The 144,179-nt window shown below is 45.1% G+C and overlaps 5 protein-coding genes across 8 annotated transcripts in view; 3 read left to right on the top strand and 2 right to left on the bottom strand.

The window, feature by feature from the left end:
- Nucleotides 1-30,472, top strand: part of srp72 (signal recognition particle 72) — an 89,807-nt gene extending 59,335 nt beyond the window's left edge. Inside the window, exons 15-19 of the mRNA XM_072583697.1 lie at nt 785-862; nt 1,601-1,738; nt 21,511-21,548; nt 23,745-23,904; nt 30,196-30,472. Coding sequence (XP_072439798.1) covers nt 785-862; nt 1,601-1,738; nt 21,511-21,548; nt 23,745-23,904; nt 30,196-30,364 — 583 coding nt within the window. The 3' untranslated portion in view covers nt 30,365-30,472. The remainder of the gene's footprint in view (nt 1-784; nt 863-1,600; nt 1,739-21,510; nt 21,549-23,744; nt 23,905-30,195) is intronic.
- A 20,303-nt stretch (nt 30,473-50,775) lies between these two features.
- LOC140485519 (ADP-ribosylation factor-like protein 9) lies at nt 50,776-106,839 on the top strand. 2 transcript variants are annotated; one of them, XM_072583695.1, is made up of 4 exons: nt 50,776-51,085; nt 80,044-80,212; nt 83,421-83,596; nt 101,228-106,839. In XM_072583695.1, the coding sequence occupies exons 1-4, from the start codon at nt 50,966-50,968 to the stop codon at nt 101,399-101,401; spliced, it is 639 nt and encodes a 212-aa protein (XP_072439796.1). In that variant the 5' UTR covers nt 50,776-50,965; the 3' UTR covers nt 101,402-106,839. The 2 variants fall into 2 exon arrangements, with proteins under 2 accessions (XP_072439796.1, XP_072439797.1); XM_072583696.1 differs by lacking the exon at nt 50,776-51,085 and adding an exon at nt 52,666-53,292.
- Nucleotides 106,840-109,379: 2,540 nt separating this feature from the next.
- On the bottom strand, nt 109,380-118,963 carry LOC140485516 (uncharacterized). Its single transcript, XM_072583692.1, has 3 exons — nt 118,555-118,963; nt 115,695-115,856; nt 109,380-115,280 (listed from the first exon to the last, which is right to left on the bottom strand). The coding sequence occupies exon 3, from the start codon at nt 111,060-111,062 to the stop codon at nt 110,358-110,360; it is 705 nt and encodes a 234-aa protein (XP_072439793.1). The 5' UTR covers nt 111,063-115,280; nt 115,695-115,856; nt 118,555-118,963; the 3' UTR covers nt 109,380-110,357.
- A 3,091-nt stretch (nt 118,964-122,054) lies between these two features.
- On the top strand, nt 122,055-133,056 carry LOC140485515 (ADP-ribosylation factor-like protein 9). Its single transcript, XM_072583691.1, has 2 exons — nt 122,055-122,165; nt 127,445-133,056. The coding sequence occupies exons 1-2, from the start codon at nt 122,055-122,057 to the stop codon at nt 127,616-127,618; spliced, it is 285 nt and encodes a 94-aa protein (XP_072439792.1). The 3' UTR covers nt 127,619-133,056.
- Nucleotides 133,057-135,596: 2,540 nt separating this feature from the next.
- Nucleotides 135,597-144,179, bottom strand: part of LOC140485517 (uncharacterized) — a 13,019-nt gene continuing 4,436 nt past the window's right edge. For 2 of the 3 annotated variants that reach the window (XR_011962379.1, XR_011962380.1), the window contains exons 2-3: nt 141,912-142,073; nt 135,597-141,497 (exon numbers count right to left, since the gene is read on the bottom strand). Coding sequence is in view for 1 of the 3 variants with exons in the window: in XM_072583693.1 (XP_072439794.1) it covers nt 136,575-137,279 (705 nt within the window). In the remaining 2 variants the exon portion in view is untranslated. Of the gene's footprint in view, nt 141,498-141,911; nt 142,674-144,179 lie in introns of those variants that run through there. The other variant, XM_072583693.1, reaches the window with a different exon arrangement.

Raw genomic sequence — 144,179 nt, 5'->3', positions numbered from 1 at the left:
GTACTGGAGCTGAGATAGATGCTGTAATAGTACAGGGCCTTAGTGAGACCACACCTGGGACATTGTGCGGATTTGGCCTCCTTAACTGAGGAACAATGTTCTGGCTATGGAGAGAGTGCAACAAAGAATTACCAGATAGAGTCCTGGGATGGTAGGACTGAGATATGAAGTGATACTGGATCGGTTAGGACAATATTCACTGGGGTTTGGAAGAATGAGAAAGGATCTCATAGAAATCTATAAAATTCTAATAGGACTAGACAGAGTGAATGTTTCTAATATTTGGGGAATCCAGAACCACAGTCTAAGGGGTAGGCCATTTAGCTCAGATGAGACACTTCTTCACCCAGAGAAAGTTGAGCCTGTAGAATTGTCTGCCACAGAAAATGGTTGAGGCCAAAATATTGAGTGGTTTCAAGAAGGGGTAGTTATATTTGTTGGCGCAAAGGAATCCAAGTGTGTGGGGAGAAAAGCAGGATCAGGGTGTTGAGTTGGATGATGAGCCATGATTATACTGAATGGCAGAGCAAACTTGAAGGACTGAATGGACTACTTATGCTCATATTTTTGATGTTTCTATTTCTGCTATTTGCAAACATACTGTGAATTATACTGTTGTGAATATTTGCGTATTCATTTACAATGCGTAGAAAACGTTTGCCAAGTCCATTTTAAGAGATGAAGTCAAAATGTTTGGTGTTTGCATTCATGAAAATAAGCAAGTGAAGTAAAAGTGAAATGCTTTGGGATAATCATTAGAACACTGCCAATTTTGTCTTTGCAGGCAAAATCCTGAGGACATTCGGACTTTGGCACAGCTCATCTCTGCATATTCATTGGTGAACTCAGAAAAAGCCAAGACGTATCCTCTTTTATGAAACAAGCATTCGCACTTGTATGTAGCACATGTGTGGCAGATGGCGGAATTAAGAGTCTTATCATGACCATGAAGCCATTGTCAATTGTTGGGAAAATTGTTGAGCTTTGACAAAGGGTCAGTTAGACTTGACACGTCAGCTCTTTTCTCTCCTTACAGATGCTGCCAAACCTGCTGAGATTTTCCAGCATTTTCTCTTTATGTTGGGAAAACTCACCTGGTTCACTAATGTCCTTTTAGAGAAGGAAACTGCCTTCCTTATCTGTTCTGGACTACATGTAACCCTCCTCTCAAAGGAGATAGTAAAGACTGCAGATGCAAGAGAGTCGATATTTTGGGATAAAGGGTTTATGCCTGCAATATCAATACGCCTGCTCCTCAGATGCTGCCTGACCTGCTATGCTTTTTCCAGTGCCACACTTTATTGATTCCAGACTCATAGCAATGGGTTGACTTTTAACTGTTCTCTAGACAATTGGGGAAGGGCAGTAAATACTGGCCAAGATGGCCTCATCTCGTGAATGAATTAATCAAAAAATCCAAAACCTAGCATTCAGAGTGAGGGAGGGAAACAAGTGCCAACACAAATGAGAGTTTAGATTGAGTGATTGAGGGTGAAAAGCCATTTAAAAGGATTCCCAAATGAATAGAGACAGAGGGTCACTGGTTTTTCTACTGATAGATTAAATAATGAACAACCTAAATCCTAAACAGTGTGTCCAGATTGAGCAAGCACTTGCCGTCACCTGATACTATGTCTTTCAAAGTTGATATCGATGCCTTAGAAAATTCACATGGTGCCACATACATAAGGAAAAAGGCCGCAAAGGTGGCAGGTGAAAGTCAACTGAAAGAATGTGGGTATGTAGAAAAGAATTGAAATGACACTTTTTTTTTATTTAATGTAAAAATTTTGATTTTGAGCAAGAGCCATCTTGAAATCTATACAAAACGCTGGTGCAGCCACACTTGGAATATTACAGTTCTGGTTGCCATATTTTGGGAAGGATATGGAAGCATTGGAAAAGGTGCAGAGGAGATTTACCAGGATGTTGCCTGGTCTGGAGGGAAGGTCTTATGAGGAAAGGCTGAGAGACTTGGGTCTGTTCTCATTGGCAAGAAGAAGGCTAAGAGGGGATTTGATAGAGACATATAAGATGATCAAAGGATTAGATAGGGTAGACAGTGGAAGTCTTTTTCCTCGAATGATGACGTCAGCTTTGTATGAGGGGGCATAACTACAAATTGAGGGGTGATAGATTTAGGACAGATGTCAGAGGCAGGTTCTTTACTCAGAGTGGTAAGGGCGTGGAATGCCCTACCTGCTAATGTAGTCAACTCAGCCACATTTGGGATAGTTAAACAATCCTTAGATAAGCACATGGATGATTTTGGGATAATGTCGGGGGATGAGCTGAGAATAGTTCACAGGTCGGTGCAACATTGAGGGCCGAAGGGCCTGTTCTGCGCTGTATTGTTCTATGAAATCAAAAGCAGCAGGTCTGATTCTGTATTAGAATGCCATTCATCGCAACCTCTGATGAACTTATCTAATTATTTGCTGTTGGATTATTATATGCAATAAGCCCAGTTTCCCCAAGGACTTTGTTGTTGACATTACAAATGAGTAATGCACAGAGAGCTTTCCTTGCCAGTCTTTTACCTCACTCGTCCGTACTGGATTTCTAGACTCTGCCGACATATCGTTTGTCATTGATCCTCTGTGCATCTAACCCTAATCTCCAGAATGTACTTTCACTTGTGAACAAGATCTTTACCAGTAAGCTTAATGTGGATGATTATGTCAACATCAAGCTTTACTGACTCCTGGTTCAGGTGTGATAAGATCTTCCCCTGATTGAAACCTATATTCCCTTATTTCCCCTCCAAGGCGATCATGATGGCAGTGTGGTACTTTTCACTAGATCACACCTTATAGTGTGAACCCTTACCTCTGCATCTGAATCCACTCCTCCTCACCTCTTTCAAAATCTTTTTTTAAACTATCCTCCCAACTAAAAGGTGATGTTGCAGCTATTACAGACCCTTGGCTGAGAGGTGGACAGGACTGGCAGATCAGTGTTCTGGGTTTTAGATGCTATAAGAAGGATAGGAAATGAGGCATGAGAGGAGTGGGAGTGGTGTTTTTGATTAAATGATATATTACTGCTGTAATTAGAGGAGATACTCTACCTGTGATAATATACAGGTAGAAATTAGAAATAAGAAAGAAAAGATCAACTTGATGGGATTGTACTGTAGCCGCCCTCAATAGTCAGAGAAATTGAGAAACAAATATGTAGGGAGATCTCAAACATACATAATCATAATAAGGTTGTAAAATAGGGAATTTTAATTTTCCAAACATTGATTCTGGTTACCATAATATTAAAGGTTGAATGGTGAAGAATATGTTAAATGTATTCGAGAACGAGGGTAGGTCCGATCAAGGACAGTAGTGGGAGATTGTGTATTGAGTCGGAAGAGATAGAAGAGGTCTTGAACAAGTACTTCTCTTCAGTATTTACGAACGAGAGGGACCGTATTGTTGAAGAGGAGAGTGTGAAACGGACTGGTAAGCTAGAAGAAATACTTGTTAGGAAGAAAGATGTGTTGGACATTTTGAACAACTTGAGGATAGACAAGTCCCCCGGGCCTGACGGGATATCTCCTAGGATTATATGGGAAGCAAGAGAGGAAATTGCAGTACCATTGGCAATGATCTTCTCGTCTTCACTGTCAACGGGGGTGGTACCAGGGGACTGGAGAGTAGCGAATGTTGTGCCCCTGTTCAAAAAAGGGAATAGGGATAACCCCGGGAATTACAGGCCAGTTAGTCTTACTTCTGTGGTAGGCAAAGTAATGGAAAGGGTACTGAGGGATAGGATTTATAGTATCTGGAAAGACACTGCTTGATTAGGGACAGCCAGCACGGATTTGTGAAGGGTAGGTCTTGCCTTACAAGTCTTATTGAATTCTTCGAGGAGGTGACCAAGCATGTGGATGAGGGTAGAGCAGTGGATGTAGTGTACATGGATTTTAGTAAGGCATTTGATAAGGTTCCCCATGGTAGGCTTATGCGGAAAGTCAGGAGGCATGGGATAGAGGGAAATTTGGCCAATTGGATAGAAAACTGACTAACCGGTCGAAGGCAGAGAGTGGTGGTAGATGGTAAATATTCAGCCTGGAGCCCAGTTACAAGTGGAGTTCCGCAGGGATCAGTTCTGGGTCCTCTGCTGTTTGTAATTTTTATTAATGACTTGGATGAGGGAGTCGAAGGGTGGGTTAGTAAATTTGCAGATGATACGAAGATAGGTGGAGTTGTGGACAGTGGGGAGGGCATTTGTCGTTTGCAAAGGGACTTAGATATGATGCAGAGCTGGGCTGAGGAGTGGCAGATGGAGTTCAACCCTGCCAAGTGTGAGGTTGTCCATTTTGGAAGAACAAATAAGAATGCGGAATACAGGGTTAACGGTAGGGTTCTGAGGCAGGGGGAGGAACAGAGGGATCTTGGGGTCTATGTTCATAGATCTTTGAAAGTTGCCACTCAGGTGGATAGAGCTTGTAAGAAGGCCTATGGTGTATTAGTGTTCATTAGCAGAGGGATTGAATTCAAGAGTCGTGAAGTGATGTTGCAGCTGTACAGGACTTTGGTTAGGCCACATTTGGAGTACTGTGTGCAGTTCTGGTCGTCTCACTTTAGGAAAGATGTGGAAGCTTTGGAGAGGGTGCAGAGGAGATTTACCAGGATGTTGCCTGGAATGGAGAATAGGCCGTACAAGGATAGGTTGAGAGTTCTCGGCCTTTTCTCGTTGGAATGGCGAAGGATGAGGGGTGACTTGATAGAGGTTTATAAGATGATCAGAGGAATAGATAGAGTAGACAGTCAGAAACTTTTTCCCCGGGTACAACAGTGTGTTACAAGGGGACATAAATTTAAGGTGAAGGGTGATGTCAGGGGTGGGTTATTTACCCAGAGAGTGGTGGGGTCATGGAATGCGCTGCCCGTGGGAGTGGTAGAGTCAGAATCATTGGCGACCTTTTAAGCGGCATTTGGATAGGTACATGGATGGGTGCTTAATCTAGGATAGAAGTTCGGCACAACATCGTGGGCCGAAGGGCCTGTTCTGTGCTGTATTGTTGTATGTTCTATGTTCTATTCAAGAAGGTTTTCTTTATCAGTATGTGGATGCTCCTACTAGAGAAGGAACAAACCTTGATTTTGTTTTGGGCAATAAAGCAAGGCAAGTGACTGAAGTAAGAGTAGGGGAACACTTTGGATCTAGCGATCATAATTTTGAGTTTCAAAGTATTTATGGAAAAGGATAAGCCTTCTATAAAAGCTAGTTTTTAATAGGAGTAAGGTAAATTTTAATGGGATGAGACAAGAACTTTCAAAAGATGATTGGAGTAGACTGTTGGTAGATAAAATGATGTCTGACAAATGGGAGGCTTTGAAGATTGTGATGAGAGCTCAGAGGTATTATGTTTCTGTGAGAAGGAAGAGTAAGGTAGGTAAGAATAAGGAACAGTGGAGGAATAAAGATATTGAGGTTTTGGTCAAGAATAAAAGAATCTTATTAGCGAGTCTTGAGAAGATTTGTAGCTCAGGTTGAGGTTCTGGATCTAGGTTTGCTTGCTGAGCTGGAAGGCTAGTTTTCAGATGTTTCATCACCATATTAGGTAACATCCTCAGTGAGCCTCCGAATGAAGCACTGGTGGTGTAGCCCACTTTCGATTTACGGAGGAACCTCCTTTATCCAAACGAGATGGACAGGCACCATTTCACTCATAATTGATTTGCTCTGGGGCTCGGAGTTTTCAGTGAAGTCTGCTCCTCGTTCAGGAGACTAAGCAACACACCACACATGAGGCCCCAAACCCGTCCACCTTCGCATTGCCCCAAACCCAGTGGTGTCATTTCCTGTGGTGACATCATTTCCTATGGTGATGTCATTTGTGTCCTTTTTTCTTAGGGGGTGGTAAATGGGACCCAAGTCAATGTGCTTGTCGATAGAATTCTAGTTGGAATGTCATGCTTCTAGGAATTTTCGTGCGTCTCTGTTTGTCTTGTCCGTGGATGCATATGTTGTCCCAGTCAAAGTGGTATCCTTCCATCTGTATGTAAGGATACGAGTGAGAGTGGGTCGTGTCGTTTTGTGGCTAGTTAATGTTCATGTATCCTGGTGGCTAGTGTTCTGCCTGTTTGTCCAATGTAGCGTTTGTTACAATTCTTGTAAGGTATTTTGTAAATGACATTAGTTTTGTTTGTTGTCGGTATAGAATCTTTCAAGTTCATTAAATTCTGTTTGTGGGCTACCATGATGCCAAGAGGTCTGAGTAGTCTGGCAGTCATTTCCGAGATGTCTTTGATGTGGGGACAGTAGCTAGGGTTTCAGGATGTGTTTTGTCTGCTTGTTTGGGTTTGTTGCTGAGAATTCATGGACTCTGTTCGTTGGGTACCCGTTCTTTTTGAATACACTGTATAAGTGATTTTCCTCTGCTATGTGTCGTTCCTCTGTGCTACAGCGTGCGGTGGCTCTTTGAAATAATGTCTAATGCAGCTTCGTTTGTGTTTGCTGTGATGATTGCTTCTGTAGTTCACTATTTGGTCCGTATATGTTGTTTTCCTGTAGACACTGGTTTGAAGTTCCCCATTGGCTATTGGTTCTACTGCGACATCTAGGAATGGCAATTTGTTGTTTTCCTCCTCTTTGTTTTCCTGTTTTCTACAGGAAAACAACACACACATGGACCAAATATTTAACCACAGAAGCAGTCATCCCAACAACCACAAAGAAAGCTGCATTAGGACGTTAATTCAATGGGCCACCACACACTGCAGCACCGAGGAATTACAAAGAGCAGAAGAGAAATACCTAAACACTGCATTAAAGAAGAACAGATACTCAATATTTAACACAGTTTGGCGATTTCTCAGCAACAAACCCAAACAAGCAGACACAACGCACCCAGAAACCCTAGCAACTTTACCTTACATCAAAGGCAGAAAACTAGCCACCAGGATACATGAATATCAGTGAGTCACACAAAGGCATGACCCACTATAATTAGTATCCTTACATACAGACGAAGTAGGGCACCACTGTGACTGGGACAACACATCCATGCTAGGACAAGCCAAATAGAGACACGCACAAGAATTCCTTGAAGCATGGCATTCCAATGGAATTCTATTAATAAACACATCAATTTGGACCCCATCTACCATTGTCTGAGAAAAAGAACTAGAAATGATATCACCCACCCAAAGAAACCTAAACACAAATAGAAAGTGGGATATACCATCAGTACTTCACCAGAGGCTCATTGATGATGTTACCTAGTATGGTGGTGAAACGTCTGAAAACAAACCTTCCAGCTCAGCGACCAAGCTTGAATGCCGAACCTCAACCTGAGCTATAAATCGTCTCAAAAATTGCTAGCCGTCTAAGTTTGTTTCTAAGGTTGAATCCTTCCAGTTAGATTTCCTCCCTGCCAAAGATTCATAAAAGCTCTCATCAAAGTCACACATCTTATGTGACTGTAACAAATGTAAACTTTACCTCCTTGTCTGTTAGATTTCAAGAATGACTAGGGACCTCAGCATTCAGAAGAATAAGAGCTTTTATTAAGGAGTTGTTCACTGTAGAAGGCAGTGAGCTCAACTAAAGTGTTTCTCTTCATTATGGTCCATGGCATCATTTGATTTGACTCTTAAAATCAGATGCATATTTATGTACCAGGGGTTTGGTTAGCTCAGTTTGCTGGATGGCTGGTTTCCAATGCAGCATGAAGTTCAATTCCCACACAAGCTGAGGTTACCATGAAAGACTTTGCTTCTCAACCTCTCTGCACTCATGAGGTGTGGTGGAATTGCCACCAAATATCTCTCAAGTAAGAGAGCACCCCATATTCTGGCAGGGCTGTGGTGAATTTTACGTACATGTATACACAGTATCTATTTCCCTTGACACCTGAGGTTCCTGTGATGAAAACCTTTGATAATTACAATTATATATACATTTCACCGAAAGGGAAAGAATCATTCACCATTTCACAAACATTTTGGATTTGGTGTTTCCTTACCAATATTTCTTGGTGTGCAGTGGCTTGATGCATCTAGGTATAGCAGGTCAGCATCGCTACTTCCCTTCTTTAATCCATACTTTAATCATTCTGTATGAAGGCAAAAACATATTGCACAACTATTCTAGCAAATGGGGCAGACACTGAGTGACATTGCCTGCAAGTATGGCAGGGTTGAAATGCTTGTTGTAGTGTAGGTTTTACAAAAAAAATTTGTAGAATTGAAAACTCAAGTTGTTGTTTTGCCTTAGACCACGAACAAGACAGTTTACAAAATTGAAAGGTTGCAACACTCATAACGAGCTTTAAGCACTTTTAGTTATGTATTAAGTAATTAAGCTGTGACACATGTACAGTTTAATCACCATCATAATTTGTCATTGTCATAATACAACTGCTTGCTAAGGGGTTTCTTTGCACTGTTACTTTGCCTTCAGCACAATGACCAGCAGCATCCCTATCATATATCTCCTTCAATTGAAAAGCTTTGCTAATTCCCTTCATGGATTCCATAGTTCATTAATCGGTAAGCCAGGACACTCAGTTTTGATTAATGGTCAATATTCTGAGCAAAAAAAGGAGAATCCAGAAGGAGGTCTTTTTGGCATTTTGGGATCCTCCCCTCTTCCTACCTTTTGGTTAGCACGTAACTTTTCATTTATTTGGTCATAACGCATATTACCTACCATACATATTTGTGTAAAGGTCGAATTTTTTAGACTTTTTTTAAGGTTAAATTTATAGGGTGAACTATTACATGGGTACGACTTCTGACGGGCTAAAACTCATACTAGAGTCCAAAATACCGTATTGTTAGCAGAAGCCCAATTTATCTCTAAATGAATAAACAATTAAAAAAGAGTTACGGTAATTACTGGATGAAGTTAACAGAAACAAAAATGAATTAGTGAGCTTTTATTTATACATACAAAAGGTGAAGTAGAAATATAATATGCCTTTAAGTTACAGTTACATGGTACATCTTAAATTAAATATGTCAAATGCAAAAGTTCATCATTCTCCAGTTTCTTAGAAGTTTCTACTAGTTCTGCAGGGAAACCGACCTCATCTGGGCTGCACACAAAAGGAAGTTGCCATCTGACTCTGACCTAAATTGTCTTAAACTTTCATGCCAAGTTGGTGTGAATTATTTATCAAAACACAACAGCACAAAAAAGGAATTCAATTCCTTATTGTAACATGTATGTATAGGATAATACCTTGACTCTCAAATGTTGATCTCTTATCTATGAAGACCTAGGATTGACTTTGACATAAGATAAAAGGAAAATTCCAGACATTTTGACCCAAAACAGTGGGTCGACTTTTACATTAGATCAACTTTTACGCAAGTACATACGCTACTTAAACCAGTTCTTCAAATTTAGCCTTCTGGTTGCGAGACATTGTCTTCCAACTTTGACAGTAACTTTTAGAGAATTCTGAGAAATTAACAGTATCAGGGTTTTTCTTCTGGTCTTATTCACGGCAGCTCTGAACAAATAATCATCAGAAGACTTTGATAAAGGGTCACTCGAACCCAAATGTTAATTCTGATTTCTGTCCACAGATGCTGCTGAGGCTTCCAGCAATTTGTTTCTGTTTGGGTTCATAAGATGGCATCTTGCCTCTTGGTTTCTTAGAATCATTTTTTTTGTTGGTGCTGTTGCTGGTTTCCTCAGTTATGGCTTTTACATTTGAAGGTGACTTGTGTAGTCCCTTTGCATCAATGACATGACCTAAATGATGGAGGATATGAAAAAAATCACATTTGTCATTCCTCATTCTTAGGCCATAATCTTCACATCTCTGCAGAGTAACATTTAAGTTGTGGAGATGGTATTTTTCATTTCTCTTTGTGATTAAAGTATCATGTAGATAGCACTGGAGTACCAACTAGCAGATTAATAATGATCTTACAGTTGTTGCAGGTGCGTACAATTAATCTTTCTTCATCACTGGTATGATAGGTATGGCCTTCAGGTTCAAGGATTCCTGTCTTGACCAACCATTAAGTTAAATACATTATATTGTGATGAAAGATGTGTAATATATATTTGTATGATCTTTTTAAGAGGTCAGAAATTCATTTTGAAATAGTGACTTAAATGTGTCCATTTCAAGAAGTCTGACAACTGCAGTTGGAGTGTTAATGGAAATTATGTTCATACGTTGGGATGTATGATGGACAGCATCATCACAAAAAACTATATAGTTTTGTGTTGACTTCATTGCAAAAGAAAATGAGTGTGTACTTCAATAAGGAAAAGATTTTCTCTTATCAGGAGCCTGTTGAGTTCAAGGAGATGATTCATTTCAGGAGTGATTTCTACTTTGTGAAGCTTCAAAGCCAAGAGAGTTTGGAAAAGAAATTTTAATAGAGTCCTACAGCACCTTTTGGCCCAAACTGATCCATGCTGACCAAAATGTCTGACTATGCTAATCCCATTTCCCTGCACTTGGCTCGTATCCTTCTAAACATTTCCTATCTGTGTATTTGTTCAAATGCCTTTTAAATGTTGTTAATGTACCCACCTCAACAACTTCCACCGGCCACTCATTCCACATGTGTACCACCCTATTTTAAAAAAACAAGTGGCTCCTCAGATTCCCTTTTATCCTTTCCCCTCTAACCTTAAACTTATTTCATCGAGTCCTTGATTCCCCAACCCTGGGAAACAGACTGGGTGCATTCACCCTGTCCATGCCTGTCATGATCTTACATGTATAAGATTTCTACCTCCCCCCACACTCTAAAGAAAGAAGTCCTAGATTGTCCCACCTCTCCCAATGACTCAGACCATTGAGTCCTCACAAAATCCTTGTAAATTTCTTCTGCACTCTTTGTAGATGCATACCAATTCACCTTTCGTCGTCATTGGCCATCATCACCTTTCTATAACAAGGTGACCAACACTGAAGAGCATCTGCACCAGCATTACTCCAAGTGTGGCTTCACCAACATTTTGTATAACTGCAGTATAACTTTCCAACTTCAGTACTCAGTGCCCCAACTGATGAAGGTCAGTGTGCCAAAAGCCTTTTCCACTGCCCCCTCTTCCTGTCACTCCACTTTCAGAGAACTGTGAATCTGAGCACCAAATTCCTCTACATCCCATAACGCCCTATCATTTACCATGAAACGCCTATCTTGATTTTAACTTTGCAAAATAGAAGACCTCACACTTGTCTGTATTAAACTCCATTTGCCACTTCTTGGCCCACTTCCCCAGCTGATCAAGTCACTGTCTGCGATAGCGGCTATTTTAGTATTATCTGCAAACTTATTGATCATATCTTGTACATTCTCATTCACATTATTGATTATTGATATAAATAATGAACAGCAATGGGCCCTGCACCGACCCCTGAGACACTTCACTAATCACAGGCCTCCAGTCCAACATGCATCCTTCCACTATTACCCTCTGCTTCTTACCATCAAGTCAGCTGTGTATCCAATCTGCAAGATCCTCCTGGATTCCAAGCGATTTAACCTTCCAGAGCAGCCTACCATGTGGAACCTTATCAAAGGCCTTACCAAAATCTATATAGACTACATCCGCCAACCTACCCTTGTCAACATTCCTAGTTACTTCATCAAAGAACTTTTTTTTTAAAAAAAAATTTGAGGCATGATCTCCCATGCACAAAGCCATGCCGACTCCTCCTAATCAAACGCTGTCTTTCCAAACGCATGTATATCTCCTAAAGTTGTTTAGAATTGAGAAAGCTTAGGCCATCAGACTCAGAAAGGAATTGTAATATTGTCGCCATTGTTTAAGAAAGTAACCTGAAGTTGAGATAGGAGTGTAATTTTGGCAAGTCTCCAATGGATGGTGTTGGGCAACAGGTTGAAACTTCAATTTGATGTTTGGGTTAGCTTTGTTTACTTTGGTGTATTTTGTGTTTTGCTATTTTTAAAAAAAGGCATTTGCAGTCTTGTACAAATATTTTAATGACTAACCACCAAAAGTAACTTTTACTTAAAATTAGTTACTTATAATCTAGTAAGCCAGGTTTCATTCTAGGATCTGACTTGACAAGTGTTAATATCAGCTGAGGTGCTAACAGTATGAAGTTGTTTTTATTTGGAGGCAGCATGCCAGTAGTTTTATAATTAAGTTGCGTTCACACTAAAGTTGGGCACTGGTGTGAAAAGACTTTCATCCTCTGATTATATTCTCACCAGAGTGATACAATGTATATGCAATCCAAATCCAAAGTCAAAGCCAGATCTTACAATACCCAGAATGAAGTAGAATGGATCTCTGTGAAAACAGGAGTCAACTATTGCATCAGTTTGGAGTTAGCTTGGACCTTAGTAAATGTTTCATGTTCCTATGTTTAGCATAGTACGACAAAAACACTATATATAATCTTGCTTGGAGAGCTTAAGTTTTGAAGGTTTGTGGAAGAAAGAATTTACATTAGTAAGTTTTGTGTATATACCTGGAGTGTTTTGTTTAAAATATATCATTGAAAATTTATGTGGATATGAGATTTTCTTTAAAGAAGACTTCTAGAAATTACAGGACTGGTAATAAGCTGCTTACTTTGCTTTAGATCCTGCTAGGTCTGTTCTGAACAGTGACTTGGAAGGTTTTTATTTTGTCTGGTTAGTATGTGAGAAACATGCTTTGAGCAAACGGAGTTGAAGGGAACAAATCCAGAATGCTGGAGAAATTCAGCATGTCTGGCAGCATTTGTGGGGAGATAAACAGAGTTAATGTTTTGAGTCTAGTGTGACTTAGAATCGGAACAAGAAAAGTTCCAGAGACCCCACAAAAGGGCATGCTTGGCTGTACCTTTTGACCTGGGCGGCACGGTGGCTCAGTGCTTAGCACTGCTGCCTCACAGCGCCAGAGACCTGGGATCAATTCCCGCCTCGGGCAACTGTCTGTGTGGAGTTTGCACCTTCTGCCAGTGTCTGTGTGGGTTTCCTCCGGGTGCTCCGGTTTCCTCCCACAGTCCAAAGATGTGCAGGTTCGGTGAATTGGCCATGCTAAATTGCCTGTAGTGTTAGGTGCATTAGTCAGGGGTTAATGTAGTGTAATGGGTCTGGGTGGGTTGCTCTTCAGAGGGTTGGTGTGGACTTGTTGGGCCGAAGGGTCTGTTTCCACTCAGTAAGTAATGTAATCTAATCTAAAGGGGAATCTGTTCAAAGTGAGAACAAGCTCTTCCAGATGGAGAAGCTTGATGGTGGATGGCCTGTTTTCAAGGAAGAAGCAAAGAGTCCTCAGGCTGCCTTCTTGGGGAATGAATGTATCAAGGGATTGTGGCCAGGACCAGAAAAATTGAAATTATAGAACTTACCTAAAACATCAGAAGAATCATGAATGTATGTGGGAAGAGCTCGAACAAGGTGGGGAAAGCATAGAGTGAAAATAGGCAGAGAGAAGTTCAGTGGGGAAAGAATAGCCTGAAAAATTGGGTTGGCCAGGGTAATCCTGTTTGTGGATTTTGGGAAGGAGACAGAAGTGGGCTGTGCAAGGTTGGGAGACTATGATGTGGGAAACTGTGGGAGGTGAGATCTCCAAACGAGATGAGGTCCAACTGAGTCATGGAAACTACAGCCAACTAAACCCAGTGGGGTCAGGATCCAGAATGAGATGTGAACAAGCGTCTGAGAGTTGGTGCTCAGCCGTTGCTAGGTAGAGGTTAGCATAGCAGATGACAACAGCACTAACCTTATTGGTAGGTTTGACAAGCTAGTGAGGGCAGGAATAGGAGGATAGAGCAGATGAATGCATGGCTGAGGAGTTGGTGTATGGGAGAAGGATTCACATTTTTGGATCATTGGAATCTCTCTTGGGGTAGAAATGACCTGTACAAGAAGGACGGATTGCACCTGAATTGGAAGGGGACTAATTATACTGGCAGGGAGATTTGTTAGAACTGCTTGGGAGGATTTAAACTAGTAAGGATGGGGGGTTGGGACCCAGGGAGATAGTGAGGAAAGAGATCAATCTGAGACTGCTACAGTTGAGAACAGAAGTGAATCAAACAGTCAGGGCAGGCAGGGACAAGGTAGGACTGATAAATTAAACTGCATTTATTTCAATGCAAGAGGCCTAAAAGGGAAGGCAGATGAACTCCGGGCATGATGAGGAGCACGGGACTGGGATATCTGGGCAATTACAGAAACATGGCTCAGGGGTGGGCAGGACTGGCAGCGTAATATTCCAGGATACAAATACTACAGGAAGGATAGAAAGGGAGGCAAGAGAGGAGGGGGGAGTGGTGTTTTTGAAAAGGGATAGCATTACAGCTGTGCTGAGGGAGGATATTCCCGGAAATGCATCCAAGGAAGTTATTTGGGTGGAACTGAGAAATACGAAACGTTCGATCACCTTGTTGAGATTGTATTATAGACCCTCTAATAATCAGAGGGAAATTGAGAAACAAACTTGTAAGGAGATAGACAATAGACAATAGATGCAGGAGTAGGCCATTCAGCCCTTCGAGCCTGCACCGCCATTCAATATGATCATGGCTGATCATTCCCAATCAGTATCCTGTTCCAGCCTTATCTCCATAACCCTTGACTCCACTATCTTTTGAGAGCTCTATCCAATTCTTTCTTAAATGAATCCAGAGACTGGGCCTCCACTGCCCTCTGGGGCAGAGCATTCCACACAGCCACCACTCTCTGGGTGAAGTAGTTTCTCCTCATCTCTGTCCTAAATGGTCTACCCCGTATTTTTAAGTTGTGTCCTCTGGTTTGGCACTCCCCCATCAGCGGAAATATGTTTCCTCCTGCCAGAGTGTCCAGTCCTTTCATAATCCTATACGTTTCAATCAGATCCCCTCTCAGTCTTCTAAACTCAAGGGTATACAAGCCCAGTCGCTTCAGTCTTTCCGTGTAAGGCAATCCTGCCATTCCAGGAATTGACCTCGTGAACCTACGCTGCACTCCCTCAATAGCCAGAATGTCTTTCCTCAAATTTGAAGACCAGAACTGCAAACAATACTCCAGGTGTGGTCTCACCAGGGCCCTGTACAGCTGCAGAAGCACCTCTTTGCTTCTATACTCAATCCCTCTTGTTATGAAGGCCAGCATGCTATTAGCCGCCTTCACGACCTGCTGTACCTGCATGCTTGCCTTCATTGACTGGTGTACAAGAACACCCAGATCTCTCTGAACAGCCCCTTTACCTAATTTGATACCATTGAGGTAGTAATCTGCCTTCCTGTTCTTGCCACCAAAGTGGATAACCAGACATTTATCCACATTAAACTGCATCTGCCCACTCACCCAACTTGTCCAGGTCACCCTGTAATCTCCTAACATCCTCCTCACATTTCACCCTGCCACCCAGCTTTGTATCATCAGCAATTTTGCTAATGTTATTGCTGATACCATCTTCTATATCATTTACATATATTGTAAAAAGCTGCGGTCCCAGCACTGATCCCTGCGGTACCCCACTGGTCACTGCCTGCCATTCCGAAATGGAGCCGTTAATCACTACCCTTTGTTTCCTATTAGCCAACCAATTCTCTATCCAATCTAGTACTTTGCCCCCAATACCGTGCGCCCTACGTTTGCTCACTAACCTCTTGTGTGGGACTTTATCAAAAGCTTTCTGAAAGTCCAGGTACACTACATCCACTGGATCTCCCTCGTCCATCTTCCGAGTTACATCCTCAAAAAATTCCAGAAGATTAGTCAAGCATGATTTCCCCTTCATAAATCCATGCTGACTCTGTCCTATCCTGTTACTATTATCCAGATGTGCCGTAATTTCATCCTTTATAATAGACTCCAGCATCTTTGGGCGGCACGGTGGCACAGTGGTTATCACTGTTGCCTCACAGCGCCAGAGACCCGGGTTCAATTCCCGCCTCAGGCGACTAACTGTGTGGAGTTTGCACATTCTCCCCGTGTCTGCGTGGGTTTCCTCCGGGTGCTCCGGTTTCCTCCCACAGTCCAAAGATGTGCAGGTCAGGTGAATTGGCCATGCTAAATTGCCTGTAGTGTTAGGTAAGGGGTAGTTGTCGGGGTATGGGTGGGTTGCGCTTCAGCGGGGCGGTGTGGACTTGTTGGGCCGAAGGGCCTGTTTCCACACTGTGAGTAATCTAATCTAATCTAATCTAATCTTTCCCACCACTGAGGTCAGACTAACTGGTCTATAATTTCCTGCTTTCTCCCGCCCACCCTTCTTAAAAAGTGGCACAACATTAGCCGCCCTCCAATCCTCAGGAACCGACCCCGATTCTATTGAACTCTGGAAAATAATCACCAGCGCATCCACGATTTCCCGAGCCACCTCCTTCAGTACCCTGGGATGCAGACCATCAGGTCCCGGAGACTTATCAACCTTCAGACCTAACAGTCTCTCCAACACCAAATCCTGGCAAATATAAATTCCCTTAAGTTCAGGTCCTTCAGCCACTGTTACCTCAGGGAGATTGCTTGTGTCTTCCCCAGTGAACACAGATCTGAAGTACCCATTTAATTCCTCTGCCATTTCTTTGATCTCAGCTATCTGTAAGAATAATAGGGTAGTTATGGTAGGGGATTTTAACTTTTGAAACATCGACTGGGACTGCCATAGTGTTAAAGGTTTAGATGGAGAGGAATTTAAGTGTGTGCAAGACAATTTTCTGATTCAGTATGTGGATGTACCTACTAGAGAAGGTGCAAAATTTGACCTACTCTTGAGAAATAAGGCAGGGCAGGTGACTGAGGTGTCAGTGGGGGAGCACTTTGGGAACAGAGACCATAATTCTATTTGTTTTAAAATAGTGATGGAAAAGGATAGACCAGATCTAAAAGTTGAAGTTCTAAATTGGAGAAAGGCCACTTTTGATGGCATTAGGCAAGAACTTTCGAAAGCTGATTGGAGGCAGATGTTCGCAGGTAAAGGGACGGCTGGAAAATGGGAAGCCTTCAGAAATGAGATAACAAGAATCCAGAATATTCCTGTCAGGGTGAAAGGGAAGGCTGGTAAGTATAGGGAATGCTGGATGACTTAAGATGTTGAGGGTTTGGTTAAGAAAAAGAAGGAAGCATATGCCAGGTATAGAGAGGATAGATAGAGTGAATCCTTAGAAGAGTATAAAGGAAGTAGGAGTATACTTAACGGGGAAATTAGGAGGGCAAAAAGAGGACACGAGATAGCTTTGGCAAATAGAATTAAGGAGAATCCAAAGGGTTTTTACAAATTATATTAAGGACAAAAGGGTAACTAGAGAGAGAATAGGGTTCCTCAAAGATCAGCAAGGTGGCCTTTGTGTGGGGCTGCAGAAAATGTGGGAGATACTAAATGAATATTTTGCATCAGTATTTACTGTGGAAAAGAATATGGAAGATATAGACTGAAGGGAAATAGATGGTGACATCTTGCAAAATGTCCAGATTACTGAAGGGGAAGTGCTGGATGTCTTGAAACGCATCAAAGTGAATAAATCCCCAGGACCTGATCAGGTGTACCCGAGAACTTTGTGGGAAGCTAGACAAGTGATTGCTGGGCCTCTTGCTGAGATATTTGTTTCATCGATAGTCACAGGTGAGTTGTCGGAAGACTGGAGGTTGGCAAATGTGGTACCACTGTATAAGAAAGGTGGTAAAAACAAGCCAGGGAACTATAGACCGGTGAGCCTGACCTCGGTGGTGGACAAGTTGTTGGAGGGAATCCTGAGGGACAGGATGTACGTGTATTTGGAAAGGCAAGGACTGATTCGGGATAGTCAACATAGCTTTGTGCGCGGGAAATCATGCCTCACAAACTTGATTGAGTTTTTTGAAGAAGTAACAAAGAAGATTGATAAGGGCAGAATGGTAGATGTGATCTACATGGACTTCAGTAAGGCATTCGACAAGGTTCCCCATGGGAGACTGGTTAACAAGGTTCGATCTCATGGAATACAGGGAGAACTAGCCATTTGGATACTGAACTGGCTCAAAGGTAGAAGACAGAGGGTGGTGGTGGAGGGTTGTTTTTCAGACTGGAGGCCTGTGATCAGTGGAGTACCACAACGATTGGTGCTGGGTCCTCTACCTTGGTCATTTACAAAAATGATTTGGATGCAAGCATAAGAGCTACAGTCAGTAAGTTTGCAGATGACCCCAAAATTGGAGGTGTAGTGGACAGCAAAGAGGGTTACCTCAGATTACAACAGGATCTCGACCAGATGGACCAATGCGCTGAGAATTGGCAGAAGTGGGTTGGGAGTTTAATTCAGATAATTGCGAGGTGCTGAATTTTGGGAAAGCAAATCTTAGCAGGACATATACACCTAATGGTAAGGTCCTAGGGAGTGTTGCTGAACAAAGAGACCTTGGAGTGCAGGTTCTTAGCTCCTTGAAAGTGGAGTCACGGGTAGATAGGGTAGTGCAGATGATGTTTGGTATGCTTTCCTTCATAGGTCAGAGTATTGAGTACAGGAGTTGGGAGGTCATGTTGCGGCTGTACAGGACATTGGTTAGGCCATTGTTGGAATATTGTGTGCAATTCTGGTCTCCTTCCTATCGGAAGGATGTTGTGAAACTTGAAAGGGTTCGGAAAAGATTTAGAAGGATGTTGCCAGGGTTGGAGGATTTGAGCTATAGGGAGAGGCTGTACAGGCTGGGGCTGTTTTCCCTGGAGTGTCGGAGGCTGAGGGGTAACCTTATGGAGGTTTATAAAATCATGAGGGGCGTGGATAGAATAAATAGGCAAAGTCTTTTCCCTGGGGTGGGGGAGTCCAGACCTAGAGGGCATAGGTTTAGGGAGAGAGGGGAAAGATATAAAAGAGAACTAAGGGGAAACCTTTTCACACAGAGGGTGGTACGTGTATGGAATGAGCTGCCAGAGGATGTGGTGGAGGCTGGTACAATTGCAACATTTAAGAGGCATTTGGATGGGTATATGATTAGGAAGGGTTTGGAGGGATATGGGCTAGGTGCTGGCAGGTGGGACTCGATTGGGTTGGGATATCTGGTCGGCGTGGACAGGTTGGACTGAAGGGTCTGTTTCCATGCTGTCCACCTCTATGACTCTATAACTCTAAAATTGGTATGGACCTGAGGAAATAGTGTTGCAAGTTCAGAGGGAGATGGATTAGAGTGGGTGAGGGGAGCAGAGAAATTAAGGTGGCCACCGTCATATCGGCAGTTCTCAATGAAGAAATCAAATACCAGTGAAGGGCCTGGGAGAAGGGTCCAGGTGGAGGAGAGGTATTGGAGATGCGTGAATGGGTCAGCGTTGTGGGAAGAGTTCCTGTTCAAAGAAGTGCGTACAGAGGTGAAGATGACAGAAGAAGAGCTTAATGTCAAGTCATTGGGAGTTGGAGGGAAGCCTGCTAAGGACAAGCTGAACTGGAATGAAACTTGCTCTGAATGAGTTTCCGGCTGACCTCTCCCAGTTTTGAAAAGATAACCCTCTACGTCAGTTCAATGGAAAACTTATCTGTTCTTTTGAAAGTGTGATTGAAAGCACGCCTCAAGATTTTATTGCCTAAGGGAGCTGTGACCACAGAGATTTGGAGGGCATTGTCCATGATTGGTGACTTGATCACATGTAAAAGAACATCAGAACAACAAACTCCAGAACATTCTACGCTTATCCTTTTACCATCAAGAATTATCCATTGGCTAAAGTCTTTGTTCAGAAAGCCACTTCCACAGAAAAATTTGTCGTCTTCTATTTTCCTGGAAAGTGTTTTTACACGTATGTTTGAGATTTTGGAGAGGATTTGTAGCTCAGGTTGTGGATCTGGTTATAAGTTAGCTCGCTGAGCTGGTGGGTGTGTTCTCAGATATTCTATCACCATGCTAGGTAACGTCATCAGTGAGCCTCCAGTGAAGTGTTGGTGCTCTGTTCCACTTACTTTTTGAGTGCCCTGGTTTGTTGTGGTTGGTGATATCACTTCTGGTTCTGTTTCTATGGGGATGATAAATTGAGTCTAAAACTGTATGTTCCGGTTTGAATGTCAGGTGTTTAGGAATTCCTGCATGTGTCTTTTGTTTGGCCCGTCCTAAGGTGGATGTATTGTCCCAGTCAAACTGGTGTCCCTCTTCGTCCGTGAGCCATTATGGTCACGAAATGTCTGAGAAAAAACCCACCAGCTCAGCGAGCTAACTTACAACCTTACATATATGTTCTGGTAATATTTACAGGGATAACCATTTATACTTGAAAATACTGACTCTGAATGTTAATCAATAATTGCATCTTGATTGAATATGTTTTGCTATGGTAATCAGCCCATAATTGTGTTTATTTAAAAAAAAATGTTGATTGGTGTTTGTTTAAAATGTGATACTGATAAGGTATTTAATTGGGATCATCTTGGTCACAGAAAAATATTTTGATTTTTGTATTGTGACTTGTGGAGTCATGAGACTTGAAAGAATGTGCATACCTCTAACCTGGGTCATAACAATTGATGCCAAAGCAGTTTTGTTTGAAGGAATTTGAATGCAGAATGCAGGGTTAAAGGCAGGATTCTTTGAGTCTGTGTCCATAGATCGCTCAAAGTTGCTACCCAGGTTGATAGGGTGTTAAGAAGGCATATTAGCAAGAGGAATGAGTTTAAGAGCTGCAAGGTTATGTTGCAGCTGTACAATGTCCTAGTTAGACCACATTTGGAGTACAGCAAAGATGTGGAAGCTTTAGAGAGGGGGAAGAGGAGATTTACCAGGTCGCTGCCTGGATTGAAGGGCATGTTTTATGAAGAAAGGTTATGGCAACTAGAGGTTTTCTCATTAGAGCAAAGAAGGTTGAAAGGTGACTTGATTGAGGTGTACAAGATGATGAGAGGCACAAATAGAGTGCATAGCCAGAGACTTTTTCCCAGGGCAGAAATGTCCATCACAAGGGGGTATAATTTTAAGGTAATTAGAGGAAGATTTACGAGAGATGTCAGTTAGGTTCTTTACTCAGAAAGTGGTGGGTGCGTGGAATGCACTGCCAGCAGTGGTAGTAGAGTCAGACGTACTACGGACACTTAAGCGACTCTTGGAAAGGCACATGGAAATTAGTACAATGAACAGTATGTAGATTAGTCTGATCAAAGAGTAGGATAAAAGGCCAGCACAATATTGAGGGCCGAAGGGTCTGTACTGTGCTATACTGTTCTATGAATGTTGAATTTGTGGCAGTGCTGGAAAATGCAAACATATTATTAGTCATATGCAAAAATTGTTTGTTTTGATACGTATTTTATAGATGATTTCATTTGCAAAATGTATTTGCATGGTGTGCGTATCAATGTTTTATTGTGACCTGTTTTTAACCGTTAATTTTAATTCATGAGCAGAAAGTCACAGATGTGAATTCCTTCAGTTTCCTGAGCTGCATTTCTTGCGAGTACTGTGCTCTGTTGGTAACATTTGTGACTGCTAAGTAATGGTTGGACTTCTGTTATATCTGAGTTTGATTTGACGTTGCATGGTTTTGAGAATAATGAATATAGAAATTTCATTTCTTTGAAAATTTCTATAGTAATACATTTTTATGCTGCTCCTTTAATGCAAACATGGAAAGCCAAGAAACTTAATCCATTCTGTTTGGCATGTTGTATTCTCAGTATCACTATTTTCCTTTCTTTTCCAGACAAGGAGACATAAAGAAAAAAAAGAAGAAAAAGAAAGGTTTTAATTTTATTATGCCTGCTACTCTCTCCCAGTAATCATCTTGAAATAGCCTCTCTGTGTGCTTTATGACAAACTGTGTTTAACACTTTATTCATTCCCTGACTAATTCCAGCCTTGGTCATTTTCAGTGCACACCTGACTGGTCTCCCAGTTCTACTCCTTAAATTTAAGATCACCTCACAAATTCAACTAACCATGTCTTAACTAATAACTCTGTCATTCAGGCAACATTTTGACTTAAACATTCTCAGCTTTGATTTTAAATGCATGTATGGCTTTGCCCCTTCTCAACTATAAGTTGCAGCAACCTAAACAATTTCCAAGGCATCCACTTTATAATTTTGCCCTTTTGTGAGTCACAAATTATATTTGCTTCATCATTGATGGTCATGCCCAAAGTTGCTGATGCCACAAGTTGTGAAGTTCTCTCCCCCTCTACTTCAATTTCCTCCTTTAAAACAGTGTTTAATACCTGCCTCTTTGGCCAGGATTTTCTGACCTATTTTTTCCTTTTTGTGTCTCAGTATCATACTTGGTTTTAAAACAGTCCTTGTGACATTTTATCAGTTGAAAGCACTATCCGTTCCTTCTTGTAGGAACACCGGAATTAGAAGCAGGAGTAGGCAATTCAGTCCTTCAAGCCTGTTCCGCCATTTAACATGATCGTAGCTGATCTTATCCTGGTCTCAACTCCATCTGCTGCCTATTCCCCAATAGTCCTTTATCCTGCATTTCATCAGAATCCTATCTATTTCTTTCTTGAATCTGTTAATTGATTTTGCCCCCACTGAACTCCGGGCAGAGTTCCACAGATGCACAACCCTCTAGGAGAGGTAGTTTCTCCTTATCTCAGTTTTGAACTGACCTCCTCTCACTGTGTAGTTATGACCTTTCAAGACTGTTCCGCAAAGGACAGCACCTGTTCGACATCCACCTTATCAATCCCTTTTAGCATTTCAATACCTTAATCAGATGCCTCTTTATCCTTCTGAATTTCAGCAAGTACTAACCCAAGTTTTTCAACCACTCCTTGGATGTCAGCCCTTTCATCCCTGGAATAAACCTGGTGAATTTCATCTGAACTGCCTCCAGTGCTACCATAACCTTCCTCAAATAAGGAGTCCAAAACTGGACACTATTATAACTGGAACAAAACTTCTTTACTTTTATCATCTAGTCCTTTTGCAATAAATATGAGAATTCCATTTGCCTTTCTTAGTATATGCTGTACCTACATACCCACTTACTGTGATTCATGCACAAACACCCAGATCCTTTTTTAGATAATTTGAGAACAATCAAACCAGCAGTGATTTAATTGAATGGTGAAACAGACCCAGTGGATGGATTGGCTGACCTCTGTCCCCATTCCTTATAGTCTCCAATTTATGATATGTTACTTTGGGTAGAGTAGCTCTTGCCTCAACCCCAAAATGCTCTTACTCTATCAGCACTGCTCAGACAGCACTTTTGCAAAACCATTTGATGTTGAAAATAATGAAAACAGTTTCTTTAACTCCTGTTGTTCTCTTTCACCTCTGTTATCCTTGTTGATCCCCAACATCCAATGTTCTGTTACAGGCCGAGTGTCCCTCTGCGGTTTTGTACCCCTAGCCAGCCAACCTTCCCTTTCCTCCGATCATCTGCCCTTTTCTTCATGTCCATTTGTTCCTCAGTCATGCCTATCCATTCTCCACATCTCTTCCATTTGCAGCAGTTGGTTTCAGCTCAGCCACTTTTTGTAAGACAGCAGCGATCTGAAAACAGTGTGATAGTTAACCACAATTATGCTGTTAATTGACACTGTTTCATCTTTCCCTCTTGCAAACCCCTTCCCAAAAAAAGTTCAAATACTGCAGGCTTCTGCTTTACAACTGTTCTTTAATCAAATCTCGCTCTACCCCTGAGCAAATAGGATATGGATGAACTTCCAGTGTGAAGAATTATGGCCATAGCAATTGTCTTGCCACACTTCAGAGGAAAGTGCTCCAATATTAGCAGGTTGGACTGATGTGATTAGCCATTCAGGTTATTTCTGTTTTGGAGCTATAAAATTAAATAATTTTGGTAGACGTTCAACCATATGGAGAAGCCTGTTGATTAGGCGTGAAAATATCTGATGAAAATGTTCACATCAGTTCACCTTTTATGAACTAAATCAAAGCTTATCATATGTCCTCCTTTATTGTACAGGTAAGCTTCCCAAAAATTATGATCCTAAAGTGCCTCCAGATCCAGAACGATGGCTTCCCATGCGGGAACGTTCATACTATCGTGGAAGAAAGAAAGGGAAGAAGAAGGAACCAATAGGGAAAGGTACTCAAGGAGCAACATTGTCTACAGCAGCAGAACTGTGAGTGTTACTCATGATAGGCTTTCTGCTCTCAAAATAACAACTGTATATAAAAAAAAACTGCAGAGTGTTTGGCAAAGAATAGGAAAGAAGTCTGTTTGTATCAGATGCAGATTGGAAAATGTTCTCCTGTGCTTTAAGATCCTGGGATTCTCATAGTATGCATTTTGACATGTTTTTATGGTATTTTGCTGTTTAGGAATTGCTACTTGTACTTAAACAACTTATGGCAAAATAACTTTTTTTGCCTGGTCACAGTCCCAGAAACTTTAGGTCCATGTTTCCACAAATTTCCAAATATCTCAAGGTGACACTGCTTACACCATTTTAAATAAATCAGTCAGACCAAATCTCTTTCCAAACCTCCTAGCTGAGAAAATCTAAGTAAATCAAACCAGCAATTAATTGAGAGACATCGATCCATATTTTGCATTTCTAAATCTGGCTGGCTACTGTCTCACTTGCGTGTCAGAGTCAAGCAATTCTCAAAGTCAGCTGGTGCTGAAGTCACCACCCACCCATTTCAAAAAAAATTTCCAAATACCTGTAAATGAGTTTGCTAACAATCCAATTGACCTGAAAATCATGCTGCAGGTTGGAAAGAGTGGGAGTCAATTTTTTAAAAATCTGCACTGAAGTAGCAAGGAAGTGGGTGCATCATTTTACGATGCCTTGTGCACTCTGGGGACTCCATTCATTTGTGCATCTCCACTTATCTTCCAAATCCTGCCCTTATCGTCCCTCTTGCTCCACTCCTTAGACTGCCAGATTCTTCCCTGCCAAAAGATTGTGGGCTTGTTTGTGGACTTGCTTATTGTCCCACTGTGGGCAGCATGATGGCACAGTTGTCAGCACTGCTGCCTCACAGCGCCAGAGACCTGGGTTCAATTCCTGCCTCAGGCGACTGACTGTGTGGAGTTTGCACATTCTCCACGTGTCTGCGTGGGTTTCCTCCGGGTACTCTGGTTTTCTCCCACAGTCCAAAGATGTGCAGGTTAGGTGAATTGGCCATGCTAAATTGCCTGTAGTGTTAGGTGCATTAGTCAGGGGGTTAATGTAGGGGAATGGGTCTGGGTGGGTTGCTCTTCAGAGGGTTGGTGTGGACTTGTTGGGCCGAAGGGCCTGTTTCCAACTGTAATCTAATCTAAAATTGCTGAATATTGGCACTGTTGCAACTCTTAAAACTACCAACAAATCAGATTGGCCAGCAACTTTCGGGAGCAAAGTTTTTGTTGCACTTAAGAGTAAACATCCCACTCTCTGCTTGTTAAGGCCACTGGCGACATGTTTGTATAGGGGTGGAGGGGGAGCAATATAGTCAGATGCCCCTTATCCCACAACATTCACCCCGTGATTTCAAATGAGACAAGAGTAAGTGGGATTAAGTTCTGTATTTGGGTGACTTGGGTCACATATTACGTTTTAGGTCACAGTCTATAGTCCAACAAAATGATTGGTCTTACCTGCCCTGTGAAATTACCCAGCTAGCCATCTAGTTTTACCAAACCAGTCCAGAAACGTTGATCAAGAAAACCAGGTGAAGCACTTGTCTCGGACACCAGAAGTGACAAAGGTACAACTGCTCAGTCAACCTTAAAAGTCTTTCTGAGTAACATCTGCGGAACTGTGTAAAATTGGAGAGAGCTGACTCTATATTAGTAAAATAACTGCCTAACACGATCATAATTTGGTAGAGCCCAGCACCTTAAAACAGAGAGTGGGGAAGTGAACCCAGAGCCTTAAAACGGCACAAGAGGAGACCAAACTCCGAGCTCTTGAACGGTGAGTGTGTGTCACCCCCAGAGCTTTTAAACAACCCAAAATGGAGAACAGACCCAGAGAAAGCACCCACAGCCTCAAAATTGCATGAGGGGGAGTGGGCGCAGAGCTTTTAAAACAGCGAGAAAGAGGACAAAAAGCCTGAAAACAGAGATCGAGCAAGTAGAGAAAGTGATGAGAGAGTGGACCCAGAGCTAAAAACATTGAGAGAGCTGAGTTTGAAAAATCACGCCACAGGAAAGCTGTAAGTTGATTAGTTGGTGAGTCACTGCTTTTAGTGAGTGTGAAATGCTGAAATTTAGAAATGTAAAATAATAGTTTATATCCTTTCTTAATGAAGAGACTGGCAGAAGGGAAGTAAAAAAAGTTAAATATTTAATTTTGTTTATTTTGACAGAATCACAGTTTTACTGTGAAAAAGGAAGCGATCAGTACTTGCACTGGCTGTAAACATTAACTTTGTGACTTTGTGCCATGCTGCTGCCTTTTTCCCCCACAACCTTGTACATTATTTCTCTTTAAATTATTCTTGAATACCTCAACTGTACCTGTCTCTATTTGGTCCATGTTCCTAGTACATTAGCTTGGTGTTCTGGATTACTAGTCCAATGAAGTTACCAGTATGCAACCACCACCTACATCTAAAAACAATAATTCAGGTTAGCATTAGTAGCCACATGAACAAATGTTAGCTAATTAGGAAGAGCCAGCAATGATTTCTTTGTGGAAAATCACATTTAATTAACTTGATTTGAAGACGTAAAAGTGAGACTTGATAAGAGTACTGCTACTGATGTGTACCTGGGCTTCCAAAAGGCATTTGTTAGAGGTGAAGGCAGAGAGGTACAATTAGGAACGAGTCTGCAAATTTGTGACATTTTAATTGTATGAAGTCATAGGGCATGGAATCAAACATGGGCTGATTACCACTTAGCAGCCTCCAGCTGATAAATCAGTTGTCCTCACTATTGAATACCATTTGCAAAAAGTGGAGGAAGTAAGGACATAGAATGTACTCTGACTAGGGGACTTCAATATCCATCACTAAAAGTAGCTTTGGAAAACTACTACTGACCGAGATGCCTGGATCTATAAGAATACATTTACTAGATTGGGCCTGTAGTAAGAAGGACTGAACCAACTTGAGGCAAAATCAACTTCACTTTTACCAACTTACCTTTTGCAACTACATCTGTCCGTTGAACGTTTGGTACAAATAACCACAGTATAACCTTTATGGGAATGAGGACCTGTCCTCACAATAAATATAATCCATTGCATTGTCTGGCATTGCTCGTGTACTAACTTGGGTGAGTTCTGAGCGGTTTTAGCAGTTCAGAACTGGCTGTTCACGGTGACAGTGAGTCAGCAGTAGCAGCAGAATAGTTTGCTCGCTCACTCACTCACATCTCTGCTGTAAGAACCTTTGTTTGAATTTACCTTTTTGCCATAAAGTGTGTTTATGCGATGTTGCAAGAAATCAGAACAATCCTTTCAGTTTCAGGGTATATCGTGTCAGTTGGGTTTTCAATAGATTAACTTATTCTATATTTGGTTCTCTTTTGTTAATGTTTCATTTGTTGGTTTGCAAATAAATTCTGCTTTGTTTAAAATTAAGTGATGACCAGCTGCATTACTCAGTATTAACTTTACATCTGCTTAAAACAACTAGAAAAGTTAGGGTCTGGGCTACCTTCTTGAAATGATTTGAGGGGAGTCCGGCCTGTCCATAACAGAAATAGGAGTAAATGTTAACCTACGTCGCAACACTATATGCATGAGAGAAGGACAATAGCAACAGATGCACGGGAATACCAGCACTGACCAGTTTCCCTTCAAGTCATCCATCATCATGGTTCAAAACTATCATTGTTTCAAAACTAGCTTCATCTGTTGCTCAAATATTTGAGGTAGCTAACCCTTTAGCAAATCTTAAAGCATGTGCAACTTTAAGAATTTTAATGTAGGTTTGCAGTAGCTGGTGGTAGAGAATCCTCTGGCCAATTTCTCAACCAAAACCTTGAGGGAAGAGAATTTGTTAGACTATTCCATTCCAAATATAAATTTGAATGCAGGATAGAACCCATTAAGACACACAATGAAGTTCTCCCATACACCTGCAGATTCAAACATTTACGTATTGGAAATATGTGACAAGTAGGAAGTTAGGTGTTATTCCATTGAAGACCTGATAGTTTGGAATTTCTACAAAAATGTTTGCGAGAGCAAGACCTCTAGGGGATCGCATGGTAATATCCATTTAGACATGTGTGGTGTTGTTCACTACAATGTTCAGTGCATTAGTAAATAGGCTAGCTATGTCAGTTAAACATATGGGCACTTTATTTTCATCAATATGCAAATCAGTATGTTCTTTAATAAAGGTGAAAAGCTTGCATAAAATTGGTTGTAGAAATTCACTCAACATTTGGCCAATTCATGTTGCTATGGACCCGACCAAACCCCCTAAAAATCTATTTAGAAGATAGTCTAGTCCCTAACTACTACTATTAAAGGCGAGTGTAAGGTGTGGTGTTCCAGATACAATTTGAATGCTCAAACTACCAGATTTGAAGCAAAACGCACTTTATTCATACACCATAGTAAAACTACAACAAAAGAAATAAGAAATTGGAATAATTTAACTCTAATGGAAAGCTTAGCAGAAAAATATACCTTTTTACTACTCATTTTTGATTTGATTTGTTGTTGTCACATTACCTAAGTACATGTTCATGAAAGGCAGGTCATGTTTTACTAATTTATTGGTATTAACTGAGGGGGATTTTATAGAAACAAAAGTATGAAAGAAGTAGATGAGATAGAAACAGTGAGGTGGTTTCTACTGGTGGGTAAAACCAGAGCAAGAGGGCATAGCCTCAAAAATAGGGGGAACAGATTTAGGACTGAATTGAGGAGGAACTTGTTTACCCAAAGGGTTATGAATCTGTGGAATTCCCTGCCCTATGAAATAGTTGATGCTTCCTCAGTGAATGTATTTAAAGCTAAGATAATTTTTTGAACAGGTAAAGGAATTAAGAGTTAAGTGAGAGAGTGGGTAAATGGAGCTAAGGTCACAAAAAGATCAGCCTTGGTGTTGTTGAATGGAGGAGCGTGCTCAATTGGCCAGATGGCCTATTCCTGTTTCTTCCAGTGAAAAGTATTGTTTTGTGAGCAGTGCAGGCAGATCGTGTCAAACCAGGGCATATGGATCATAGGGTGCTTAGACAGAGAGGCATACAAGGTTATGGCTGCACAGGAAGATCAACATTATTTGGTTAGAGAGGTCCATTCAGCAGCCTAATAACAGTAGGGAAAAAGCTGTTTTTGAACCTGTCTGTGCGTGTTCGAGCTTTAGTATCTTCTGCCAGTTGGAAGAGAGCATTACCAGAGTTGGAGGGGCCTTTAACGATGTTGGCAGCCTTTCCATGACAACTAGAAGTGTAAATGGAGTCCACGGATTGGAGGTTGAATTCCACTACGGACTGGGCTGTGCACACAATTTTCTGTAAAACTGTTCCAATATAGTAACATCCCATAAATACTCCCTTAGAAAAAGGCAAGTTAAAAAAAAAATTGTCTCACATGTAGCTCCGGCAGTAGGAAAACACCAACAGAAAATTCAGTGTCTAGCAGAAAGTGATGTACTGTAGCTCCCAAATCCTACTAAGACCTCAGCAACAACTTCTACTAAAAACTAAAATTAAAAATCCTGGTTTTGAGAGAGCTTGACCACACCCATTCAGGCTGCTTCTATTGTTTCAACAAAAAAGCCTCAGAAACTCTTTATTGTATCCAGATAGACAGCTTGGCATTTCTGTCTTGAAACCTCTCTCCAAAAAAAAATACACCTCTTAAAGCCATCGAGTCGTCATAATCATAGATAATAGCTATAAAAAGGGTAATCATTTTTGTGTGCCTTAGGCAGTTTTTACATACATGGATGACCCCTCTTGTACATATCGCCCAGCACTTCATTGCTCTTACAAATAGCGTTTGCTGACTTTTTGTAAGCTGAAAGAACTTATGCATATACTGCACTTGTTTCAACTCAATGAAACAGGTGACGACTGTTCACTGGTTCATTTCCCAGCGCAGTACCCTGACCAATCATGTCAACCTGGCAAAAGTGAGGACTGTAGCTGCTGGAGATTAGAGTCAAGATTAGAATGGTGCTGGAAAAGCGCAGCAGGTCAGGCAGCATCCGAGGAGCAGGAAAATCGATGTTTTGGGCAGGAGCCCTTCATCAGGAATAACAATTATTAACTGTGGCATGGTAACGCCTCTGTCAGAGTTCTCATGACAACCAATTGGCAGTCATCTCTGATACAGTATACAGTCATAAATGTTTCCCCTATATTGGTATACTTAGAAATTGAAATTTCCCAAGATTATTGCAACTCTTAAAACAGTTTAGTAAATGTAACAAGTTTATAATATACAACTAAGATGATTGAATGTATTCAGTTATTGTACTTTAAAATTTGTTAATTATTCTGCTTTCTACTTTAGTGATGCTAGCAAGACTGTGAATAGCCCACCGACATCCCCACGACCTGGGACAGCAGCAACAGTTGCATCTTCAAGCAACATTGTTCCACCTCGGCAACAGAAGCCTTCTGCTGCCTCCAAGAAAAAACAGCAACAAAAAAAGAAAAAGGGTGGGAAAGGGGGCTGGTGACACTCAGATTATGGATTACCTATTCTATATGCACATAAGACTGTTAAATCCTAATCAATGTATTACACATTGGACGCTTTAATAATAAAGGATTCGATGTGAAGCTCATTTAAGTGTTTGAATAGTTAATTTATACCAAATAGTGTCTATTTGGTTCCTGCACCGGCAATTATTTATAGTTTTGAGAACTAAGCAAGCAATCAATGTCAGTATATATTTTTATCTTAGTTCAATTTATGGTCGTATAATGAAATGTCTGTCAGAATTGTTGGCAGAATCTAAAATAAAGTTAATGTGAAATAGTTGTTATGCTTGTTTATACACATTGTTGAGCTCAATTTTGTTACTATTCTAAACTGGTTAAAACTTAATGTTCATTGTTGAAGAACAGGTACACCTCTTAAAGCCATCAAGTCATCACAGTGCTAAGTAGAACCAATCATACATTAAAAACTTTGTAGAAAGGGTCATCATTTTTGTGTGCCTTCGGCAGTCTGTACAGACATGGATGACCCCTCTTGTACATATTGCCGAGCACTTAATTGCTCTTACAAAAAGTCAGCAAATGCTATTTGCAAGCTGAAAGAAATTGTGTATACACTGAGAGGTATTACGACCATCACTATTTCTTTGTTACTTCTCTCATTTTTGGTTTGGAACTGGGAGTTGAAATTAAGAATCAAACTTTGACCAGCATTTTTAGAAGATGGAACAAACAAACTGATGTTTGCATATAGGAACTGGCCTAGTAAAATAATTTCACATTAATTATCCTTCTCAGAATATTGCAGATATGTCAGACTGGCAGCTGGTTGAATATTGCATTGGTCAATCAAGGGAAGGCCAGTGCTAACCAGCCAACCACAATGTTAGTTTGGAGGAGCAGGTGTTGGACTGAGGTGGAGAAAGTTTAAAAAAAATCACGCACCACCAGTTTATAGGCCAACAGGTTTATTTGGAGGCACTAGCTTTTGAAGCAATGCTGTTTCTGCAGATAGTTGTGAAGCAGGACCATAAGACACAGAATTTAAAGCAAAAGATTACACTGTCATGCAGCTGAAATTATAACCCTAGATTATTAAGTCTTTCACCTTTTAGAATGTGTTTCCTCATTTTGATTGATTATTTAGTATGTAAATCCCAGAACGTTTTAAAACATAGTAAAAAAATCTGTTTTTTAGTAAAACTATTACAACAAATACAAAGCAATACAATTCAAAACAATACAAAGAAAGAACAATTTTAAAAACACAAATTGACCTCATGTACAAATGTATAAATATATATAACAATGGATGTAGATTTGCTCGCTGAGCTAGAATGTTCATTTTCAGACATTTTTTCACCATACTAGGTAATACCTTCAGTGAGCTTCTCCTTACTGAAGATGTTATCTAGTAGGGTGACGAAACATCCGAAAATAAACCTTCCAGCTCAGTGAGCAAACCTACGTCTAGAACCTCAATTTGAGCTACAAATCTTCTCAAAACTCACTAATACATTTTTAAAAATCCCCCAACTAAATAAATAATTAATATAATAATACAGCTCAGCAAAACAAGATGCTAACTCTCGATTATCGAGAGCATTAATTTTCACATATTCCCCCTCTCTGGATATTGGACTTGTACAGTTGGTATGGCTATATAAAAGCCCTTGTTAGTATGGCAGACAAATTGATGTCCAGGTAGTCCAAAAAGGGCTGCCATGTCTTCGAAATTCTTAGTTTTGTGATGTATCGTACTTGAGAAAATCCAAGGGGATATGCTCCAGAACAATCTTACACCAACCCAACAGGCTCAGGGGATTTTTGGACACCCCAACCTAACAAAATATTCTTTCATGTACAGAAAGTGAAGATGTTGAAAGGTTTTTTTCTTGTGCGCATCTATAGGGAATACACTGAACAAGCCAAGAAGAGGAGAGATGAGGTCCTTCTCCATTCTTACACCCAAAATCCCCTCCATCGCACTTACACAGTATCCAGAATGTTTAAAGCCTGCCACAGGACCAGAGACAATGGGTAAGAGTGTCCGTACTAACTTTACACTTGGGGCATGTTGAAGTTATTCCTGGTTTAAATTTTGACTAACTATCTGGAGTCAAGTGGACCTGTGGAGAATCTTCAACTGTAAAGCATAGGTCCTATTGCAAGTTGATATATTGCATTTTCCCAAATATCTTCCCATGCCTCTGAAGAGACCTGAATGCATAGCTCTCTCTCCCACACCCTGCAATGCCAATCAAAATCATATGAGGGCTCTCAAAATTAATCACATACCCCGAAAAGGTGCCAAACAAGCTGATGCATTGTATTAGGTGAGGCACTGAAACTGTTGGATTTGACAAAAGAGTGAAGACATCGTCCATGTACAACAAAATCTCGTCATTTTGACCCCACTTCTGGAACTGATACATTGGGATCCCTGCAAATGGCCTACGTCAACAGTTCAGTCACCTATGTAAAAGCAATGGCAAAAGGGGACAGCCCTGTCAGCTGCCCCTAAAAATACTAAAATTGCTTGATTGTACCTCATTGGTGATGACTGCAGTGAAAAGGTCACTGTAGAGAACCTTTATCCATCTTTGACCCAAGTCAAACCGCTCTACAGTATAAAAAAGGTATTCGATCAAATGCTTTCTTTGCATCTAGAGGAAATCATCAATTCCTGTATTGACTGTTGTTGACATACTTGAATTACATTAAGCAGCCTCCTAACATTATTGGACGATTTGCAACCCTTGAAGCCTGTTTGGTCCTCTTTAACAATAGAAGGTAACACAGTTTCTAGCCTTAACTCAAGAGTCTTAGAGAAGATTTTAAAGTCAATATTTAAGAGTAAAATGGACCTGTAAGGAGCACAGTCCTCCAGGACCGACCTTTTTTAAGAATAAGCGAAATATTGGCCTTTCTTAAAGATGGTGGGAGATGATCATTGAACATGTTGAGCAGCGGGCCTGGCAATATGTTTATAAATTCCTTATTTGTTGAGAGGTCCATCAGGACCAGGCGCCTTTCCACTCTGAAGTTGCTTCACAGCCTCCTGCATCTCTTGCTCTGATAAGGGGCATTGAGAAAAGACTTTTGTTTGAGGGTCACACCCAAAAGATCTAGATCCCTGAAAAAGGACTCCATCTTGGCCCACCCCTCCTCACAACCCTCCAATTGATATAATTCAGAGTAAAATCTCTGAAATGCCGCATTAATCTTTTTGGAATGAGATGTTAGGTTCCCAGCCCCTTCCCTAATTGATGTAATAGCTTGAGGGGTACACTTTTTCCTGGCGAGATACACTAGGTTCTGGCCTGGTTTGTCACCATGCTTATACAACCTTTGTTTTGCGCAAGTCCTTTGCTGTCTGTGTGAGCACGCAATTCAATGCAGTCCTCCCTGCCATAATCCTCTGTAGCTTGGCCAATGAGGGCCTGTCAAAGTAAGCCTTCTTGGCTGCCTTCAACTGTGCTTTGAGGAGACATTGCTACTCACCCTTCTGCAGCTTCCAACTGGCAGATGAGGAGATAACTAACCACCTGGTGTAGGCTTTGGCAGTTTCCTAAAGAACAGACTGGCTACTAACCAAGCATAAATTGATGTTTCGGAACGTCCTAAATACATCAAGTACTCCACAAACTTATCCTTCGGGATAAAGGGATCCATTCACCAGTGCTTCGGGCCCACTAATGCGTTCTTAACCAACAGGTATACTGGAGGGTGATCTGAGATGGTAATATTACCAATCATACAAGATGCCACAAGTCCAGGATTGCCATGGGGGTTAGAAGAAAAAAATCAGTCCTGGTGTGACATCTGTGTGGATTGGTAAAAAACATAAAATCCCTGCCTGTAAGGTGGAGATGCCTCCAGACGTCCACCAAACCTAACTCCACATACAGATCCACTAATTGTTAATTTTTTACAAAGGGTATTGGGGACACCTTTTGGCAACCTGTCTACTGTGGGATCCATAAGATAATTAAAATCTTCGGCTATGATGATACGCTGAGACTCAAGACTTTTAAAATAATGATGGAAAAGGATAGACCAGATCTAAAAGTTGAAGTTCTAAATTGGAGAAAGGCCAATTTTGATGGTATTAGGCAAGAACTTTCGAAAGCTGATTGGAGGCAGATGTTCGCAGGTAAAGGGACGGCTGGAAAATGGGAAGCTTTCAGAAATGAGATAACAAGAATCCAGAGAAAATATATTCCTGTCAGGGTGAAAGGGAAGGCTGGTAGATATAGGGACTGCTGGATGACTAAAGAAATTGAGGGTTGGTTGAGAAAAAGGAGGAAGCATATGTCAGGTATAGACAAGATATATCGAGTGAATCCTTAGAAAAGTATAAAGCAAGTAGGAATATACTTAAGGGGGAAATTAGGAGGGCAAAAAGAGGACATGAGATAGCTTTGGCAAATAGAATTAAGGAGAATCCAAAGGGTTTTTACAAATATATTAAGGACAAAAGGGTAACTAGGGAGAGAATAGGGCCCCTCTAAGATCAGTAAGGCGGCCTTTGTGTGGAGCCACAGAAAATGGGGGAGATACTAAATGAATATTTTGCATCAGTATTTACTGTGGAAAAGGATATAGAAGATATAGACTGTAGGGAAATAGATGGTGACATCTTGCAAAATGTCCAGATTATAGAGGAGGAAGTGCTGGATGTCTTGAAATGCATCAAAGTGGATAACTCCCCAGGACCTGATCAGGTGTACTCTGTGTGAAGCTAGACAAGTGATTGCTGGGCCTCTTGCTGAGATATTTGTATCATCAATAGTCACAGGTGAGGTGCCGGAAGACTGGAGGTTGGCAAACGTGGTGCAATTGTTTAAGAAGGGCGGTAAAGACAAGCCAGGGGAACTATAGACCGGTGAGCCTGACCTCAGTGGTGGGCAAGTTGTTGGAGGGAATCCTGAGGGACAGGATGTACATGTATTTGGAAAGGCAAGGACTGATTAGGGATAGTCAACATAGCTTTGTGCGTGGGAAATCATGTCTCACAAACTTGATTGAGTTTTTTGAAGAAGTAACAAAGAAGATTGACGAGGGCAGAGCAGTAGATGTAATCTATATGGACTTCAGTAAGGCGTTCAACAAGGTTCCCCATGGGACACTGATTAACAAGGTTAGATCTTATGGAATACAGGGAGAACTCGCCATTGGATACAGAACTGGCTCAAAGGTAGAAGACAGAGGGTGGTGGTGGAGGGTTGTTTTTCAGTCTGGAGGCCTGTGACCAGTGGAGTGCCACAAGGATTGGTACTGGGCCCTCTATTTTTTGTCATTTACATAAATGATTTGGATACGAGTATAAGAGATACAGTTAGTAAGTTTACAGATGACACCAAAATTGGAGGTGTAGTGGACAGCGAAGAGAGTTACCTCAGGTTACAACAGGATCTTGACCAGATGGGCCAATGGGCTGAGAAGTGACAGATGGAGTTTAATTCAGATAAATGCGAGGTGCTGCATTTTAGGAAAGCAAATCTTAGCAGGACTTATTCACTTAATGGTAAGGTCCTAGGAAGTGTTGCTGAACAAAGATATCTTGGAGTGCAGGTTCATAGCTCCTTGAAAGTGGAGTCGTAAGTGGATAGGATAGTGAAGAAGGCGCTTGGTATGCTTTCCTTTATTGGTCAGAGTATTGAGTACAGGAGTTGGGAGGTCATGTTGTGGCTGTACAGGACATTGGTTAGACCACTGTTGGAATATTGCGTGCAATTCTGGTCTCCTTCCTATCGGAAAGATGTTGTGAAACTTGAAAGGGTTCAGAAAAGACTTACAAGGATGTTGCCAGGGTTGGAGGATTTGAGCCATTGGGAAAGGCTGAACAGGCTGGGGCTGTTTTCCCTGGAGCGTCGGAGGCTGAGGGGTGACCTTATGGAGGTTTATAAAATCGTGAGGGGCATGGATAGGATAAATAGACAAAGTCTTTTCCCTGGGGTCGGGGAGTCCAGAACTAGAGGGCATAGGTTTAGGGTGAGGGGGGAAAGATATAAAAGAGACCTAAGGGGCAACATTTTCACGCAGAGGGTGGCACATGTATGGAGTGAGCTGCCAGAGGATGTGGTGGAGGCTGGGACAATTGCAACATTTAAGAGGCATTTGGATTGGTATATGAATAGGAAGGGTTTGGAGGGATATGGGCCAGGTGCTGGCAGGTGGGACTAGATTGGGTTGGGATATCTGGTCAGCGTGAACAGGTTGGATCGAAGGGTCTGTTTCCATGCTGTACATCTCTATGACTCTAATTAATTCAGAGAACGTATCTACCAGAAACTTGAAGGGGTGGGCCGGAGTGCGGTAAACATTTAAAACAGCATATTCTTCTTTGTTTATCAGGACATTGAGGATTACAAACCTCCTGTGTGTGTCTTTAACACACTCTACTAATTTAAATGGGAGATTCCTCCGAACCAAGATAGCCACTCCCCTACTTCTGGAATTTAACGATAAAAAGTAAACCGTGATTAAAGCCATTCTGCTACAGTTTCAATTGCTCCCTATCATCCAAGTGTGTCTGCTGTAATAAAACAATATCCAACTTTTCCTTTCTAAGACTCTAGAGTAACCTTTCCTTCTTAATTGGTGCGTGACTCCCCTTGATATTCCAGATGCATCATTTAATTAAGTCATTAGCCATAACCTTCTGCAGTAACATTTAGATTCCAGAGAGGAGGAATTCGAATTACAAAAAGCTGAGACTTAGTGGCGCAAGATTCATCGAACATAAAAATATCATAAACTAAAACTACTACAGTTAACCAACCTACAAAGCCATCAAAGGCTATATACAACAAAACCAAAAAACAAACCAAAATTTAAAGTACCAATAGTGCTGAATAGGGGAACTCACCTCCCACCCAAAGGGGCATCCACACATCCCAAAACCCAACTTCCCATCCTGCTGCCAATACAGCAGCCAGGGTATTTAAATACCTGAACTGGGCATAAACTGCCTGTAAGGTAAAAACAATGACTGCAGATGCTGAAAATCAAATACTGGATTAGTGGTGCTGGAAGAGCACAGCAGTTCAGGCAGCATCCAACGAGCAGCGAAATCAACGTTTCGGGCAAAAGCCCTTCATTAGGAATAAAGGCAGTGAGCCTGAAGCATGGAGAGATAAGCTAGAGGAGGGTGGGGGTGGGGAGAGAGTAGCATAGAGTACAATGGGTGAGTGGGGGAGGAGATGAAGGTGATAGGTCAAGGAGGAGAGGGTGGAGTGGATAGGTGGAAAAGAAGATAGGCAGGTCGGACAAGTCAAGGAGACAGTAACTGAGCTGGAAGTTTGAAACTAGGATGAGGTGGGGGAAGGGGAAATGAGGAAGCTGTTGAAGTCCACATTGATGCCCTGGGGTTGAAGTGTTCCGAGGAGGAAGATGAGGCGTTCTTCCTCCAGGCGTCTGGTGGTGAGGGAGCGGCGGTGAAGGAGGCCCAGGACCTCCATGTCCTCGGCAGAGTGGGAGGGGGAGTTGAAATGTTGGGCCACGGGGCGGTTTGGTTGATTGGTGCGGGTGTCTCGGAGATGTTCCCTAAAGCGCTCTGCTAGGAGGCGCCCAGTCTCCCCAATGTAGAGGAGACCACATCGGGAGCAACGGATACAATAAATGATATTGGTGGATGTGCAGGTGAAACTTTGATGGATGTGGAAGGCTCCTTTAGGGCCTTGGATAGAGGTGAGGGAGGAGGTGTGGGCACAGGTTTTACAGTTCCTGCGGTGGCAGGGGAAAGTGCCAGAATGGGAGGGTGGGTCGTAGGGGGGTGTGGACCTGACCAGGTAGTCACGGAGGGAACGGTCTTTGCGGAAGGCGGAAAGGGGTGGGGAGGGAAACATATCCCTGGTGGTGGGGTCTTTTTGGAGGTGGCGGAAATGTCGGTGGATGATTTGGTTGATGCGAAGGTTTGTAGGGTGGAAGGTGAGCACCAGGGGTGTTCTGTCCTTGTTACGGTTGGAGGGGTGGGGTCTGAGGGCAGAGGTGCGGGGTGTGGACGAGATGCGTTGGAGGGCATCTTTAACCACGTCGGAAGGGAAATTGCGGTCTCTAAAGAAGGAGGCCATCTGGTGTGTCCTATGGTGGAACTGGTCCTCCTGGGAGCAGATACGGCGGAGGCGGAGAAATTGGGAATACGGGATGGCATTTTTGCAAGAGATAGGGTGGGAAGAGGTGTAATCCAGGTAGCTGTGGGAGTCAGTGGGTTTGTAAAAAATGTCAGTGTCAAGTCGGTCGTCACTAATGGAGATGGAGAGGTCCAGGAAGGGGAGCGAGGTATCAGAGATAGTCCAGGTAAATTTAAGGTCAGGGTGGAATGTGTTGGTGAAGTTGATGAATTGCTCAACCTCCCCTAAACTGCCTGTAGGTAGGCATCTCGCCATCCCAACCATTTTCTTTCCTCCTAGCTAGAGCCACACCACAAACACAAGCAGCAAAGAAAGAAAATACACCATGGAATAACAATGTGAGCAAAGAAATTTTGAAAAAACAAGTACCCCAGCCATCCTTTGGTATAACTTTACTTAGAAAGTTAAGTCAGGTGAGATTTTCCACCAGGTGTACTCCCAAGATATTTGGTGCTGTTCATGATCTCCACAGGGGAGCTGACGATGTCCAGTGGAGGGTGGTTGCTCCATGCCCTCTTGCTCTCAAAATGCCCTACCATATTAGCATGCTTGACACTAATCTCACTATCTTTCATATCTTCCTGGATCAATACCAATGCAAAGTACACATTTAGGATCTTCCCCACATCCTCTGCTTCCTAGCACAAATTCCATCCTTTGTCCTTGAGTGGACGTGCCTTCTCCCTAGTTATCCTCTTTTCTTTAATGTATTGAAAGTGTGGTACTGGAAAAGCACAGTAGGTCAGGCAGTATCTGAGGAGCAGGAGAATCGATGTTTCGTGCATAAGCCATTCATCAGGAAAGGCTTATGCCTGAAATATCAATTCTCCTGCTCCTCGGATGTTGCCTGACCTGCTGCGCTTTTCCAGTGCCACACTCTTAACTCTGATCTCCAGCATCTACAGTCTGCACTTCCTCCTTTTTTTTAAATGTGTGTATGGAATTTTCTTTAAACCTACTTCCAAGATCATTTCATGGTAACTTCTTGTTGTCCTGATTCCTTGCTGGAGTTCTTTCCTGCATGATATGATCCTTTACATCCACCTAATGAAGGAACATGAGCTTGAAAATGGTGGTAAGTACTGGCCAGTCTGCATATTTTAAAATGGAACTCCAACTTGGACTGGTACCATCATTTCTCAAGAGTACTGTTCGTATTCCTTCCAGAGCAGATTGGCCTCAGCTTTGGCATCTCATGTGAAAAAGGTGCTGTTGTCTCAGTTCTTCGCTGGAGTGTTAGTCTAGACTTTATTCTTTCACAGGGTGTGGGCTGGCCAGACCATGAGTCACATGGAGGCTGGACAAGGTAAGGATGACAATTTCCTTCCCTAAAGAACATAGTGAATCAACAATGGACAATGGATTTACGATCATCATCTGACTCAATTTCAGATTTCATTAAATTAATTTCTACTGTCTGCCAGTTTGAACTCAGGTCCCAGAATGTTGCTTGAGTCTCTGGCGATGTCATCACTCGGCCATTGCCTCCCCCTAGATTCTGTGCTCAAACCCTAACCTGGAATGTGAATACAAAAGTATACGAAAATGAGGTAGACAGGAAAGTTTTGGTACACTACCAGGTGTAGGGGAGTACATCAGAGGAACAAGTAGGAGCTCCTGAGAGAATGCAATTTTAAGAAAATTAAAAATCACACAACACCAGATTGTAGTCCAATAGGTTTATTCAGAAGCACTAGTTGTTTGAGCTCTGCTCCTTCATCAGGTGGATGTTAAAGTTCACTTGAGAATGTAACTTTAAGAAAGTTCTGGAATTTACATATGAAATAGCTGACCTCAGGCAACTCTCTGTGTGGAGTTTGCACATTCCCCCCGTGTCTGCGTGGATTTACTCTGGGTGCTCCGGTTTCCTCTCACAGTCCAAACATGTGGGGGTTAGGTGAATTGGCTAGGCTAAATTGCCCATAATGTTAGATGAAGGGGAAAATGTAGGGAAATGGGTCTGGGTGGGTTGCTCTTCGGCAGGTCGGTGTGGACTTGTTGGGCCAAAGGGCTTGTTTCCACACTGTAAGTAATCTAATCTAAACATGCCCATTCTAAAAGGTGAGACTTAACAAACAATCTATATATTTTTCAATATATAATTTCAGTTACATCACACTATAAACTTTGGCTATAAATGGTGTCTTACGATCTTATACTCCACAACCACGTGATGAAGGTGCAGCACTCCGAAAGCGAATGCTTCCAAATAACCTGGTGTTGCGTGATTTTTAACTTTGTACACCCCAGTCTAACACCACCATCTCCAAATTATGAAGAAAACTAGAATTAGAATATCATTTACTCTCACATATACTCAAGTACAGAAGTAGTGAAAAGTTTACAACGTTACTTCTTATGGTGCCATCATAGGTACAAAGTACCTAGGTTCAAATTTTAAATACAAAGAGGAATTTTAAAACATTTGCAGTGATCCATAATATAAGTTAGTAATATGACGGTTAAAAAGGATAGACAGACATTACAAATTACAAATAAACATTTCAATGCTGTAGCTCAACACGAGCTTCCACATGTGGTCTGACCAGTCCAACAACCTTCCCCGCACCATTACAAGCCCATTGTCCGCTCCGCACCAGCTCTCAGCTGCTCCAAGGTATATTTGCTCTGGGACTCTCCTCCCTGCGTTGGCTTCCACTCCATCGACTCGCCTCCAGGACTTACCAGCGGCAGCCTCCAGTCTGGAGTTTGGTTCCTCAATTCCCTCCTGGTAGGTCAAAAATTGAAAAAAGAACAGCAAAGAAAAAAATTGGAAAAAAGATTGGGCGAAGTAGAGAAGATCAGGCTGAAGCGTTTTCTCAAATATTTGAGAACTATTTTCACTGGTTGGGGAACGGGGAATGGGGCTGTGTTTATGGCAATGTCAGGGCGGGGCATGTGTTAGAGAGGGATGGTGTCGGGGCGGGACCTGGGCGGGGAGGTGTCTGGGCCGGGTGTGTCTGGGCGGGGAGGTGTCAGGGCCGGGTGGTGTCTGGGCCGGGTGTGTCTGGGCGGGGTGTGTCTGGGCGGGGAAGTGTCTGGGCCGGGTGTGTCAGGGCGGGGAGGTGTCAGGGCGGGGAGGTGTCTGGGCCGGGTGTGTCAGGGCGGGGAGGTGTCAGGGCCGGGTGGTGTCTGGGCGGGGAGGTGTCTGGGCCGGGTGTGTCTGGGCGGGGAGGTGTCAGGGCCGGGTGGTGTCTGGGTCGGGTGTGTCTGGGCGGGGTGTGTCTGGGCGGGGAAGTGTCTGGGCCGGGTGTGTCAGGGCGGGGAGGTGTCAGGGCGGGGAGGTGTCTGGGCCGGGTGTGTCTGGGCGGGGAGGTGTCTGGGCCGGGTGTGTCTGGGCGGGGAGGTGTCTGGGCCGGGAGGTGTCTGGGCCGGGTGTGTCTGGGCGGGGAGGTGTCTGGGCGGGGGTGTGTCTGGGCGGGGAGGTGTCTGGGCGGGGAGGTGTCAGGGCCGGGTGTGTCTGGGCCGGGAGGTGTCAGGGCGGGGAGGTGTCTGGGCCGGGTGTGTCTGGGCGGGGAGGTGTCTGGGCCGGGAGGTGTCTGGGCGGGGAGGTGTCTGGGCGGGGGTGTGTCTGGGCGGGGGTGTGTCAGGGCCGGGTGGTGTCTGGGCCGGGTGGTGTCTGGACGGGGAGGATGTCTGGGCGGGGAGGTGTCTGAGCGGGGGGGGGTGTCTGGGCGGGGAGGTGTCTGGGCGGGGGTGTGTGTCGGGGCGGGGAGGTGTCTGGGCCGGGTGTGTCTGGGCCGGGGAGGTGTCTGGGCGGGGAGGTGTCTGGGCCGGGAGGTGTCTGGGCCGGGTGTGTCTGGGCCGGGGAGGTGTCTGGGCGGGGAGGTGTCTGGGCGGGGAGGTGTCTGGGCGGGGAGGTGTCTGAGCGGGGGGGTGTCTGGGCCGGGTGTGTCTGGGCCTGTGTCGGGGCCCGGTGTGTCTGGGCCGGGTGTGTCTGGGCCTGTGTCTGGGCGGGGGGGTGTCTGGGCCTGTGTCTGGGCGGGGGGGTGTCTGGGCGGGGGTGTGTCAGGGCCGGGTGGTGTCTGGGCCGGGTGGTGTCTGGGCGGGGAGGTGTCTGGGCGGGGGAGGGTGTCTGGGCGGGGAGGTGTCTGGGCGGGGGGGGGTGTCGGGGCGGGGAGGTGTCTGGGCCGGGTGTGTCTGGGCCGGGGAGGTGTCTGGGCGGGGAGGTGTCTGGGCCGGGTGTGTCTGGGCCGGGTGTGGCTGGGCGGGGAGGTGTCAGGGCCGGGTGTGTCTGGGCGGGGGGGTGTCTGGGCCGGGTGTGTCTGGGCGGGGAGGTGTCTGGGCCGGGAGGTGTCTGGGCCGGGTGTGTCTGGGCGGGGAGGTGTCAGGGCCGGGTGTGTCGGGGCCGGGTGTGTCTGGGCCGGGTGTGTCTGGGCGGGGGGGTGTCTGGGCCGGGTGTGTCTGGGCGGGGAGGTGTCTGGGCCGGGTGGTGTCTGGGCCGGGTGGTGTCTGGGCCGGGTGTGTCTGGGCCGGGTGGTGTCTGGGCCGGGTGTGTCAGGGCGGGGAGGTGTCTGGACCGGGTGGTGTCTGGGCGGGGAGGTGTCTGGGCCGGGTGGTGTCTGGGCCGGGTGGTGTCTGGGCGGGGAGGTGTCTGGGCGGGGGGGGTGTCTGAGCGGGGGGGGTGTCTGGGTGGGGGGGGTGTCTGAGCGGGGGGGGTGTCTGGGTGGGGAGGTGTCTGGGCGGGGGGGGTGTCGGGGCGGGGAGGTGTCTGGGCCGGGTGTGTCTGGGCGGGGAGGTGTCTGGGCCGGGAGGTGTCTGGGCCGGGTGTGTCTGGGCCGGGGAGGTGTCTGGGCGGGGAGGTGTCTGGGCGGGCAGGTGTCTGGGCCGGGTGTGTCTGGGCGGGGGGGTGTCTGGGCGGGGGGGTGTCTGGGCCGGGTGTGTCTGGGCCTGTGTCTGGGCCGGGTGTGTCTGGGCGGGGGGGGTGTCTGGGCCGGGTGTGTCTGGGCCGGGTGTGTCTGGGCCTGTGTCTGGGCCGGGTGTGTCTGGGCGGGGGGGTGTCTGGGCCGGGTGTGTCTGGGCGGGGAGGTGTCTGGGCCGGGTGTGTCTGGGCGGGGGGGTGTCTGGGCCGGGGGTGTGTCTGGGCCGGGTCTGTCTGGGCCGGGGGTGTGTCTGGGCCGGGTCTGTCTGGGCGGGGGGGTGTCTGGGCCGGGTCTGTCTGGGCCGGGGGTGTGTCTAGGCCGGGTCTGTCTGGGCCAGGGAGGTGTCTGGGCCTGTGTCTGTGCGGGGAGGTGTCTGGGCGGGGTCTGTCTGGGCCGGGGGTGTGTCTGGGCGGGGAGGTGTCTGGGCCGGGTCTGTGTCTGGGCCGGGAGGTGTCTGGACGGGGTCTGTCTGGGCCTGTGTCTGGGCGGGGAGGTGTCTGGGCGGGGTCTGTCTGGGCGGGGGGGTGTCTGGGCCGGGTGTGTGTCTGGGCCGGGTGTGTGTCTGGGCCGGGTCTGTCTGGGCCGGGTCTGTCTGGGCGGGGGTGTGTTTGGGCGGGGGTGTGTCAGGGCCGGGTGGTGTCTGGGCCGGGTGGTGTCTGGGCGGGGTGTGTCTGGGCGGGGAAGTGTCTGGGCCGGGTGTGTCAGGGCGGGGAGGTGTCAGGGCGGGGAGGTGTCTGGGCCGGGTGTGTCTGGGCGGGGAGGTGTCTGGGCGGGGAGGTGTCAGGGCGGGGAGGTGTCTGGGCGGGGAGGTGTCTGGGCGGGGAGGGGTCTGGGCCGGGTGTGTCTGGGCCGGGAGGTGTCAGGGCGGGGAGGTGTCTGGGCCGGGTGTGTCTGGGCGGGGAGGTGTCTGGGCCGGGAGGTGTCTGGGCGGGGGGGGGTGTCTGGGCGGGGAGGTGTCTGGGCGGGGAGGTGTCTGAGCGGGGGGGGGTGTCTGGGCGGGGAGGTGTCTGGGCGGGGAGGTGTCTGAGCGGGGAGGTGTCTGGGCGGGGAGGTGTCTGGGCGGGGAGGGGTCTGGACCGGGTGGTGTCTGGGCCGGGTGGTGTCTGGGCCGGGTGTGTCTGGGCGGGGAGGTGTCTGGGCCGGGTGGTGTCTGGGCGGGGAGGTGTCTGGGCGGGGGTGTGTCTGGGCGGGGGTGTGTCAGGGCCGGGTGGTGTCTGGGCGGGGAGCTGTCTGGGCGGGGGGGGGTGTCTGGGCGGGGAGGTGTCTGAGCGGGGGGGGGTGTCTGGGCGGGGAGGTGTCTGGGCGGGGAGGTGTCTGAGCGGGGGGGTGTCGGGGCGGGGAGGTGTCTGGGCCGGGTGTCTCTGGGCGGGGAGGTGTCTGGGCGGGGGTGTGTCTGGGCGGGGGTGTGTCAGGGCCGGGTGGTGTCTGGGCCGGGTGGTGTCTGGGCGGGGAGCTGTCTGGGCGGGGGGGTGTCTGGGCCGGGGGTGTGTCTGGGCCGGGTCTGTCTGGGCCGGGGGTGTGTCTGGGCCGGGTCTGTCTGGGCGGGGGGGTGTCTGGGCCGGGTCTGTCTGGGCCGGGGGTGTGTCTGGGCCGGGTCTGTCTGGGCCAGGGAGGTGTCTGGGCCTGTGTCTGTGCGGGGAGGTGTCTGGGCGGGGTCTGTCTGGGCCGGGGGTGTGTCTGGGCGGGGAGGTGTCTGGGCCGGGTCTGTGTCTGGGCCGGGAGGTGTCTGGGCCGGGGTCTGTCTGGGCCTGTGTCTGGGCGGGGAGGTGTCTGGGCGGGGTCTGTCTGGGCGGGGGGGTGTCTGGGCCGGGTGTGTGTCTGGGCCGGGTGTGTGTCTGGGCCGGGTCTGTCTGGGCCGGGTCTGTCTGGGCCGGGGGTGTGTCTGGGCCGGGGGTGTGTCTGGGCCGGGTGGTGTCTGGGCCGGGTGTGTCTGGGCGGGGAGGTGTCTGGGCCGGGTGGTGTCTGGGCGGGGAGGTGTCTGGGCGGGGGTGTGTCTGGGCGGGGGTGTGTCAGGGCCGGGTGGTGTCTGGGCCGGGTGGTGTCTGGGCGGGGAGCTGTCTGGGCGGGGGGGTGTGTCTGGGCGGGGAGGTGTCTGAGCGGGGGGGGGGTGTCTGGGCGGGGAGGTGTCTGGGCGGGGAGCGGTCTGGACCGGGTGGTGTCTGGGCCGGGGAGGTGTCTGGGCGGGGGTGTGTCTGGGCGGGGGTGTGTCAGGGCCGGGTGGTGTCTGGGCGGGGAGGTGTCTGGGCGGGGAGGTGTCTGGGCCGGGTGGTGTCTGGGCGGGGAGGTGTCTGGGCGGGGGTGTGTCTGGGCGGGGGTGTGTCAGGGCCGGGTGGTGTCTGGGCGGGGAGGTGTCTGGGCGGGGAGGTGTCTGGGCCGGGTGGTGTCTGGGCGGGGAGGTGTCTGGGCGGGGGTGTGTCTGGGCGGGGGTGTGTCAGGGCCGGGTGGTGTCTGGGCGGGGAGGTGTCTGGGCCGGGTGGTGTCTGGGCCGGGTGTGTCTGGGCGGGGAGGTGTCTGGGCGGGGAGGTGTCTGGGCCGGGAGGTGTCTGGGCCGGGAGGTGTCAGGGCGGGGAGGTGTCTGGGCGGGGAGGTGTCTGGGCGGGGAGGTGTCAGGGCGGGGAGGTGTCTGGGCCGGGTGTGTCTGGGCGGGGAGGTGTCTGGGCCGGGTGGTGTCTGGGCGGGGAGGTGTCTGGGCGGGGGTGTGTCTGGGCGGGGGTGTGTCAGGGCCGGGTGGTGTCTGGGCCGGGTGGTGTCTGGGCGGGGAGCTGTCTGGGCGGGGGGGGGTGTCTGGGCGGGGAGGTGTCTGAGCGGGGGGGGGTGTCTGGGCGGGGAGGTGTCTGAGCGGGGGGGTGTCGGGGCGGGGAGGTGTCTGGGCCGGGTGTGTCTGGGCCGGGGAGGTGTCTGGGCGGGGAGGAGTCTGGGCCGGGAGGTGTCTGGGCCGGGTGTGTCTGGGCCGGGGAGGTGTCTGGGCGGGGAGGTGTCTGGGCCGGGTGTCTCTGGGCCGGGGAGGTGTCTGGGCGGGGAGGTGTCTGGGCCGGGAGGTGTCTGGGCCGGGAGGTGTCAGGGCGGGGAGGTGTCTGGGCGGGGAGGTGTCTGGGCGGGGAGGTGTCAGGGCCGGGTGGGTCTGGGCCGGGAGGTGTCAGGGCGGGGAGGTGTCTGGGCCGGGTGTGTCTGGGCGGGGAGGTGTCTGGGCCGGGTGGTGTCTGGGCGGGGAGGTGTCTGGGCGGGGGTGTGTCTGGGCGGGGGTGTGTCAGGGCCGGGTGGTGTCTGGGCCGGGTGGTGTCTGGGCGGGGAGCTGTCTGGGCGGGGGGGGTGTCTGGGCGGGGAGGTGTCTGGGCGGGGGTGTGTCTGGGCGGGGGGTGTGTCAGGGCCGGGTGGTGTCTGGGCCGGGTGGTGTCTGGGCGGGGAGCTGTCTGGGCGGGGAGGTGTCTGAGCGGGGGGGGGGTGTCTGGGCGGGGAGGTGTCTGGGCGGGGGTGTGTGTCGGGGCGGGGAGGTGTCTGGGCGGGGAGGAGTCTGGGCCGGGAGGTGTCTGGGCCGGGTGTGTCTGGGCGGGGAGGTGTCTGGGCCGGGTGTGTCTGGGCGGGGAGGTGTCTGGGCGGGGAGGTGTCTGGGCCGGGTGTGTCTGGGCGGGGAGGTGTCTGGGCGGGGAGTTGTCTGGGCCGGGGAGGTGTCTGGGCGTTGAGGTGTCTGGGCGGGGAGGTGTCTGGGCCGGGGAGGTGTCTGGGCGGGGAGGGGTCTGGGCGGGGAGGGGTCTGGGCCGGGTGGTGTCTGGGCCGGGTGGTGTCTGGGCCGGGTGGTGTCTGGGCCGGGAGGTGTCTGGGCCGGGAGGTGTCTGGGCCGGGTGTGTCTGGGCCGGGGAGGTGTCTGGGCGGGGAGGTGTCTGGGCCGGGGAGGTGTCTGGGCCGGGTGTGTCTGGGCCGGGGAGGTGTCTGGGCGGGGAGGTGTCTGGGTCGGGTGTGTCTGGGCCGGGGAGTTGTCTGGGCGGGGAGGTGTCTGGGCCGGGAGGTGTCTGGGCCGTGTGTGTCTGGGCGGGGAGGTGTCAGGGCCGGGTGTGTCGGGGCCGGGTGTGTCTCGGCCGGGTGTGTCTGGGCGGGGAGGTGTCTGGGCGGGGGGTGTCTCGACCGGGTGTGTCTGGGCGGGGAGGTGTCTGGGCGGGGAGGTGTCTCGGCCGGGGAGGTGTCTGGGCGGGGAGGTGTCTGGGCGGGGAGGTGTCTCGGCCGGGGTGGTGTCTGGGCCGGGTGGTGTCTGGGCCGGGTGGTGTCTCGGCCGGGTGTGTCTGGGCCGGGTGGTGTCTGGGCCGGGTGTGTCTGGGCGGGGAGGTGTCTGGGCCAGGTGGTGTCTGGGCGGGGAGGTGTCTGGGCGGGGGTGTGTCTGGGCGGGGGTGTGTCAGGGCCGGGTGGTGTCTGGGCCGGGTGGTGTCTGGACGGGGAGGATGTCTGGGCGGGGAGGTGTCTGAGCGGGGGGGTGTGTCGGGGCGGGGAGGTGTCTGGGCCGGGTGTGTCTGGGCCGGGGAGGTGTCTGGGCGGGGAGGTGTCTGGGCCGGGAGGTGTCTGGGCCGGGTGTGTCTGGGCCGGGGAGGTGTCTGGGCGGGGAGGTGTCTGGGCGGGGAGGTGTCTGGGCGGGGAGGTGTCTGAGCGGGGGGGTGTCTGGGCCGGGTGTGTCTGGGCCTGTGTCGGGGCCCGGTGTGTCTGGGCCGGGTGTGTCTGGGCCTGTGTCTGGGCGGGGGGGTGTCTGGGCCTGTGTCTGGGCGGGGGGGTGTCTGGGCGGGGGTGTGTCAGGGCCGGGTGGTGTCTGGGCCGGGTGGTGTCTGGGCGGGGAGGTGTCTGGGCGGGGGAGGGTGTCTGGGCGGGGAGGTGTCTGAGCAGGGGGGGGTGTCTGGGCGGGGAGGTGTCTGGGCGGGGGGGGTGTCGGGGCGGGGAGGTGTCTGGGCCGGGTGTGTCTGGGCCGGGGAGGTGTCTGGGCCGGGAGGTGTCTGGGCCGGGTGTGTCTGGGCCGGGGAGGTGTCTGGGCGGGGAGGTGTCTGGGCCGGGGAGGTGTCTGGGCCGGGGAGGTGTCTGGGCCGGGTGTGTCTGGGCCGGGGAGGTGTCTGGGCGGGGAGGTGTCTGGGCCGGGTGTGTCTGGGCCGGGGAGGTGTCTGGGCGGGGAGGTATCTGGGCCGGGAGGTGTCTGGGCCGGGTGTGTCTGGGCGGGGAGGTGTCAGGGCCGGGTGTGTCGGGGCCGGGTGTGTCTGGGCCGGGTGTGTCTGGGCGGGGGGGTGTCTGGGCCGGGTGTGTCTGGGCGGGGAGGTGTCTGGGCTGGGTGGTGTCTGGGCCGGGTGGTGTCTGGGCCGGGTGTGTCGGGGCCGGGTGGTGTCTGGGCGGGGAGGTGTCTGGGCGGGGAGGTGTCTGGGCCGGGTGGTGTCTGGGCGGGGAGGTGTCTGGGCGGGGGTGTGTCTGGGCGGGGGTGTGTCTGGGCCGAGTGGTGTCTGGGCCGGGTGGTGTCTGGGCCGGGTGGTGTCTGGGCGGGGAGCTGTCTGGGCGGGGGGGGTGTGTCTGGGCGGGGAGGTGTCTGAGCGGGGGGGGTGTCTGGGCGGGGAGGTGTCTGGGCGGGGAGGTGTCTGAGCGGGGAGGTGTCTGGGCGGGGAGGTGTCTGGGCGGGGAGGGGTCTGGGCCGGGTGGTGTCTGGGCCGGGTGGTGTCTGGGCCGGGTGGTGTCTGGGCCGGGTGTGTCTGGGCGGGGAGGTGTCTGGGCCTGTGTCTGGGCGGGGAGGTGTCTGGGCGGGGTCTGTCTGGGCCGGGGGTGTGTCTGGGCGGGGAGGTGTCTGGCCCGGGTCTGTGTCTGGGCCGGGAGGTGTCTGGACGGGGTCTGTCTGGGCCTGTGTCTGGGCGGGGAGGTGTCTGGGCGGGGTCTGTCTGGGCGGGGGGGTGTCTGGGCCGGGTGTGTGTCTGGGCCGGGTGTGTGTCTGGGCCGGGTCTGTCTGGGCCGGGTCTGTCTGGGCCGGGGGTGTGTCTGGGCCGGGGGTGTGTCTGGGCCGGGTGGTGTCTGGGCCGGGTGTGTCTGGGCGGGGAGGTGTCTGGGCCGGGTGGTGTCTGGGCGGGGAGGTGTCTGGGCGGGGGTGTGTCTGGGCGGGGGTGTGTCAGGGCCGGGTGGTGTCTGGGCCGGGTGGTGTCTGGGCGGGGAGCTGTCTGGGCGGGGGGGTGTGTCTGGGCGGGGAGGTGTCTGAGCGGGGGGGGTGTCTGGGCGGGGAGGTGTCTGGGCGGGGAGGTGTCTGGGCGGGGGGGGTGTCTGAGCGGGTGGGGTGTCTGGGTGGGGGGGGTGTCTGAGCGGGGGGGGTGTCTGGGTGGGGAGGTGTCTGGGCGGGGGGGGTGTCGGGGCGGGGAGGGGTCTGGGCCGGGTGTGTCTGGGCGGGGAGGTGTCTGGGCCGGGAGGTGTCTGGGCCGGGTGTATCTGGGCCGGGGAGGTGTCTGGGCGGGGAGGTGTCTGGGCGGGGAGGTGTCTGGGCCGGGTGTGTCTGGGCGGGGGGGGTGTCTGGGCGGGGGGGTGTCTGGGCCGGGTGTGTCTGGGCCTGTGTCTGGGCCGGGTGTGTCTGGGCGGGGGGGTGTCTGGGCCGGGTGTGTCTGGGCCGGGTGTGTCTGGGCCGGGTGTGTCTGGGCGGGGGGGTGTCTGGGCCGGGTGTGTCTGGGCGGGGAGGTGTCTGGGCCGGGTGTGTCTGGGCGGGGGGGTGTCTGGGCCGGGGGTGTGTCTGGGCCGGGTCTGTCTGGGCCGGGGGTGTGTCTGGGCCGGGTCTGTCTGGGCGGGGGGGTGTCTGGGCCGGGTCTGTCTGGGCCGGGGGTGTGTCTGGGCCGGGTCTGTCTGGGCCAGGGAGGTGTCTGGGCCTGTGTCTGGGCGGGGAGGTGTCTGGGCGGGGTCTGTCTGGGCCGGGGGTGTGTCTGGGCGGGGAGGTGTCTGGGCCGGGTCTGTCTGGGCCGGGGGTGTGTCTGGGCCGGGTCTGTCTGGGCCAGGGAGGTGTCTGGGCCTGTGTCTGGGCGGGGAGGTGTCTGGACGGGGTCTGTCTGGGCCTGTGTCTGGGCGGGGAGGTGTCTGGGCGGGGTCTGTCTGGGCGGGGGGGTGTCTGGGCCGGGTCTGTCTGGGCCGGGTCTGTCTGGGCCGGGGGTGTGTCTGGGCCGGGGGTGTGTCTGGGCCGGGTCTGTGTGGGCGGGGGTGTGTCTGGGCCGGGGGTGTGTCTGGGCCGGGTCTGTCTGGGCCGGGGAGGTGTCTGGGCCTGTGTCTGGGCGGGGTCTGTCTGGGCCGGGTGTGTGTCTGGGCCGGGTCTGTCTGGGCCGGGGGTGTGTCTGGGCGGGGAGGTGTCTGGGCCTGTGTCTGGGCGGGGTGTGTCTGGGCCGTGTGTGTGTCTGGGCCGGGTCTGTCTGGGCGGGGTGTGTCTGGGCCGGGGGTGTGTCTGGGCCGGGTCTGTCTGGGCCGGGGGTGTGTCTGGGCCTGTGTCTGGGCGGCGCCTCCTTTCGCCCCGCCGTTGCCTGACGGCTGTGCCGTGTCACAATGTGTTGAAGCCGCTCACACGGGGTGAAGTGTGACGGCGGTGAGGCGGCTCTGAGGCCGGAGTCAGCGCTGTACCCGCCGGTGTGGGAGAGCCGCCCCTGCCCGGATGCTGGAGCAGGTTTACCGGGTCGGACTCCTCGGAGCGGCCATCGCGCTGGTCGGAAGCATCATTTACATCGCGTGGGAGCGACTGATGGGAGATCAGAGAGCGGCGCTTCAAGAGGGGGTGAGGGGGTGAGGGGGGGGGTGAGGGGGTGAGGGGGGGGTGAGGGGGGGGTGAGGGGGTGAGGGGGTGAGGGGGGGGTGAGGGGGGGGTGAGGGGGTGAGGGGGGGGTGAGGGGGAGAGAGGGGGTGAGGGGGAGAGAGGGGGTGAGGGGGAGAGGGGGGGTGAGGGGGAGAGGGGGAGAGGGGGGGTGGGGGGGAGAGGGGGAGAGGGGGTGAGGGGGAGAGAGGGGGTGAGGGGGAGAGGGGGGGTGAGGGGGAGAGGGGGGGTGAGGGGGAGGGGGGGTGTGGGTGAAGGGGGGGTGAGGGGGAGGGGGGGTGTGGGTGAGGGGGGGGTGAGGGGGGGTGGGGTGGGGTGGGGGGGGTGAGGGGGAGAGGGGGGGTGAGGGGGAGAGGGGGGGTGAGGGGGAGAGGGGGGGTGAGGGGGAGGGGAGGGGTGAGGGGGGGTGGGGTGGGGGGGGTGAGGGGGTGGGGGGGGTGTGTGGTGGGGGGATGTGAGGGGGGGTGTGGGGTGGGGGGTGGGTGAGGGTGAGGGTGAGGGTGAGGGGGGGTGGGGGGGGGAGTTGAGGAGGTGAGGGGTTTGTGCGGAACTGCTCTGTTTGGACAGGCCTTACTGTCTTGGTGCTGCTGTGGGTTGTCTCTGACAGCGCTCGCTCTTGCCCTGGGGCCTTTGGTCATTAGATGGTTTTGACAGTGCAGAAGAAATATTACACATCATGACATTATCAAACATTCGTTGAGTCTCTAGTGTTTTTTCTATCCACCATCTGTTCTTTATGTTGGGGTTTGTTGTTGGACCTCTGCCTTTAGTCATCTGAAGATCTGCCTTTTACCTTCCGAGTGTAGTTGCTGTTTAACATTGAGAAATACCATGTGCTTCCAACTTATCAGTTCTTGGACTTCCTGATCATTCACATTAAACCAGTTTTAGCGTTTCCTCGTTAAATGACTAGCTGGATTTTTGCAGGCATTGATACTGACGGCCTGAGCACAGACCAGAGATTGTTCTAATCCTGCAACTTGGCATTGTTAGGGGTCACTGACTTCGTAGAGAGCAGCTCATTGTATGAGGCTTTTTGTTTGTATATGTGTAAAACTAGACCTTGAACTCCAGAGCATCATTAGCAACCGGAGGCGTATGAGAGCATGGGTCTTAATCTGAACATCCACAAGATGAATGTCCTCCACCAACTTGGCCTGGCATTGCAGAGCAAACCTCCAACTATCAAGGTCCTTGGGGAGACGTAAGACAACATTGGCCACTTAGAATACCTCGTGTCCTGTTGACCAAAGCAGATAACGATGAAGTGGTCCAGCACAGCCTCTAGTGTGCTAGCACAGCCTTAGGCCACCTGAGAAAAGGGGTATTTGAGGACAGAGACATCAGATCTAACACCAAACTCACTGTATCCAAAGTTGTGGTGGTTTCTGCCCTCCTATATGCATCTGAGACGTGGATAAGATGTATATAACAGACATGAGAGTGTGGTGCTGGAAAAGCACATCAGATCAGGCAGCATCCAAGGAGCAGGATGCTCCTTTCATTCCCAGTGAAAGGCTTTTGCCTAAAATGTCGATCCTCCTTCTCGGATACTGCCTGACCTGCTGTACTTTTCCAGCACCACACTCCTGATTCTAATCTCCAGCATCTGCAGTCCTCACTTTCACCTTGTATATAACAAACTAGTACTGGGGTAGCACCACCAACACTGACAGTGCAAGACTCTGTGAATTTGCTGGTGAGACAGACCTCAGCAGAGAGAGTGTCCTCAACCAGGCCAATATCCCCAGCATTGAGGCACTGACCACCCTTGATCGGCTGCAATGAACTGGTCACATTGTCCACATGACCAAGACAAAACCCTCAAGCAGGTGCTCTACTTCCAGCTCCAAAGTGGCAGGCAAGCCTCAGGTGGACAGAGGAAGCACTTCGGTGGTACCCCAAAGACCTCACTGATGAAGTACAACATTGCCACCAACCCTTGGGAATCACTGGCCCAAGACTGTCAATGGTGAAGGAGTTGCGTCTAGGAAGGCAACAAGCACCTCAAGACTTACTGCTGGTGAAAAAAAGGAAGCCAGGTGAAAACAGTGTAAGGAGTGCACTGCCACACCCTTCCCACAACCACGTCTTGCTACCAAATGTGGCAGAATCTGCAGAAGCCACGTTGGGCTGTACAACCACTTGATGGACTTACTCTGAAAGGGAAGGTGAGTCATCTTCATCTGCTAGGGACTGTTGATGGTGAAAAACACCTGAGAGTCTGGTTCTGTAGTTTGTTTGTGTTGGCTGATGTGAAGAATATAAATATGATGTACATTGGTGCAGCAAACGTGTATATCTATAGTGCGGTGAAAACTTTATTCTGCGTAACTATATTAGATTTATTAGAATGTCAACATTTCTGTCATAGGCCTGCAGCCTCCAGCAAAGCTCAGTGAAAGTTGGATGAATAGCATCTTGTTTTCTGCTTGGAAACTTTGTAGCATTCAGGACTCCGTATCAAATCCAAACGTTTTTAGTGCCTTAACCCCAGGTCCTCTAGCACCATCAACTTATTTTTACCCATTCATAGTTCCCATTATCAGCTATCTAGCTTTTCTTCACTATTTGATTTGGTATCATCATCATCAATCTCTTTGTCCCTGTCTCTGTCTCTGGACTCTGTCATCAGCCCACTGCCTACCCCAGTCGACAATCTGAATACCAGTGTTTCTTAGATGTTATCAGGTCTGAAAAACAGTCACTGGACTTTAAATGTTAATGAATGTCTCTTCACAGATGCTGACAGATCTAACTTTTTCTAGCGATTTTCTTCTTTTGTTAAATAAGGAAATTTGTTTGCTTTTATTTTTGTCCTGTGCTGCTGGTGAGGTTTGAGTACACACTGCATGAATTTTTAAAATACTGCTGCTGTCTGGACGTGTAGCCAATGATTCTTTCTCGATATTTTTACATATGTTGGCGCTACAAGAGCATAATACAATTTAACCCATCTATATTCATGCATTTGGAAGCAGCTGCCACTCTCCCAATATGGGTCTGAAGCAATTCCAGGTTTTGTTTTTGCCTCCAGTATTGTGGCTCATCATTCTATATGGTTGTCAGCCTATTTTTGACTTCGCAATAATGTTTGTTCTGCTTTTAGAATCTCTAGTCCAAGTTATGTTTTCTACATCACGATAGAGTTCGGGGTGATTAACATGATTTTAAAAAAATGTCTCAGCACCTTATTTTAATCAATAGAGCCATATCCAAGATGACCTTTTAAACAAAATAACCTTCACTGTATATGAAAGATTTAAACAAAATGCTATTCTTTTTATTCTCTCATGGGACATGGGTGTTGCTGGATTGTCCGTCCATCATTGTCCTTGAGAAGATGGTGGTGAACTGCCACCTTAAACTGCTGCACATGTTGTAATAGGCCCACTGCAGTTAAGATAGGTATTCCACAATTTTAACCCAGAGACTATGGAGGAACAGTAATATATTTCTAAGGATGGTGTTCTCATGTATCTGCTGCTTGCCCTTCTAGACGGAAGTGGTCGTGGGTTTGGAAGGTGCTGTACAAGGAGTTTTGGTGAATTTCTGCAATGCTGCTTGTAGATTGGATAGAATGCTGCTCTTGAGGATCATGGTGAAATGGGTGGTTATTTGTGACTGTAGTGCCAATCAAGTGGACTACATTGTCCTGGGTGGTGTCGAGCTTCTTGAGTGTTGTTGGATCTGCACTTATCTATGCAAATTGGGAGTATGCCATCAGATTCTTAACTTGTGCCTTGTAGATGATGGACAGACTCTGAATTGTCAGGAAGTGAGTTTTTTGTAGTATTCCTAGACTGTGAATTGCTCTTGTTGCGAAAGTATTGATAGTGCCAAGCCCAGTTGAGTTTCTGGTCAATGGTAACCCCCCAGGATGTTGACTCTGGAGGATTCAGTAATGGTAAAGTGATTCAATGACAAAGGGCAATAGTTAGACTGTCTCTTGTTGAAGATGGTCATTGCTTGGCATTTGTGTGATGCGTGTGCAATTCATGTGCCTGGCATTTTCAGCCCAATCCTGGATATTGTCCAGGTCTTGATGCATTTGGATGTGGACTGTTTCATTATCTGAGGAATCGCAAATGGGCTGAACCAGAGGCCTAAGGGGCAACTTTTTCATGCAGTGGGTGGTACGTGTATGGAACAAGCCGCCAGAGGAAGTGGTGGAGACTGGTACAATTGCAACATTTAAGAGGCATTTGGATGGGTATATGAATCGGAAGGGTTTGGAGGGATATGGGCCGGGTGCTGGCAGGTGGGACTAGATTGGGTTGGGATATCTGGTCGGCATGGACAGGTTGGACCGAAGGGCCTGTTTCCATGCTGTACATCTCTATGACTTTATAATGTTGCTAATATAGCAGCTGAAGATGTTTGGGCCTTGAAGAAGAAGAGCTGAAGAAATAAACGTGAGTTGTTGTTTTTTGGAAAGGCAAATCCAGGCCAGGACGAATACACTTGAATGATAAAGACCTGGGGAGTGTTGCTGAACAAAGAGACGTTGGTGTACAGGTTCATAGTTTCTTGAAAGTGGATTTGCAGGTAGACAGGGTAGTGAAGAAGGCATTTGGTACAGTTTCCTTTATTGGTCAGTGCATTGAGTATAGGAGTTGGGAGATCGTGTGTGGCTGGACAGGACATTGGTCAGGCCATTTTGGAAATACTGCATTCAGTTCTGGTCTGCCTGCTTTAGGAAAGATATTGTTAAACTTGAAAGGGGTCAGGAAGGGTTTACAGGGATGTTAGCTAAAAACAATGACTGCAGATGCTGGAAACCAGATTCTAGATTAGAGTGGTGCTGGAAAAGCGCAGCAGTTCAGGCAGCATCTGAGGAGCAGGAAAATCGACGTTTTGGGCAAAAGTCCTTCATCAGGAATAAAGGCAGAGTGCCTGCAGGGTGGAGAGATTATCTCTTCACCCTTCAGGCACTCTGCCTCTATTCCTGATGAAGGGCTTTTGCCCAAAACGTCGATTTTCCTTTACAGGGTTAGAGGGTTTAAGCTACTGAGAGAGGCTGAATAGGCTGGGGCTATTTTCCCTGGAGCATCAAAGGCTGTGGGGTGGCCTTATTAAGGTTTATGAAATCATGAGAGTCATGGATAGGGTGAACATTCAAGGTCTTTTCCCCAGGGTAGGAGAGCCCAAAACTAGAGGGCATAGGTTGAAGGTGAGAGTGGAAAGATTTAAAAGGGACCTAAGAGGCAACATTTTCATGCAGAGGGTGGGATATGTATGGAATGAATTGTCAGAGAAAATGGTGGAGTCTGGTCTAATTAGAACATTGAAAAGGCATCTAGACAGGTACATGAATAGGAAGAGGATATGGGCCAAATGTTGGCAAATGGGACAAGATTAATTTAGGATATCTGGTCGGCATGGACAAATTGGACCGAAGACACTGTTACAGTGCTGTATAAAGTGCCTCCAAATCTATGACTCTACATCTCCAGCAACCACAACCATCTTCCTATATGCCAGATACGATTTTAACCAGTACACTGTTTTCCCCTGATTCCCATTGATTTCAGTTTCATAGTTAGAGTCATAGAGATGTACAGCATGGAAACAGATACTTCGATCCAACCCATCCATGCCGACCAGATATCCCAACCCAATCTAGTCCGACCTGCCATCACCCGGCCCATATCCCTCCAAACCCTTCCTATTCATATACCCATCCAAATGCTTCTTAAATGTTGCAATTGTACCAGTCTCCACCACTTCCTCTGGTAGCTCATTCCATACCCGTACCACCCTCTGTGTGAAAACATTGCCCCTGAGGTCTCTTTTATATCTTCCCCTCTCACCCTAAACCTATGCCCTCTAGTTCTGGACTCCCCGAACCCAGGGAAAAGACTTTGCCTATTTATGCTATCCATGCCCCTCATAATTTTGTAAACCTCTATAAGGTCACCCCTCAGCCTCCGATGCTCCACGGAAAACAGCCCCAGTCTGTTCAGCCTCTCCCGATAGCTCAAATCCTCCAACGCTGGCAACATCCTTGTAAATCTTTTCTGAACCCTTTCAAGTTTCACATCTTTCTGATAGGAAGGAGATCAGAATTGCACACAATATTCCAACAGTGGCCTAACCAATAACCTGTACAGCCGTAACATGACGTCCCAACTCCTGTACTCAATACTCTGACCAATAAAGGAAAGCATACCAAACGCCTCCTTCACTATCCTATCTACCTGCAACTCCACTTTCAAGGAGCTATGATCCTGTACTCCAAGGTCACTTTGTTAAGCAATACTCCCTAGGACCTTACCATTAAGTGTATAAATCCTGCTAAGATTTGCTTTCCCAAAATGCAGCACCTCGCATTTATCTGAATTAAACTCCATCTGTTACTTCTTTGCTCATTGGCCCATCTGGTCAAGATCCTGTTGTAATCTGAGGTAACCTTCTTCGCTGTCCACTACACCTCCAATTTTGGTGTCATCTGCAAACTTACTTACTGTACCTCTTATGCTTGCATCAAAATCATTTATGTAAATGACAAAAAGTAGAGGACCCAGCACCGATCCTTGTGGCACTCCACTGGTCACAGGCCTCCAGTCTGAAAACAACCCTCCACCACCACCCTCTGTCTTCTACCTTTGAGCCAGTTCTATATCCAAATGGCTAGTTCTCCCTGTATTCTGTGAGATCTAACCTTGCTAATCAGTCTCCCATGGAGAACCTTATCAAATGCCTTACTGAAGTCCATATAGATCACATCTGCTCTGCCCTCACCAATCCTCTTTGTTACTTCTTCAAAGAACTCAATCAAGTTTGTGAGACATGATTTCCCACACACTAAACCATGTTGACTATCCCTAATCAGTCCTTGCCTTTCCAAATACATATACATCCTGTCCCTCAGGATTCCCTCCAACAACTTGCTCACCACTGATGTCAGACTCACTGGTCTATAGTTCCCTGGCTTGTCCTTACCACCCTTCTTAAACAGTGGCACCACGTTAGCCAACCTCCAGTCTTCTGGCACCTCACCTGTGACTATCGATGATACAAATATCTCAACAAGAGGCCTAGCAATCACTTCTTTAGCTTCCCACAGTGTTATAGGGTACATCTGATCAGGTCCTGGGGATTTATCCACCTTTATGCGTTTCAAGACAACCAGCACTTCCTCCTCTGTAATTTGGACATTTTGCAAGGTGTCACCATCTATTTCCCTGCAGTCTATATCTTCCATATCCTTTCCACAGTAAATACTGATGCAAAGTACTGGGGCTCCTTGATGCCTCATTTGGTCAAACGTGGCCTTCCCGTCAAGGGCTGTCAGTCTCCCATCGGTATGTATTATCTCTACCTACGTAAAAATCATATCTTTCTATTTTCCTTTAGTTTGATTGTGGATAAAAATGGAAGAGCTATTTTCTAAAGATCATGGAAACTTGTTAAGTTTTAAAAATAGGTTTCTGGAATTCATTGACAGTTGTGATTACACTGCTGCTTTGTTCAAGTAGTGGGGAAAGAAAGATAAGGCATCGTGGTGCCAGATGGTGCATGCAGAATGACACGTTACAAAGCTGCTGATTGGTTTGTTCAAATGTGACCACTTGAGAATGTTGGAGCAATTAACCTGATGGCAGCTTTCTGATTGATCACCTACCCAGGAGCCAATGTGTGTTTACAACAGAACGTGAAACTTCTGGACTGCTGGAAAAGATGGTTCTGTCTCTTTCTTTGCAGTAAAAGTACCTGGAGCAAACCAGTGATTTTCTCCCATCAGTTGCTGTAAGCTATTACCTTTAACCATGAGCTAAGAGATTTTGTCATTAGTGTACCAATTGCCCTGTAAGAAGATTGTGAAAGAAACGGGAGAAAGGAGATCGCAGAACATGTGGTCTTGGGAAACAAGGTGGCATGGTGCATCAGTACATAACACTGCTGTCTGTCAGTGCCAGGCACCCAGGTTTGATTCCAGCGTGAGGTGTCTGTGGTGAGTTTGCAAATTCTCCCTGTGTCTGTGTGGGTTTCCTCTGGGTGCCCAAGTTTCCTGTCAAAGCTCAAAAGAGGTGTAGTTTAGGTGGATTAGCTTTGTTAAATTGTCCATAGTGTCCAGGGATGTGCAGTCTTAGTGGACTAGCTGTGAGAAATGCAGGATTATGGGAATAGGGTTGGGGCCGGGTCTGGCTGGGATGCTCTTCAGAGGGTTGGTGTGGATTCTGTGGGCCGAATGGCCTCTTTTTCTAAACTGTAGGAGTTCTATGATTCTAAAAATCCCATTGAGCCCTCTGGTGTGGTGCTATTGAAGTACATTTCCCCAGTTTGTTTTTCTCTCCACCCATAACAATGTTTTTGTTTGACTGTGTCTGTTTAAAATTGGGTTAGAGTTTCAACTGGGTGAGTTATATGTTGATAGTTCATAGTTTTGTTTACCTGTGGCTTGAATTTATTTATTTGGAATAAACAATTCTTGGTAAGTCTGAGTTCTCTGTTGAAGCTGCTCTGTAACTGGTCAGTGCTTTGTGTTAACCTGAATCCATTACATAGGTAAATTGAGAACTGCATACTTTGATTTAATTCATTAATGTCTGTGGAGTCCCCAGGAGTGGTTGGGCTCGAGAGTCCATGTGTTTTCCGATGTGGATTGTAACACTTAGGTTTACTTCTTTCTTCCCCGACAAATTCTCTCATGATATTCATCAATTTTCCAGAACTTGCTTCTGTGGGAACCATCCATAAGTAGACTATAATTTCCTGGAGATTTCTCCTCCACTAGTCCAGATAGTAAAACTTTCATTTTCCCTCTCATGACCATGGAGGTCTTAATTAATCTATGAAAATCTATATGTTTTTCAATAGATTAACAAAAGACTAAGTCATAAGATAAGAGCCTATGGTGTTATAGTATTGTAGTGTTTTGGTGTGGATAGAGAATTATCTAATGGGAAGTGTTATGGACCAGGCCAGGTGTTTGATTTTACCTTTTGTGCCAAGAGGTGTTTGTAAGGACTGTTGCAAGTATGGAATAGCATCATTAAGGTGGGATGATCTGTTGGGTTTTCGGATAGGTTAACGTTATTCGGTTAGATTAGATTAGATTAGATTAATTACTTAGTGTGGAAACAGGCCCTTCGGCCCAACACCGACCTGGAAGCGCGACCCACCCAGACCCATTCCCCTTACCTAACTCTACGGGCAATTTAGCATGTCCAATTCACCTAACCTGCACATTTTTGGACAGTGGGAGGAAACCGGAGCACCCGGAGGAAACCCACGCAGACACGGGGAGAATGTGCAAACTCCACACAGTCAGATACCATCGTGGACCTGCTTTGGGCTCAGTAGCTTCAAAACACAACTACCAAAAACCAAACCAGAGAAGAGCTGAGCTAGGAGAACAGGGCACACTGCTTTCATTGTACAAGTGTTTTCTTAACTTGAAAGCTTTCTGCCTGAGGCAGTATCTGTTATTTATAATCAAATTGGCCCTAAAACCCTTCAACTTAGACTTTTCGGAGTCTGTTTTTTATGACCTCTCTGAAAAACAGACCAAGGACAGCATGACCTTGTTATCGACAATAGACAATAGATGCAGGAGTAGGCCATTCTGCTCTTCGTGCCTGCACCACCATTCAATATGTTCATGGCTGATCATCCTTAATCAGTATCCTGTTCCTGCCTTATCTCCATAACCCTTGATTTCACTATCCTTGAGAGCTCTATCCAACTCTTTCTTAAATGAATCCAGTGACTGGGCCTCCACTGCCCTCTGGGGCAGAGCATTCCACACAGCCACCACTCTCTGGGTGAAGAGGTTTCTCCTCATCTCTGTCCTAAACGGTCTACCCTGTATTTTTAAGCTGTGTCCTCTGATTCGGCACTCACCCATCAGCGGAAACATGTTTCCTGCTGCCAGAGTGTCCAATCCTTTAATAATCTTATATGTCTCAATCAGATCCCCTCTCAGTCTTCTAAACTCAAGAGTATACAAGCCCAGTCGCTCCAGTCTTTCAGAAGGTAGTCCTGCCATTCCAGGAATTGACCTCGTGAATCTACATTGCACTCCCTCAATAGCCAGAATGTCTTTCCTCAAATTTGGAGACCAGAACTGCATACAGTACTCCCAGGTGTGGTCTCACCATGGCCCTGTACAGCTGCAGAAGAACCTCTTTGCTTCTATACTCAATCCCTCTTGTTATGAAGGCCAGCATGCTATTAGCTGCCTTCACTACCTGCTGTACCTGCATGTTTACCCTCATTGACTGGTGTACAAGAACACCCAGATCTCTTTGTACTGCCCCTTTACCTAAATTGATTCCATTTAGGTAGTAATCTGCCTTCCTGTTCTTGCCACCAAAGTGGATAACCATACATTTATCCACATTAAACTGCATCTGCCATGCATTTGACTACTCACCTAACCTGTCCAGGTCACCCTGTAATCTCCTAACATCCTTCTCACATTTCACCCTGCCACCCAGCTTAGTATCATCAGCAAATTTGCTAATGTTATTACTAATACCATCTTCTATATCATTAATATATATTGTAAAAAGCTGCGATCCCAGCACTGATCCCTGCGGTACCCCACTGGTCACTGCCTGCCATTCCAAAATGGACCTGTTTATCACTCCTCTTTGTTTCCTGTCAGCCAACCAACTTTCAATCCAAGTTAGTACTTGCCCCCAATACCATGCGCCCTAATTTTGCTCACTAACCTCCTATGTGGGACTTTATCAAAAGCTTTCTGGAAGTCCAGGTACACTACATCTACTGGATCTCCTCGTCCATCTTCAGAGTTACATCCTCAAAAAATTCCAGAAGATTAGTCAAGCATGATTTCCCCTTCATAAATCCATGCTGACTCTGACCTATCCTGTTACTACTATCCAGATGTGTCGTAATTTCATCCTTTATAATAGACTCCAGCATCTTTCCCACCACTGAGGTCTATAATTTCCTGCTTTCTCTCTCCGACCTTTCTTAAAAAGTGGTACAACATTAGCCACCCTCCAATCCGCAGGAACTGATCCCGAATCTATCAAACTCTGAATCCATGCTGACTCTGACCTATCCTGTTACTACTATCCAGATGTGTCGTTAAAGGAGCAGAGCATTGTCACACCTTCCCCTTTGTAAAGGAAATGAACCATCAATATCCAAAGATGGCTTCATTTTAAAACCCTTAATCTTAAACTGTTAGTACTCTACACCACACATATACTTTACATTGATAGTAAACATGCAAATATGCACTACTACATTCTGTTTGTCTGTTTTACTCTTGCCACTGAACGTTTCCGATTCTCATTCAAGTCTCGGCAAAGTATTGGCAATCAAGTTTTCTTGACCTGCCACGTGCACAATTTACAAATGGAGTGACTGTAACAACAAGCTCTATGTATACAGTCTGACATTTTTGTCCTTAAATTTCGCCACAAACGTCAATGGGTTACGGTCAGTGTACATGATTGGCTCAGATATGTTACAGGTAACATAAAAATTGAAATGTTATAATGCCAACACCACGCTCAAAGTCTCCTTCTCAACAATTGAATGTATTTACTGATGAATTTCCTGGAGAAATACTTGATAGGTCTTTCTATCTTACCGTTTTCCTGCAAGAGCACAACAATGACATCCACATCACTTGCATCGATAGCCACCTTGAATGGCTTTGCATAATTAGATGTGGCTAACACTGGGGCAGTGGTTAACACAGCTTTCAGGCTGTCAAATGCCTTCTGACAGTTTGCTGTCTGCTGAAAATTCTTGCCTTTCTTTAGCAACTCAGTGAGTGGAGCACACCACACTGCTAAAATCTGGTATGAATTCTCAATGGCATCTACTCAATCCCAGGAATCCCAGAACTGCTGTTTTGTTGATGGGATGGGAAACTGTCCAATTACTTTTGTTTTTGCCATCTGTGGAGCCATTTGTCCATGTCCAATAACATGGCCCAGGAAGGTGACTTGGGCTTTGGCAAATTCAATTTTAGCCAGATTTATCACCAAGCCTGTTTTTCAAAGTCAATCAGACAAGTCTGATAAATATTGCAAATGTTCCTTCCATGTGTGACTAAAAATCACCTGGTCACCTATGTATGTGACACAATTGGGCAGTCCGGCAGTGACCTTATTGGTTAGTCTCTGAAATGTAGCTGGCGCATTTTTCATAGCAAATGGCATGACTTTAAACTGATATGGTCCATTCGACGTTATGAAAGCCAAAATTGCCTTTGCTCTTTTTGACAAAGGAACCTGCCAGTATCTTCTGAGCAAGTCCAACTTAGAAATATAAATTGCTTGTCCCACCTTTTCAATGCAGTCTTCCAAATGCAGAATCAGATATGCATCAATCTTTGTAACTTCATTGACTTTGCGATAGTCCACACATAGCCATTGGGTACGATCTGGTTTTGGCACCATGACAATGGGTGAGCTCCAGTCACTGTAACTTACTTCAATTATGTCATCCTGGAGCATGCATTCAATCTCCTTTTGAACCTGTGCCAACTTTAGAGGGCTATGCTTAAAAGGAGGTTGCTTAATTGGAACAGCATCTCCTATTTCTACATGCATAATTAGGTTAGTACTTACCAGCTAATTTCCACATATCTCCCCATATGATAGTAATAATTCTTTCTGGTCATTTTGATTTTCCTCTAGAAGGTAGTTCAATAATTTATCCCAATTTTTGACAACTTTCTCATTGTCCAATTTAATTTGAGGAATGTACAATTCAGAATCCTCTGAATTTGGTTCTTCCCTCTGTCTTGTAATCAATAACATAGTCTCTTTTGACTTTCCTTCCCTGTCAAAATACCTTTTGAACATATTCACATGACATGCACTGTGAGATTTCTTTCTGACTGGAGTCCTTATCAAATAGTTCACCTTGCTCAATTTCCTTTCGACTTAATAAGGTCCACTAAACCTTGCTTTTAAAGGTTCACCTATCACTGGAAGTAATAGTAAGAGCAAAATTGTAAGTCTTTGGTTTCTTGTCTCCTTCCTGTTTCATTGTATGCTGTGATACTTTTCAGTGCTGTTGAGCCAAATCCCTCGCTCTGTTTAATTGTTACTTAAAATTTGATACACAATCCAAATATGTAGTCTCTGAATTTTGACTTAACAATTTCTCCTTAATCAACTTTAGTGGGCCTCACTTCATTCCCAAAACTAATTCAAATGGACTGAATTTGGTCAATTCATTTGGTGCATCTCTGATTGCAAAAAGCATCAACGAAATTCCTTTATCCCAATCATCTGGATAGTCTTGACAATAAGCCCTCAATGTGGTTTTTAATGTCTGATGTCACCTTTCTAGTGCTCCCTGCAACTCTGGATGGTAAGCAGTAGGTTTGAATTGTTTTATTCCTAAGCTGTCCATAACTTCCTTGAATAAATTTGATGTAAGGTTTGACCATTGATCTGATTGTATCTCCATGTTAGTCCGTATCAAGTGAAAAATTTGATAACTCCTCTTCAATCCTACTTAGCTGTGATATTATATAATGGAACAGCCTCTGGAATTCTAGTGGACACATCGATAATTGTTTTTTAAAAAAAACTGATTCCCACTTTTTGTTTTAGGTAGGGGTCCTACGCAGTCAATTAAGACTGTTGTAAAAGCTTCCTCAAATGTATGAATAGCTATTAAAGGTGCAGGATTTATTACTGGCTATAGTTTTTCAGTTTCCTGACATGTATGAAATGTCTGGCAAAATTCAACTACATCCCTGTGCAGTCCAGGCCATTAAGAATGTTTATGTATTTTAGCTTGAGCTTTTCTCACTCCTAACTGGACCCCCTTGTGGCTCATGCAGTACCCGCAACCTATGTTAACTTGCAGTACGACTTGATGAATTTTTGCCCATTTCTTATCTGCCTGAATATGTGATGGTCTCCATTTCCTCATTAAGACATATTTTTAAGATAATAACATTCAGGGATATATTCAGATTCTTTTTCTGTGTATGCCTTTTGATACAATTGCTTTAAATTTTCATCTTTCTGCTGTAACTCAGTTATTTTATCTGAACTAAAGGTGCCTGCTGTGTCATCTGTCTGCCCCTGCTCCACCATCTGATCAAACCAGGGTCTCTACGAATTGCACTTCAACTTTCTTATCTGTACTCTTTGATCTCTCCTGCTTCAACTGGTGACTTTGTGACCTTGTTACCACACAGCCATGAAAAATCCCAGGATATGTGTCCTGCGATTGTTCAGTTACCTGAGTTTCCACTGGCTTTTCAACCACAGTAGGCAGCACTCTTACCTGTAAACCAGCTATTTCATTAGGGTGTGATGCCATTTTGGATGGGCAGTGTGGACTTGATGGGCCACATAGCCTGCTTCCAGTCTACAGGGATTCTATAGTTTCCCAAACCAAAAGTGACATATTTACCAGCTTCCTGGTAACTAACCGACTACCTATACTTGCTGATAAGTTACCACAGACATCATGAGTTCTTATTTTGTGAAGTGGACTTGAATGTGACATTTTATTGAGTGCCTTTTGAAAATTTAAGAGCATCACACCTGTCAGTTGCTCTTTATCTATCCTGTTTGTTGCTATCACTGAGTTCTACCAAAGTAGTTAAACAAAATTTTCCTTTCATAAACCATTTTGACTCTGCCTGACTACTATGATTTTCTAAGTGGATTGTTATTTATTACACCAGTAACGGATTGTAGCATTTTCCCATTATCGGATGTTGGGTTAACTGCCAATAGTTTCCTGCTTTCTGTCTCCTCTTTTTGAATAGAACTGTGTAGCATTTGAGATTTTATAATCTTCTATCTCAGAATCTAAGGAGTGTTTGAACATCACAACCAATGTATTTACTAACTCAGCAGTCACGTCTTTTGACATCTTTGGATGCCAACCGTCTGGTCCCAGGGACTTGTCCAACTTTAATTGTAATAATTGTACTAGTTCTCTACCTAGTGATTCTGATTGTTTTAACTTATTTGCTCCCTTTTGCCATTCGAGAATTTTCGAAACTTTAGGGTTATGTGACTCAGACTATCTGTTGGAGTGCTTTTGCTGTATCCTTGTCAGGGGAATAGGAAACTGAGAGCTAAACCAAATTGGAAGGAATTGAAGTTGGTAACAGGAAAGCAAAAAGGTGCAAGGGAAACTATAAGGTAGGAGAAACAAAAAGAGCATCAAGTAGGCTTTGAAAAGAATTATGTTGAAAGGACGAAGATAAGGCAATATGTGAATGTACACAGAATTCATAACAAGCTAGCAATCTAAAGGCACAGAGGTGCATATGTATGATCTAATTTCACCTACAGGAACATTGCTGTGTGGTGATCAGGACTGGGTACTGACTGAATATTCAAGGTTGTTTGATTTAATATATTGTATTCACATGTATCCAAGTACAGTGAAAAGCTTAGTTTTGTGAGAGGTACAGTCAGATCACAGCAAACATACAGATATTAAGGTGCTTAGAGCAAGGCATATAAAGTTACAACTGCACAGAAGGTGCACTAAGCAAGATCAACATTAGCAAAATAAACGTTAAAGTTAAGAGGTCCATTCAGCAGTCTAAAGCAGCAGGGAAGAAGTTGTTCCTGAACCTGTTGGTGTGCATGTGTGTTCAAGCATCTGTATCTTCTGCCTGATGGAAGAGGTTGGCAGAGTGCACTACCGGGGTTGGAAGGGTCTTTGTTGGCAGCCTTTCTGCGGCAATGAGAAGTGTAAATGGGGTCCATGGATGGGAGGTTGGCTTCCATGATTGGCCTGTAATTTCTTATAGACTTTGGTAGAGCAGTTGCTGTACCAGACTGTTATGCACCTGGATAGAATGCTTTCTATGGTGCATCTGTAAACGTAAATGTCCTCTGGACATGCTGAATTTCCTAAATTGTCTGAGGAAGAAGTGGCATTGTTGTGCCTGTTTGGAAAGACATACCAGAGGAGAAGAGGTAGAGTTATGTTAATAAGGGATAGGATAAGTGCATTAGTAAAAAAGTTCATCTGATCAGAACAGTGTGTGGAAGCTATTTGGGTGGAGCTATAAAACTGCAAGGATCCACAGATGTTGGTTGGGAGTTATTTGTACACTGTCATATAGTAGTGGTATTGTGAGTTTGTGTGTGTAGTTTGGTCTCCTTATTTCATTGCGAAAGTGCAACAGATTTATCTTTTGGGTGGCAGGATTGTCCTTTGAGTGCTTATGCCTGAAATGTAGATTTTCCTGCTCATTGGATGTTGCCTGACCTGCTGTGTTTTTTCAGTGCCACATTTTTGGACTATTAAGTGGGACCAGGCAAACTGGTTCTATATTTATCTATATTTCAATTTTCAAAATTGAAAGGCATTCTCATTGAAATCCACAAAATGCTTAAAGGCATAGACAGGGCTGATGCAAACCAGGGGCAAATTTAAAAAGAATGAAATGCCATTCAAGTCCAAGGTGAGAGAAAAATAATTTTATTCACAGGATTGAGAGCCTTTGGAATTCTCTACCGTCAAGAACAGTCAGATTTAGGCTTTGAATATGTATAAGGTAGGGATTGATAGATTTCTGATTACCACTGACATACAGGGTTATGGGGATAGGGTGTGTAAAAGCATTGAACACTTAATCTGTCATGATTGTATTGAAAGGTGGAGCAGTCTTTCCAGGTTACTCCTGCTCCAGTGTTCATAAGTCATTTGTCTTATGAAAATTCTCATCTTCAGACTGAATATGAAATTCAATCATAATGTTGTCATTGGTGCCTAGAAGCTGCTTTACTGATTCTTTCATTATGGTCCATTTAAAATTACTAATTCCAGAATAGCCTGCTCTTTGTTTGCTATTGACAATAAATTGTCCCAACTACACACTGTAGGCTATTTCTGTCAATCTGTTTCATCCAATTTATAGGAAGAAGACTTAACAAAATCATAGGCAAATTTATCTTATGTTCCTATTATTTCTTCATTAGCTAGTGTTAGTGCATAAAAATGGTGGGGCATAGGTAATATCATTGAACTAGTAATCCAGAGGCTAGACTAATGTTCTGGGGGCATGAGTTCAATTCTCACCATGACAGTTGGTGGAACTTAAACTAGTCATTGATGGGTAAGAAAATCTAGAGTTTTCGTACAAATCTAATTGCAATTAATTGACAGTTTAAATTCTGACAATTTAACCATTTTAACAATGTCTCTATTAGAATAGCAATTAGACTTAATTAATTAAAGAAGCAGTTCAAATATTTCCTCTGTAAGTGGGCCAGATCAGCCTTTTATGTTAGGATCGCACAAACGAGCCAATTTAGCGCAACTTACAATAGAACATTTGTGTGTGGTATGTAAGGGAATTTGGGGGAGGAAATGAAATAGGTGCTCTGTTGCTTTTGCTTCTTAACACTTTCAGGAAATGATTCTTGATATGCTACTGGAGAAGAAGCTAGTTATTTGTGTCTGCTGAAAGACTAGGTTTTATTCTTAAGGTTCAATATAACATAGCAACCAGCGGTATGATTAACAAAATATATAAAACCACAACAGGATCTTGACCAGATGGGCCAATGGGCTGAGAAGTGGCAGATGGAGTTTAATTCAGATAAATGTGAGGTGCTGCATTTTGGGAACGCAAATCTTAGCAGGACTTATACACTTAATGGTAAGGTCCTAGGGAGTGTTGCTGAACAAGGAGACCTTGGAGTGCAGGTTCATAGCTCCTTGAAAGTGGAGTCGCAGGTAGATAGGATAGTGAAGAAGGCATTTGGTATGCTTTCCTTTATTAGTCAGAGTATTGAGTACAGGAGTTGGGAGGTCATGTTGCAGCTGTACAGGACATTGGTTAGGCCACTCTTGGAATATTGCGTGCAGTTCTGGTCTCCTCCCTGTCAGAAAGATGTTGTGAAACTTGAAAGGGTTCAGAAAAGACTTAAAAGGATGTTGCCAGGGTTGGAGGATTTGAGCTATAGGGAGAGGCTGAACAGGCTGGGGCTGATTTCCCTGGAGTGTCGGAGGCTGAGGGGTGACCTTTATTGAGGTTTACAAAATGATGAAGGCCATGGATAGGATAAATAGGCAAAATCTTTTCCCTGGGATCGGGGAGTCCAGAACTAGAGGGCATAGGTTTAGGGTGAGAGGGAAAAGATATAAAAGAGACCTAATGGGCAACTTTTTCACGCAGAGGATGGTACGTGTATAGAATGAACTGTCAGAGGAAGTGGTGGAGACTGGTACAATTGCAACATTTAAGAGGCATTTGGATGGGTATATGAATAGGAGGGGTTTGGAGAGATATGGGCCAGGTGCTGGCAGGTGGGACTAGATTGGGTTGGGATATCTGGTCGGCATGCACAGGTTGGACTGAAGTGTCTGTTTCCATGCTGTGCATCTGTATGACTCTATAAGACCATTCGATGTAGGCACAGAAACTGGCTTTTCAGTCCATCAAATCTTCTCCACCATTCAGTGAGATTATGGCTGATCTGATCATCCTCAATTCTACTTTGCCTTTCCCATAATTCTTTATTCCTTTACTAATTAAAAATCTGTCTGTCAGCCTTGAGTACACATCATGACCCAATCGCTACATTCCTTTACGATAAAGAATTCCATAGATCCACTATGGCGGCACGGTGGCACAGTGCTCAGCACTGCTGCCTCACAGCGCCAGATACCCGGGTTCAATTCCTGCCTCAGGCGACTGACTGTGTGGAGTTTGCACATTCTCCCCATGTCTGCGTGGGTTTCCTCCGGGTGCTCCGGTTTCCTCCCACAGTCCAAAAATGTGCAGGTTAGGTGAATTGGCCATGCTAAATTGCCTGTAGTGTTAGGTGTAGGGGAATGGGTCTGGGCGGGTGTGCTTCGGCGGGTCGGTGTAGACTTGTTGGGCCGAAGGGCCTGTTTCCAGACTGTAAGTGATCTAATCTACCCTCCGAGAAAAATTGCCTCCTCATCTCTACCTAAATGGGCATTCCTAATTCTGCGATTCTGCTCCAAGACTGTTCCACAAGGGGAAACAACCTCTCTGCATCTAACCTTTCAAGTTCCCAATAAAGGGGCCTCTCACTCTTCTAAACTCCAATGAGTACGGGCTGAACCTGTCTTCACAGGCCAGAGGATACCATCTCAGTGTCAACCGAATGAAGCTTCTTTGGATTGCCTCCAATGCTAGTATATAGAGTCATAGAGATGTAGAGCATGGAAACAGACCATTCAGTCCAACTCATCCATGCCGACCAGATATCCTAACCTTATCCAGTCCCGTTTGCTAGCACTTAGCCCATATCCCTCTAAACTTTTCCTAATCATGTACCCATCCAGATGCCTTTTAAATGCTGTAATGTACCAGCCTCCACCACTTCCTCTGGCAGCTCATTCCATATGTGCACCACCTTCTGTGTGAAAAAGTTGCCCTTTTGGTCCCTTTTTTAATCTTTCCCTGCTAACCCTAAACCTATGCCTTCTATTTCTGGACTTCCCCTACCCCAGGGAAAGGACCTTGTCTATTTATCCTATCCATGCCCTTCATGATTTTATAAACTTCTGTAAGGTCACCCTCCGCCTCCAATGCTCCAGGGAAAATAGCACCAGCCTATTCAGCCTCTCCCTATAGCTCAAATCCTCCAACCCTGGCAGCATCCTTGTAAATCTCTGAATCCTTTCAAATTTCACAACATCCCTCCGATATGAAGGAGACCAGAATTGCATGCAATATTCCAAAAGTGGCCTAACCAATGTCCTGTATACTGCAACATGACTCTGAACTCCTATACTCAGTGCTCTGACCAATAAAGAAAAGCATATCAAATGCTTTCATCACCTGCGACTCCACTTTCAAGGAACTGTGAACCTGCACTCCAAGGTCTCTTTGTTCAGCAATACTCCCCAGGACCTTACCATTAAGTGTATAAGTCCTGCTTTGATTTGCTCTTCCAAATGCAGTATTTCACATTTATCTAAATTAAACTTCTGCCACTCCTCAGTTAATTGGGCCCATCTGATCAAGATCCCATTATACTCTGAGCTGTCCACTGCCCCTCCAATTTTGGTGTGACCTGAAAACTTAGTAACTATACCTCTTATGCTCACATCCAAATTCATTATATAAATGATGAAAAGCAGTGGACCCAGCTCTGCGGCATACCACTGGTCACAGGCCTCCAGTCTGAAAAGCAACGCTCCGTCACCACCCTCTTTCTTCTAACTTCGAGCCAGTTCTGTATCCAAATGGGTAGCTCTCCTTGTATTTCAAGAGATCTAACCTTGCTAACCAGTCTCCCATGAGGAGCCTTGGGGTAAAAACAATAACTGCAGATGCTGAAAACCAAATACTGGATTAGTGGTGCTGAGCCTTGTCAAGCGCCTTATTGAAGTCCATGTAGATCACTTCTACCACACTGCCCTCATCATTCCTCTTTGTTACTTGTTCAGAAAACTGAGTCAAGTTCATGAGGCATGATTTCCCACGTACAAAGCCATGTTGACTATCCCTAATCAGTCCTTGCCTTTCCAAATACATGTACATCCTGTCCACCACCGATATCAGGCTTACTGGTCTATAGTTCCCTGGCTTTTCCTTACCACCTTTCTTCAACAGTGGCACTATGTTCGCCAACCTCCAGTCTTCCGGCACCTCGTCCTGTGACTATCGATGATACAAATGTCTCAGCAAGGCGTCCAGCAATCACTTCCCCAGCTTCCCACAGAGTTCTAGGGTACACCAGATTATGTCCTAGGGATTTACCCACTTTTATGCATTTCAAGACATCCAGCACCACCACTTCCAAATTCTGGACATTTTTCAAGATGTCACCATCAATTTTCTCCACATTCTGTATCTTCCATGTCCTTCTCCAGAGTAAGCACTGATGCAAAATACGCGTGTAACATCTCCCCTATCTCCTGCGGTCCACACATAGGCTGCCTTGCTGATCTTTAATTCCTGATGAAGGGCTTTTGCCTGAAAGATTGATTCTCCTGTTCCTCAGATGTTGCCTGACCTGTTGTGCTTTTCCAGCACCACGCTCTCAACTCTGATCTTTGAGGAGCCCTATTCTCTCCCTAGTTACGCTTTTGTCCTTATTGTATTTATAAAATCCCTTTGAATTCTCCTTAATCCTCTTTGCCAAAGCTATCTCATGTCCTCTTTTTGCCCTCCTGACTTCCCTCTTAAGTATACTCCTACTGCCTTTATACTCTCAGGATTCACTCGATCTCTGTTGTCTATATCTGGCATATGCCTCCTTTTTTTTTTCTTAACCAAAACCTTAATTTCTCTAGTTATCCAGCATTCCGTACACTTGCCAGATTTTCCCTTCACTCTAACAGGAACATACTGAGTCTGAACTCTCATTATCTCATTTTTTGAATACTTCCCATTTTCCAGCTGTCCCTTACCTGCGAACATCTGCCCCCAATCAGCTTTTAAAAATACTTGCCAACACTGTCAAAATTGGCCTTCCTCCAATTTAGAACTTCAACTTTTAGATCTGGTCTATTCTGTTCCATCACTATTTTAAAACTAATAGAATTATGGTCATTGGCCCCAAAGTGCTCCCCATGACACCTCCGTCACCTGTCCTGCCTTATTTTCCTAGAGTAGATCAAGTTTTGCACCTTCTCTAGTAGGTACATTTGAATTTGAATTGAATTTATTGTCATGTGTGCTGAGGTACAGTTAAAAGCTTTGACTTGCGAGCAACAGGCAGATCACATAGTTAAATAGCATAGATAAGTAAATAATAAGTAAACAGCAGCAAAACAAAAACACAGGTACAGGCAAATGCTAAGAGTTTGAGAGTCCATTCAATATTCTAACAGTAGAGTAGAAACTGTCTTGAAACCAGCTGGTTGTGTGTTCAGGCTTCTGTATCTTCTCCCCGACAGTAGAGATTGTAGAAAAACATTGCCAGGGTGGGGTGGATCTTCGAGAATACTGGTGGCCTTTCCTTGCCAGCGGGCCTGGTAGATGGATTTCCTCTATAGATGGGAGGTTGACCTTTGTGATTGTCCAGGCTGAGTTTACCACTCTCTGTAACTTTCTCCGATATTGAATGGGACAGTTGCCATACTAGGTAGTGATACATCCAGACAGAATGCACTCGATGGCGCACCTATAAAAGTTGGCAAGGGTATTCGCCGTCATACCAAATTTTCCCAGCTGCCTGAGAAAAAAGAGATGTTGTTAGGCCTTTTATAACCAGTGCATCCATGTGAAGAGTCCAAGAAAGCTTGTTGTTGATGACATCCCGCTGAAAGTCAATAATGAGTTCCTTGGTGTTGCTGGCATTGAGAACTAGGTTGTTCTCAGTGCACCATTTTTACAGGTCTTTCACCTCACATCTATAGTCTGTTTCATTGCCATCTGAGATTCCACTGATTTATGGTGCTGTCATCAGCAAACCTGTAAATGGCATTAGTCTGGTAGTTGGTGATGCAGTCATGGGTATACAGCGAGTATAGTAGGGGGCTGAGTACCACCCCTGGGATGTTCAGTGTTGAGTGTTAGTGAGGATGAAATGTTGTCCCCAATCTTAACTGATTGTGGCTTGTGGGTCAGGAAACTGAGGATCCAGTTGCAGAGAATGGGGCTTAATCTGAGATCATTGAGTTTAGTAATCAGTCTCAAGGGGATAATAGTGTTGAAGGCTGAACTGTAGTCAATGAGTAGGATTCTTATGTCGCTGTTCTTGGTGTCAAGATGGTCTAGGGAGGAGTGAAGGGCAAGTGATATGGCATCTGACGTGGATCTGTTGATCCGATAGGTAAATTGGAGTGGGTTGAGAGTAGTGGAGGAGGCTGGAGTTGATTTATGCCAGCCTTTCAAAGCACGTTAGGGCCACTGGGCGGTAGTCATTGGGACATGCTGCATGAGCCTTCTTAGACACAGGCTTGATGTTGGTCCTCTTAAAACAGGCAGGGACAGTGGCCTGCTGCAGGGATAGGTTGAAGATGTCCGAGAAGACCTTTGCCAATTGATCTGCACATGCTCTGAGTGCACGGCTTGGTACTCCATCTGGTCCCATCACTTTGCTTGGATTCACACGAAGGAAAACTGATCTGACCTCTGATGCAGTGACTGTTGGGATAGGTCTATCAGGACTTGTCAAAATAGGTATTACCCCTCCCCTGAAATTCTGCTCAAAGCGAGCATAGATGGCGTTGAAACGATCTGGAAGGGATGTGTCATAGACTGCAATCTTGCACTCTCTCTTTTTAGAACCTATGATGTAATTGACTCCTTGCCATAGTTGCCGGATGTCTGTCTGGGTCTCTTGTTTGGATCGGTATTGGACCTTGGCTGTCTTAATGACTCTGCAAAGGTCATACTTGAATTTCTTATATTTGAGTGGGTCCCCTGATCTGTAGACCTCCAATCTGGCTTTTAGCAGGTTCTGTATGTCCTGTTTCATCCAGGGTTTCCTGTTGGGGAACACCCAGATTGCCTTTCTCGGTATGCAGTCCTCCACACACTTGCTGATGAAGGCTGTGATGGTGATGGCATACTCGCCCAAGATACCTGTGGCCTGTTTGAACACGGCCCACTCAGCCGATTCCAGACAGCACCAGAGTTGATCCTCTGCCTCCTCCAACCAGCACTGGACCTGTACCCACGAGGGGGTCTCCTGTTTGAGCTTTTGCTTGTAAGCCAGGAGAAGAAACATGGCATTGTGGTCAGAGTTCCTGAAATGAGGGCAGGGGATGGACCGGTACGCATTTTTCACAGTGGTGTAGCAGTGGTCTAAAATGTTTGGACCCTAATGTTTGGTCTAAAATGGGTGGGGCAAGTAATGTTCTGGTGGTACTTGGGCAACACCTTCCTTAGATTGGCTTGATTGAAGTTGCCAGTTAGAATAAACAGGGCCTCGGGGTGTTCCGTCTCCAGGGTGTTAGTGGTGGAGTACAGCACATCCAGAGCTTCCTCAACCTTTTGCTCATGGTGTTATGTACTCAGCAGTTAGTATAGCAGCGGGAAATTCCTGTGGTAGATAGAAGAGGTGGCATTTGATTGTGAGGCATTCAAAGCTTGGGGAGCAATGGCTGCCCAGGGTTGCAATGTCCATGCACCACAAGTTGTTAATTGAAAAGCAAACCCCTCCACCCTTTGTCTTACCCGAAGATACTGTATAGTCCATACGATGGATAGAAAAGCCATCAGCCTGAAGTGCGCAGTTGGGAATGGATGTGTTGAGCCAGGTTTCTGTGAAGCAGAATGTGCAGCAGTCCTGCAGTTCATGCTGGAAGCTGAGCTGTGATCTGACTTCACTTACATAGTGAATCAGAAAATGTTCTTGTACACACTTAACAAATTCCTCTCCATCTACACTCTTTAACACTATGGCAGTCCCAGTCTTTGTTTGGAAAGTTAAAATCCCCTACCATAACCACCCTATTATTCTTATAGATAACTGAAAACTCCTTACAAATTGTTTCTCAATGTACCATTGACTATTAGGGGGTCTGTAATACAATCCCAATCAGGTGATCATCCCTTGCTTATTTCTAAGTTCCACCCAAATAAATCCACAAGATGTATTCCCAGGAATATCCTCCTGAACTGCAGCAGTAATGCACCCCCCCTTTCTATCCTCCTCATAGCATCCGCTATGACAATCGATCACTTGGAGCCTGACATACCCCTCAATACATTTAAACCAGTCTCGATACCAGAAACTTGGCTGTTGGTACTACATTTCCCTGAGAGTCCATCACCCCCTATATTTTCCAAATCAGCATACTTTTTTGAGATGGGGATAGCCACAGAAGACTCCTGCACTACCTGCCTACCCCTCCTGGCAATACCCATCTACCTGACTGTATCTGCATCTTTTCCCCTCTTCCCATAACTGCCATCAGTCACACCCCTATCTCCTGTAAAATCCTCATTGCTTCTAACTGCTGCTCCAAATGATCCAAGCGACTTGATAAGATTTGCAACCAAAGATATTTCCTGCAGACATAATCTTCACTAACCCTAACCCTGCTTCGATAAAGGGCCTTAAAATGTTCACAGTTTTTTGGAATGATCTGACTGATGTCTTGTATAGTTTACCAAGGCTTACCTTTTTTTTACTCCATTTGCTTGGAAATGAAGGCAAATGGAACATTTGCCTTCCCCATTACTTACTGAAACTTTATGCTGGTTTGTATGATTTATGCGCAAGGACCCCAAATCACACTCTGTGCTATAACTTTCTGCAGTCTTTATCCACTTAAATAATATTCAGCTCCTCTTCTTCCTGCCAGTGTCTAACCTTCCATCTGCCAAGTTTTTGCTCATTTAATTAATCTGTCTGTATCCCTCTGTATCAACCTCACCACTTGCCTTCCTACCAGTTTTTATGTCATCCACGAACTTGGCCATAGTACATTCGCTTTCCTCATCCAAGTCACTAATATATATTGTAAATAATTGTGGGCCCAAATGCTGATCCTGTGGCATTCCACTAGTTGACGGGTTGCCAACCTGAAAATGCACCCTCCGGACCCCTTACCCTGACTCTGTCTTCTATTAGTTAACCAAATCATTAAACATGCTAATATATTATCTCCAACACCATCGACTCTTAAGTAGATTAACACACGATACTTTATTAAATGCCTCATAAAAATCCAAATGTATTGCATCCACTGCTTCGCATTTATCTACTGTCTTTATTTCTGTTTTTAGGCATTCTAGAACATTTCCTTTTTGTGCATTAATGCTGATTGTGCTTGATCATATTATGTATTTTTAAGTGCTCTGTTATAACATCCTTTATAATAGGCTCTAACAATTTCCCAAAAAGCTAACTGGCCTTCAGTTTTGACTTTTCTTTTATATTAAGGTGTTGTATTCAGAGTTTTTGCCAATCTTCTGGACTTTTCCAGAATCTAAGGATTCTTAGAAGATTATTACCTGTCATCCATTAGCTCTGTAATATTCTGCAATGCATTCTATCAGATCCAGGGAAATTGTCAGTCTTTACCTCTTTTAGTTTCTCTAGCACTTTTTTCTGGTGACAATTATTGTATTTACCTCCTCTTCTCCTTATGCCTTTTGATTATTAATTAATTTGGAATGCCACCTGTCTTCTACTGCAAAAGCTGAAGCAAAGTATTTATTCAACTTCCCTGCTATTCCTGGATCCCCACTATTGTTTCCCTAGCCTCGTTCTCTGGAGGGCCTAGGTTCACTTTGACCTCGCTCTTTTTATATATTTAAAGAAACTCTTGGTGTTCATCCTCATGTTACTTGCAAATTTAACCCTCAAATGTTATCATCTTTATTATTTTGAGGTTATCTTTTGTTGGTTTTTAAAACTTTCCCAATCCTCTGGCTCACCATTAATCTTTATGATATTGTCTTTTTTTTTCTTTTAATTTCATACAATTCTTGACTTCCCTGATTAAACATGGTTTGCTTGTACCTTGCTCGAGTCCTTTCTTACTGGGGTATGTCTTTGCAGAGAGCCATGAACTAATTTCTGAATGTTTGCCATTTTCCCTCAACTGTCTTTGCTGCTAAATTCATTTCTGAATCCACTCCAGCTGATGTTGCCCTTATTCCTTTATACTTATCTTTATGTTTAACACCTTTGTTTCCAACCCAAGTTTCTCCCACTCAAACTGAATGTTAAATTCAAAACTTTGGTTATGAAGGCAGATTGGAGAAGTTGCAACCGTTTTTTTTGGAAAGAAAGGCATGAAAGCAGATTTGATATAAGTTTTCAAAATCATGAGAAGCCTGGTTTGAGTAGATAGGAAGAAACTATTGTCTCTTAAAAGATTGAAAAAGAACACAGCAATAACTTAGTTTACAAAGTTAAACTTCGCAAGCGCCAGGTTATAGTCCAATGGGGTTTGTTTGGAAGTACAAGCTTTCAGACCACTGCTCCTTTATCAGGTAGCTAGTGAGGACGAGTGGCGTCACGATTCTAGCTACCTGACGAAGGACCACTGCTCCGAAAGCTTGGACTTCCAGATAAAACTTTTGCACTATACCCTGGTGTTGTGTAATTTATAACTTTTGTCCACCCCAATCCAACACTGGCATCTCCACATCATGAGTTTACAAAAGAGGCAAGTGTGAAGCGAGAAAAACTTCTTTCACAGTAAATAGTTAGGATAGAATAGTTTGGGAGGGCATAGTGGCTCAGTGGTTAGCACTGCTACCTCACAGTGCCAGGGACCCGGGTTCGATTCCCACCGGCGATTGTTTGTGTGGTGTTTGCACATTCTCCCAGTGTCTGTGTGGGTTTCCTCCGGGTGCTCCGCTTACCTCCCACAATCCAACGCTGTGGAGGTTAGGTAGATTTGCGATGCTAAATTGCCTGTAGTGTTCAGGGATGTGTAGGTTAGGTGTCAGGGGTAAATATAGGATAAATAGGGTAGGGGAATGGGTCTATGTGTGTTACTCTTCAGAGGGTCAGTGTGAACCTTTTGGGCTAAAGGGCCTGTTTCCACACTGTAGGGATTCTATGAATCTATTCTATGAGTCTAGGATCTGGAATGGACTGTCAGAAACTGGTTGAGGCTGGTTCAATGAGACTTTCAACAGAGTTTTGGATGATGATTTAAAGCGCTGTTCAGGATAGTGAGGAAAAGCCAGAAGAATGGTACTGAGTCATAAAGCTCATTCAGAGAGCTGGAACAATGGGCCTGTGTGCCTTCTGCCCAAACACAGTTCTGTAATACTGTGATTCAGAACTGGGAACATTGAATCATAGAGATGTATAGCACGAACACAGACCCTTTGGTCCAACTAGTCCATGCCGACCAGATATCCCAATCCTACCTGCCCATATCCCCCCAAACCCCTCCTATTCACATACCCATCCAGATACCTTTTAAATGTTGCAATTGTACCAGGCTTCTCCACTTCCTCTGGCAACTCATTCCATGCACGTACCACACTCTGCATGAAAACGTTGCCCACTTATGTCTCTTTTATATCTTTCCCCTCCCACCCTAAACCTATGTCCTATAGTTCTGGACTCCCCCAACCCAGGGAAAAGCCTTTGTCTACTTATCCTGTCCATGCCCCTCATGATTTTGTAAACCTCTATAAGGTCACCCCTCAGCCTTCCACGCTCTAGGGAAAACAGCCCCAGCCTATTCAACCTCTCCATAGAGCTCAAATCCTCCAACCCTTCAACATCCTTGTAAATATTTTCTGAACCCTTTCAAGTTTCACAACATCTTTCCGATAAGGAGACTAGAATTGCACGCAGCATTCCAACAGTGGCCTCACCAATGTCCGATACAGCCACAACATGACTCCCAACTCCTGTATTCAAGACTCTGACCAATAAAGGAAAGCATACCAAACATAATCATCACTATCCTATCTACCTGCGACTCCAAGGAGCCATGAACCTGCACTTCAAGGTCTCATTGTTCAGCAACACTCCTGAGGACCTTACTATTAAGTGTGTAAGTTCTGTTATCATTGAGAAGGAAAGATTTTATAGACATTGTTCAAGGTTCATGGGAGGGTAGCAAAGCCTCTGAGGAGCAGTAGAGAATTTGACCTTGCAATCATAAAAACATTACTAACATTAACAACCTGGTAACTGATCAGAATTTCTATCTTTAATGGAAAATCTGTACAACCTTCCACTATTTGGTCAGGCCAAGGACGGTGTGACCATTTACTCTGCAGTGGAACCTGAGAACAGTTCAAGTTATGATTCTGGCCATCCAGGTCAGTCCATTTACCCGCATATTGAATTCTGTTCTGAGTGTTTAATTCCATGTGACTTTATTAGCGTTCATACTTGTTTGCTAAAGCTTTTGAATAGAATGTTAACCTTAACATCAGTCTATAGTTGGTTGCCCACCTAGACAAACGTTCAATCTGACCTCGATACAGACTGCAGTGGATTTTTTCTAATGCATTCATCTTGTTCTTCTGATATGTATAGAACATTTCTCTATGTTGGTTTACCATTTCTTGAAAACATTGCAACAGACCATGTTTGTCCTAATTATTAAACTTGGTTTTAAAGGATGAGGAAAGCATAAAGCAAGTTCTTGTCGTTGGTCTTGATGGTGCAGGAAAGACAAGTATTCTGCACAGCCTGTCTACCAATACAGTCAAGAGGAGTGATGGGCCTACCATGATGTTCAACAGTGTGTGTGTTCAGACTGAAGATGCTGAGATAGAATTTTTAGAAGGTAAGTCAGGATGTTAGCCAGTTAACCTCTGAGAGTGGAAAGGATGATGACACAGATGTTATTCCATTTTGAAGATCTTCATATGTGGTTATGCCATATTAGTTCTTATTCATAAATCTTCTACAGTTCTGCCCCTAGTTAGTGAAAAGGAGGACAGTTACATGGGTACAAAATTCAGGAGAAAAAGGCTGGGGACTCAGGTTCCAGATTCCCCTAAACATTGTCCAGAATTTCCAGGCCTATGCTTGGAGGAGGGATGTATACAGCTTGACCTGCCCAGACATTGAAATGAAGCTAAACCATTATTCATGACCTTTAACATGTGGATTCCTGGACAGAAGACAGTCTTTAAGATAGGTCAGGCAGCATCCAAGGAACAGGAGAATCGACGTTTCAGGCATCAGCCCTTCTTCAGCCCTTCTTTCCTGAAGAAGGGCTGATGCCTGAAACGTTGATTCTCCTGTTCCTTGGATGTTGCCTGACCTGTGCTTTTCCAGCAACACATTTTCAGCTCTGATCTCCAGCATCTGCAGTCCTCACTTTCTCCTCCAGTCTTTAAGATAGGCCTACTCCCCAACCCCAGGATATTTTAACGCATCTAAGACTTTATGTTGGAACAACAAAATTGCATGAATTACTCATTGTAAAAATGTCCCAAACTCCCATGCCTAGCTGGCCGATGTGCCTATTCAGTTAGAATGGATAATCTTGGAACTTCTTCATTTAGTTGTAGCTCCAATGTTTTACACTCGTTTGAAGCTGTGCTAGAAATGCTGCATGCTATGTTTAGAACAGTGCAGACTACCCATTGCTGTGTTTCCATTGATAGCAGCCTCTGAAATAATATTACATGAATGAGTATTTAAATAAAAGCTATCTAGTAATAACTAGAGTTTGCTTTATCATGACCTATAATAGCAGCTCTGTGCTTACTCCATTGCAGACTACCTAAATCTGAAGCTGAGTTTGCTTTGTATTAGCTAACTGTGAACTCGGCCACAGGGAATGGTGGTAATCATTTGAGAGTAGTGAAAGTCAGTCATAAACTATGCACTTGAAAGTGTGGAACTTGAATATTGCTGGAAAAAAATGTTTGTTGGATCTTATTGTCATGATAAATACATGACAACTTGTAAGAATAGATTCAAGGAGTATCTGTTGAGTTGGTACTCTTGAGAAATTTCAAGGATCACAATATCCCCTCCCATGTGATCAATAATGCCCTCCAGCACAGCTCCTCTAATTCCAGCCCCTTCACCCTTGAACCCCATCCCCATCCATCCAACCGCAACAAGGATAGAGCACCCCCCCATATACACACACACATACACGTGCGCACACACACACATACACGTGCGCACACACAGCCACCTACAATCAGACTCCACCACCAAAGGTATATTTCCCTCCCTACCCCATATCTGCGTTCCGCAGAGAACATTCCCTCTATACCTTTCTTGTTAGGTCCACGCACCTCCCCAACAACCCACCCTTCTCTCCTGGCATCTTCCCTTGCAGTCGCATGATGTGTAAAACCTGTGCCCATACCTCCCCCCTCACCTCTGTCCAAGGCCGTAAAGGATCTTTTCACATCTTGCAGAGATTTTCTTGCACATCCATCTACTCTGTCCATTGCTCTCAATGTGGTCTCCTCAGCATCAGAGAGACAGGACACCAACTAGGACACACCCATCAAACAACCCCACCACCCTGTGGCTGACAAATTCAACTTCCCCTCCCACTCCCCCAAGGGCATGCAAGTCCTGGGCCGTCTCCACTGCCAAATCCAATCTACCTGCCACCGGAGGAAGAGCACCTCACCTCCACCTTGGGACCCTTCAACCACATGACATCAACATCGACTTTACCTTGTTTCCAAATCTCCCCACTCTGCACGTCATTCCAGATCCAACCCTCCAATTTGGCACCACCCTCTTGACCTGACTACCTGCCCATCTTCCTTCCCACTTATCCACTCCACCCTCCCCACCGACCTATCACAATTACCCCCCTGCATCCACCAATTGCCTTCCCAGTTACCTTCCCCGCCCCCTCCTCCCCCCCCCGCCCCCCACCAAGCCCTCCCTCCTATTTATCTCAGTCCCTCCCCCAACATTCCTGATGAAAGGCTTATACCCGAAATGTCAACACTCCTGCTCCGCAGATGCTGCCTGACCTGCTATGCTTTTCCAGCGCCACACTTTTCGACTAGGATTCTCCATCTGCTGTCCTCACTTTCTCCATTCTTGTGAAATGACCTGGTGAATGCAAGATCAGGACATTTCACAAGAATGCCAACTCGAGCTTCAACAATTTTTTTTTCAACAATATCATACCAGTTTTATTTTTGACTAATTTGAATCTGTTTGATAGTTCAGTATAATTTAGAATTTACTTTTTGGTGGAGAGGGGTAAAGTCAATAAATCTGTAAGAAAATGCAGGATTTTAGATGATACAGGTAGGGTCAAACCTGATAATGTTAAAACTGTGCAAAGAATTATTTAGGACACTTAGAAAGTTGTCTAATTTTGAATATTTTTCAATCATGGGATGTAAAAGTCGTGTTATGAATGCAAAGAAATTCACAGACTTCAATAATTGAGTTTGAAAAGCGATAGTGAAAACAAAGTGCAAGAAATTACAAGTCTGGCAGCAGGTGTGGAGAGAAAATCAGTTGCTGTTTGAATCAAAACATTAATTTGATTTCTTCAAAAATGCAGCCAGACTTGCTAAGAGTTTCCCGCATTCTCATTTGTTTTAGAGAAACTGGGTTCTTTTCATTAATGCAAATGAGTGGAAGAGATATCTGTTTAGTTTTGAGGGTTTTAAATAATGTAAATAGAGAAAATCTATTACTGCTGGCCAGTGAACAAGACAGGATGAGATTAAAGATCATGAGCAAAAGGATAAAGAAAGAGGTTAGAGTAATATTTTTTGTAGAGTGAACATGAAATTCATGGCCATAGACAGTAATTGAATCAAAGTGCTCTTTAAGGGAGTGTAGATAATTTAAAAAAACATTAAAACTTAAGGGGAAATTAGAAAAGCGGAAGGGAATTTGTTGAAGAGCCAATCCGGTGACAGACTGGTCCAAATGATCTTTGGGGCTTTAAATTACTAGTTTTCAAAAGAATTAAATATTATTATAACAGACTTGTTCTTCAATGCACTCTAATCTGCTTCATTACCTTTTTTTCTCTCTTAAAGTTGGCGGTAATAAATCTCTGCGTAAATGTTGGCCATCTTATCTACCTGGATCACAGGCTTTGGTTTACGTAGTAGATTCAGCAGATCGTAATCAGATGCCACTTGCTAAGAAAGAACTTCACCAACTGGTCCAAGGATATGCAACACTTCCTGTTGTTGTTTTAGCCAACAAACAGGTATGTGTCTTTTTAGAAGCAAATTACTGTGGATGCTGGAATCTGAAACCAAAAGAGAAAATACTGGAAAGTCTCAGCAGGTCTGACAGCATCTGTAAGGAGAGAAAAGAGCTGACGTTTCGAGTCTCACTGACTCTTTGTCAAAGCTTGTGTCTTTTTATTGTTCACAACAAAAAAAAGTAAACATGAACATTTTCACCAGTATTTTGTATAGATGACTCTTGATAATTATGTTTTCCACTGCACTTATTTCTAAATTACAGCCTTTAGATCACGTGCAAGCCCTTTGCCTGATGACCCACCCTTTTAAGGGTAATAACCATGTATGGATATATCTTAATGAAAATTTCTTGATCTATACATTTGGGAAGGAATAATTGTTAATGGTTCATCAAATTGTAGCACTTAGAAATATTTGCAATTGATCAGAAAATTTGATGTCCTCATCTTTTGAGAAGATGTTTCTGCATTTACTGTGCAATGATACCTTATCTACTCAGGTGCAGTTGTTGAATATGTAAAGACATAACTAGGTGCACACTTTCCAGAGTTATGGCTTAAAGTTTGCAAAATAGAAAAATATGCTGTAGGGTCTCTTGAGCCGACTTCATTTTACACAATCATGGCTGATCTCAGGTTTCAATTCCATAGAACATATAGAACATAGAACAGTACAGCACAGAACAGGCCCTTCAACCCACGATGTTGTGCCGACCATTGATCCTCATGTAAGGTAAACCTAATGTACGACCCCTCAAATTTCTGTGACCATCTGCATGTCCAGCAGTCTCCTAAATATCCCCAATGACCTCGCTTCCACAACTGCTGCTGGCAAAGCATTCCATGCTCTCTCAACTCTCTGTGTAAAGAACCCGCCTCTGACATCCCCTCTATACTTTCCGCCAAACAGCTTAAAACTATGACCCCTCGTGTTAACAATTTCTGCCCTGGGAAAAAGTCTCTGGCTATCAACTCAATATATGCCTCTCATTATCTTGTACATCTCAATTAGGTCCCCTCTCTTCCTTCTTTTTTCGAATGAAAATAGTCCGAGCTCAGTCAACCCCTCTTTGTAAGATAAACCCTCCATTCCAGGTAGCATCCTGGTAAACCTCCTCTGAACCCCCTCCAAAGCATCCACATCTTTCCTATAATAGGGCGACCAGAACTGGACACAGTATTCCAAGTGCGGTCTAACCAAAGTTTTATAGAGCTGCAACAAGATCTCACGACTCTTAAACTCAATCCCCCTGTTAATGAAAGCCAAAACACCATATGCTTTCTTAACAACCCTGTCCACTTGGATGGCCATTTTAAGGGGTCTATGTACCTGCACACCAAGATCCCTCTGTTCCTCCACACTGCCAAGAATCTTGTCTTTAATCCTGTACTCCACTTTCAAGTTCGACCTTCCAAGATGCATCACTTCGCATTTATCCAGGTTGAACTCCATCTGCTACCTCTCAGCCCATCTCTGCATCCTGTCAATGTCCCGCTGCAGCCTACAATAGCCCTCTATACTGTCAACGACACCTCCAACCTTTGTGTCATCTGCAAACTTGCTAACCCATCCTTCAATCTCCTCATCCAAGTCATTAATAAAAATTAGAAAGAGTAGAGGCCCAAGAACAGAGCCCTGTGGAACAACACTCACCACTGACTTCCAGGCAGAATATTTTCCTTCTACTACCACTCGCTATCTTCTATCGACCAGCCAATTCCGAATCCAGACAGCTAAATTTCCCTGTCTCCCATTCCTCCTGACCTTCTGAACGAGCCTACCTTGGGGAACCTTATCAAATGCCTTGCTGAAGTCCATATACACCACATCCACTGCTCAACCCTCATCAACTTATCTAGTAACATCCTCAAAGAACTCAGTAAGATTTGTGAGGCATGACCTGCCCCTCACAAAGCCGTGCTGACTGTATCTAATCAAGCCATGCTCTTCCAGATGGTCATAAATCCTATTCCTCCGAATCCTTTCTAACACCTTGCAGATGACAGACGTGAGACTGACTGGTCTGTAATTGCCGGGGTTTTCCCTATTTCCTCTCTTGAAGAGAGAAATTACACTTTTATATCTGCTCTCCATAATGTCTTGATTCATTGTGGGACCAAGAATCCACCAGCAACTAACTTCAAGGCTTGACCTTGTGAACAAATAATCATATTAGACATATTGGAGGCAGTTCAGAGAAGGTTTGCTGAATTGATATCTTGAATGGTGACTGGATAGTCTTTTGAAAATAATTTCAATAGATTGGACTTGCTCCTACTACAGTTTGTTGTCAAAGTCCCACATAAGAGATTATTATGCAGATTAAAGCTCATGGAATTAGGGGAAGTGTATTGAGATGGATAGAAAACTGGTTGGCAGAGAGGAAACAAAGAGTAGGAATTAATAGATCCTTTTCACATTGATAGGCAGTAACTAGTGGGGTGCCACAGGGATCGGTGCTAGGACCCCAGCTATTCACAATATATATTAATGATTTGGATGAGGGGACTAAATGTAATATCTCAAAGTTTGCAGATGATACCAAGTTGGGTGGGAGACTGAACAATGATGAGGATGCAGAGATCCTTCAGCATGATGTGGACAGATGGGTGAGTGGGTACATCAGTGGTATAATTTGGATAAATGTGAGGTTATTCAGAGTTTGGAGAAGATTTGTAGCTCAGGTTGAGGTTCTGGATGTAAGTTAGCTCACTGAGCTGGAAGGTTAGTTTTCAGGTGATTCATTCTAGGTAACATCAATGCGCCTCCAATGAAGAACTGGTGTTATGCCCGCTTTCTATTTGTGTTTAGACTTCCTTGTGTTTGTGATATCATTTCCTGTTCTTTGATCTTTCCAGAAAAGGAAATTACATAACCAACACAAGAAATGCCATCATTAACCCAAGGAAACCTAAACACACAAATTGAAAGTGGGCCATAATACCAGTATTTCACCAGAGGCTCACTGATGATATTACCTAGTATGGTGATGAAACGTCGAAAAACAAATCTTCCAGCTCAGTGAGAAAACTTACGTCTAGCATGGTTATTCTCTTTGGAAGCAAAAACAAGAAGGCAGATTACTACCTGAATGGCTGCAAATTGGGAGAAGTGAGTGTGAGCAGGCACCTGAATGGCTGCCCTTGTGCACCTCTCGCGGAAGGTAAGCATGCAGGTCCACCAGGCAGTCAAGAAGGCAGATAGTATGTTGGCCTTCATTGCAAGAGGTTGCGAGCACAGGAGCAGAGATGTATTGTTGCAGTTATATGGGACCTTAGTGAGGCCACACCTAGAATATTGTGTGCAGTTTCGGTCTCCTTTTCTGAGGAAGGATGCTCGAGGGAGTACAGCAAAGGTTTATTAGGCTGTTTCCGGGGATGACCAGACTGATGTATGAGAAGCGATTGACTAGATTAGAATTGTTTTCACTGGAATTCAGAGATGTGAGGGGGGGGATCTCATAGAGACTTATAAAATTCTAACTGGACTACTGCAGGGTAGATGCAGGGAAGGTGCAGTCAGAACTCGGGGTCACAGTCTGAGGATTTAGGATGGACCATTTATAATGGAAATGAGTAGAAGTTTCTTCACCCAAAGAATGGTGGGCATGTGGAATTCATTACCACAGGAAAGTGTTGATGCCACAGCATTGAATGTATTTGTGTGTGTTAGATATACACTTGGGGCAAATGTGATCAAAGGTTAAGGGGAGAAAGCAAGATTAGGCTATTGAATTGAACAATTGGTCATGATTGCGATGAAGGAATAAGCAAGCTCGAAGTGCCAAATTCCCCCCTCCTGCTCCTATCTCTTATGTTTCTATAAGAGGAATGACGATTGATATGCATAAAATCCTAAATGATCTTGACAAAGTGGATGTGGGAAGAATGTTTCCTTTTGTGGGCAAGTCCAGAACTAGGAGAATTGGGGTCTCGTTTAAAACCACAAGAGAAAAGAATTTTGTTTCTTTGAGTTGTGTGACTGTGGAACTTTCTTCCTCAGAAGGTGGTGAAAGTGGGGTCATTAAATATTTTTAAGATAAATGTAGATTGATTCTCCTGCCAAACAAGAACCTTAAGTTATCAGGAGTAGTTGAGAATGTGGGATTCAAAATGCAAATCAATCAACCACGATCTTATCGAATGACAGCAGGCTTGAGGGGCTGAATGGTTCACTTCTTGTATTTTGTAATTTAATTTCTTCTAAGCTGTCAAAAGAGAAGAGCTGGAAAAGAACCTGAGTCACTTTGAAGGTTCAGGGCATAAAATTAGTGGGTTAACATGTATTTTTGTGTTTCTGGGAGAACAGAGGAACTCCGAGCAAGAGTAGGCAATTCAGCCCTTCGAGGCAAAAGTGAGGACTACAGATGCTGGAGATCAGAATCTAGATTAGAGTGGTGCTGGAAAAGCACAGCAGGTCAGGCAGCGTCCAAAGTGCAGGAAAATCGACATTTCGGGCAAAAGCCCTTCATCAGGAATCCTGAATTCAGCCCCTTGAGTCTGCCCTGCCATTTGATAGTCATAGCTGATCTCATCTCAGTGTCAACTCCATTTCCTGCCCGCCCATTCTCCATAACCCTGTAACCCCTTACTAGTTGAAAGAGATGTAAGTCATTCCATCTGATGAATGTACAGGAAGTTTGTAACGAAAAAAAAATGTACAACCTCATCAGTGAAGAAAGTAAAGAGTGAAGGGAGGAGTAATACTCCACTGGGGTTGAGTGTCTGCAGAAAATATTGTTAGAAAATTAAATTAAATTTTCATGTTGCTATTTACGATATTTTCCAATCGCTTTATGTGTAGATTTCTTCTTTGATGTAATACATCTTGATCTTTTATCGTAAGGCAGCCTCATGTGAACATGATCAGTGACAGACCATGATAACCAAATTGTAAAAATAAAACTTATGATCTATCAGGCTCAGTTTTGCTTTGGAATCTGACTTGCTCTGTGTGACAATCAGTTGGATCATAACAATTTTCATAATCTACCATAGGTAATTTGTCCTAGCCTTCACAGTTTGCTTCATACTTTAGTTTTAAGCACTTTCAAACTTCTATCATTTAAAAATTCTATCATGTAAAATTCTATCATTTTAAGAGCACTGTTCCCTTACTTGAGAGCTCTTTAACAGTAGCATTAATCCTCTGAACTGCAAAATACTAAGCCTGATCCTTTGTTGGTTCTTCGGTGTTCTGTTCCAGAAATCCTCTGGAACATATTCAAGGAATTCATCCTTCACAGCATTTGTGCTGATTAGGTTTACCAGTATCAGTGTTCACTCCAGGTTCCTTAGCAGTTGCGAGGGCCTCTGATGCTGACTGCCATGCATGGAACCTTGGAGCAGAAGCACCTGTGTGCTGCTATACAGTTTAACATAGAACACTGCAGTGCAGTATAGGCCCTTCGGCTCTTGATGTTTCACCAGCCTGTGAAACCAATCTGAAACCCATCCAACCTACACTATTCCATTATCATCCATATGTTTACCAAATGACCATTTCAATGCCCTTAAAGTTGGCAAATGTACGTCCGTCACAGGCAGGGCGTTCCACACCCTTACTACTCTGAGTAAAGAACGTACCCCAAACATTTGTCCGATATCTATCACCCCTCAATTTAAAGCCATGTCCCCTCATGCTAGCCATTGTCATATGAGAAAAAAGGTTCTCACAATCCACCATATACAATCATCCAACCATCATGTATGTCTCTATTCAGTCACCTCTCAGCCGCCTTCTCTCTAACAAAAATACTCTCCAGTCCCTCAGCCTTTCCTCATAAGACCTTCCCTCCATACCAGGCAACATCTTGGTAAATCTCCTCTGCACCCTTTCCAAAGCTTCCACATGCATCCAATAATGCAGCAACCAGAACTGCACACAATACTGCAAGTGCGGCCACACCAGAATTTTGTACAGCTACAACATGACTTTGTGGCTCTGAAACTCAAATCCCTCAACAAATAAAAGCTAACACACTGTATGCCCTCTTAACTACCCTATCAACCTGGTTGGCAACTTTCATGGATCTTCGAGGAGAAAGTGAGGACTGCAGATGCTGGAGATCAGAGCTGAAAATGTGTTGCTGGAAAAGCGCAGCAGTTCAGGCAGCATCCAAGAAACAGGAGAATCGACGTTTTGGGCATAAGCCCTTCTTCAGGAATGAGGAAAGTGTGTCCAGCAGGCTAAGATAAAAGGTAGGGAGGAGGGACTTGGGGAAGGGGCGTTGGAAATGCGATAGGTGGAAGGAGGTCAAGGTGAAGGTGATAGGCCAGAGTGGGGTGGGGTCAGAGAGGTCAGGAAGAAGGTTGCAGGTTAGGAAGGCGGTGCTGAGTTTGAGGGATTTGACTGAGGCAAGGTGGGGGGAGGGGAAATGAGGAAACTGGAGAAATCTGAGTTCATCCCTTGTGGTTGGAGGGTTCCTAGGCGGGACTTCCGCCTAGGAACCCTCCAACCACAAGGGATGAACTCAGATTTCTCCAGTTTCCTCATTTCCCGTCTCCCCACCTTGTCTCAGTCAAATCCCTCAAACTCAGCACCGTCTTCCTAACCTGCAATCTTCTTCCCCACCTCTCCGACCCCACCCCACTCTGGCCTATCACCCTCACCTTGATCTCCTTCCATCTATCGCATTTCCAACGCCCCTTCCCCAAGTCCCTCCTCCCTACCTTTTATCTTAGCCTGCTGGACACACTTTCCTCATTCCTGAAGAAGGGCTTATGCCCGAAACGTCGATTCTCCTGTTCCTTGGATGCTGCCTGACCTGCTGCGCTTTTCCAACAACACATTTTCAGCAACTTTCATGGATCTTTGTGTGTGGACACAGATCTCTCTGCTCGTCTACACTACCAAGAATCTTACAATTAGCCCAGTACTCAGTATTTCTGTTACTCCTTTCAAAGTGAATCACCTCTCACTTTTCTGCATTAAACTCCATTTGCCACCTCTCAGCCCAGCTCTGCAGCTTATCTATGTCCCTTTGCCTAAAGATGTTACAGGTTACATTGTCTACAACTCCACCAATTTTAGTGTCACCCGCAATTTTACTAACTCATCCTTCTACGCCCTCATTCAGGTCATTTTATAGAAATGACAAACAGCAGTGGCCCCAAAACAAATCCTTGTGGTACACCACTAATAACTGAACTCCAGGATAAACATTTCCCATCAATCACCACACTCCATTTTCTTTCAGCTAGTCAATTTCTGATCCAAACTGCTATATCGCCCTTAATTCCATGCCTCCGCACTTTCTGCAATAGGCTATCATGTGGAACCTTATCAAACACTTTACTGAAATCTATACCACATCAATCGCTTTACCGTCATCCACTGGTTTGGTCACCTTCTCAAAGAACTCGATAAGGTTTGTGAGGCATGACCTACCCTTCACAAATCCCTAATAAAATTATTTCTTTCTCGGTGATTATAAATCCTACAACTTCTAACCCTTTCCAACACTTTACCCATAACTAAAGTAAGACTCACTGGTGTATAATTACCTTGTCTCTACTCCCCTTCGTGAACAAGAGGACATTTGTTATCCTCCAGTTTTCTGGCACTATTCCTGCAGACAATGATGACATAAAGATCAAAGCCAAAGGCTCTGCAATCTCCTCCCTAGTTTCCCAGAAAATCTGAGGATAACTCCCATCCCATAAGGCCCAGGGGACTTATCTATTTTCACACATTCCAGAATTGCTAACACCACTTCATTATGAACCGCAATCCCATCTAGTCTAATAGCCCGTATCTCAGTATTCTCCTCAACAATGTTATCTTTTTTTCAGTGTTAGCAATTCATTTAGTGCCTCTCCTATCTCCTCGAACTCCACGCACAACTTCCCACAACTGTCCTTTGCTTAGACAGCACGTTGACCAGTATGTATGTATATTGAAGTCCTCCACTATTACTTTATTACCCATGTTACACATTACTCTTAAATTTTTGATTTATACAATGCCTAACACCACCACCACTAATATAAGCAACTCCCACCCACGTTTGCATGATGAATTTGATGAACTTTGCCTCGGTGTTTGCAGTAGGAAATAAGGATAGCTTGAAAGAAGTCATGAGGAAATGGATAGTAGATCAGGAACAGGGACTAAGTGAAACTAATATAAATGAACGAATGATAAATCCTCAAGACTGATGGTTTCCATGGAAGGGTATTCAAAGAAGGGGAGCACATTGTCGGTGTCCTAATTATAATCTTTCAAAGTTCTCTAGGTTCAGAAGTTGTCCCTCTGGATTGGTAAGTTGCACATGTCACTTCAGTTTTTAAGATGGCTGAAAGAAGAAAATGGGAGAATTACAGATCAGTTAGCATAGCATCTGTGGTGGGGAAGTTACTTGCGTGTAACTGAGCATTTCAAAAAAAAGTTAATCAGGGAGAGCCAGCATGATTTCATGACAGATGGATAGGTTATGCCTAAAAAATCTCATTGAATCTTTTGGAGAGGTGAATGAGTTAGTGGACAAGGTAATGTCTGTGCATGTTGTTTATAGAACTTCCAGAAGGCATTTGATAAAGTCCCACTGAGGGGACTGTTAACTAAGGTAGAAGTCCATGAAATAGGGGGCAAATTATTGACATGGCTGGGAAATTAACTGAGAGGCAGGTTACAGAAAGTTGGGATAATGGGTAGGTATTCAAATTGACAGGCAGTGACTAGTGGTGTCCCACAAGGATCTGTGTTAAGGCCTCAGTTATTCACGTCATTTATTAACAACTTTGGATAACGGCATAAAAAGTAATATACCCAAAATTAATGAGACAAAGTTAGGCAGAATTGTAGACTGCATGAATGATAGCATAAAATGACAAGCATATTAATAGACTAGGTGAATGGGCAAAACTGTGGCATATGGTATTCAATGTCAGCAAGTGAGAGGTTATCCATTTTGGACCAAAAATGATAGATCAGGATACTTTCTAGATGGTGTGAAGTTAAATACATTAGAATACCAAGGAGACTTAGGGATTCAGGTACAAAGATCTTCAAAATGCCAGGTCAAGAAGGCTAATGGAATACTGGCCTTTATACTGGATTATAAGAATACAGAAGTTATACTACAGTTATACAAAAACCCCGGTTAGGCCTCACTTGGATTATTGCGAACAGATCTGGCTACCACACCTTAGGATGGACATGTTCGCCTTGGAAGGAGTACATCATAGGTTTACAAGAATGATACCAGGACTTGAGGGGTTAAATTAAGGATTGAGATTTTACAAATTAGCCTTGGTTTTCTGTAGAATTCAGAAAAATAAGATGATCTGGTCGAAGTCTTCAAGTTACGAATAGAAAAAGACAGGGTAGATAAAGATAAACCATTTCCACAGTTATTCTTCGACCAGTGGACCTTATCTAAAAATTAGACTCAGATTGTTCTTCAGAGATATCAGGTAGCTCTTCTGTGCACAAAGTGGGGTAGATGTTTGGAATTTTCTTCCACAAATGGCAGTTGATACAGGATCAGTTGTTAATTTTAAATCTGCGAAAGTTAAGCAAAAGTATTCTAAAAACAAAAGGGGCCAAACATTATCCATGATCTCATTGAGTGGTGGACAGGCTTGAGCACTGAATAGCCTATTTCTGTCCCTATATTCCTACCATCCACAAGATGCACTGTAGAAATTCACCAAGGTTCCTTGGACAACTCATGATCACTACCAAATAGAAAGACAATGGCAGCAGATCCATCTCACCTACAATCTTCCGTATTCCCTACCTTTTTGTGACTTAAGCATGTGGGCCCCCAAATCCTCCAGTGCTACAGCTTTCTCCATTTTAAATAATACTTGGCTGCTCTTCTTGTTGCCATTCCTCTATCCGTGTTAAATATTGCTTCCAACACCGTGGGCTCTTAAGTAGCCTTATGTGTAATAACTTATTGACACATTTTGGAAATCTAAATGTATCACATCCACTGGCTCTCCCTTTGTGAAACCATGCTCACTCTGCTTAATATTATATCTTTATAAATTTTCTACTGTTACATCCTATATAATTTATTCTCACATTTTCTCAGTGAAGATGTTAAATAACTGGTCTATAGTTACCAATTTTTAAATCATTTTTAGATCAAAGGAGTTAAGGTATGAGTACTTTATTTCTGTAGCGATAATTATTGTTTAATTTCTCCCCATCTCTCAAGCTGCTGTCACCATTTTTGCTTTTGATTAATTAGTACTTTTGGAATGCTATTAGTTTTCAACTCTGCCCATTTCTTTATTCTCAATTCTTTCTCCAGCCTTGTTGTCGAAGCGACCTATATTCACTTTGTCTTTTCTTTAGGTATATAAATATGAATAGAAGTACTTACTGTCTGTTTTTATGCTACTTGCTAGTTGCCCTCATTTATTGTTTGTTTCCATTTTATTATTGGCGATCTTTTTTTGGTTTTAAACTCTCCCAGTACTCTGGTTTGTATTCATGTAGAAATTCACTAGGCTTTGCCACGTTGTATGTTTTCCTTTCTACTGAATGTTTTGAAGAAATGCCGAAGATGATTGTTGAAAGTGGAGCAGTGGATGTTGTCTGTATGGACTTCAGTAAGGCGATTGACAAGGTTCCGTATGGTAGACTGGTTAGCAAAGTTAGATCACATAGAATATAGAGAGAGCTAGCCATTTGGATACAAAAGTTGACTCAAAACTAAGAGTGATGGTGGAGGGTTGCTCTATGGACTGGAGGCCTGTGCCGCAAGGACTGATGCTGGTCGTCTACTTTGTTGTTGTTTATGTAAATTATTTGGATGTGAATATAGGAGGTATGGTTAGTAAGTTTGCAGATGACACCAAAATTGGCAGTGTGGTGGAGAGTGAAGAAGTTTATGTCAGAGTACAACAGGACTGTAATCAGATGGGCAAATGGGCTGAGGTGTGGCAGGTGGTGTTTAATTTAAATAAGTTAAACTAAATATAAATTAAATTTAGATTTAGTTTTTGAAAGGCAAATCAGGGCAGGATTTAGACACTTAATGGTAAGGTCCTGGAAAGTGTTGCCAAACAAAAGGACTTTGGGGTGCGGGTTCATAGTCACTTGAAAGTGGAGTTGCAGGGAGAAAGAGTAGTGAAGAAGGTGTTTGGTATGCTTGTCTTAATTGGTCAGTGCATTGAGCATAGGAGTTGAGAGGTCATGTTGCGGCTGTATAGGACATTGGTTAGGCCACCTTTGGAATACTGTGTTTATTCACCATGAATAAGGTGAATAGCGAAGATCTTTTCCCCAGGGTAGAGGAATCCAAAACTTAAGGTCATAGGTTTAAGGTGAGAGAGGAAAGAATTAAAAGAAACCAAAGGGACAAATCTTTCATGCAGAGGGTGCTGCATTTGGTAAAGAAAAAAGAAGGAAGAATATGTCTGGTATAGACAAGAGAGGTTGAGTGAATCCTTAGAGTATAAAGGCAGTAGGAGTATACTTTAAGCGGGAATCAGGAGGGCAAAAGGGGACATGAGATAGCTTTGGCAAATAGGGTTAAGAAGAATCCAAAGGGTTTTTTCAAATACATTAAGGACAAAAGGGTAACTAGGGAGAGAATAGGGCCCCTCAAAGATCAGCAAGAAAACCTGTGTGGAGTCAAAGGAGATGAGGGAGATACTAAGCGAGTATTTTGCATCAGTGTTCACTGTGGAGAAGGACATGGAAGATATAGAATGTAGGGAAATAGATAGTGATATCTTGGAAAATGTCTATATTACAGAGGTGATGGTGCTGGATATCTTGAAATGCATAAAGGTGGAGATGTCCCCAGGACCTGATCAGGTCTGTGAAGCTAGAGAAGTGGTTGCAGGGATACCTTGCTGAGATATTTAGTGGGCGGCACGGTGGCACAGTGGTTAGCACTGCTGCCTCACAGCGCCAGAGACCCGGGTTCAATTCCCGCCTCAGGCGACTCTCTGTGTGGAGTTTGCACATTCTCCCCGTGTCTGCGTGGGTTTCCTCCGGGTGCTCCGGTTTCCTCCCACACTCCAAAGATGTGCAGGTCAGGTGAATTGGCCATGCTAAATTGCCCGTAGTGTTAGGTAAGAGGTAGATGTAGGGGTATGGGTGGGTTGCGCTTCGGCGGGGCGGTGTGGACTTGTTGGGCCGAAGGGCCTGTTTCCACACTGTAAGTAATCTAATCTAATATTTGTATCGTCGATTGTCATTGGTGAGGTGCCGGAAAACTGGAGGTTGGCTAACGTGCTACCTCTATTTAAGAAAAGTGGTAAGGTAAAGCCACATAACTGTCGACCGGTAAGCCTGATGTTGGTGATGGGCAAGTTGTTGGAGGGTATCCTGAGGGATAGGACAGATTAGGGATAGTCAGCAAGGCTTTGTGCATGGGAAATCATGTCTCTCGAACTTGATTGAATTTTCTTTTGAAGAAGTAACCAAAAAGGATTGATGAGGGCAAAGCAGAAGACGTGATCTATATGGATTTCAGGTAAGGCGCTCGACACGATTCCCCATGGGAGACTGGTTAGCAAGGTTAGATCTCATGGAATACAGGGAAAACTAGACATTTGGGATACAGAGGTAAAAACAATGACTGCAGATGCTGAAAATCAAATACTGGATTAGTGGTGCTGGAAGAGCACAGCAGTTCAGGCAGCATCCAACGAGCAGCGAAATCAATGTTTCGGGCAAAAGCCCTTCATCAGGAATAAAGGCAATGAGCCTGAAGCATGGAGAGATAAGCTAGAGGAGGGTGGGGGTGGGGAGAGAGTAGCATAGAGTACAATGGGTGAGTGGGGGAGGAGATGAAGGTGATAGGTCAAGGAGGAGAGGGTGGAGTGGATAGGTAGAAAAGAAGATAGGCAGGTCGGACAAGTCAAGGAGGCAGTAACTGAGCTGGAAGTTTGAAACTAGGATGAGGTGGGGGAAGGGGAAATGAGGAAGCTGTTGAAGTCCACATTGATGCCCTGGGGTTGAAGTGTTCCGAGGCGGAAGATGAGGCGTTCTTCCTCCAGGCGTCTGGTGGTGAGGGAGCGGCGGTGAAGGAGGCCCAGGACCTCCATGTCCTCGGCAGAGTGGGAGGGGGAGTTGAAATGTTGGGCCACGGGGCGGTTTGGTTGATTGGTGCGGGTGTCTCAGAGATGTTCCCTAAAGCGCTCTGCTAGGAGGCGCCCAGTCTCCCCAATGTAGAGGAGACCGCATCGGGAGCAACGGATACAATAAATGATATTGGTGGATGTGCAGGTGAAACTTTGATGGATGTGGAAGGCTCCTTTAGGGCCTTGGATAGAGGTGAGGGAGGAGGTGTGGGCACAGGTTTTACAGTTCCTGCGGTGGCAGGGGAAAGTGCCAGAATGGGAGGGTGGGTCGTAGGGGGTTGTGGACCTGACCAGGTAGTCACGGAGGGAATGGTCTTTGCGGAAGGCGGAAAGGGGTGGGGAGGGAAATATATCCCTGGTGGTGGGGTCTTTTTGGAGGTGGCGGAAATGTCGGTGGATGATTTGGTTGATGCGAAGGTTTGTAGGGTGGAAGGTGAGCACCAGGGGTGTTCTGTCCTTGTTACGGTTGGAGGGGTGGGGTCTGAGGGCGGAGGTGCGGGATGTGGACGAGATGCGTTGGAGGGCATCTTTAACCACGTGGGAAGGGAAATTGCGGTCTCTAAAGAAGGAGGCCATCTGGTGTGTCCTATGGTGGAACTGGTCCTCCTGGGAGCAGATACGGCGGAGGCGGAGAAATTGGGAATACGGGATGGCATTTTTGCAAGAGATAGGGTGGGAAGAGGTGTAATCCAGGTAGCTATGGGAGTCGGTGGGTTTGTAAAAAATGTCAGTGTCAAGTCGGTCGTCACTAAGGGAGATGGAGAGGTCCAGGAAGCGGAGCGAGGTGTCAGAGATAGTCCAGGTAAATTTAAGGTCAGGGTGGAATGTGTTGGTGAAGTTGATGAATTGCTCAACCTCCTCGCGGGAGCACGAGGTGGCGCCAATGCAGTCATCAATGTAGCGGAGGAAGAGGTGGGGAGTGGTGCCGGTGTAATTACGGAAGATCAACTGTTCTACATAGCCAACAAAGAGACAGGCATAGCTGGGGCCCATACGTGTGCCCATGGCTACGCCTTTGGTTCTACATAGCCAACAAAGAGACAGGCATCGCAGGCTTTTGCCCGAAACGTTGATTTCGCTGCTCATTGGATGCTGCCTGAACTGCTGTGCTCTTCCAGCACCACTAATCCAGTATTTGGGATACAGAACTGACTTCAAGGTAGAAGACAGGGTTGTAGTGGAGGGTTGCTTTTCAGACTGGAGGCTTGTAACCAGTGGACTGCCACAAGGATCAGTGCTGATTCCACTACTTTTCGTCATTTATGTAAATGATTTGGATGTGAATGTAGAAGGTATTACAGGAGACCCCAAAATTAGAGGTGTAGTGGACAGTGAAGAAGATTACATCAGAGTACAATGGGATCTTGATCAGATGGGCCAATGGGCTGAGGAGTGGTAGATGGAGTTTAATTTACATAAACACGAGGTGCTTCATTTTGGAAAAGCAAATTAAGGAAGAACTTATACACTTAATGGCAAGGTCCTAGGGAGTGCTGCTGAACAAAGACACCTTAGAGTGCAGATTCATAGCTCCTTGAAAATAGAGTTGCAGGTAGATAGGATAGAAAGAAAGCGCTTGGTATGCTTTCCTTTATTGGTCAGAGCATTGAATATAGGAGTTCGGAGGTCATGTTGCGGCTGTACAGGACATTGGTTAGGCCACTGTTGGAATATTGCATGCAGTTCAGGTCTCCTTCCTACCAGAAGGATGTTGTGAAACTTGAAAGGATTCAGAAAAGATTTACAAGGATGTTGCCAGGATTCGAGGATTTGAGGTGTAGGAAGAGGTTGAATAGGTTGGGGCTATTTTTCCTGGAGTGTTGGAGGCTAAGGGATGACCTTAGAGGTTTATAAAATCATGAGGAAAATGGATAGGATAAATACACAATTCCCTGGGGTGTGGGAGTCCAGAATAGAGGGCAATAGGTTTAGGGTGAGAAGAGGAAAAATATAAGAGGGACCTAAGGGGCAACTTTTTCACGTGGAGGGTGGTACGTGTATGAAATGACCTGCCAGAGGAAGTGGTAGAGACTGGTACAATTGCAACATTTATAAGGCCTCTGGATGGGTATGTGAATAGGAAGGGTTTGGAGGGATATGGGCCAAGTGCTGGCAAATGGGACTAGATTAGTTTAGGATATCTGGTTGGCATGGACGAGTTAGACCGAAGGGTTTGTTTCCATGCTGTACATCTCTATGACTCTATGTATGGAATGAGTTGCCAGAAGAGCTGGTGGAGACTGGTACAATTGCAACATTTAAAATGCATCTGGATGGGTATATGAATAGGAAGGGTTTTGAGAGATATGGGCCAAATGTGACCAGATTCATTTAGAATAATTGTTCACAGAACAGATTGGACCGGAAGGTCTGTTTCTGTTCTGTGTATCTCCACAACTCTATAATTTGATACTATCCTTTTAATTCCATTGATTAACCATGGTTGGTTTATCCAATACATAGAATCCTCATTCCTACCTAAAATATATCTTTGCAGTGAGTCATAAACCATCTTCTTAATCATTTGCCATTGTTCCTAAATTTTTTTTGCTAAACACCTTTCCCAGTTCACTCCAGCCAACTCTGCCCTGATCCTTACCTAATTACCCTTATTTAAGATGAATAGTGTTTTCTGACCCAAGTTCTTTCCTCTCCAACTGAATGCTAAATTTGAAGTTATGGCCACTGTTTCCTAGGGCTACCTTCTACTCTGAGATTATTTATAGAACCTGTACTGAAAAAAAGAAAATGCTGGAGATCACAGTGGGTCAGACAACATCCATGGAGAGAGAGCAAGCTAACCTTTTGAGTCTATATGACACTTCATCAGAGCTGAAGCTTTCCTTGTCTCCATGGATACTGTCTGACCCACTGTGATCTCCAGCATTTGTTGTTTTTAGTACAGATTCCAGTATCTGCAGTAATTTGCTCCTCCTTTTATTGAACCTGCCTAATTACACCATTACCAGATCCAAAATAGCCAAATCCCTGGTTGAATTCACAACATTTTATTCTTAGAAATATTGTTTTATTGTTCTAAATGGTTTCTCCCGATATATGCTCTATTCTCCTTAATTTCTTGAAACTGTTAATCAAATGAACTTCTAACCTTCCAAATTTCATGGCTTATTTAGTATCTCCTCTCAAACATAAACCTTTACATTCAAGTATTATTCTAGTAAATCTACAACTTTAATGATTGCCAAAATTTCCCTTTGTAAGAAAGCTTGGGTAGGACCAATTAAAAAAGAAAACGTTTTTTTTAAAAGAGGATGAAGGAGTGACATACTAAAAATGTGTTTGCTTAAAACTTTACAAAGAAATGTAAAGGTGGGTATGATGGAGTAGATCAGAAGGTATGAGAGTAATTAACTGAGAAATCATGCTGAATAAAGTGGAACTCTGGTAAGATCAGTGGACCTTGATGGCATGCATACTCAGGTGAATTGTAAATGAAATGGCTTGATCAGAGTTTGTCAACATGATTTTGAAAGTTTTGTTAATGAACAGGAAAATTATCGATTTAATTAATCTACTTTGCACCAAAAAGTGGAAAAATATGGATAAGAGAAGGTTTCTGGATAATTCAAGATAGAGGACAGGACAAAATGTGGCTGTAAGAGCAGTTTCTTTTTTGAGGATTTTTTCAGTGTCAGAGTTGATTTCCTCAAATTTTGGGAGCAGTAGTTAGTGTGTTATAAGCTATTGATTTGTTTTGGAACCTTAGGGGGGGTGAAAATCAAAATAATGGGCACTTTTTTAAAAAAGAAAGAAAGCAGACAAAGTCAGTGGCAGTGACCACATGGGAAGTGATTCAAACTGAGAAAGAAACCTACGCTGAACCAGCAAGTGAGTCTGCACAGCTACTGCCTCTGCTATTTCATTTCAAGTCTAGGGTTGGAGGGTTTGAGCTATAGGGAGAGACTGAATAGACAGTAGACGTAGGAGTAGGCCATTTGGCCCTTCTAGCTAGCACCACAGCCTGGGGATGTTTATTCTGGAGTGACAGGCTGAGGGATGACTTTGTAGAGGTTTATAAAATCATGAGGGGTGTGGATAGGGTAATTGGACTAGGCATTTTCTCTGGGGTGGGGAAGTCCAAAACTTGGGGGCATAGGTTTAAGTTGAGAGGGGAAAGATTTATAAGAGATTTAACTTTTTCACACTTTTTCCTCCTGGTGCCTGAGGAAGTGGTGGAGGCTTGTACAATTACAATGTTTAAAAGACATCTGGATGGGCATATGAATAGGAATGGTTTAGAGGGATTTGGGCCAAATGCTGGCAATAGGACTAGATTTATTTAGGATATCTGGTTGGCATGGATGAGTTGGATCGAAGGGCCTGTTTCCGTGCTATACATCTCTGACTGTAACGTTATATGAATTGCTGCTACATACTTTGACACTTAATCATCTGTTATTCAACATGTTTGCTCTTAATTTCACCACTCTGGTTTAACATTTTTATCTGTTTTGTGTCTCAGTTTCTGGAAATTACTGAAGAATTCAAGAATCTGTAATAAAATATTAAAGGGGATAATTACTTGTCTGTAAGATTAGATGTTATTGTGTCTTATAGGATATTAAAGGAGCCTGCACTATTTCAGAAATCCATGAGCAGCTTTCCCTTGAAATGTTAGGTGATAAAAGGAAGCTTTTCCTCATTGGAACCCATGTTGCTGAAGATGGATCACAAATACCAACAAGCATACAAGATGCCAAGGAACTCATTGCCCAGTTGGTGATCTACTGAGGAGTCAATGTGCACACAAGTTTTCCATTTCTGCCTTGAATTCCTTTTCATCATATTTTTTTGATGTAATATTTTTTACTAAAGCACTATCTGGTCATATTCGCTTGTGATGTAGAAACTTCTTCAATCTAAAGAAATTATTATTTTAACAAATTTGGGTTTGGAAAACCAATACTTTTTGCACATGATCTGCACTTGGTTGCACAGTTAATTGTATTAGTAGAAGCTTTTGTAGTAAATAGTTACTGTATACTTTGTATAATTTACTCTAATTTCTAATTAATGAATGCTGGGACTGGAGAATCTTAACATTTGCTAAGACTTGCACCAGAAATCTCTCTACATATGATTAAATCAAAAAGAACAAAATTGCACATGACCTTAATTACTGTACCCAAGAAAAGCATACATTAAAAATTTGAGGTGGTTTTGAGCGGTGGTAATGTAGTTGATCTGTATTTTGCCACTTCCAATATATGAGCCAGCTCTAGAGATAAAAGTGAATGCAAGGGGCTAAAAGTTTTCTTTTTCACTTGGCATTTCTGGATACTACAGATTTAGTTATGGCTTTCATCCCTACTCATCTTTTGAATGATGGGTTATTTAACAATAGGATGTTGAGACCTCAGCAATTTTCTGGAAATGTCGTTTGAATTGAGTAGCCTGTCATAGTGTAAAAGTGAATTTAGCCTCTTCCTGTCAATACCACTTAATCCATCTATTTTTCCTTTGAAATAATTCAATCATCTTTGCTTCTACCGCCTTGGTATGCAGCAAATTCCATGCTTATACCACGTGTGTAGAAATAAAGTTCCTCCCACAATCATCCATACTTGTTTCTCCTGCCCAAAACTTTACATCTATTTCCACATTAGGTAGCATCAATAATGGGAACAGCTTATCTACTTCATGTGAACATAGCATGATGTACACTTAATTCAAATCTCCCCTCTATCTCCTTTGCTGTAACTTCGCCAACCTACTGTTTTATCTAAAACTGCTGTTTTATCTAAAACTGCTCATCCTTGGTACCATTTAATAAACCTCCTTTTCACCATCTCAAAGAAATGCCTTTCCTGAAGGGTGTTGAATAGCAGTAAATGCTTTTTTAAGGCCTAATTAGGGCTTTACAAAGGTTCAGCATAACTTTCCTGTTTAATAATATAACGTAGATTCCATTTGCTTTACTAACTATTCTCTGTGTGTCCTGCCACCTTTTAAAGACTGATACACATAAACATCCCCTCCTCCCCCACCCCCCCCCCCCCCCTCCAAAAGTCCTCTTTAGAACTATATGGAAACTGGGAAGAATGTGCCAATTAATTTTGTTTCACTGCTCCATAGGTTATCACTGATATATAAGAATTCCAAGTGAGACCACCAAAGCCCAGTCTGCATGACTTTGTTACCCAGGAAAGAAGCAAACCACATCAGGTTGTTTCAGTAGCAGTGAAAATTTATTGTAAAGTTCTCAACTTTAACAAGAACTATGAAAGGAAAGGATTTTTAATTTTTCACTTTAAGCTATACCCTTTCAAACCTCAAACATGTAACCCGCCAATTATGACCAAGACCGACAAAAAGCAAATAATATTCTTTACAAGCACCAAACAATGCAGACAAAATAAACAAAATTCTGAAAATCAGAAGTCGATGGGGTTAAAATCCCTTTTCTCTCTCTGTCCATTTGATTTTTGCAATGGTGACATATTCTTGTTTGGCTGGTGATGGTCATCCCTTGATTCAATGACTTAAGTTAAATTCCATTTGCTATTGTGCTATCCTGCTATCATATTTACATCCACTTACAATTTTTTTATTCACTCATGTGACATGGGCAGTGTTGGCTGGCCAACATTTAGTGCCTTTCCTTAGTTGCCTATTACCACCTTGAGAAACTGGTGGTGAGCTGCTGCCTTGATCTGCTACTTTGAGTACAGGAGTTGGGAGGTCATGTTGCGGCTGTACAGGACATTGGTTGGACGACTGTTGGAATATTGCATGCAATTCTGGTCTCCTTCCTATCAGAAAGATGTTGTGAAACTTGAAAGGGTTCAGAAAAGATTTACAAGGATGTTGCCAGGGTTGGAGGATTTGAGCTATAGGCGAGGCTGAACAGGCTTGGGGCTGTTTTCCCTGGAGCGTCAGAGGCTGAGGGGTGACCTTATAGAGGTTTACAAAATTGAGGGGCATGGATAGGGTAGGTAGGCAAAGTCTTTTCCCTGGGGTCAGAGAGTCCAGAACTAGAGGGCACAGGTTTAGGGTGAGAGGGGAAAGATATAAAAGAGACCTACGGGGCAACTTTTTCACACACAGGGTGGTACATGTATGGAATGAGCTGCCAGAGGATGTGGTGGAGGGTGGTACAATTGGAACATTTAAGAGGCATCTGGATGGTTATATGAATAGGAAGGATTTGGAGGGATACGGGCTGGGTGCTGGCAGGTGGGACTAGATTGGGTTGGGATATCTGGTCGGCATGGACGAATTGGACTGAAGGGTCTGTTTCCGAGCTGTACATCTCTATGTGCTGTAGGTACACTCTCAGTGCATTTGGGATGTGGTGGGGTGGGATTCAAGGATTTTGACCCAGTAACCATGAAGGAACAGTGACACATTTGCAAGTCAGGATACTAAGTCATTTGACTACCTGCAGATGGTGGTGTTCCCATGTATTTACTACACTTTGACCTTCTAGATGGAAGTGATGATGGGCTTGGAAGGTAGAGTCTAAAGAGCCTCAGTGAATTTCTGCTATGGATCTGGTAAATAGTACACAATGCTGCTACTAAGTATCAGTAGGTACGGCAAGTGGGTGTGGGTTTGGTCCCAATCAAACAGGCTACTTTGAACTGGATGGAGTCAAGCTTCATGAGTGCTTTTGGAGTTGCACTCATTCAGGGAAGTGGGGAGTATTCCATCACTTCCCAAACGTATTCCTTGTAGATTGTTGGTAGACTTCGGTGAGTAACTGACCACCTGACTCACCAAAGTATTCCTAGCCTCTGACCTGATCTTATAACTATTATATTGAAAACCAGAGTTCAGTCTGGTCTGAAATTACTCATCTAATGATTATGAAAAAATGCCATAAAATCCATAAAGTTCACATAGTTCTACAGGGAAAGCATTCTGCTGTTTTAACCTAGTCTGGCCAATGTGTTGACTCCACATATACAACAATGAGGTTGACACTTGAAGTGGCTCAGCAAGTCACTCGGTCATATCAAGTAGCCAAAGCATAAGTAACAGAAGTGACAATAACAAACTCAGTCCTAGTGACCCTGAAATGTCCTCCTGGGGACTAGTGCCAAAATTGGAAAAGCTGTCTCACTGACTAATCAAGCAACAGCCTGAATGGTCATACTCATGAAATTATGCCTAACAATCAATATCCCAGACGCTATCATCATGGCTCAATCTTGCCCATGGGGCAGGTATAATGATCTGTGCCTTTCCCAGGGATTTGTTCTGTGCTGTTTCTCTTGCAGAGAGAGGTGGGCAGTGGTGACAGAATGTGGTTCAGAAGGAGTGGATAATCAGCTTTATGTTTGAGTTTTTTTAATAGATATTTTTATTAGAAATTTAACATTTTTACAAGTTTACAAAAATAAACAAAACTCTCAAGTACAAACATTGATATACAATTAAATCTTAAATATATAATAACCAAAATTTAACAAAAGAAAAATATCGAGGAAAAATAAACAAAACTCAACTAACTACTAATCTAACCTACAACTAACCAGAGTATTTATTTAAGTCTCTTACATTATTCAGAGAAAGAGAAAAAAAAAACAGCGGATAACATAGGAATTGGGTAGTGAGATACATGCTCTGAATGTGTTAACATCAAATGTGCGGGATTCCTCTCCCAAGGGGCCCCGGACCAGCCAGGTTCGTAATCTCAATTAAATAAAAGCCCTTGTTAGGATAGCCAAAATATCTGTATTCATATAACTCAAGAAGGGTTGCCATATTTTATAAAATAATTCAGTCTTTCGGTGCACCATATTTGTAAGGAAGTCAAGGGGAATACATTCCATAATTAATCTGTGCCAATTTGAAAGTCCAGAGGGGCCCTCAGCCATCCAGTTTACCAAGATACTTTTCCTTGCACAGAAAGAATAGAAAATAGTCTCTTCCCGTACATGTCCAGGGAGGATAAGTTCGAAAAGCCCAAAAGGAGAGATGCAGGGTCCACTTTAATTTCCGTTCCTAAAATTTCTGTCAGGGCACTTGCTACTTTAGTCCAGTATCTACGGATCTTATGACAGGTCCATAGACAATGTACAAGAGTGCCCACCTCTATTTTACATTTGGGACACATTGGAGATGCCCCTGCCTTAAATTTTGCCAATCGATCCGGTGCTATTTGGGCCCTATGAAGTATCTTCAGCTGGATGGCCTGAGTTCTGTTACAGATGGTGATTCTTCTGGCATTTTCCCAAATGTCATTCCACGTTCCTATAGAGATTTCTAGTCCCAATTCCTGATCCCATGTTTTAAGCAGATTGTCCATATCTCCCGATATTTCATCATGTAGTAAATGATAAATGGTACTGATGGAGGATACCCCCATTGGTCGTAGTACTCTACATTCTTTATCTGATTTATAAAGACTATCTAATAACGTCGTCTTCTTCTGTATATAATCTCGAATTTGGAAGTATCGATAGAGGTTTCCATTAGGTAATCCGAATTTCTGACGCAGCTGTTCAAAAGACATCAGGACCCCGTCTTTAAATAGGTCCCCTAAACAACAGATACTCCTAGATCTCCAGAGTTTAAAAGTGGCGTCTGTAAACCCCGGTTGGAATCCCCATGCTCCCACTATCGGCGCATAGGAGGATGTTTTATGTGAGTTGCCCTCATTTGGCCACATTATATTCCAAGCTTTAATTGTATTTAGTATTTTTACAGTGATCCGTAATGATTTTCCTCTTGTCTGAAAATAAAAGGTTAATAAGTGGGTATTTTACTTGAGAAGCCTCGATGTCCAGCCAGATTGGGTCTTGTTTGATCCACAATCAATCAGCTATGTAACTTAATAAGGAACTTAACTGATATTTCCTAAAATCTGGGAAGTCCAATCCTCCCCTTGTCTGTGGAAGCTGTAGCTTCTTCAGCTTAACGAGGGGCCGTCTATGATTCCAGATAAAGGAACCCAGCCAGCCATATAATTTATGTAGTGCCAGCCTTGGCAGCATCACCGGAAGCATTCTCATAGGATATAGGAGATGGGGCAGGACATTCATTTTAATTAGTGCTATTCTACCCAACCAGGAAATTGGAAGGTCTCCCCATCACTGGAGGTCCTGCCTTATCCTTTCCAGTAAATGCACAAAGTTAGCCTTGTAAAACTGACTAAATACTGGGGTAATAAAAATACCTAAATATAAATAAGAAGCCCTCCAGGGACCAACGAAAGGGAAAAAGGGATCCGTCCACTAAGTGGGGTGTCATAGCAAGGCCACCCATTGGCATAGCCTCCGATTTTGAGAAATTAATTTTATAGCCTGAGAATGTGATAAATGTATTAATAACTTGGATTAAGCCAGGTACGGACATCAGGGGATTATTGAGGAATAGGAGAACATCATCTGCATACAGGGTAATTTTATGTTTACCTGTAGCAATCCTCGGGGCTGTTATATTAGGATCAGCCTGTATAGCTTCTGCTAGTGGTTCAATTATTACCGTAAATAACAATGGCGAGAGAGGACATCCCTGACGGCAGCCCCTACCCACACTGAAGCTATCCGAACCTAATCCATTGGTAACCACAACTGCTTTGGGATCACTATACAATGTTGAGACCCATTTGGTAAACACCTTTCCAATGCCAAACCTTTCCAATGTGTAAAACAAATATGACCATTCAACTCTATCAAATGCCTTTTCCGCGTCTAATGAAACTACTACTCCTGGTATCTTTCCCTGATGACAGGCTTGAATCATATTCAAAACCCTTCTAACATTATTGGATGATCTATGGCCCTTAATAAACCCCGTCTGATCCTCCTTTATGATATGTGGCAGTACCTTTCCTAGTCTGAATGCTAACGTTTTAGAAAGGATTTTAAAATCTACATTTAGCAAGGATATTGGTCTGTATGACGTACAATCTTCTGGATCCTTTCCTTTTTTAAGGATAAGAGAGATATTTGCCTCTTTCAGCGAAGGCGGGAGACAGCCCTGACTATATGCATAGTTATACATGTCCATAAGTGGACCAGCCAATATTTCTGTAAATTCTTTATAGAATTCAGCTTGAAAACCATCTGGCCCGGTGCCTTACCGCTCTGAAGTTGCCTGATTGCATCAAGTATTTCTTGGACTGTTAGGGGAGCATTTAAGACCGATACCTGTTCTGGAGTTAGGTCTGGAAAGGTCAGGTTTTTAAAAAAATGACTGCATCCTCCTAGTCCTATCTTCACAATCCTGTGATTTATATAAATCAGAATAAAATTTTCTAAAGATTGCATTAATCTTTTTATGATCATGAGTCAAAATACCCGTACTTTCCTTGATAGACGTGATAGTTTGAGAGGCCTTTTTTTTCTTTGCGAGAAATGCTAAGTATCTACCCGGTTTGTCGCCAAATTCATATAACCTTTGTTTTGCAAATAATATTTCCCTCTTAGCCATTTGGGTAAGCGTAGTGTTTAGAGCTGTCCTAAGGGCCATACTCCTTTGCAATTTAATAAAAGAAGGTCTATCAGCATATGCTATTTCAGCTGCTTTTAAGCGAGCTTCGAGCAGACGCTGTTGATCTCCCTTCAATTTTTTCTGGGTCGCTGAGTCGGAGATGATCAAACCTCACGCGTAAGCTTTGATGGTCTCCCACATCATTGATGGGTTGCTAGCCGTACCTGAATTAATTTCTAAAAAAGTTTTAAATTCTTGAGAAAAGTACTTTATAAATTTACTGTCTTTCATTAGGAAGGTGTCCATATACCAACGCCGAGGGGATAGAACATAGAACATAGAACATAGAAGAATACAGCGCAGTACAGGCCCTTCGGCCCTCGATGTTGCGCCAATCAAAGCCCACCTAACCTACACTAACCCACTATCCTCCATATACCTATCCAATGCCCGCTTAAATACCCATAAAGAGGGAGAGTCCACCACTGCTACTGGCAGGGCATTCCATGAACTTACGACTCGCTGAGTGAAGAACCTACCCCTAACATCAGTCCTATATCTACCCGCCCTTAATTTAAAGCTATGCCCCCTTGTAATAGCTGACTCCATACGTGGCAAAAGGTTCTCACTGTCAACCCTATCTAACCCCCTAATCATCTTGTCCCATTGTTTCTCACCTTGATTTCCATATATACAGCAGCGTGGTCGGAAAATGCTATACTACCTATTTTACAGGATGATATGGAATTTTAAAAAATCGAGGGGGCAAAAAACATATTAATTCTGGTATGGCATTTATGTGGATTGGAATAAAAAGAAAAATCTGCCCTGTGGATGAAGACATCTCCATACATCTACTAATCTAATTCTTTGTTCAGATCCACCAATTGTCTAGATCTGGGAGATACTCCTACAGTACTCTTGGGAATCCTATCTATTTCCGGATCCATAATACAATTAAAGTCTCCCCCTATAATTGTATGACAGGCACCAAGAGCCATCAATTTTGAGAAGGCTTCCGTTATAAATTTAAAGGGGTGTGCCGGGGGGCAGTACAGATTTAAAATCCCATATTCCTCTCCATTTATAAGGACTTTAATCAGAATATATCATCCAGATTCGTCTTTTATCTGATTTAGGATTTTGAAAGGGAAATTCTTCCGAACAAGAATAACAACTCCCCTACTTTTTGAGCTAAAAGAAGAAAAAAAGGCCTGATCAAATCCACCCTATCATAATTTCAAGTGTTCTTTATCCGACAGATGTGTCTCCTGTAGGAGAGCTATATCAACTCTTTCTTTCTTAAGATTTGATAATATTTTCTTCCTTTTGACTGGCGAATTACTCCCCTTGACATTCCAGGTGCACCACTTAACCGACTGATCAACCATAATCATCTGGGCAAATCCGAGACCCCTCGGGAGGGGAAACCCTATCCAAAACATCCCGAGCATAGAGCATATAAAATTCACAAAAATAAAGGCTCTCTAATATACTCACAACAGTATAATAAAAAACTATTTCTAAACAATTAAAAAAACGTATTTAAATGGAGATTTTCCCCCTTGTTCCCAGGGGGTGTCACTTCCTTTCCAAAGGTCCATCATATCCTCTCCCAACCAATGCCCCACCCTTGACCCAGCCGCTCCTCAATAGGATGAGGAGAATTCAGATATAATACAAAGCTAGAGTTAACAGTGAGCAACCTACCCCCACCCACCCACACCTGGATATATTTGGTAATGTTAATACCATGTATAAACATATATAACTATAAAATTACAACCTCAACAAATAATAATAAAATATAGTAATACAAAATAGCAAGGGAAAACAACCCTGCTCCTAGAGACAGAGGTAAAATAGAATAAGGTAACCACCTCCCCCCACCAACATTAACTAAAGCTTATATATATACATATATATGCATACATACATACACACACACACATATATATATATACATAGAATAATTTAAAAAAACCCCAAGGGCGGGAGAAAATCGTTAAATAGAGAACAAATAAATAAATCCCTCTCCCCACCCCCCATGATAATATTAAACAGTAAGGTAAGAAAAAACAAAAAGGAGGGGGATATAAACCAAAGTGGGGGGAAAGGCAAACCAACATCCATTATCTCTTACAGTTTATCTAAGAGAGTCCAAGAATTCCTTAGCCTTTTCTGGTGATCCGAAGTTATACACGGATCCTTCATGGTTAAAGCGTAGCGTCGCTGGGTAGCGTAAGGAGTACTGAATATTTAAGTCCCTTAAACACTTCTTCGCCTCATCGAATTCCTTCCTCTTTCAGACCAGAGCTGGGGAAAAGTCCTGGAATAACATGATCTTGGATCCTTTATAGATCATGGCTTGGGGGTCTTTTCCAAGATTTCTAGAAGCTTCTAGGAGTATCTGCCTCTCCCTATAGCTCCGCAGCCGGAACAGGACCGGGTGTGGACGCTGGTTCGAGCCGGGCCCGTGTATTGTGACCCGGTAGGCCCATTCCACCCTTACCTGGCCTGATCCAGCTTCCAGATTTAAAAGCTGTGGCAGCCACTGCTCGAGAAATGCTGTAAGCTGGCCTTCCTCTTCCCGTTCGGGAAGGCCCAGCAAACGAATATTTTTTCGACGACCTCGATTATCGAGGTCATCAATATGATTCTCTAAGATCCGGACTCGCTGTTCGAGAGTCCGGACCTGATCCACAGCCGATTGCGCTGTAGTTTCGGAGGTCGCGGCCTTTAACTCCGCCCCTCCGACTCGGCGCTCGATTTCCTGGATGTCTCGGTCGTGCTTTTGCAGCGCGGCCGAGAGTGAGTCCCATCGATTTCGGGACTCCTCGATAAAAGCGTTGATCTTCGCATCCAGCTTGGAGATCAGCTCCACAAGGCTTGTCACTGTCGGTAAGTCCCCCGGGGCGGCTGTGGACGCCTCAGCTGCAGCTGGAGAGGGAGAGGGTGGGGGAGGGGTTCCTGCCCGCTGAGAACTGCGGGCTCCCTTCCCTTTAGTCATTTTTACTGAAGATTATATTGTTTAAATTCAACACTAAGCAACTAATTAAATTAAACAGCTATTTTAAATGATTTGGTGAGTGTGGTGGGGGTGGGTGACCCACTTTGCCCAAGCCTTAGGAGGAGCACTATAGACTCAGACTTGCTGGGTCGCTGCCATCTTGGATCCCTCGAGTTTTTTTTAAATTAGAAGAAGCATGAGTGGATGGAGTCAGGCTTACACAAAGCCAGGGTTTTAGTTTTGCTTTCAATTGAATTTGGAGGGTTTGGGGAGTTGGCTGTTGAAGCTGCTGGGTATTTCTCTCTCTCTCTGCTATAGCTAAAAGTTTGAGGAGTTTTTAGGCTGCTAAATCATATCTTTCAGAGTTCCTTTTCCCTGATCTGGAGATATCACATGAGAAAGTCTATTTTGCTGAGTTTGCCTTTACTGAGGATGTGTTCCAAGAATGCTTGGAAAAGTTGGTGATTAGTAGTTGAATAATATATTCTTTTGTTAAGTATTTCAATAGCATTAAAAGTGCTTTTTTTTTGTTTGTATTTTAACTGTGGTGTAAGAATAAAGTGTGTTTTCTTAAAACCTAGTAGTATGACCAATCAAATCACATCTGGAACACCACCTTATGCTTGCCCTTAACTAAGATAAAAGTCAGTGTTTAGCTTATCTCCTTGATATATTTTGAGGGGGTTTTGTCTGGTTCATAAGAAATTGGGGACTCTTCTTGGGATCAAATTCTGTAATTTCAGGTTTGGTTTAGGATTATTGGATACAAAGACAGGGAAGGGTGAATTTTGGTATTCTCTTTTCAGGTGGGGTTGCGTTCTGTTTGTTTAAATAGGCTGTGCCTTTGTGTAATAATGGCTCTTTCATCAGCTAAGCATTACTGGGTCTGGTAGAAATCATTTGGAGTGGTTGACAAGGGGTGAAGCCATATTAGATTTGGTACTGGGTAATGAGCCTGGCCAGGTGTTAGATTTGGAAGTAGGTGAGCACTTTGGTGATAGTGATCACAATTCTGTTATGTTTACTTTGTTGATAGAAAGGGATAGGTGTATACCACCGGTCAAGAGTTACAGCTGGGGGATAGGCAATTACGATGCGATTAGGCAAGATTTAGGAAGCATAGGATGGGGAAGGAAACTGCTGGGGATAGGCACATTAGAAATGTGGAGCTTATTCAAGGAAAAGCTACTGTGTGTCCTAGATAAGTATGTACCTGTCAGGGAGGAAGCTGTAGAGCGCAAGAGCCGTGGTTTATGAAGGAAGTGGAATGTCTGGTCAAGAGGAAGAAGGTGGCTTATGTTAGGATGAGATGTGAAGGCTCAGTTAGGATGCTCGAGGGTTACAAGGTAGCCAGGAAAGACCTAAAGAGAGAGCTCAGACGAGACATGAGAAGTTGTTGGCGGATAGGATCAGGGTAAACCCTAAGATTTTCTACAGGTATTTAAGGAATAAAAGAATGATTAGAGTAAGATTAGGGCCAATCAAGGATAGTAGTGGGAAGTTGTCTGTGGATTCAGAGGAGATAGGGGAAGCACTAAATGAATATTTTTCAACAGTATTCACTCCAGAAAATGACAATGTTGTCGAGGTGATTACTGAGATACAGGCTACTAGACTAGGTGTGATTGAGGTTCACTGGGAAGAGGTATTAGAAATCCTGCAGAGTGTGAAAATAGATATGTACCTTGGGCTGGCAAGTATTTATCCTAGGGTCCTCTGGGAAGCCAGGGAGATTGCCGAGCCTTTGGCATTGATCTTTAAATTGTCATTGTCTACAGGAATAGTGCCAGAAGACTGGAGGATAGCAAATATGGTTCCCCTGTTCAAGAAGGGGAGTAGAGACAATCCTGGTAATTATAGACCAGTGAGCCTTACTTCAGTTGTTGGTAAAGTGTTGGAAAATGTTATAAGAAGAGTTAGGATTATAATCATCTAGAAAAGAATAATTTGATTAGGGATAGTCAGCATGGTTTTGTGAAGGGTAGGTCGTGCCTCACAAACCTTATTGAGTTCTTTGAGAAGGTGACCAAACAGGTAGATGAGAGTAAACCAGTTGATGTGGTGTATATGGATTTCAGCAAGGCGTTCGATAAGGTTCCCCACAGTCGGCTATTGTACAAAATGCGGAGGAATGGGATTGTGGGAGATATAGCAGTTTGGATCAGTAATTGGCTTGCTGAAAGAAGACAGAGGGTTGCAGTTGATGGGAAATGTTCATTCTGTAGTCCAGTTACCAGTGGTGTACCGCAATGGTCGGTGTTGGGTCCACTGCTGTTCGTCATTTTTATAAACGACCTGAATGAGGGCGTAGAAGGGTGGGTTAGTAAATTTGCAGATGACACTAAGGTGGTGGAGTTGTGGATACTGACGAAGGATGTTATAGGTTACAGAGAGACATAGATAAGCTGCAGAGCTGGGCTGAGAGGTGGCAAATGGAATTTAATACGGACAAGTGTGAGGTGATTCACTTTGGTTGGAGTAATTGGAATGCAGAGTACTGGGCTAATGGTAAGATTCTTGATAGTGTAGATGAGCAGAGAGATCTATGTCCAGGTACACAGATCCTTGAAAGTTGCCACCCAGATTGACAGGGTTGTTAAGAAGGCATACAGTGTCTTAGCTTTTATTAATAGAGGGATCGAGTTCTGGAACCATGAGGTCATGCTGCAGCTGTACAAAACTCTGGTGCGACCGCACTTGGAATATTGTGTACAGTTCTGGTCACCGCATTATAAGAAGGATGTGGAAGCTTTGGAAAGAGTGCAGAGGAGATTTACTAGGATGTTGCCTGGTATGGAGGGAAGGTCTTACGAGGAAAGACTGAGGGACTTGAGGCTGTTTTTGTTAGAGAGAAGAAGGTTGTGAGGTGACTTAATAGAGACATATAAGATAATCAGAGGGTTAGATAGGGTGGACAGGGAGAGCCTTTTTCCAAGAATGGTGATGGCGAGCACGAGAGGGCATAGCTTTAAATTGAGGGATGATAGATATAGGACAGATGTCAGAGGTAGTTTCTTTACTCAGAGAGTAGTAAGGGTATGGAATGCTTTGCCTGCAACGGTAGTAGATTCACCAAGTTTAAGTATATTTAAGTCGTCATTGGACAAGCATATGGACGTACATGGAATAGTGTAGATGGGATGGGCTTCAGATTGGTATGGCAGGGCGGCGCAACATCGAGGGCCGAAGGGCCTGTACTGCGTTGTAATGTTCTGTATGGAAGTGAGTAAGATAAACCTTTCGGAATTGGCAGATAAGCTGATGTTGAGAATACCTGTGCCTGTGATGACAGGGAAGAGAATTCCCACAATAACTTAGCATTTACAATTACCAAGAATGCAGTCGGAGTAATTGGAAATAACCAAAACTCAATTGCAGATGAAACAGCTTTAATTAGGGGGAAAAAAGAAGAAAGAGAGAGATAATTGCAGCAGAACAAAGAACAAAAGAATTAAAATAGCTTGACTATGAAAAGGAAATGAAACATTTTGAATAATGATTAAATGTAAAAGAAAGGGATAATGAGAGAGGTGGGTGAAAGAGTTTCGACTTCAGAAGCTGGCAATACAAAGCCAAAGTCAATCTAAAATGGAGGCAGAGGTAAAAGGTGGGATTAGTTATGAGGACAGTGATGAAGAGCGAGCTCATTGTAGCCAAAGGCCTGGTGAGGATCTGTTTGATGACAGTGGGGGTGGGAGGAGAGGGGTGTGGGGGCATGCCGTTCCGGTTTTGGTGGATTCCGGGGCAACTTGCTCTTCAGCACCTCCCTCTGTGGCTCTACCCCTCAATTCCGATTCTGTTCATACTGTGGGTGTCTCCGGTATACCCATGGTTGAGCCCTTCTCTGATACGATCCCTGTTACCATCGGACCTGTCACCGTTCCCGATTCGGCTATCATTTCCCCTTCCTGTCCATTGCTTTACTCGGCTGTGAAACCCTCTATAAATTAAACGCTTCTATCCACTGTTCCCCTCAGGGTCTTGTCTTAGAATTTCGATTGAGACTCCACTGCCACGCACTGCACCTGCCCTCTTTACATGGCACTGTGCCAGTGCCCCGGTTCGCTCGCTTTTTGATTCCATCATTGTATAGTTGCGCTGGTGCCCCTTTTCTGCGCTGGGTCCTGTTGATTGGCCGCCCCCTTTTGAGACTTCCATGACACGGCTGTTCAGCTCTGCACTCACGACTCGTCATATTCTGCGCTTGCGGATTCACATCTGAATAAAGAAACCAACGTTACCCTTACTGGTCACCGCTATGTTAGACACAGGGGACCCTCTGCTGAAATCTCGCTGACATTTTAGCAGTCTCAGCTTTTCCTCCCAGACGTTATACCTTTAATTCCTATCATCCTCAAAACCCCCGGACACTGAGCGATTTATCCTCCATGCATGCCCGTCTCTGCGACCTTCCCTGTTCGTTTGAGCCCCTTACACCTGGCGATTCATCATCATTATATATTCGATCTTAACGGTTTCTCTTTACGTTTACTTGCCCTCACCATAACAGCTACCTTCACGGTTCTGGACCCCTCGCTGCTTCTTCCTTCGCTCACCCGCGGCTCCTGGAGGGTTTGCAGCCCGTTATGGGCGTGTCACTCTAACCATGGTCCTTTCTGCCCCACCACATACCGTCACCTTCAAGGCTGGCGCTCCCGGCCCTCAGTCTGCCAGTACACGTTAAACCTTCTGCGATAGAAAGGGTACGATCAGTCATTACTTCCCTCCTGCAGCAGGTCATCCTTGTGTCCATGCGGAGCCCCTGCATCACTCCCATCTTGCCGGTTCCAAAGCCTGAAAAACCGAACAGGTGGAAATTTGTGCGGAATTTACGTTCTCGAAACGTTATTGTTGTTCCCGGTTCCCCGTGGTGCCTGACACCAATGCCATCCTCACCACTGTCCCTGCCACCGCCGCTTGCCTTTCAGTAGTTGACCTCTGCTCTGCCTTTTTCTCTATTAAATTGTCCGCTGAAAGTCAACGCCTTTTTGCCTTTACTTTTGGCGACGGCCGTACACATGGACACAGCTTCCCCAAGGGTATATGGAGTGCCCCAATGTCTGTACTTCCGCTTTGGAGCGGACCTTTGAAACCCTCCACTTGCCTTGCACGACTTACTTGTCCCCTCCGCCTCAGCAGATGCCTGCATGCAAGACACTTTTACCCTACTTCAGAGCCTGGCACAGGATGGCCACAAAATGCAGTTCTGTCAGCCTAATGTGCATTACTTGGGCTTCTCTCTCTCACAGGGTATAAGACCCCTGGCCCCTGATTGTCCAGGAGGACCAGTTCCACCACAGAACACACCAGATGGCCTCCTTCTTTAGAGACCACAATTTCCCTTCCCACGTGGTTAAAGATGCCCTCCAACGCATCTCATCTACATCCCGCACCTCTGCCCTCAGACCCCACCCCTCCAACCGTAACAAGGACAGAACACCCCTGGTGCTCACCTTCCACCCTACAAACCTTCGCATAAACCAAATCATCCACCGACATTTCCGCCACCTCAAAACAGACCCCACCACCAGGGATATATTTCCCTCCCCACCCCTTTCCGCCTTCCGCAAAGACCATTCCCTCCGCGACTACCTGGTTAGGTCCACGCCCCCAAACAACCCACCCTCCAATCCTGGCACCTTCCCCTGCCACCGCAGGAACTGTAAAACCTGCGCCCACACCTCCTCCCTCACCTCTATCCAAGGCCCTAAAGGAGCCTTCCACATTCATCAAAGTTTTACTTGCACATCCACTAATATCATTTATTTTATCCGTTGCTCCCGATGCGGTCTCCTCTACATTGGGGAGACTGGACACCTCCTAGCAGAGCGCTTTAGGGAACATCTCCGGGACACACGCACCAATCAACCACACCGCCCTGTGGCCCAACATTTCAACTCCCCCTCCCACTCTGCCGAGGACATGGAGGTCCTGGGCCTCCTTCACCGCCGCTCCCTCACCACCAGACGCCTGGAGGAAGAACGCCTCATCTTCCGCCTCGGAACACTTCAACCCCAGGGCATCAATGTGGACTTCAACAGTTTCCTCATTTCCCCTCCCCCACCTCACCCTAGTTCTAAACTTCCAGCTCAGTAACTGTCCCCATAACTTGTCCGGACTTGTCCTACCTGCCTATCTCCTTTTCCACCTATCCACTCCACCTTCTCCTCCTTGACCTATCACCTTCATCCCCTCCCCCACTCACCCATTGTACTCTATGCTACTTTCTCCCCACCCCCACCCTCCTCTATCTTATCTCTCCATGCTTCAGGCTCACTGCCTTTATTCCTGATGAAGGGCTTTTGCCCGAAACGTCGATTTCGAAGCTACTTGGATGCTGCCTGAACTGCTGTGCTCTTCCAGCACCACTAATCCAGAATCTGGTTTCCAGAATCTGCAATCATTGTTTTTACCTCGTTGATTTTAACCCTACTGCGAATCCTCTTGCAAGGATGCCTGCCTTGAAGAAGTTTTCCTCCTCTCTCTACAAGAATCTCAGGGAGTCCCTCTCCCACTGCAACTCCCAGGTCATTTCCTCTGCCCTGAACCTCTTCAAACATGTCATGAAACAAACTCGCTACCACAGCCACGTTTGCTTCCTCAGTGCCTGCCTCCGTAACCAACTCATCCCACACGGACTCCGGACCACCTTTAAACCAGTAGAGTTCGGACCCGAACAGGACAAACAGTACAGACTACAGATTCAAAAACACCAGCAACAGTTCTCCTTCAAGATCCTCCGCTTCACGCTTGCAGCAATGCGCTGGCACCTAACCTCTCTACAGTCAGCCCTGCCTCAGCTGAGGGCCACACTCTCTCAAAATTGCAAAGGACCCACTCTGTACTACATCCTCAGGAGAATTCATACTCTCAACAAACAGTATTTCAATTCCATCTCAAACATTAAAAACTGTAAGTACAACAAACTTTTATCCACCCACCTCCATAACCAGCGCTCCTCAAACATTCCAGAACACTCCCCTGGCCTCAGAACCTATTGCACCATGAACCATGCGGCTGATGCAGCTACCACCCCCATGCTGATTGATGATGTCACTTCCGCTCCTATCATGGCCGCTCCCACAACCACTTCCACCCCTCACAATTCCTCATGCATCACACCTGACATCACTTCTGCTCTTCACATCATCGCTGATGCCACATGCTCAGTGATTCCCGCCACCCCTACTGCCGTGGTCACCACCTCTTCTGCCCCCACCAGCGCCACTCACCTGCATTCTGCTGACATGCCCCCCACAGACCCCACTGTCACTATCCCCACCCCCCAGAACCCCAAGAAGAACACTATCCCTGCTCATGACTCCACCCCCATTCCCCCCACCATCACACCCAGTCCAGTTACAGGTTCCGCCCCCACTCCCAGCTCTACACCCACACCAGATCCCAGCTCCCAGCCCTGCCGAGTTTTCACCATCCCTCCAGACCTCCCCCTCACTGAGGACGAACGATCAGTCCTCAGCAAAGGACTCACCTTCATCCCCCTCTGTCCACGCATCAATGAATTTAATACACGCCGTGACGTCGAACAATTCTTCCGTCGCCTCCGCCTCCGAGCTTACTTTCACAATCAGGACTCCCGCCAACCTTCCGAGGACCCCTTCGCCCACCTCCAACAGACTGCATCCACCTGGACACCCTGCGCTGGCCTATTACCTGCCCTCGACCTCTTCATTTCCAACTGCCGCCGGGACATTAACTGCCTCAACCTGTCTACCTCCCTCCCCCACTCCAACCTCTCACCCTCACAACGCGCAGCCCTCCAATCCCTCTGCTCCAATCCCAACCTCACCATCAAGCCAGCGGATAAAGGGGGCGCAGTGGTAGTCTGGCGCACTGTCCTCTACACCTCTGAAGCTAAACGCCAACTCGAGGACACCTCTTCCTACTGCCCCCTCAACCATGACCCCACCCCCCATCACCAAACCATCATCTCCCAGACCATACAGAATCTCATCACCTCAGGAGATCTCCCACCCACAGCTTCCAACCTCATAGTCCGGGTACACCGCACTGCCTGGTTCTACCTCCTTCCCAAGATTCACAAGCCTGACCACCCTGGCCGACCCATTGTCTCAGCATGCTCCTGCCCCACTGAACTCACCTCTACCTACCTTGACACTGTCCTTTCCCCCCAGTCCAGGAACTCCCCACATACGTTCGAGACACCACCCACGCCCTCCACCGCCTCCAAGACTTCCGTTTCCCTGGCCCCCAATGCCTCATCTTCACCATGGATATCCAATCCCTCTACACCTCCATCCGCCATGACCAGGGCCTCCAAGCCCTCCGTTTTTTCCTCTCCCGACGTCCCCAACAGTACCCTTCCAATGACACTCTCATTCGTTTGGCCGAACTGGTCCTCACCCTTAACAATTTCTCCTTTGACACCTCCCACTTCCTCCAGACCAAAGGGGTAGCCATGGGCACACGTATGAGCCCCAGCTATGCCTGTCTCTTTGTTGGCTACGTAGAGCAGTTGATCTTCCGTATTTACACCGGCACCACTCCCCACCTCTTCCTCCGCTACATTGATGACTGCATTGGCGCCACCTCGTGCTCCCGTGAGGAGGTTGAGCAATTCATCAACTTCACCAACACATTCCACCCTGACCTTAAATTTACCTGAACTATCTCTGACACCTCGCTCCCCTTCCTGGACCTCTCCATCTCCATTAGTGACGACCGACTTGATACTGACATTTTTTACAAACCCACCGACTCCCACAGCTACCTGGATTACACCTCTTCCCACCCTATCTCTTGCAAAAATGCCATCCCGTATTCCCAATTTCTCCGCCTCCACTGGATCTGCTCCCAGGAGGACCAGTTCCACCACAGAACACACCAGATGGCCTCCTTCTTTAGAGACCGCAATTTCCCTTCCCACGTGGTTAAAGATGCCCTCCAACGCATCTTGTCCACATCCCGCACCTCCGCCCTCAGACCCCACCCCTCCAACCGTAACAAGGACAGAACGCCCCTGGTGCTCACCTTCCACCCTACCAACCTTCGCATAAACCAAATCATCCGACATTTCCGCCACCTCCAAACAGACCCCACTACCAGGGATATATTTCCCTCCCCACCCCTTTCTGCCTTCCAAAAAGACCGTTCCCTCCGCGACTACCTGGTTAGGTCCACGCCCCCAAACAACCCACCCTCCAATCCTGGCACCTTCCCCCTGCCACCGCAGGAACTGTAAAACCTGCGCCCACACCTCCTCCCTCACCTCTATCCAAGGCCCTAAAGGAGCCTTCCACATCCATCAAAGTTTTACTTGCACATCCACTAATATCATTTATTGTATCCGTTGCTCCCAATGCGGTCTCCTATACATTGGGGAGACTGGGTGCCTCCTAGCAGAGTGCTTTAGGGATCATCTCCGGGACACCCGCACCAATCAACCACACCGCCCTGTGGCCCAACATTTCAACTCCCCTCCCACTCTGCCGAGGACATGGAGGTCCTGGGCCTCCTTCACCGCCGCTCCCTTACCACCAGACGCCTGGAGGAAGAATGCCTCATCTTCCGCCTCGGAACACTTCAACCCCAGGGCATCAATATGGACTTCAACAGTTTCCTCATTTCCCCTTCCCCCACCTCACCCTCGTTCTCAACTTCCAGCTCAGTAACTGTCCCCATAACTTGTCCGGACTTGTCCTACCTGCCTATCTCCTTTTCCACCTATCCACTCCACCTTCTCCTCCTTGACCTATCACCTTCATCCCCTCCCCCACTCACCCATTGCACTCTATGCTACTTTCTCCCCACCCCCACCCTCCTCTAGCTTATCTCTCCACGCTTCAGGCTCACTGCCTTTATTCCTGATGAAGGGCTTTTGCCCAAAACGTCGATTTCGAAGCTACTTGGATGCTGCCTGAACTGCTGTGCTCTTCCAGCACCACTAATCCAGTGTCTACAATTATCAGCGTCCCTTCTCCTGCCATGCGTACCGAGCTAATGTCCTTTTTTGGGGATGGTGAATTACTGTAGGCACTGGATTCCTGACCTTGAGATTGATGCACCTCTCAGGGAGGCTTCTTCTCCGAAACAACCATTGATAGTACAGTGGACAGCTGAAATGACACATGCTTTTGAAGAGTTAAAGCCAAGACTGAGTTCTGCACACACCCTGGGTCTTCCAGATTGCTCGCAGCTGTTCCATCTTTTTGTTACTGAGAAGAAGGAAAAGCTTCCGGCATTCTGACACAGATTCATGGGGATCTCAGGCGCCCTGTAACGTTTGACTCTGTACAGTTACCACCTTTTGTGAGAGGAATGCGGCATGTTTGCGAGCTGTGGCGGCTGCCTCCATAATGGTTGAAAACTCTACCCCTCTTTGTGCTGGATCATCCACGCACAATTTTTGTTCCACAATTGGTTTCCCTGCTGTTAAATTCCACAGCAACCCAACGTTTTACTGCATCCAGGCATATGGGCTATGAGGTAATCCTACTATCCTGTTCCAATCTTACATTGCGCCGCGCCCCAGCCCTGAATCCTGCAAACTTCCTCCCTGCTACCGACCACTCTCTGACAGCTGACCCATGGTTGTTTGCATATTGTCCATGAGATCGCCACCGCTCGTCTCGATCTTTCTGAGACCCTTTGGATAACCCTGATATGGTCCTTTTCACCAATGGGTCTTCCTTTCACCATTCCGACCCTCAGACACTAGCAGGCGATGTGATGTGTATGCCTTCAGAAATCCGCTGTACTCCTTCACAGAACTTCTGCGCAGACAGCTGAATGGTTTGCATTCTAGCTGCTGGCAAATCTGTCAATATTTATATAAACTCTCGCAACGCTTTCGGAGTGGTTCATGATGTCAGCACCCTCTGGAAACAGAGGCTTCGGTATTTCTTTGGGAAACCCCTTACAACATGGCCAGCTTTTTAACAATCTTTTCGTAGCCATCCTGCTTCCCTCCACAATAGCGGTCATTAACAGCCCGTACAGCTGCTTAGGATCATGTCACCCGTGGAAATGCTTTTGCTGACAGGTGGCCTGTACGGCCGCTACAAATCCTACTACACAGGCTTTGCATACGCCAATTTCCCGCCATTCCTGACCCGATTGAGGGCATTTGCGCGGCTCAGCAATCAGCTCCCTAGTCCGAGAAAGATCGGTGGGCCCGCTTAGGTGCCACAGAATCCCGCTCACTGCATCTTCTTACACATCCTGATGGCTGCATCATTTGCCCATCATTTGCTCTGCATGTCCTAGCCCTAGCTGCCCATGGGGATGAGCATGTTGGGAAGCAGGGTAAAAACAATAACTGCAGATGCTGAAAATCAAATACTGGATTAGTGGTGCTGGAAGAGCACAGCAGTTCAGGCAGCATCCAACGAGCAGCGAAATCGACGTTTCGGGCAAAAGCCCTTCATCAGGAATAAAGGCAATGAGCCTGAAGCGTGGAGAGATAAGCTAGAGGAGGGTGGGGGTGGGGAGAGAGTAGCATAGAGTACAATGGGTGAGTGGGGGAGGGGATGAAGGTGATAGATCAAGGAGGAGAGGGTGGAGTGGATAGGTGGAAAAGAAGATAGGCAGGTCGGACAAGTCAAGGAGGCAGTAACTGAGCTGGAAGTTTGAAACTAGGATGAGGTGGGGGAAGGGGAAATGAGGAAGCTGTTGAAGTCCACATTGATGCCCTGGGGTTGAAGTGTTCCGAGGCGGAAGATGAGGCGTTCTTCCTCCAGGCGTCTGGTGGTGAGGGAGCGGCGGTGAAGGAGGCCTAGGACCTCCATGTCCTCGGCAGAGTGGGAGGGGGAGTTGAAATGTTGGGCCACGGGGCGGTTTGGTTGATTGGTGCGGGTGTCTCGGAGATGTTCCCTAAAGCGCTCTGCTAGGAGGCGCCCAGTCTCCCCAATGTAGAGGAGACCGCATCGGGAGCAACGGATACAATAAATGATATTGGTGGATGTGCAGGTGAAACTTTGATGGATGTGGAAGGCTCCTTTAGGGCCTTGGATAGAGGTGAGGGAGGAGGTGTGGGCACAGGTTTTACAGTTCCTGCGGTGGCAGGGGAAAGTGCCAGAATGGGAGGGTGGGTCGTAGCGGGGTGTGGACCTGACCAGGTAGTCACGGAGGGAACGGTCTTTGCGGAAGGCGGAAAGGGGTGGGGAGGGAAATATATCCCTGGTTGTGGGGTCTTTTTGGAGGTGGCGGAAATGTCGATGGATGATTTGGTTTATGCGAAGGTTTGTAGGGTGGAAGGTGAGCACCAGGGGCGTTCTGTCCTTGTTACGGTTGGAGGGGTGGGGTCTGAGTGCGGAGGTGCGGGATGTGGACGAGATGCGTTGGAGGGCATCTTTAACCACGTGGGAAGGGAAATTGCGGTCTCTAAAGAAGGAGGCCATCTGGTGTGTCCTATGGTGGAACTGGTCCTCCTGGGAGCAGATACGGCGGAGGCGGAGAAATTGGGAATACGGGATGGCATTTTTGCAAGAGATAGGGTGGGAAGAGGTGTAATCCAGGTAGCTATGGGAGTCGGTGGGTTTGTAAAAAATGTCAGTGTCAAGTCGGTCGTCACTAAGGGAGATGGAGAGGTCCAGGAAGCGGAGCGAGGTGTCAGAGATAGTCCAGGTAAATTTAAGGTCAGGGTGGAATGTGTTGGTGAAGTTGATGAATTGCTCAACCTCCTCGCGGGAGCACGAGGTGGCGCCAATGCAGTCATCAATGTAGCGGAGGAAGAGGTGGGGAGTGGTGCCGGTGTAATTACGGAAGATCAACTGTTCTACATAGCCAACAAAGAGACAGGCATAGCTGGGGCCCATACGTGTGCCCATGGCTACGCCTTTGGTTCTACATAGCCAACAAAGAGACAGGCATCGCAGGCTTTTGCCCGAAACGTTGATTTCGCTGCTCATTGGATGCTGCCTGAACTGCTGTGCTCTTCCAGCACCACTAATCCAGTATTTGGGATACAGAACTGACTTCAAGGTAGAAGACAGGGTTGTAGTGGAGGGTTGCTTTTCAGACTGGAGGCTTGTAACCAGTGGACTGCCACAAGGATCAGTGCTGATTCCACTACTTTTCGTCATTTATGTAAATGATTTGGATGTGAATGTAGAAGGTATTACAGGAGACCCCAAAATTAGAGGTGTAGTGGACAGTGAAGAAGATTACATCAGAGTACAATGGGATCTTGATCAGATGGGCCAATGGGCTGAGGAGTGGTAGATGGAGTTTAATTTACATAAACACGAGGTGCTTCATTTTGGAAAAGCAAATTAAGGAAGAACTTATACACTTAATGGCAAGGTCCTAGGGAGTGCTGCTGAACAAAGACACCTTAGAGTGCAGATTCATAGCTCCTTGAAAATAGAGTTGCAGGTAGATAGGATAGAAAGAAAGCGCTTGGTATGCTTTCCTTTATTGGTCAGAGCATTGAATATAGGAGTTCGGAGGTCATGTTGCGGCTGTACAGGACATTGGTTAGGCCACTGTTGGAATATTGCATGCAGTTCAGGTCTCCTTCCTACCAGAAGGATGTTGTGAAACTTGAAAGGATTCAGAAAAGATTTACAAGGATGTTGCCAGGATTCGAGGATTTGAGGTGTAGGAAGAGGTTGAATAGGTTGGGGCTATTTTTCCTGGAGTGTTGGAGGCTAAGGGATGACCTTAGAGGTTTATAAAATCATGAGGAAAATGGATAGGATAAATACACAATTCCCTGGGGTGTGGGAGTCCAGAATAGAGGGCAATAGGTTTAGGGTGAGAAGAGGAAAAATATAAGAGGGACCTAAGGGGCAACTTTTTCACGTGGAGGGTGGTACGTGTATGAAATGACCTGCCAGAGGAAGTGGTAGAGACTGGTACAATTGCAACATTTATAAGGCCTCTGGATGGGTATGTGAATAGGAAGGGTTTGGAGGGATATGGGCCAAGTGCTGGCAAATGGGACTAGATTAGTTTAGGATATCTGGTTGGCATGGACGAGTTAGACCGAAGGGTTTGTTTCCATGCTGTACATCTCTATGACTCTATGTATGGAATGAGTTGCCAGAAGAGCTGGTGGAGACTGGTACAATTGCAACATTTAAAATGCATCTGGATGGGTATATGAATAGGAAGGGTTTTGAGAGATATGGGCCAAATGTGACCAGATTCATTTAGAATAATTGTTCACAGAACAGATTGGACCGGAAGGTCTGTTTCTGTTCTGTGTATCTCCACAACTCTATAATTTGATACTATCCTTTTAATTCCATTGATTAACCATGGTTGGTTTATCCAATACATAGAATCCTCATTCCTACCTAAAATATATCTTTGCAGTGAGTCATAAACCATCTTCTTAATCATTTGCCATTGTTCCTAAATTTTTTTTGCTAAACACCTTTCCCAGTTCACTCCAGCCAACTCTGCCCTGATCCTTACCTAATTACCCTTATTTAAGATGAATAGTGTTTTCTGACCCAAGTTCTTTCCTCTCCAACTGAATGCTAAATTTGAAGTTATGGCCACTGTTTCCTAGGGCTACCTTCTACTCTGAGATTATTTATAGAACCTGTACTGAAAAAAAGAAAATGCTGGAGATCACAGTGGGTCAGACAACATCCATGGAGAGAGAGCAAGCTAACCTTTTGAGTCTATATGACACTTCATCAGAGCTGAAGCTTTCCTTGTCTCCATGGATACTGTCTGACCCACTGTGATCTCCAGCATTTGTTGTTTTTAGTACAGATTCCAGTATCTGCAGTAATTTGCTCCTCCTTTTATTGAACCTGCCTAATTACACCATTACCAGATCCAAAATAGCCAAATCCCTGGTTGAATTCACAACATTTTATTCTTAGAAATATTGTTTTATTGTTCTAAATGGTTTCTCCCGATATATGCTCTATTCTCCTTAATTTCTTGAAACTGTTAATCAAATGAACTTCTAACCTTCCAAATTTCATGGCTTATTTAGTATCTCCTCTCAAACATAAACCTTTACATTCAAGTATTATTCTAGTAAATCTACAACTTTAATGATTGCCAAAATTTCCCTTTGTAAGAAAGCTTGGGTAGGACCAATTAAAAAAGAAAACGTTTTTTTTAAAAGAGGATGAAGGAGTGACATACTAAAAATGTGTTTGCTTAAAACTTTACAAAGAAATGTAAAGGTGGGTATGATGGAGTAGATCAGAAGGTATGAGAGTAATTAACTGAGAAATCATGCTGAATAAAGTGGAACTCTGGTAAGATCAGTGGACCTTGATGGCATGCATACTCAGGTGAATTGTAAATGAAATGGCTTGATCAGAGTTTGTCAACATGATTTTGAAAGTTTTGTTAATGAACAGGAAAATTATCGATTTAATTAATCTACTTTGCACCAAAAAGTGGAAAAATATGGATAAGAGAAGGTTTCTGGATAATTCAAGATAGAGGACAGGACAAAATGTGGCTGTAAGAGCAGTTTCTTTTTTGAGGATTTTTTCAGTGTCAGAGTTGATTTCCTCAAATTTTGGGAGCAGTAGTTAGTGTGTTATAAGCTATTGATTTGTTTTGGAACCTTAGGGGGGGTGAAAATCAAAATAATGGGCACTTTTTTAAAAAAGAAAGAAAGCAGACAAAGTCAGTGGCAGTGACCACATGGGAAGTGATTCAAACTGAGAAAGAAACCTACGCTGAACCAGCAAGTGAGTCTGCACAGCTACTGCCTCTGCTATTTCATTTCAAGTCTAGGGTTGGAGGGTTTGAGCTATAGGGAGAGACTGAATAGACAGTAGACGTAGGAGTAGGCCATTTGGCCCTTCTAGCTAGCACCACAGCCTGGGGATGTTTATTCTGGAGTGACAGGCTGAGGGATGACTTTGTAGAGGTTTATAAAATCATGAGGGGTGTGGATAGGGTAATTGGACTAGGCATTTTCTCTGGGGTGGGGAAGTCCAAAACTTGGGGGCATAGGTTTAAGTTGAGAGGGGAAAGATTTATAAGAGATTTAACTTTTTCACACTTTTTCCTCCTGGTGCCTGAGGAAGTGGTGGAGGCTTGTACAATTACAATGTTTAAAAGACATCTGGATGGGCATATGAATAGGAATGGTTTAGAGGGATTTGGGCCAAATGCTGGCAATAGGACTAGATTTATTTAGGATATCTGGTTGGCATGGATGAGTTGGATCGAAGGGCCTGTTTCCGTGCTATACATCTCTGACTGTAACGTTATATGAATTGCTGCTACATACTTTGACACTTAATCATCTGTTATTCAACATGTTTGCTCTTAATTTCACCACTCTGGTTTAACATTTTTATCTGTTTTGTGTCTCAGTTTCTGGAAATTACTGAAGAATTCAAGAATCTGTAATAAAATATTAAAGGGGATAATTACTTGTCTGTAAGATTAGATGTTATTGTGTCTTATAGGATATTAAAGGAGCCTGCACTATTTCAGAAATCCATGAGCAGCTTTCCCTTGAAATGTTAGGTGATAAAAGGAAGCTTTTCCTCATTGGAACCCATGTTGCTGAAGATGGATCACAAATACCAACAAGCATACAAGATGCCAAGGAACTCATTGCCCAGTTGGTGATCTACTGAGGAGTCAATGTGCACACAAGTTTTCCATTTCTGCCTTGAATTCCTTTTCATCATATTTTTTTGATGTAATATTTTTTACTAAAGCACTATCTGGTCATATTCGCTTGTGATGTAGAAACTTCTTCAATCTAAAGAAATTATTATTTTAACAAATTTGGGTTTGGAAAACCAATACTTTTTGCACATGATCTGCACTTGGTTGCACAGTTAATTGTATTAGTAGAAGCTTTTGTAGTAAATAGTTACTGTATACTTTGTATAATTTACTCTAATTTCTAATTAATGAATGCTGGGACTGGAGAATCTTAACATTTGCTAAGACTTGCACCAGAAATCTCTCTACATATGATTAAATCAAAAAGAACAAAATTGCACATGACCTTAATTACTGTACCCAAGAAAAGCATACATTAAAAATTTGAGGTGGTTTTGAGCGGTGGTAATGTAGTTGATCTGTATTTTGCCACTTCCAATATATGAGCCAGCTCTAGAGATAAAAGTGAATGCAAGGGGCTAAAAGTTTTCTTTTTCACTTGGCATTTCTGGATACTACAGATTTAGTTATGGCTTTCATCCCTACTCATCTTTTGAATGATGGGTTATTTAACAATAGGATGTTGAGACCTCAGCAATTTTCTGGAAATGTCGTTTGAATTGAGTAGCCTGTCATAGTGTAAAAGTGAATTTAGCCTCTTCCTGTCAATACCACTTAATCCATCTATTTTTCCTTTGAAATAATTCAATCATCTTTGCTTCTACCGCCTTGGTATGCAGCAAATTCCATGCTTATACCACGTGTGTAGAAATAAAGTTCCTCCCACAATCATCCATACTTGTTTCTCCTGCCCAAAACTTTACATCTATTTCCACATTAGGTAGCATCAATAATGGGAACAGCTTATCTACTTCATGTGAACATAGCATGATGTACACTTAATTCAAATCTCCCCTCTATCTCCTTTGCTGTAACTTCGCCAACCTACTGTTTTATCTAAAACTGCTGTTTTATCTAAAACTGCTCATCCTTGGTACCATTTAATAAACCTCCTTTTCACCATCTCAAAGAAATGCCTTTCCTGAAGGGTGTTGAATAGCAGTAAATGCTTTTTTAAGGCCTAATTAGGGCTTTACAAAGGTTCAGCATAACTTTCCTGTTTAATAATATAACGTAGATTCCATTTGCTTTACTAACTATTCTCTGTGTGTCCTGCCACCTTTTAAAGACTGATACACATAAACATCCCCTCCTCCCCCACCCCCCCCCCCCCCCTCCAAAAGTCCTCTTTAGAACTATATGGAAACTGGGAAGAATGTGCCAATTAATTTTGTTTCACTGCTCCATAGGTTATCACTGATATATAAGAATTCCAAGTGAGACCACCAAAGCCCAGTCTGCATGACTTTGTTACCCAGGAAAGAAGCAAACCACATCAGGTTGTTTCAGTAGCAGTGAAAATTTATTGTAAAGTTCTCAACTTTAACAAGAACTATGAAAGGAAAGGATTTTTAATTTTTCACTTTAAGCTATACCCTTTCAAACCTCAAACATGTAACCCGCCAATTATGACCAAGACCGACAAAAAGCAAATAATATTCTTTACAAGCACCAAACAATGCAGACAAAATAAACAAAATTCTGAAAATCAGAAGTCGATGGGGTTAAAATCCCTTTTCTCTCTCTGTCCATTTGATTTTTGCAATGGTGACATATTCTTGTTTGGCTGGTGATGGTCATCCCTTGATTCAATGACTTAAGTTAAATTCCATTTGCTATTGTGCTATCCTGCTATCATATTTACATCCACTTACAATTTTTTTATTCACTCATGTGACATGGGCAGTGTTGGCTGGCCAACATTTAGTGCCTTTCCTTAGTTGCCTATTACCACCTTGAGAAACTGGTGGTGAGCTGCTGCCTTGATCTGCTACTTTGAGTACAGGAGTTGGGAGGTCATGTTGCGGCTGTACAGGACATTGGTTGGACGACTGTTGGAATATTGCATGCAATTCTGGTCTCCTTCCTATCAGAAAGATGTTGTGAAACTTGAAAGGGTTCAGAAAAGATTTACAAGGATGTTGCCAGGGTTGGAGGATTTGAGCTATAGGCGAGGCTGAACAGGCTTGGGGCTGTTTTCCCTGGAGCGTCAGAGGCTGAGGGGTGACCTTATAGAGGTTTACAAAATTGAGGGGCATGGATAGGGTAGGTAGGCAAAGTCTTTTCCCTGGGGTCAGAGAGTCCAGAACTAGAGGGCACAGGTTTAGGGTGAGAGGGGAAAGATATAAAAGAGACCTACGGGGCAACTTTTTCACACACAGGGTGGTACATGTATGGAATGAGCTGCCAGAGGATGTGGTGGAGGGTGGTACAATTGGAACATTTAAGAGGCATCTGGATGGTTATATGAATAGGAAGGATTTGGAGGGATACGGGCTGGGTGCTGGCAGGTGGGACTAGATTGGGTTGGGATATCTGGTCGGCATGGACGAATTGGACTGAAGGGTCTGTTTCCGAGCTGTACATCTCTATGTGCTGTAGGTACACTCTCAGTGCATTTGGGATGTGGTGGGGTGGGATTCAAGGATTTTGACCCAGTAACCATGAAGGAACAGTGACACATTTGCAAGTCAGGATACTAAGTCATTTGACTACCTGCAGATGGTGGTGTTCCCATGTATTTACTACACTTTGACCTTCTAGATGGAAGTGATGATGGGCTTGGAAGGTAGAGTCTAAAGAGCCTCAGTGAATTTCTGCTATGGATCTGGTAAATAGTACACAATGCTGCTACTAAGTATCAGTAGGTACGGCAAGTGGGTGTGGGTTTGGTCCCAATCAAACAGGCTACTTTGAACTGGATGGAGTCAAGCTTCATGAGTGCTTTTGGAGTTGCACTCATTCAGGGAAGTGGGGAGTATTCCATCACTTCCCAAACGTATTCCTTGTAGATTGTTGGTAGACTTCGGTGAGTAACTGACCACCTGACTCACCAAAGTATTCCTAGCCTCTGACCTGATCTTATAACTATTATATTGAAAACCAGAGTTCAGTCTGGTCTGAAATTACTCATCTAATGATTATGAAAAAATGCCATAAAATCCATAAAGTTCACATAGTTCTACAGGGAAAGCATTCTGCTGTTTTAACCTAGTCTGGCCAATGTGTTGACTCCACATATACAACAATGAGGTTGACACTTGAAGTGGCTCAGCAAGTCACTCGGTCATATCAAGTAGCCAAAGCATAAGTAACAGAAGTGACAATAACAAACTCAGTCCTAGTGACCCTGAAATGTCCTCCTGGGGACTAGTGCCAAAATTGGAAAAGCTGTCTCACTGACTAATCAAGCAACAGCCTGAATGGTCATACTCATGAAATTATGCCTAACAATCAATATCCCAGACGCTATCATCATGGCTCAATCTTGCCCATGGGGCAGGTATAATGATCTGTGCCTTTCCCAGGGATTTGTTCTGTGCTGTTTCTCTTGCAGAGAGAGGTGGGCAGTGGTGACAGAATGTGGTTCAGAAGGAGTGGATAATCAGCTTTATGTTTGAGTTTTTTTAATAGATATTTTTATTAGAAATTTAACATTTTTACAAGTTTACAAAAATAAACAAAACTCTCAAGTACAAACATTGATATACAATTAAATCTTAAATATATAATAACCAAAATTTAACAAAAGAAAAATATCGAGGAAAAATAAACAAAACTCAACTAACTACTAATCTAACCTACAACTAACCAGAGTATTTATTTAAGTCTCTTACATTATTCAGAGAAAGAGAAAAAAAAAACAGCGGATAACATAGGAATTGGGTAGTGAGATACATGCTCTGAATGTGTTAACATCAAATGTGCGGGATTCCTCTCCCAAGGGGCCCCGGACCAGCCAGGTTCGTAATCTCAATTAAATAAAAGCCCTTGTTAGGATAGCCAAAATATCTGTATTCATATAACTCAAGAAGGGTTGCCATATTTTATAAAATAATTCAGTCTTTCGGTGCACCATATTTGTAAGGAAGTCAAGGGGAATACATTCCATAATTAATCTGTGCCAATTTGAAAGTCCAGAGGGGCCCTCAGCCATCCAGTTTACCAAGATACTTTTCCTTGCACAGAAAGAATAGAAAATAGTCTCTTCCCGTACATGTCCAGGGAGGATAAGTTCGAAAAGCCCAAAAGGAGAGATGCAGGGTCCACTTTAATTTCCGTTCCTAAAATTTCTGTCAGGGCACTTGCTACTTTAGTCCAGTATCTACGGATCTTATGACAGGTCCATAGACAATGTACAAGAGTGCCCACCTCTATTTTACATTTGGGACACATTGGAGATGCCCCTGCCTTAAATTTTGCCAATCGATCCGGTGCTATTTGGGCCCTATGAAGTATCTTCAGCTGGATGGCCTGAGTTCTGTTACAGATGGTGATTCTTCTGGCATTTTCCCAAATGTCATTCCACGTTCCTATAGAGATTTCTAGTCCCAATTCCTGATCCCATGTTTTAAGCAGATTGTCCATATCTCCCGATATTTCATCATGTAGTAAATGATAAATGGTACTGATGGAGGATACCCCCATTGGTCGTAGTACTCTACATTCTTTATCTGATTTATAAAGACTATCTAATAACGTCGTCTTCTTCTGTATATAATCTCGAATTTGGAAGTATCGATAGAGGTTTCCATTAGGTAATCCGAATTTCTGACGCAGCTGTTCAAAAGACATCAGGACCCCGTCTTTAAATAGGTCCCCTAAACAACAGATACTCCTAGATCTCCAGAGTTTAAAAGTGGCGTCTGTAAACCCCGGTTGGAATCCCCATGCTCCCACTATCGGCGCATAGGAGGATGTTTTATGTGAGTTGCCCTCATTTGGCCACATTATATTCCAAGCTTTAATTGTATTTAGTATTTTTACAGTGATCCGTAATGATTTTCCTCTTGTCTGAAAATAAAAGGTTAATAAGTGGGTATTTTACTTGAGAAGCCTCGATGTCCAGCCAGATTGGGTCTTGTTTGATCCACAATCAATCAGCTATGTAACTTAATAAGGAACTTAACTGATATTTCCTAAAATCTGGGAAGTCCAATCCTCCCCTTGTCTGTGGAAGCTGTAGCTTCTTCAGCTTAACGAGGGGCCGTCTATGATTCCAGATAAAGGAACCCAGCCAGCCATATAATTTATGTAGTGCCAGCCTTGGCAGCATCACCGGAAGCATTCTCATAGGATATAGGAGATGGGGCAGGACATTCATTTTAATTAGTGCTATTCTACCCAACCAGGAAATTGGAAGGTCTCCCCATCACTGGAGGTCCTGCCTTATCCTTTCCAGTAAATGCACAAAGTTAGCCTTGTAAAACTGACTAAATACTGGGGTAATAAAAATACCTAAATATAAATAAGAAGCCCTCCAGGGACCAACGAAAGGGAAAAAGGGATCCGTCCACTAAGTGGGGTGTCATAGCAAGGCCACCCATTGGCATAGCCTCCGATTTTGAGAAATTAATTTTATAGCCTGAGAATGTGATAAATGTATTAATAACTTGGATTAAGCCAGGTACGGACATCAGGGGATTATTGAGGAATAGGAGAACATCATCTGCATACAGGGTAATTTTATGTTTACCTGTAGCAATCCTCGGGGCTGTTATATTAGGATCAGCCTGTATAGCTTCTGCTAGTGGTTCAATTATTACCGTAAATAACAATGGCGAGAGAGGACATCCCTGACGGCAGCCCCTACCCACACTGAAGCTATCCGAACCTAATCCATTGGTAACCACAACTGCTTTGGGATCACTATACAATGTTGAGACCCATTTGGTAAACACCTTTCCAATGCCAAACCTTTCCAATGTGTAAAACAAATATGACCATTCAACTCTATCAAATGCCTTTTCCGCGTCTAATGAAACTACTACTCCTGGTATCTTTCCCTGATGACAGGCTTGAATCATATTCAAAACCCTTCTAACATTATTGGATGATCTATGGCCCTTAATAAACCCCGTCTGATCCTCCTTTATGATATGTGGCAGTACCTTTCCTAGTCTGAATGCTAACGTTTTAGAAAGGATTTTAAAATCTACATTTAGCAAGGATATTGGTCTGTATGACGTACAATCTTCTGGATCCTTTCCTTTTTTAAGGATAAGAGAGATATTTGCCTCTTTCAGCGAAGGCGGGAGACAGCCCTGACTATATGCATAGTTATACATGTCCATAAGTGGACCAGCCAATATTTCTGTAAATTCTTTATAGAATTCAGCTTGAAAACCATCTGGCCCGGTGCCTTACCGCTCTGAAGTTGCCTGATTGCATCAAGTATTTCTTGGACTGTTAGGGGAGCATTTAAGACCGATACCTGTTCTGGAGTTAGGTCTGGAAAGGTCAGGTTTTTAAAAAAATGACTGCATCCTCCTAGTCCTATCTTCACAATCCTGTGATTTATATAAATCAGAATAAAATTTTCTAAAGATTGCATTAATCTTTTTATGATCATGAGTCAAAATACCCGTACTTTCCTTGATAGACGTGATAGTTTGAGAGGCCTTTTTTTTCTTTGCGAGAAATGCTAAGTATCTACCCGGTTTGTCGCCAAATTCATATAACCTTTGTTTTGCAAATAATATTTCCCTCTTAGCCATTTGGGTAAGCGTAGTGTTTAGAGCTGTCCTAAGGGCCATACTCCTTTGCAATTTAATAAAAGAAGGTCTATCAGCATATGCTATTTCAGCTGCTTTTAAGCGAGCTTCGAGCAGACGCTGTTGATCTCCCTTCAATTTTTTCTGGGTCGCTGAGTCGGAGATGATCAAACCTCACGCGTAAGCTTTGATGGTCTCCCACATCATTGATGGGTTGCTAGCCGTACCTGAATTAATTTCTAAAAAAGTTTTAAATTCTTGAGAAAAGTACTTTATAAATTTACTGTCTTTCATTAGGAAGGTGTCCATATACCAACGCCGAGGGGATAGAACATAGAACATAGAACATAGAAGAATACAGCGCAGTACAGGCCCTTCGGCCCTCGATGTTGCGCCAATCAAAGCCCACCTAACCTACACTAACCCACTATCCTCCATATACCTATCCAATGCCCGCTTAAATACCCATAAAGAGGGAGAGTCCACCACTGCTACTGGCAGGGCATTCCATGAACTTACGACTCGCTGAGTGAAGAACCTACCCCTAACATCAGTCCTATATCTACCCGCCCTTAATTTAAAGCTATGCCCCCTTGTAATAGCTGACTCCATACGTGGCAAAAGGTTCTCACTGTCAACCCTATCTAACCCCCTAATCATCTTGTCCCATTGTTTCTCACCTTGATTTCCATATATACAGCAGCGTGGTCGGAAAATGCTATACTACCTATTTTACAGGATGATATGGAATTTTAAAAAATCGAGGGGGCAAAAAACATATTAATTCTGGTATGGCATTTATGTGGATTGGAATAAAAAGAAAAATCTGCCCTGTGGATGAAGACATCTCCATACATCTACTAATCTAATTCTTTGTTCAGATCCACCAATTGTCTAGATCTGGGAGATACTCCTACAGTACTCTTGGGAATCCTATCTATTTCCGGATCCATAATACAATTAAAGTCTCCCCCTATAATTGTATGACAGGCACCAAGAGCCATCAATTTTGAGAAGGCTTCCGTTATAAATTTAAAGGGGTGTGCCGGGGGGCAGTACAGATTTAAAATCCCATATTCCTCTCCATTTATAAGGACTTTAATCAGAATATATCATCCAGATTCGTCTTTTATCTGATTTAGGATTTTGAAAGGGAAATTCTTCCGAACAAGAATAACAACTCCCCTACTTTTTGAGCTAAAAGAAGAAAAAAAGGCCTGATCAAATCCACCCTATCATAATTTCAAGTGTTCTTTATCCGACAGATGTGTCTCCTGTAGGAGAGCTATATCAACTCTTTCTTTCTTAAGATTTGATAATATTTTCTTCCTTTTGACTGGCGAATTACTCCCCTTGACATTCCAGGTGCACCACTTAACCGACTGATCAACCATAATCATCTGGGCAAATCCGAGACCCCTCGGGAGGGGAAACCCTATCCAAAACATCCCGAGCATAGAGCATATAAAATTCACAAAAATAAAGGCTCTCTAATATACTCACAACAGTATAATAAAAAACTATTTCTAAACAATTAAAAAAACGTATTTAAATGGAGATTTTCCCCCTTGTTCCCAGGGGGTGTCACTTCCTTTCCAAAGGTCCATCATATCCTCTCCCAACCAATGCCCCACCCTTGACCCAGCCGCTCCTCAATAGGATGAGGAGAATTCAGATATAATACAAAGCTAGAGTTAACAGTGAGCAACCTACCCCCACCCACCCACACCTGGATATATTTGGTAATGTTAATACCATGTATAAACATATATAACTATAAAATTACAACCTCAACAAATAATAATAAAATATAGTAATACAAAATAGCAAGGGAAAACAACCCTGCTCCTAGAGACAGAGGTAAAATAGAATAAGGTAACCACCTCCCCCCACCAACATTAACTAAAGCTTATATATATACATATATATGCATACATACATACACACACACACATATATATATATACATAGAATAATTTAAAAAAACCCCAAGGGCGGGAGAAAATCGTTAAATAGAGAACAAATAAATAAATCCCTCTCCCCACCCCCCATGATAATATTAAACAGTAAGGTAAGAAAAAACAAAAAGGAGGGGGATATAAACCAAAGTGGGGGGAAAGGCAAACCAACATCCATTATCTCTTACAGTTTATCTAAGAGAGTCCAAGAATTCCTTAGCCTTTTCTGGTGATCCGAAGTTATACACGGATCCTTCATGGTTAAAGCGTAGCGTCGCTGGGTAGCGTAAGGAGTACTGAATATTTAAGTCCCTTAAACACTTCTTCGCCTCATCGAATTCCTTCCTCTTTCAGACCAGAGCTGGGGAAAAGTCCTGGAATAACATGATCTTGGATCCTTTATAGATCATGGCTTGGGGGTCTTTTCCAAGATTTCTAGAAGCTTCTAGGAGTATCTGCCTCTCCCTATAGCTCCGCAGCCGGAACAGGACCGGGTGTGGACGCTGGTTCGAGCCGGGCCCGTGTATTGTGACCCGGTAGGCCCATTCCACCCTTACCTGGCCTGATCCAGCTTCCAGATTTAAAAGCTGTGGCAGCCACTGCTCGAGAAATGCTGTAAGCTGGCCTTCCTCTTCCCGTTCGGGAAGGCCCAGCAAACGAATATTTTTTCGACGACCTCGATTATCGAGGTCATCAATATGATTCTCTAAGATCCGGACTCGCTGTTCGAGAGTCCGGACCTGATCCACGGCCGATTGCGCTGTAGTTTCGGAGGTCGCGGCCTTTAACTCCGCCCCTCCGACTCGGCGCTCGATTTCCTGGATGTCTCGGTCGTGCTTTTGCAGCGCGGCCGAGAGTGAGTCCCATCGATTTCGGGACTCCTCGATAAAAGCGTTGATCTTCGCATCCAGCTTGGAGATCAGCTCCACAAGGCTTGTCACTGTCGGTAAGTCCCCCGGGGCGGCTGTGGACGCCTCAGCTGCAGCTGGAGAGGGAGAGGGTGGGGGAGGGGTTCCTGCCCGCTGAGAACTGCGGGCTCCCTTCCCTTTAGTCATTTTTACTGAAGATTATATTGTTTAAATTCAACACTAAGCAACTAATTAAATTAAACAGCTATTTTAAATGATTTGGTGAGTGTGGTGGGGGTGGGTGACCCACTTTGCCCAAGCCTTAGGAGGAGCACTATAGACTCAGACTTGCTGGGTCGCTGCCATCTTGGATCCCTCGAGTTTTTTTTAAATTAGAAGAAGCATGAGTGGATGGAGTCAGGCTTACACAAAGCCAGGGTTTTAGTTTTGCTTTCAATTGAATTTGGAGGGTTTGGGGAGTTGGCTGTTGAAGCTGCTGGGTATTTCTCTCTCTCTCTGCTATAGCTAAAAGTTTGAGGAGTTTTTAGGCTGCTAAATCATATCTTTCAGAGTTCCTTTTCCCTGATCTGGAGATATCACATGAGAAAGTCTATTTTGCTGAGTTTGCCTTTACTGAGGATGTGTTCCAAGAATGCTTGGAAAAGTTGGTGATTAGTAGTTGAATAATATATTCTTTTGTTAAGTATTTCAATAGCATTAAAAGTGCTTTTTTTTTGTTTGTATTTTAACTGTGGTGTAAGAATAAAGTGTGTTTTCTTAAAACCTAGTAGTATGACCAATCAAATCACATCTGGAACACCACCTTATGCTTGCCCTTAACTAAGATAAAAGTCAGTGTTTAGCTTATCTCCTTGATATATTTTGAGGGGGTTTTGTCTGGTTCATAAGAAATTGGGGACTCTTCTTGGGATCAAATTCTGTAATTTCAGGTTTGGTTTAGGATTATTGGATACAAAGACAGGGAAGGGTGAATTTTGGTATTCTCTTTTCAGGTGGGGTTGCGTTCTGTTTGTTTAAATAGGCTGTGCCTTTGTGTAATAATGGCTCTTTCATCAGCTAAGCATTACTGGGTCTGGTAGAAATCATTTGGAGTGGTTGACAAGGGGTGAAGCCATATTAGATTTGGTACTGGGTAATGAGCCTGGCCAGGTGTTAGATTTGGAAGTAGGTGAGCACTTTGGTGATAGTGATCACAATTCTGTTATGTTTACTTTGTTGATAGAAAGGGATAGGTGTATACCACCGGTCAAGAGTTACAGCTGGGGGATAGGCAATTACGATGCGATTAGGCAAGATTTAGGAAGCATAGGATGGGGAAGGAAACTGCTGGGGATAGGCACATTAGAAATGTGGAGCTTATTCAAGGAAAAGCTACTGTGTGTCCTAGATAAGTATGTACCTGTCAGGGAGGAAGCTGTAGAGCGCAAGAGCCGTGGTTTATGAAGGAAGTGGAATGTCTGGTCAAGAGGAAGAAGGTGGCTTATGTTAGGATGAGATGTGAAGGCTCAGTTAGGATGCTCGAGGGTTACAAGGTAGCCAGGAAAGACCTAAAGAGAGAGCTCAGACGAGACATGAGAAGTTGTTGGCGGATAGGATCAGGGTAAACCCTAAGATTTTCTACAGGTATTTAAGGAATAAAAGAATGATTAGAGTAAGATTAGGGCCAATCAAGGATAGTAGTGGGAAGTTGTCTGTGGATTCAGAGGAGATAGGGGAAGCACTAAATGAATATTTTTCAACAGTATTCACTCCAGAAAATGACAATGTTGTCGAGGTGATTACTGAGATACAGGCTACTAGACTAGGTGTGATTGAGGTTCACTGGGAAGAGGTATTAGAAATCCTGCAGAGTGTGAAAATAGATATGTACCTTGGGCTGGCAAGTATTTATCCTAGGGTCCTCTGGGAAGCCAGGGAGATTGCCGAGCCTTTGGCATTGATCTTTAAATTGTCATTGTCTACAGGAATAGTGCCAGAAGACTGGAGGATAGCAAATATGGTTCCCCTGTTCAAGAAGGGGAGTAGAGACAATCCTGGTAATTATAGACCAGTGAGCCTTACTTCAGTTGTTGGTAAAGTGTTGGAAAATGTTATAAGAAGAGTTAGGATTATAATCATCTAGAAAAGAATAATTTGATTAGGGATAGTCAGCATGGTTTTGTGAAGGGTAGGTCGTGCCTCACAAACCTTATTGAGTTCTTTGAGAAGGTGACCAAACAGGTAGATGAGAGTAAACCAGTTGATGTGGTGTATATGGATTTCAGCAAGGCGTTCGATAAGGTTCCCCACAGTCGGCTATTGTACAAAATGCGGAGGAATGGGATTGTGGGAGATATAGCAGTTTGGATCAGTAATTGGCTTGCTGAAAGAAGACAGAGGGTTGCAGTTGATGGGAAATGTTCATTCTGTAGTCCAGTTACCAGTGGTGTACCGCAATGGTCGGTGTTGGGTCCACTGCTGTTCGTCATTTTTATAAACGACCTGAATGAGGGCGTAGAAGGGTGGGTTAGTAAATTTGCAGATGACACTAAGGTGGTGGAGTTGTGGATACTGACGAAGGATGTTATAGGTTACAGAGAGACATAGATAAGCTGCAGAGCTGGGCTGAGAGGTGGCAAATGGAATTTAATACGGACAAGTGTGAGGTGATTCACTTTGGTTGGAGTAATTGGAATGCAGAGTACTGGGCTAATGGTAAGATTCTTGATAGTGTAGATGAGCAGAGAGATCTATGTCCAGGTACACAGATCCTTGAAAGTTGCCACCCAGATTGACAGGGTTGTTAAGAAGGCATACAGTGTCTTAGCTTTTATTAATAGAGGGATCGAGTTCTGGAACCATGAGGTCATGCTGCAGCTGTACAAAACTCTGGTGCGACCGCACTTGGAATATTGTGTACAGTTCTGGTCACCGCATTATAAGAAGGATGTGGAAGCTTTGGAAAGAGTGCAGAGGAGATTTACTAGGATGTTGCCTGGTATGGAGGGAAGGTCTTACGAGGAAAGACTGAGGGACTTGAGGCTGTTTTTGTTAGAGAGAAGAAGGTTGTGAGGTGACTTAATAGAGACATATAAGATAATCAGAGGGTTAGATAGGGTGGACAGGGAGAGCCTTTTTCCAAGAATGGTGATGGCGAGCACGAGAGGGCATAGCTTTAAATTGAGGGATGATAGATATAGGACAGATGTCAGAGGTAGTTTCTTTACTCAGAGAGTAGTAAGGGTATGGAATGCTTTGCCTGCAACGGTAGTAGATTCACCAAGTTTAAGTATATTTAAGTCGTCATTGGACAAGCATATGGACGTACATGGAATAGTGTAGATGGGATGGGCTTCAGATTGGTATGGCAGGGCGGCGCAACATCGAGGGCCGAAGGGCCTGTACTGCGTTGTAATGTTCTGTATGGAAGTGAGTAAGATAAACCTTTCGGAATTGGCAGATAAGCTGATGTTGAGAATACCTGTGCCTGTGATGACAGGGAAGAGAATTCCCACAATAACTTAGCATTTACAATTACCAAGAATGCAGTCGGAGTAATTGGAAATAACCAAAACTCAATTGCAGATGAAACAGCTTTAATTAGGGGGAAAAAAGAAGAAAGAGAGAGATAATTGCAGCAGAACAAAGAACAAAAGAATTAAAATAGCTTGACTATGAAAAGGAAATGAAACATTTTGAATAATGATTAAATGTAAAAGAAAGGGATAATGAGAGAGGTGGGTGAAAGAGTTTCGACTTCAGAAGCTGGCAATACAAAGCCAAAGTCAATCTAAAATGGAGGCAGAGGTAAAAGGTGGGATTAGTTATGAGGACAGTGATGAAGAGCGAGCTCATTGTAGCCAAAGGCCTGGTGAGGATCTGTTTGATGACAGTGGGGGTGGGAGGAGAGGGGTGTGGGGGCATGCCGTTCCGGTTTTGGTGGATTCCGGGGCAACTTGCTCTTCAGCACCTCCCTCTGTGGCTCTACCCCTCAATTCCGATTCTGTTCATACTGTGGGTGTCTCCGGTATACCCATGGTTGAGCCCTTCTCTGATACGATCCCTGTTACCATCGGACCTGTCACCGTTCCCGATTCGGCTATCATTTCCCCTTCCTGTCCATTGCTTTACTCGGCTGTGAAACCCTCTATAAATTAAACGCTTCTATCCACTGTTCCCCTCAGGGTCTTGTCTTAGAATTTCGATTGAGACTCCACTGCCACGCACTGCACCTGCCCTCTTTACATGGCACTGTGCCAGTGCCCCGGTTCGCTCGCTTTTTGATTCCATCATTGTATAGTTGCGCTGGTGCCCCTTTTCTGCGCTGGGTCCTGTTGATTGGCCGCCCCCTTTTGAGACTTCCATGACACGGCTGTTCAGCTCTGCACTCACGACTCGTCATATTCTGCGCTTGCGGATTCACATCTGAATAAAGAAACCAACGTTACCCTTACTGGTCACCGCTATGTTAGACACAGGGGACCCTCTGCTGAAATCTCGCTGACATTTTAGCAGTCTCAGCTTTTCCTCCCAGACGTTATACCTTTAATTCCTATCATCCTCAAAACCCCCGGACACTGAGCGATTTATCCTCCATGCATGCCCGTCTCTGCGACCTTCCCTGTTCGTTTGAGCCCCTTACACCTGGCGATTCATCATCATTATATATTCGATCTTAACGGTTTCTCTTTACGTTTACTTGCCCTCACCATAACAGCTACCTTCACGGTTCTGGACCCCTCGCTGCTTCTTCCTTCGCTCACCCGCGGCTCCTGGAGGGTTTGCAGCCCGTTATGGGCGTGTCACTCTAACCATGGTCCTTTCTGCCCCACCACATACCGTCACCTTCAAGGCTGGCGCTCCCGGCCCTCAGTCTGCCAGTACACGTTAAACCTTCTGCGATAGAAAGGGTACGATCAGTCATTACTTCCCTCCTGCAGCAGGTCATCCTTGTGTCCATGCGGAGCCCCTGCATCACTCCCATCTTGCCGGTTCCAAAGCCTGAAAAACCGAACAGGTGGAAATTTGTGCGGAATTTACGTTCTCGAAACGTTATTGTTGTTCCCGGTTCCCCGTGGTGCCTGACACCAATGCCATCCTCACCACTGTCCCTGCCACCGCCGCTTGCCTTTCAGTAGTTGACCTCTGCTCTGCCTTTTTCTCTATTAAATTGTCCGCTGAAAGTCAACGCCTTTTTGCCTTTACTTTTGGCGACGGCCGTACACATGGACACAGCTTCCCCAAGGGTATATGGAGTGCCCCAATGTCTGTACTTCCGCTTTGGAGCGGACCTTTGAAACCCTCCACTTGCCTTGCACGACTTACTTGTCCCCTCCGCCTCAGCAGATGCCTGCATGCAAGACACTTTTACCCTACTTCAGAGCCTGGCACAGGATGGCCACAAAATGCAGTTCTGTCAGCCTAATGTGCATTACTTGGGCTTCTCTCTCTCACAGGGTATAAGACCCCTGGCCCCTGATTGTCCAGGAGGACCAGTTCCACCACAGAACACACCAGATGGCCTCCTTCTTTAGAGACCACAATTTCCCTTCCCACGTGGTTAAAGATGCCCTCCAACGCATCTCATCTACATCCCGCACCTCTGCCCTCAGACCCCACCCCTCCAACCGTAACAAGGACAGAACACCCCTGGTGCTCACCTTCCACCCTACAAACCTTCGCATAAACCAAATCATCCACCGACATTTCCGCCACCTCAAAACAGACCCCACCACCAGGGATATATTTCCCTCCCCACCCCTTTCCGCCTTCCGCAAAGACCATTCCCTCCGCGACTACCTGGTTAGGTCCACGCCCCCAAACAACCCACCCTCCAATCCTGGCACCTTCCCCTGCCACCGCAGGAACTGTAAAACCTGCGCCCACACCTCCTCCCTCACCTCTATCCAAGGCCCTAAAGGAGCCTTCCACATTCATCAAAGTTTTACTTGCACATCCACTAATATCATTTATTTTATCCGTTGCTCCCGATGCGGTCTCCTCTACATTGGGGAGACTGGACACCTCCTAGCAGAGCGCTTTAGGGAACATCTCCGGGACACACGCACCAATCAACCACACCGCCCTGTGGCCCAACATTTCAACTCCCCCTCCCACTCTGCCGAGGACATGGAGGTCCTGGGCCTCCTTCACCGCCGCTCCCTCACCACCAGACGCCTGGAGGAAGAACGCCTCATCTTCCGCCTCGGAACACTTCAACCCCAGGGCATCAATGTGGACTTCAACAGTTTCCTCATTTCCCCTCCCCCACCTCACCCTAGTTCTAAACTTCCAGCTCAGTAACTGTCCCCATAACTTGTCCGGACTTGTCCTACCTGCCTATCTCCTTTTCCACCTATCCACTCCACCTTCTCCTCCTTGACCTATCACCTTCATCCCCTCCCCCACTCACCCATTGTACTCTATGCTACTTTCTCCCCACCCCCACCCTCCTCTATCTTATCTCTCCATGCTTCAGGCTCACTGCCTTTATTCCTGATGAAGGGCTTTTGCCCGAAACGTCGATTTCGAAGCTACTTGGATGCTGCCTGAACTGCTGTGCTCTTCCAGCACCACTAATCCAGAATCTGGTTTCCAGAATCTGCAATCATTGTTTTTACCTCGTTGATTTTAACCCTACTGCGAATCCTCTTGCAAGGATGCCTGCCTTGAAGAAGTTTTCCTCCTCTCTCTACAAGAATCTCAGGGAGTCCCTCTCCCACTGCAACTCCCAGGTCATTTCCTCTGCCCTGAACCTCTTCAAACATGTCATGAAACAAACTCGCTACCACAGCCACGTTTGCTTCCTCAGTGCCTGCCTCCGTAACCAACTCATCCCACACGGACTCCGGACCACCTTTAAACCAGTAGAGTTCGGACCCGAACAGGACAAACAGTACAGACTACAGATTCAAAAACACCAGCAACAGTTCTCCTTCAAGATCCTCCGCTTCACGCTTGCAGCAATGCGCTGGCACCTAACCTCTCTACAGTCAGCCCTGCCTCAGCTGAGGGCCACACTCTCTCAAAATTGCAAAGGACCCACTCTGTACTACATCCTCAGGAGAATTCATACTCTCAACAAACAGTATTTCAATTCCATCTCAA

This window comes from Chiloscyllium punctatum, chromosome 14, assembly GCF_047496795.1.
Source record: "Chiloscyllium punctatum isolate Juve2018m chromosome 14, sChiPun1.3, whole genome shotgun sequence".
Lineage (NCBI taxonomy): Eukaryota > Metazoa > Chordata > Chondrichthyes > Orectolobiformes > Hemiscylliidae > Chiloscyllium > Chiloscyllium punctatum.
This window is presented reverse-complemented; position numbering and strand designations above follow the sequence as displayed.

Coding starts and splice junctions, on each gene's coding strand:
- LOC140485516 (XM_072583692.1), bottom strand. CDS start 111,062: ATGACTAAAGGGAAGGGAGCCCGCAGTTCTCAGCGGGCAGGAACCCCT.
- LOC140485519 (XM_072583695.1), top strand. CDS start 50,966: ATGCTGGAGCAGGTTTACCGGGTCGGACTCCTCGGAGCGGCCATCGCG. Junction 80,213..83,420: donor TGAGATAGAATTTTTAGAAG/GTAAGTCAGGAT, acceptor TCTCTCTTAAAG/TTGGCGGTAATAAATCTCTG. Junction 83,597..101,227: donor TTGTTTTAGCCAACAAACAG/GTATGTGTCTTT, acceptor TGTGTCTTATAG/GATATTAAAGGAGCCTGCAC.
- LOC140485515 (XM_072583691.1), top strand. CDS start 122,055: ATGTCACCCGTGGAAATGCTTTTGCTGACAGGTGGCCTGTACGGCCGC. Junction 122,166..127,444: donor CATTCCTGACCCGATTGAGG/GCATTTGCGCGG, acceptor TGTGTCTTATAG/GATATTAAAGGAGCCTGCAC.